We start from the raw sequence: 127,041 nt of genomic DNA on the forward strand, positions 1-127,041 counted from the left end.
CCAAAAAAAGAAATACCAACCCGCTCCTCCTCACAACATGCCAATCCATGTTTATTGCCACGTAAGTGGCCGGGAAGAAAAGAGATATTTTCCTTTATCTGGAAGGTATTTTTCAGCACAAAGCAGGAAAAGGGTGCATACACTTTGCAGATCAGCATTTCTGTGATTCTCTCCTTTCTTTAGAGTGTCTTCTTAATATACACACCGAAAGAAGGAACAGTATATTATTTGTTCCTGGATTCAAATAGAAGCAGCTGGTGTTTTTCTCCCCCCTCAAGCCTAGGAGCAAAGCAAGCTGCTGGAAAAGACACAAACTTTGAGATCAGTGTGTTCCTTTGAAGATGTAAATAGATAACTAGTTAGAGGAAAGACAGCGGGACCCTTAAAATGCTGCTGGGGGCATGCGGCCTGACCTCTTTGAATTTAGGATCAGAAGAAAGCCAACCCATTTTCTTCGTCTGCATTATTATTATTTTTTTTGCAGCTGCTGCTGCTGCTCAGACTTTTAACCCCACAGCTCTTAAACGCTCCCAGGACAGACAAGAAAGTCTGCAACAGACGCATGCTCTGCTTCTAAAGGGCTTTGTGATTTGTACTCACAGCGGGTGGAAAAAATTATTGATGAGATACAGTATCTCTCTATATTAATGCTTTTGGGTAGTAGAACAGGTTTCATGTTTTCAAGAGATGTATGGAATCTGCAAGGGGCAATTAGTTGCTAATTCAGGCTTCCCAACCTTGTAACAATGGGCTTTTTGGGGGGGGGGGACAGGTAGGGTTTGAACTGAAATGGAGGGGCATTCTATGCCTGTTCTTTATCTCCTTCCTGACTGTTCGCCCCAAATCAGGCCTCTGAATGTCTTGTGCTCATGTGTGTTCCCAGAAGCCGTAGCAACAGATTGCGGCTTGTTGTTGAAAAAAATAAACAAACAAACCCTGGTTTGTAGACAAGTTTGGGCATTCAGACAAACCATGGTTTGTTGGATTAAATTATGGCTACTTTGAAATGCAGGCAACATTTCATCAGCTTAATTTCCAGATGGCACTTTTATCGGAGTGCCCCATTTACTGAAGTTTGTGCACATTTTATCTGTCAACATATTACATTTACAAGCCTTCTTGTCTCCTTTCTTACCCAAGATCTGGAAAATTTGCTCAGGAAAGAAGTTGGAAGTGAAGAAATTTTCATAATGCCTCTGAAGAGAGTTAGGATGCCCCATGATACAGCCTGATGTTTTCTGAATATTGGAAGGTAAGCAGGACTGGGTCTGATGAATACTTCAGTGGGAGGCCCCGAGTGCGATTTTTGTGCACATTTATGTTATCCATGGTTGCACTACAGAGTAGGAGCTGCAGTATTAAAGCTGCATAGCCAAAGGAAGATTGGCATCATTCTGTGGTGGTTCCACCACGCTTCTTCCCCAGGAAGAAGGGGAATTGTATTCTCACAATACTGTACAACCCCAAGAATAACCCGGGTACCAAATCTAAGAGTTTTATTCCAGAGGGATCTGAAAACCACCATCTCCTTATTACTTCCTTTTCCTTACCCTGTCATAGCAATACTTCTCCAATGGAGGCATCTCATATTTTATGAGCTTTTAAATAGCTAGTTTCTCTGATGTGATGAAATTACTGCTGAATACAGTCTTCAGCTATGCCAAGTTGGCTCTTATGGGCCTCGACTTTGCTAATGTGGCATTTTTAGCTCAAAGGCGGCCAGGTGAGGCTAGCTGGGTTTAAAGGTTGTGCCGGAAAAGAAACAAGCACATTGGGTGGGATACCGTTTTTAAAAAGACAAGAAATTGCAACAGAAGCTGTTCTGCATTTTCACCCAGATGGTCTAGAAGGAAGGACAGGTTGGAAGGACAGATCCACCAAAGCAATCATGGGAACAGAAAAATGAAGATTAAGACGTATTTCTGAGAAGCTGTTAAATCTTGATGTGTTTCATTTTATTTACACCCAGATTTCCTCTCAACTATAGGCACTCAAAGCTGCTTGCGATATGGTTAAAAGACCGACACACTTTGCAAGGGGATAATACTAAAACTCAGTTCAATGTAGTTCCCTATTAAACTAATCTCTGGATGAAAACAGTGTTAAGTGCCCATCAGGAAAAATGGAACGTACAGGACCTCCATTAAACAGCCTCTTCTCCGGTAGCGCAAAACTGGTGTGAATTTTTAAAAGGCCCTTGCCTGCTAGTGGGAAGAGAATAGGGAATCAGATCTGTTTTTTTTTTTCTTGGAAGGAAGTCACCGGGGGTGGGGGGTGGGGAGTACAACAAGGATGAGGTTGGTCTCATTCTGAGCAAAGAAAAGCTTTTTTTTCCCCCTGTGGACTACAAATCCCAGCACCCCCCTCGCTGTGCTGGTTGGGGGATTCTGGGAACTGCAGTCCCAACAGGTGACCCTTTCATGCTCCTGCCTCGTCCAGTAGCATCCTTCTTAAAAGGTTAAGAACCAGGTAGTCTTGGCTGCAGGTTGGCCAAGGCTCCTGAGTCTGGTCCATCTGGATTAGTCCCTCGTCAACAGAGATTATTTCTGTTCCTACTAATTTGATTTTTTTATATACTGTATATATGTGTGTGCATAGGAGTGTGTGAAGGGTCTAAATCCTCTTTGGCAATGCTCTCTTTCGCTCTCCGGTGAGCGAGAGCAATAGAGTTGTAATAAACCCATCTCGGGGGGTGTCTTGGGACAATGAATGGCAGGCTGGGAGTTGAAAGGGAACTTGAGTGTCTCTTCCCCCCCCTTCCCTCCCTGCTCCTCAAGAGATGAGCATGTCTGGGGGCTGCAGGAAGGGAAAAGACCCCCCCCCTTTCATCCTCCCTGTACATCCTGCTTCCTGCAGCCATTCCAGACTGTCCTCCTCGGAAGGGAGAATGTGATGGTTCAGCATTTTGGCAGCCAATTTCATGCCATGGCAGCGGAGGAGAGGGTCTCATTTTTTCCATCTCTGACTGAAGCCCAGGAACGCGGCCAAATGCCATCCCATCATCCGGATCTCCCACAGAGAGCCGGAATCAATGTCCAAAACCTAAGTGGCGTGGAGAGGGTATTGTTGCGAGGGCTAAAGTATTACTCCTTCTGTCTCCGTTTGGGGTGACTTGGAGGGGGTTCGGGTTTTGGACCGAACTTTTGGGAAACCAAGGTTCTCGTTTTAGCTGGGTGGTGGAACTCACAGTCCCATGCTCTCTTCGTCTGTCCTACTCTGCAGGGCTGTTGGAGGGGAGAGTGATGTCTGCGGCCTGGAACTCACTGGAGGAAAGGTGGAGTGTCAGTATGAACTAAGGAACTTGCAAGAAGTTCAACAATAATCCAAAATCTGTGTTTAAACCATGACAATCTCCAGCATTCAGTTGCAAGATCTTTCTTGTGTGTGAGCCCAGAAGGCAGAAGAAGAATGGGATTCTGTATGCCTGCATGGCAAAGATGGTTAAGAAGGTCCCTGACCTTGAGGTGATCAGAGTGGCAGTGAGGTGTAGTGGTTAGACCGTTGGCCTGAATTTCATGTTGCCACTGGGTTCTCCCTGAGAACCCTGCCTCGCCCCCTCTGGACTCCTTTGAGAAAATGCGGGGCAACGTGGTAAATAACAAGCAGAAGACATCCGTTTTATTATGGGCGATCTCTTGGCTAAAGGGCCCAATCCACGGAGAAAACTTCCAGCAGGCATCACATTGTCAGGATCTGGGTGGTGGCAGGGCTTCCCCCTGCAACACCGGCCTGGGAGCTGCAGGATTGGGGCCAGCTTGGAAGAGCCCAGTGTTTGCAGGATCAAGCCCTGCCAAGGCAGCAGCTGCTGGGGCTCTCATGAGGTCCACCTGGAAGGCCTTCTTAAGGAGTGACTCTCCCTCCCAGACACTGCCTTAGCAACATTGGCATTTGGCTGGGCGGTGGCTTTCCTCCTCCTGTGCTTTTGAGCTCTCCTGCTCTGAATTCTGATATTCCTGACCCCGTATTCCTGCTCTGGATCAGGGCTCCTGTGGCCTGGTTCCAGTCTCAGTGCTCCGATTCCTGCTGCTATCCTGGCTAGTTGGTCCATGGGTGAGCTTGGGTTTGGCCCTCTGTGCTGTTGGCCCCTGGTGCTCTTGCCCCTGCTGTTGAAGGCAGCCGTGCACAACCTGGATCCTGACAAACATTCAGTGAGGTGTGTGCAAAAGCACGGTAAAGGTAAAGGTTCCCCCTTGACATTGAGTCCAGTCGTGTCCGACTCCAGGGTGCGGTGCTCATCCCCATCTCCAACCCATAGAGCCAGCGTTTTGTCTGAAGACAATCTTCCATGGTCACGTGGCCAGCCCGACTAGACACGGAATGCTGTTACCTTCCCACCGAGATGGTATCTATTTATCTACTTGCATTTGCATGCTTTCGAATGGCTCAGTTGGCAGGAGCTGGGACAAGCGACGGGAGCTCCCTCCATTGCATGGATTCGATCTTACGACGGCTGGTATTCCAATCTTGCGGCACAGAGGCTTCCGCGGTTTAACCCACAGCACCACGTCCCAGGGTGCCAAAGTACGGTACATTAGAACAAAGAGATTTGCTGTGACTTTTTAAAGTCTATCTTGGCTACTACCTGATGGGGGGGGGGAACGATTCATTTGTGGTGCTGGAGGAGAGCTTTGTAGTGTCCCTGGACTGCCAAAAAGACTAACAAGGGGGATATCATGAGAAGGCAGGATTCTCCAGAAAAGACGACAATGCTGGAAAAGCAGCAGGACAAGAGGAAGACCCAATACGAGATGGATGGAGTCCCTAACAGAAGCCACAAGGGTGAGTTTACAAGAGCTGAGCAGGAACTGTTGAGGACAGGGCCTTTTGGAGAGGGCTCATTCACGAGGTCGCCAATGAGTCGGAGGTGACTTGACAGAACAACAGCGATGGAGGAGAGCCACGGCAATGACAAGCGATGCCAGGAAGCAAACCTTTTAACACAGTGTGGCACCTCATTTATATGGGGAGGGCTGCCCTTGTCCTTGACAGATAATGGAGGCTGTTTCGGCTGTCCTTCCTTTACAGTCTGGAAACACAATTTGCATGTCATGCCTATAAAAACGAAGCGGCTTTGAGTGAATCAAGCCAGCTTTTTTGACGCCAGCTTCCTCCTCCCTGCTTTGCAGTCTGCCAGCGTCAGCCGTCCAGGCGTCGGTTGTCACGTCAGGAAGGGTTATTTTAGTTGTCTCCTTGCGTGTGGTTGTGTTGCTAATGAGCCCCTTGGGTCACAGATGTCTTCCTTTCTAACAATAACACCCAGTCACTCTGGTGGGGAAGGAGTTTCTTACTGGCCAAAATCAAGCCTGTTTCTGGATTTCTGCGGGCCACGACCCAGGAGCAGCCTTGGACCCGAAATCCAATTACTGATCCCAGTGAGAGGAGACCTATGGAGCAAGTGAGATTTAAACCAGTGTCGGTTTAATCTGTAATCGAGTTGGTAGGTCGGCTCTGCACTGAGACGACCAACAGGACTGTTTAGGTCTTGACTCCTTGACCCAGGTTTTCTGGGGCCAGCCCTGGAAGTTGTTTCCTATGTTGGGACTGGACTCAATACTGCCCAAACTGGAGTAGGACCCCTTCAAAAGGGCCCCCTCCCCAGTTATGTGAGTGAGCAAAAAATGTTTAAAAAATCTGAGCCAAATGTTGCTCTTCCCCCCAACAAGCCTAGAAGGCTGATCCAGTCAAAATCCCCGTAAAAAATCGAGTTGAAATGTCTAGTCAGTTTCAGCTTCCCTCCTTCACAAGCCTGGTCAATTTCAGTCCCAGCTGAACTCTCCTGCCTTTGCAAATTTAGTCAGTTTCAGCCCTGGCTGGGTGTTTCGTACTCCTCTGTAGGTTTGTGTTTGTCTGTCCTTGCTTGTGGGAAAATAGCCAGGGAACTGTTACCAGGCCTGCCTGGCAACAGTTAATGAGAGAATTCTCTGATAAAAAAGACACTGCAGACTTTATCTTGTTAGTATTCAGGTACCGGTAGCGAAGAAGAAGAAGAAGAATATTATGGCTACCTTCTTCACCCCGGACGTTTTTATTAAGCACGCAAAACAAGCAAAATTAGCATAAGATAAGAATTTGGCCATAGAGGCGTCGTGTGGTTATCACTCTGAAGGCATTCCACGCCTGCGCAGAGAGAGAATCATAGAACAATGCATCTTTATACTACAATAGCTTGATTATGCTAAACACCAGTGATGTGTCCCTTAATAGCCACAAGATGGAACTTTAAACTACAAAATCCCCACATTCCCTCCGTTTATATTTCATTTTGGATGAGCAAGTTGCTGCCAGTAAGACTCCTGATGGTGTCTGAGTCCATGGAAGCTCTTCATGGATGGAGGGTAACAGCCATGTCATCTCAACCTGTATATCGTGCATCAGCCTCACCATAAAAATCACCTACTCTAGAAAGGAACACATGATATTAGAATTGATACAATTGCTTAGCAGATAAAGACATTGATTGTACAGATGTTTGATATCACTTAGTGAAAACATTAATTAATGAAGGAATATATCATATAAAATGGTATATAAGATAATACAAATTTTCAGTAAAATAATACCATGCATTAGTAGTATGCAAAGCCATCCCATAGGGAAGTGCCAATATTATTGGTAATAATGGTATCACTCAAATCAACTAATATATGCTCAATTGAAAGCTGCAAATTATGGAAGCAAATAATACTTTGAGTATCTATTACAATAAAACATAGTATAAGTATGTGCAAGCAATTAGCAATGCTTTAACTGAAAGCTACTTTAACTAGTCTATTTCACTCTGCAGAGCTACCATGATTCTTGTAGAAGCATTAACTGTTTTTCTTCCAGGCGACAAGTCAGACCCAAAATGTTATGCCTGTTCTTGTGCCATAATGCCTGGATATGAATGTGAGCGCACCTGTAATAAGATTTGGGTGCCCACTATATGTTCATCCCAATGTGGAATGTTCTAGGCCATTGGGATTAAGGGAGGCATTCTTTTAAAACGTTGTCCAGATCAAGTGAAACCTGGAACCTTGGCATTCCAGTTCCCTGCATGAATACAACAGAAACACAAAGCTCAGATGTGGTGCGGAATTGAACCTTTGAAATATTAGAAGTAGGAGGAATAGCATGGAAAAGAAGTTCAGATTGACCAGGTTCTGAAATACTTTGCAAAGAGGCAAGAATTAAGGTTGGATCATCAATAAGACCAGGCAGTGAGCTCATGATTCATATAAAAGAGAAACATTCTGTCCATGAACATCAAATATATACTGAGCATGTTGCACCCAAGAATTGCCTTGATTGTCCGGAGCAGAAATACGTGGAACCAAGAACAGTTCAAGCAGTCCTAGGAGTCGGATGGCAGAGATACACACCATCTTGCCAGGATCCAAACAGCGCCTTTGTCCAGTGCGACTGCAGCATCCTTGTCCCCAGGAGATCAAGAGAACTGATCCCTTACCACTCAGGTGGTAAACATTCTGTCCTGAAATGAACTTTAACTTGGGTTGTGTACCCTGTTAATGAGGAAAAAGCAGAAAATTTAAAGTATACAGAACTTTTGCAACAACCATAGGAACAATCTGACCCAGAAACCCCTCTGCCTGAGGTTTGCTTCTGCAAAAAAAATATAAGCGTTAAGTGTGCTCTTTCCACAATTGCTTGCCCTGTGGAATCAAAAGGAATCTCATGCTTCAGTGAGAGTCCCCATTGAACATAAAATTCTTGAAAGGCAGATGATATATAGACAGGTCCATTGTCCAGACTTCAGGCCTAGGATGGCCCATTACAGCAATTGTTCCAAATGTAATGTTGAAGAACTTGTCTTGCAGTCTCTCCATGAAGAGGAGATGCCAAATAAACCCAGAAAATGTATCCACAGTCAAATGTAATTTAGGCAAAAACCTGCACTTGTGTGACATTCACGTGCCAACTACAATGTCTCGTGCCTGAGTCATTGGGATAGAAAACATTCTGTGAAACATATTTACAGAGTAATGAAACATGTCATGAGAAGCAAATAGGATCAGAAAAAAGACTAAAGCACATGAATTCTGCTTGAAAGCTGAATCAGCAACAGCATTCCCTTCAGTAAAAAATCCCGGAAGTTGAGGGTGGGAACATGTATGGGCAATGGAACAGAATGCTGTTCTGCTTTACAGTAACAAAGTCAGGAAAACAGTGAAAACAAATCCTTATCTATGGAAGGAGACAGATATTTAAAAAAAAGCAAATGCCTAAAAAGCTTATAAACGTGTGTCTACAACAAAGTTAAACTCATCATTAGAAAAAAGTTCAAACGCTGCCACGTGACAACACCTTGGAAAGGCAAACTGTCTGAAAAAAGCGTCTGTGGAAAAACAAGTGGTGAATTGATAAAAAATACTGGAAAGCAGGCGCTTGTCTTTTGGAGAGTTCAACATCACCCTGCAGAAAAAAATAGAGTTAATATGTCCCTGACAATTGTGGCAACATCTGGAATGATGCCTTGGCAAAACAAATCTGCAACTGCTTTAACACAGGAGTACAAGTTCAAGCGAGTGTGTGGCAAGTGCATTCATTCAACAATTGTGATCCTATCCTTGTCAGGGGTGTAGAGAACTGCAATTGACTTGAAATAGGAATGCTCTCAGTAGGTAGGCGATCCACAGCTTGCAGATGAAGTTGTTGAGAGATCAGCTGTAAGAAGCCTTCATCGATGAAGTTACCAGCATAACATGAACAACCAGGAAGTGCAGAGAACAACCGTGAGAGATCATTAGTAGACAATACCAAAACTGATGCGCCCAATTGATATCTCAATGGTATAGATGCAAAAGTTTATGCCCAGTCTGTTGATTTTTCTGTGGGCTGCACAAAAATCCTTCTGCAAGAAGACTGTAGGTTGCCAAATGATTCTCCATTTAGACTGTCCGAATACAATGGCATTCTCTTGGCAGAACGCCCAGAATCGCTGATAAGAAGAGAGAACTAAGTCTGGGCATTGCGCCAGGTGTGGACCTTGAATTTGCTACTTCACAGAGACACAGAAAACAATACAGAGTTTATGTCCTAGCAGGCTGCACTGAATCCGTGGATGAGATTATAGATCCCATCACGCTGAGATATTCAGGAAACTGCTAAGCAATGCAAGGTGTGATAGAATTTGTAGTTCTAGAAAGAACATGGAACATAGTGTCCAGGATGTTGCAAGTGGCTTGAGAGTAACAATGCTTTCTCCAGATTGGAAGGTGATGGGGGAAGCGCTTTAAGGAGTTGGTTCACCTCCTCCCACCCCATACGCATTTTTCTCTCTTACTGGCCAGGTGGGGGGGCAATCTTTCTCAGCTATGACTGTCCAGCTGAGTAGGATTTTTCACCCAAATCTGAATGTTTGCCATGCGAGTTATCAGTCCTGGCACAACATTCAAGCTGAGACAAACAAAATCAGCGCATGTAAAAACCAGAACAGTGTAGCCTTGAGGAATAGCGGCACATTTAGCTTTAGAAACATAGACCCATTGTGGCAGTTCAAAACAGGCCTCCTGTTGGGCTGCCCCCCTTACATTTTCTTCCTCCTCCCCTTCTGATTTCTCACAAGACACATGGCATGCTTGTAAAGCTTCTTTTGTATACCAGCCCGTGACATCACATGAATCCTGCAGATCCCCTATTATTCTCTCTTGGCCTGGGGGTGGCCCTGGGTCCCATTTCCCTGGGTCCCATTTCCCATGTGACCTTGGCTGACTGAGAACTGCGTCCATGAGACGGACTTGAACAGCAGAAGCGAATATACCTTCTCCCATAATAATTGGCTGACATACAGAACCAACAGCATTAATTTCTGCTTGCTTAGTTGCTAAATCTCGCCATCCTTGAAGGCAAATGAGTCCTTCTGCTGGTGGAAGGAGACCCCTACTCCAGTCACTAGGGGCCAGCCGTTGGGCGGATGAGGATTCCGGGAGAGTCTGTGTCTGTTTGTCCTTGAGACTGAGTTGCAGTTCGCGGACGCCTTGATATGGGAGCAGTTCAGAACTATGAGAAACTGCCGCGGCATCTCCCTGTGCTTGTGCTTGTGTTCCCTGAACGCCAGGATAAGCAGTTTCTAAAGCAGCACCCATTGTATCCATTAAAGGACAGTTAGAAATTTTGTTCTCAGTTGCCTGATGAACGGCAGGACTGGGAGACAATGCTGAGGTGTTCCCAGGCTGAGGCTTGGTTGGCTGGGCAGAATGAGACAGAGAGTCCAGCAGTGGAACCGAGGGGGCTGGTGTGAGAGGAAGGGGAGGCAAAATTTGAGGGAGTTGTTTGAACAGATTATTTTCGAATTCTTGATCGAAAAGAATGTTCCGTGGTGGTGCCAAGCCTTGAAGGCAAGTACGCACTTTGCAGCATGTAGAAAGCACTTTTGCTGTAACTCGTGGATGTCCCTGTAAACAGCTGCCTATTTTAGACCATTCCTGGAGGTCCAGTGTCCCTTCTTCGGGGATCCAGGGGCATACATCCCGAATAGTATGAACTAAATCTTCCACTTCTGTGCGTGTGGTCGTGTGACCATTCCTTTTTAATAAGAAGTGGAGGTCCTGTACTTCCTGAAGATTAGATACAAAGCTCCCCATGTTGCCAGGAGGCTAGGTGTCTAACTTGACAAATTCAACACTCACCCGGGATCCTTGCGGATGTGTGACGTCTGGAACCCTTGCCGGGCGAGGGCAGTGTGAATTGTCGCGCTGTTGCGTTGCTCAGCTTGTCCCGTGCTTCTTGCCTCACGCGGGCCGCACCAAATGTGGGAAAATAGCCAGGGAACTGTTACCAGGCCTGCCTGGCAACAGTTGATGAGAGAATTCTCTGATAAAAAAGACACTGCAGACTTTATCTTGTTAGTATTCAGGTACCGGTAGCGAAGAAGAAGAAGAAGAATATTATGGCTACCTTCTTCACCCCGGACGTTTTTATTAAGCACGCAAAACAAGCAAAATTAGCATAAGATAAGAATTTGGCCATAGAGGCGTCGTGTGGTTATCACTCTGAAGGCATTCCACGCCTGCGCAGAGAGAGAATCATAGAACAATGCATCTTTATACTACAATAGCTTGATTATGCTAAACACCAGTGATGTGTCCCTTAATAGCCACAAGATGGAACTTTAAACTACAAAATCCCCACACTTGCTTAGTGCAGGGAAAGCTCTGGGTTTTCCCCCCCTTCCTGCCATTCCGTTTCAGCGCTATTTCAGCGGGCAAGAAATAAAATAAAATAAAAATAAAAACAACAACAGAACAGCAACGGCTAGTGGCCGAGAGAGGCAGCCAGCATGAGGACGAGCGGGCACAGGACAACACCTGAAATTCATTGATTCTGATAGCCCGTGTAGCTCCTTCATTCAATAATACAACACAGTTTTAAAAAAAGATTAAAAGTTTTCCCAAGACAAGAGAAGCCCAGAAACCATGTAGCTTTAAATCAAATTCAAACCCCTAATAAATTACTTGATTTATTTCTGTAGTGTAACCATCCTCTTTCAAAACATGGAAAAGATACCCCACATGGCGCCTAGTCTAAACTCTCCCGACACACAAACACCAATCAAATCCGAGGGACACGTTCTCTAAATGAAGCACACACAACAAGAACAACTTGGTAAGTAGCAGATGGCTGGACCACAAGAAGACAGGGCAAGGATTCTTATTTATTTATTTATTTAATTTATATCCCGCCTATCTAGTCGGCCAAGACTAGATAGATTCTTCAACTGAGAATGGCTGATCTGTTTCTTTAGCTTGTACCTCCTAATGGTTCATTGGGAGCCCCGAACCTGGACGCATCACGTCTTTTATGTCATGCATTAATTCCAGTTCAACATTAGGCTTCCTTCTAATTATTTTGGATTAGCATTCCGAATCTAGGGTCTCCTACTCCACTGTATTTGTATTGACATATTTGGAAACCGCACAAGCCAATATATGGAGCACGGTGGCTTCATGAATCTGATGAAGCCCAGTGTATCTATCATCTCACGCTCCTCCTTTGGTCCTCCAAGAGTGAAGCTTATGCATTACAGTCTCTTATCATTGGGAACATTTTGCTTGCAGAAGTCTGCTTCTGTGTAGGATGTACGTTCTTGGGTTTTGTGCTCAAGACGCAGCTTCAAAATGGGGACATATTGATTCTCTCCGCATATTTATTTAGATTTGGCGCCATGGTCTGCGCAGTGGCTCACTCCCAAAATACATACTAGAATAAATGCCAGCCTTTTGTCCACTCAGGGTATCTGTGATTTTACTGTGCCTGGGAAGGGGCTGTCAACTGAACCTGTACAGCCAACTTTGACCGGCAGCAGCAGCAGGGCTGGATTCTTTCCTAGCTATTCCTTAGGAAACAGGGAGAAATCAGGAAAAAGGTCACATGGTCGTGGGAACAATACAAATGCAGGCGCAGGGGATACCTTTGGTCACCCATTATGAAAATGTATAGAGATGGAGGCAGCTGTTGCAGCTTGTGGGTTGGTTCCAAGTTCTTCTTGAGCGAGCCATTTGGCCCATCTCTTAAAAGAGAGGCCAGGCTCTGGGGAGGGGCGCGCCTCGCTCTTCCCGGGGCCGAGGGCTGGGCGTGGGTGGGATCTCCCCTCCCGAGACCCCCACGGCCCCGAGGCGGCGTCCAGTGCCGAGATCCGGCGGCGGGTTTCAGCGGGAGGCGGCGGCGGGCCGCTGCGCCTAGAGCGCACGGGGCAGGGGCGCACCGCCGGCCGGGCTCCGGGCAGGGTCGCTCCGCTCGCTCGCTCGCTCGCTCGGAGACGCCCCCGCGGCCTCTTCTCCCTGCGAGCCGGAGAAGGAAGGCGGGCCGGCAGGACAAAGGCTGCTGGCGCGGGAGAGGCCGCGGCCGGGGCGGGGACTGGAGCCGTCAAGGGGCGGTGCGGAGGCGGGCGCTGGAGCCGCAGCGGGCGGGCCGAGCCGAGCCGAGCCGAGCCAGGCGTCGGAGCAGGCGGCAGTAGCAGCGTGGCCGGCGTTGTCTGCGGCTGGCCCGGGCTCCATCGCGGGGGCCGGTTCGGTTCGGTTCGGGCTGGGCTGGGGCGCTCGAAGGGGCCGCGCTCCGGTGCGCTCCGGCCGTGCGCCCTGGCGCGGGGTGGCGCCGGAGAGGGAGCGGGGCCTGGCCGGGCGGCGGCGGCGGCGGCATGGAAGGGCCGGGGAAGGGGCTGAGGGCGCCGGAGGGGCGGAGGCGGTGGCGGCGGCGAGGGCTGGCGTCCGGCGGAGGAGGCAGCAGCAGCAGCACCAGCGCTCGGTGACCCGGCGGAGGGCGCCGGCGGCGGCGATGCGCGCTCCCGGGCCATGGAGGAGCGCTGGCACCGGGTGCTGGTGGCGCTGGTGATGCTGCTGCTCTTCGGCGGGCTGGTGCTGCAGTACGTGTGCCCGGGCAGCGAGTGCCAGCTGCGGCAGCGCCTCGGTGGGGGCGTCGGGGGGGCCCCTTCTGCGGGCGCCTCGGCTCCGCTGCCGGGCGGGCCGGCGGGCGGGGACCCGTACCGGGCCGAGGACGAGAGCCCGGCGCGCTTCGTGGCCCGCCAGAACTTCTCGGCCGCCGACCTGCTCCGCCGCGTGGACTTCCGCATCGCCGGCGACGACCTGATCGTCTTCCTGCACATCCAGAAGACCGGCGGCACCACCTTCGGGCGGCACCTGGTGCGCAACATCCAGCTGGAGCAGCCGTGCGAGTGCAAGGCCGGCCAGAAGAAGTGCACCTGCCTGCGGCCGGGCAAGCGCGAGACGTGGCTCTTCTCCCGCTTCTCCACCGGCTGGAGCTGCGGCTTGCACGCCGACTGGACCGAGCTCACCAACTGCGTGCCGGCCGTGGTGGACAGCAAGAAGGAGGCCAGGCTGCGCCCCACCAGGTGAGCCCCAGCCCGGCGGGGGGTGGGTTGGAGGAGAGGGGGAGCCGGGAGGCATCCCCAGGATCGGGCCCCGCAGAAGCTGCAAACCCCGAGCATCCCACTCCTGGAGAGAGCCGGGCTTCCTCCAGAGGAAGCCGGCCGCGATCCTCCGCGCACGGCCAAGGAACACAGGCAGGCGCTTCTTTCCCTCTCCCTTCCCTTCTCTTGCGTTCTAAAAGCTGCTCCTTCGGGGCCAGGGCGGCTAGAGCGGAAGGCTACTCTCGAGGAGGGGCGGTGGATCTCCCGGACTGTTGGGTAGAAAGACGCTGTGTTTTTTTGTATGTGTGTTTAAAGGACCCGGCTGCTTGCGAACCAGCAGACACACGCCTCAGCGCGCAGCCTTGGTTTATTAGCCCAGGATCGGGGCCCTGTTGTCGGCTTACGGGCCCGATCCCCAGCCCCGCCGATCTGTTGGGGAGAACGGGGGTTTGCTTTCCTCCCAACCGGCTCCGCTCCTCTCGGGGTGAACAGGCTGGGTGTTTAGATTGAAGGTCTTCTTCCTTTGAAAGAGACACGTGTGCAATCTTGCTCTCCCGCTGCGGGCTTAAAACTCGCTCATTAACACCTAGAAGCGCCTTCTGGTTAAATCCTCGAGGGAGGGGGCACCTTTGTTTCCATTTTTTTTGAAAGGGTCTCGGTCTTACTCCAGAGCAGCCTTAACCCCAGGTTTGCTGGTTTTGACTGAGCAATTCAAGAGACCCTTCCTTACATCCTAGATACTTTTGCCCCCTGCCCAAATTTTGATCCCCCCCGGCCTGCAACGCCTGCTCAAGCCCCTTTAAAGGAATTCATTCACGTGGTGCTTATCTCCTTTGCCTTGTGTAACTGGAGAAGGCTTTGATGAGTCTTCTTTGTTTGGAGCCCAGAAACTAATTAACACTGGTCTGGGTGGGGAACAGCGTCTGAGGTTTGTTGCTTTGTGGGGGGGGGGAGGTGACTTTGCTTGTTGGTGCCTCTAGTTTCCTTCTTAAACACAAACCTCCTTGGCTGGTGGAGACCTAAAAACAATAGCTCCTAGTTGAGTAGCAGGATCTGGCCCCTTCTTTGGGGCCTGCTGAATCTGGACAGGCACAATCAAATAAAACAAATTACAACTAGATGCCAGTCCTTTGTCTTTGGGATATTTTTTTTTTTTTGCAAACCTGAACCAATAACATTTTCCTCTGATATTTCCTCCCAGGTCTTTGAGCTGCTGATGATTTCCCCTGCACAGCACCCAAGAGTAACCCACTTGGGATCTTAGGGTGGTGATGCATTTTGTGTCCAGCCACTGTACACCTAGGATGTGTGTGTCTCTTTGTGCGTGGTGTTGTCCAGCTTCAAGGGGTTGCAGGTTGTGTGTTGGGGGCGGTGGAATTCCGGGGGAACCCCGGCTTTAGGATGAAAGGGGTCCTGATAATTTCTGCCGGCGCCTCCTTCCATTTCCTTGCTGTGTTGATGGAAGAAAACAGAGTTGGTTGGGCTTCCATTCTGCCTTTCTCAGCGGTGTATTTCTTTGGGACTTGAGGACGGTCTTTTCCAGGACGGGAAAACGCCATGACCTGGTGTTTGACGGAGGATCAAGGAAAGAAGCAGGAAATCCTTTGGTCTTGTTTATTTTTAATTTGAAAGCTGCCATGTTGTTGTTTTTTCCCCCCCTGAGATGACACCTCTTTCCTCCTGGAGGGTATTTATTTGTCCACCGGCTTTAGTTTCACTTGAATCCCATCATTTCTCCCTTTTGCCTACGCTGTCTAGAAGCGGCCAACTAGGAGCATCCTTGAGGGTTGCTGCTTATCCATCTGGACCTTTCTGGCTTCATGATGGCAGTTGCAGCTCACTCTGTGCATGCACATGTGTGTGTGTGTGTGTTTTCTGCAGAAGCAAAGCAACTGCTTAACATACAGAAGGATTCTTCATCCACCGCCCTTATTGTCAACTGAGTCCTTTCCGGAGATGAATGAGGCAGATTTTCCTGAGGGCTCCCTCCCAATAATTTCCTTTCCAATTAGTTTGCGTTTTCTGTAAGGCCCTTTGTATTGGTGTGTGTGTGTGTGTGCTCTTGGGTCCCTGAGACATGATACGAAAACTCTTCTGCAGGTTGTTTTTTTTCAAGTTGGAAGCCTGTTTTTGGCTGCAGCGAGGTCATGCACCAGGCGGCTTCTTTCCCACCCGTCCCCCCTTTCCCCAGTGTGTATTCGGAATTGATCCGATGCATCCAATGCATTTGTATTGCAAAAACAATGCACAACTGCCAGCTGTCGGCTGTGGGCCTCCAAAATGGAGAAAGGCTGATCTGGGTCGCCTTGTTTGGGTTCAAAGGGCAGCTCTCTTTGCGGTGGGCGTGAGGAGGGAAGGAAGGCTTTTGCCACGTGAAGAGCAGAGCGAGGACTCATCCTGAACGGAACAAAGAGGCTGTGCGCAAGGCCGGTCTGCTCATCTTCAGCGGGGACCTTCAAACAAAGCCTGCCGTTTGCCCAGTCATCCATCATGGGGGGGGTTGCGCCACGTAGAGGCGGGTTGTCCTTTCTGAGTAAATTGCCTGGTGGCTCTTCTTGTATCCTTTCTATCCAGTGCAAACAGGACCTGATCCATTTATAAACCCCCTTTCTTTTCTTGGCTTTGATTTATATCCTGGTGGCGAAACCATTTAATATTTTGTAGCAATGAATTGTTTTCTAGATTTGGCCGTTCGTGATCAGGGGAATGGCTCAACCAGGCAAATTGTTCTCACTCCAGACAGTGACTCTGGTCCCTTGCAAAGGAAGATTGTACCCCCGTCAAGTCCATTTGCATTTCTCTGTGTATGTGAGAGAGACGTGGTATGTAGAGGATGACTCTAACACAGGTTGAAGCTGGTTCTAAGTAGTAAGCGTGTTGGGGCAGCATGGATGAGGCTGTTCTGTGTCTGAAGCCGTCACAGTGTCTCTGCTTAATATTTATTCTCTCCTACGCTATCTAAACCATCAAGTCTGAGCACAGATTTATGGGGAGTAAAGGGAGGGTGCCTTTCTAAAATTCATTTTTTTCTTAGGTTGACACCCGCACTGCCCTCTGTGGGAAGGGACTTAGAATTCATGCTCTTCCTGAAGGAGATCTCAGCCGCTCTGGGCCCAGAATTTCTCTCTCTGCCTTTCCTTGGCATCCGGCTTTCTGCTGCAAATGTTTTGAAAGAGGATAGCCGCGGCTGCTGATTTCAGGGTATCTGTTTGGCTTCTCCATCGTCCCTGGCACAGTTTAAAGGACAAAACTGGAGCACACTACCTTGAGCTCCAGTTTTGGGGTAGTGGTTTCTAACCTCCCTTCTCCAAATTTGGTTTCTTTGCTTTGAGATAAGGGAGAGAGAGAGAGAGAGAGAGAGAGGGGCCAGATGGATGAGGTTCTAATTAAAGTACACCACACTACCCTGCCTCTTTCGTTAGATCTTTGTATTGATGAGAGCCTGCAAGGTAGGGCGTTCACAATTTATATTTTGGGGCTAGAAGGGAACATTGGAGACAATTCTCAGCTGTCTTGTTTCTAAGCTGGGAAGGCACCGTTTCATGCTCATCTATACAAGCATTTCCTAAAAGAGGCTTAAGCTCTTCCCTCCTTCCGGCTTTCCGGAGTTATGGGAGTATAGCCTAGGAATAACTGGAGGATTTCTCATCCTGGTTTATAGCTGTCTTGTCAGTAGGCAGTAGATGTTCATTCTCTCTCTCTCTCTCTCTCTCTCTCACACACACACACACACCTTTGGGAGGTGGCGGCCGGGGGGGTGCTTTCCTGAGGGTCCCATTAGGCTAACTGGAGGCTCCATCGTTCACACTGGCTTGCAGAATAGTGCCAGGACTGGCTCTCTGGGTAGCACGATCAGAAAATGAATGATCCCATCTCTGCCTGAGAGGGTGGAGGGCCCTTGGACCCAGTCTGCGGAGTCCCCTCTTGCTAAGCCGGCCGGTCAAAGAGTTTGACTTCCAAGGCTGCAGCCGCCCCTCTGAGACGGAAAGGTGGGAGGTTCGGGGCCGTGGGGCCAGAAGGACTTCTTTTCAGTTAAACTAGAGTTCCCTGCGGTGAGGAGTCATGTTGGAAGGCTTGAAAAGAGGGGTTGCAAACTTTCGTGGATGACAGGGCCTGCCATGACTAAGTCGGAAGGACTTGATGGTAGTTTTAGAGCCAGAGGACCTCTGGGTACACAATGAGGGAGGATGGGAGGAACAGCTTGTCTCTTTAGTGAACCGTGCCAGGCTGAAGAAGACCTTGCTCTGATCCCAGAGTGACCTTCTTACGTCCTTTTGTTGAATCCCAAACCTCTAGATCAGTGACTTCCCTTTTTTGGGTCCCCAGATGTTTTTGGACCAAACCTCCCGGAAGCCTTCATGGCTGGCTAGCTGCGCTGGCCAGGATTTCTGGGAGTTGTAGCCAACATGGCTGTCAGGATGGGCAGTTGGGCTACAGGAGCACATTGACCATGTTCTGTGGATTTTCTTTAGCATCAATGTCCTGTGGCCTCGGACACTCAAGTCAAGAAGAGGCCAGTTCTGCTGGGCAGAACTTTGGCAGGGAGTTTCTGCCTCTTAAATCTCTCTTCCAAAAAGGAAAAGACAGGCTTGGTTGTCTACACACCCTTCTTTTTGTGTAATGAAACAATTGCTCAGCCTGCCTAATAGCTATGGTGACACTTTCCCCTTGTAAACACTGTCTTCTTGACGAGCAATTATGGGGATTGTCATTTGTGTGCAGGCTAAGAAAGGAAACATAGGTGTGTGAAGCACCCTTTTTTATTTTCTCCTCCTCTTCACACCTGTTAGATGAACTTCTGTTCCTTTTATGTATGCTGCCAGTTTAACCGTCACCAGCTGGCGAGGGATTAGCCCGAGAACTTGGCACTGAGCTCAGGCAAAAAAGGAATGCTTTTTTTTATGGGTATGGAGAGATTCTCTGCAGGATGACAGGCCTACTCAGTTGAGCGCATCAATACAATACCTGGATTCTAGCAGTAATTGCCATCCTTGCTGAGAATAGTCTTTAAGCTCACCTAATAAACCCCTTTGGACACAGTGGTGGACTTGCTCCGTGGTTTAGCCATCCGGTTGGGAGTTCGATTCCCCATCAGGCCTCCTTGACTCAGTGATCTATAGGGTCCTCTCCAGTTCTAAGATGATGATGATGATTGTTCTCTTCCATCACTTTTGTCAGATCATGACAGTTGAGGAAACAAGCCAGGGACAAACTCTGATTGCAGGTCTGGATGTCACAACAATCCATGGTTTAAATGAGTCACAATTTGTATACCAATAAACCTTGGATCAGAATTGTGGCTGGCAGCTGGTTAGTAAATCATGGCTTGGTGGAAGAAGGTGGGTTTACAGAGCCAGCTTCCAGTAAAGTTCTGCTTTGCATGCAGAACATCCCAGAGTCATTCTTTTGTGAATCCAGGAAACGAAGAAAGATTTCTGGCTCAAATCCTAGAAAGCGTCAGCTGCCAGCCAGAGTTGGCAGTGCTAGGCTTGAGGGACCCACTGTCTGGTTGCAGATGAAGCACCTTCCTCTGTTTCATGTGATGATTAGCAATCAGTGAACACAGTCACCAGCTCTTATGGTTGGTAGTAATTGGAGACAACATAAAAACACTGGAGAAGTGGTTTTCAACATCGTTTCGGAGTTTGGGCAGCTGAGGATGGGGGGGGGAATCAATGAAACAGTACATATAAGGAATTTTGATGATGTCTAAGTATCTTCAATGTTGTGGGATATCACTGGCAGCCCAATATTATTTTATTTATTTGCCAATACATATAGGTTGCTTAGATCTGGGGATTTTAAAGCAGTGTGTCTGATACCTGAAAACGTATCTGTTTCTCTTCAAACTGTCTTTTGCTTTCTCCCACGATGTTCTGCTTTTTCTCTTTCACATTGGTAAATATGGGTGCTTTTCACTGTTCAGATGTTTACTCCTCCCCCCCCCCTTCTCCCATTGTGTGTGTACATTTTAAGGATGTGATTCTGACCGAGGGGGAACCGCCCCTTCCTCTAACAGCCTTCAGGGCAAGGCATATTTGCAGTTTATTTACCTCCGAGACACATGTTTTGCTTGTTGTGATGAAACGGAGGCTCGTTTTTTTGCAGACAATACAGTCCAGGGGTTCCATGACGTCAGCCAGTGGCATCCTCTTCAGCGTTTCCTGGCTTGTTTTCCCTCGCAGCTGTTGCTGTCCTCGTCGTCCTGTTCCGAAAGAGACCGTTTCACCATGAAATTGCTGGAAATGGGCCATCGGGAGTGGATTAGCTCATTTGGCAGGTCCTTGCCTGACCTAGTGTCCTGCACATGTTTTGAACTTCAGTTCCCATGATTGTTCACAATTGGCTGTTTTATGGCTGATGAGAATTATGGTCCTTAGCATCAAGAAGGTAGCGGGCTAGGAAAGGCTGCGTCTATGCATAGTCTGGGAGTTGCTTTTCTTTTTTCCCCCTCCCTCCCTCAGTGAGGGAATCAAACTCCCAACTGGTGACTCCACAGCCAGAGACCTGAACCACTCACTGAGCATTCTTGTTATGTTAAATCTTGCCCTGTACTTTGTGACCTGTTACTATGGAGCAGTGAACTCTTATGATTGCTAGGAACTTTGTAGAACAGCACCAGGATTTCCAAATTATGGTTCACTTTGTGGGAAAGTGGGAGGAAGGAATTTACCATATTTTTCTGTGTATAAGACTATACTTTTGTCTAAAATCTTTAGACTAAATATTGAAAGCCGTCTTATACACGGACGTAAGCTGAGGAGAGAACAAAAACAAGTGGAGAGGGAAAGCAGGGATCAAAGCGATCCTGCAGCTCTTTGATCCCTTTCCCCCTACACTTGCTAAGCCCCACTTAGGTTTCTTAATTTTGGATTAGAAAAGTGGTGGGCGTCTTAGACATGGGGGTGTCTTATACACAGAAAAATACGGTACTTAAAGCTCAGCTGTAAAATACGGGGCTTGGCACACCACATTTGATGGGAATGTTTGCCCTGGATATGAGGATTCAGGTTCAGATTTGTACTCAGGTGAGCTGGCAGAAGGCCTTAGGAAACAGTTCTCCCCTTCTTGGACAAAACCAGCTCACATCATTTCCACGCGTCCTGTTCCCTGGGGCAGGGAACCAAGTGCCATCTTTTCCTGTTTTAAAAGCTGGCTGGCTTTACCACGGACTCCTCCTTCAATACCAGCTACGGGTTGGAGAATGGAGAGTGGTCGATAGGGGGCATCGCTCTCTCCTTCCAATGCCTTGCTACCACCTCCTGGCATCTACTTCCTGTGGTGGCTGGCCCATTCTTACCAAAGGTTAGGGCCGGCCCTAGTTTGTTATTAAACGTCTGTTAAAGCACCCGTCCAACTTCTTTTGAAGAGAGGATCCAATGGGTGTGGATATTTGATTTTTTTGTTTCCTTTGAAAGAGGCTTGGAGAAATCTTCCTATACCATGCATTTAAACTGATTTGAGATTGGGTTGCCATGGTGGACGTGTCCCAATGACCCACCTGGGTTGCACTTTGGTGTAGAGGTTAGTTAAAGGAAACGGACCTTGCCTTACACAACATTTCAAGGGTCACTCAATTAACCAGGCTGGAAACTGTGTTAAGCTGGTCACGTCGGTGTCTCTGGTGGAGCGCCTGGTCTGGTTTCCTACCCCAGGTGAAACCTCCCTTCCGAGAAACCAAACATATTCTTAACGTGTTTATTTCTTTAATGCCTTTTTCCCCCCACTCTTACTCAGCCAAGCACTGCACAGGGTGCTTCAAAGCCCAAAAAAAGAAAGAAAGAAAGAAAGAAAAAAAAAATCGATGCCATGAAACAGAACAAAATCAATTGCCATTAACAACAACCGTTAAAAGCAGTCAAAACTTTGAACTTAAAAAGCCAGGGAGAACATAAAGGTTTATTCAGTTCCGTCAACAGGCTTTCTGGCCTGCCACCGGCCTCATCGCCAACGCGGCGTAGCCACGAACATAAGAGACTTCACGGGGTAGCATCCACACGGCATAGTTACGGCAGTTGGAGGGAAGCCCAAGTTGCTTCTGAGTGGAGGGATGAGATTCTGCAAATACCTTCACCCTTTGGCAGGTGGCTGTTTCTTCCAGGGGAACAGCAGCATGTGGTTCTCCTCAGGTTCCTGTTTTCTCCTCCTTCCAAGCTATGATGCCGCCATTTTGGATTCCTCCAACTGGGTAGCTTCGCCACGGCATCGTTTTCAGCTTACCAACCTTGAGAATATCTGCCTTTCTTTGGAACAGAGACGTCTATCTGAATGTCTTAGATGCTAATGAGCACCAATGGGAATGGATTAGGCATAAAAATGTCCTTTTCTTGGGTGATTTGATGGTAGAAGCTCCAGAGCCTCTGGCAAGGAGAGCAGGAAACCTTTGTGGGAGGAGAGGGAGAGAAACTGGTCAAGAGGATGTGAGTGAATTGACAGCCTTTTGAGCCTTCGTGATTATAGAAAGCATTTCCCTAACTTGTCTCCAGCCGTACCCCCCCCCCCCCCAGGAGTCCTGTTGCAGGAGAAAAACAAACCATCAAGGGGAGCACTTGAGACAGGAGTGGAATACAGGAGTGTTGTTAGCCGCCTAGAGTGGTCCTCACACGACCAGATAGGCGGGATATAAATAAAATTAAAAAAAAATATCACAAGCTCGGATGAAGGGTTTCCAGAAGCAATGGACTCTTGTGAGAAAATGACATCGACTTTCCAGCAGTGGAGGCTGGCGGCTCTCGTGAGTGGGAGGGTTGGCACATCTGCGCTCGGTTTTACTCCGAACTTTACAGGAGGTACTGAAGGTTTTCAGCCCGATTACTCTTTTTTTTAAAAAAAAACAGGTAGAGTGCCTTTGCATGAAGGAGCAGAGAATTCTGTGAAGAGGCTGTTTCCCAGCCTCCATGTTGGATTCCTTGCCAATTATTGACATGGGTGTATGTTGGTTTATCTCCTCCAGTGAGGTCAAGGGAGGTCTACACGGCTTTCTTCTCAGCCTGTCCTCCTTCAACAACCCTGTGAGGAGAACAGACTGAGAAAAGACCAGCGTTGGCTAAAGGTCACCCAGTGACTCCAGAGCTCTGTGGAGAATTTGAAACCAGGTCTCCCAGCTCCTGGTTTCACCCTGCAGCCTTGACATCGTGTTGGGTTTGTGCTGTGTGGACCTAGGAACATATGTTATGGTGGTTTGCTGCTGTTCCAACAAACCAGAGATGGAGACCATGGCTTATCTGAGGTTTGCTGAGGTCTGTGTAATTACTCCTCGAACCCAACAGGCCTGTTGGATCACACTTTTCTCTCTCTGATCTGACTGGACTCAAGCGGGAGGAAAAGGTTGTCTTACAGAGGAGGAGCAGGATCTGTTCTCCATCATCCAGGAGTGCAGGGCACGTAAGAATGGGCTCAAGTTACAGGAAGGCAGATTTTGGGTGAATGTCAGGAAAAACTTCTTAGCTGTTAGAGCAGTACAACAATGGAACCAATTATCTCAGACGGTGGTGAGTGCTCCAGCACTGCAGGCATTCAAGAGAAATTTTAGACCACCACCTGGCAGAAATCCCTTGATTTGGGTTCCTGCCTTGAGTAGGGGGTTGGACTCGAAGACCTTGGAGGTCCCTTCCCACTCCATGAGGCTACAATTCTATGAAAAACCCTTTAATCCAGATCTTCCTTGATGTCCTTGGGGCCGGTGGGAGCTGATGTCTGTCGTGGTTGGTGGGGCCAAAGGCCTTGCAAGTACGGATAGATGGAGCTTCTCCTGGAGAGAGCTTTCCTTTTCTCCCCGTTTTTCTCCCAAACGCTGCAGGTGGTTGACGAGGGGAACCAAGATGGCGCCCTCGTCCTTTCTTTGTAGTAAGAAGGCAGGCATAAGGAGCCAGGCTGGGCTATGCCAGAGATGGGGCAGCCCCCCGTTTCTCCTAGGGAGCAGCCACCCCTGCCTTCCACGCCATTGTGGGGGGAAGGTTGTATTTCTGGGCCATGCAAGATCGCTTCTCAGTGTCATCCCGTCTCCTGAGCTGACAGGAACGAAGGGGGTGTGCAAGTGTCCGTAGCGTCTACAAACTCCTTCGGTTGTCAGGGGCATTTTCTCATCCTGGCAGGAGATGTCATTTTAATAGACCTCCCTCATTGATAAGGCAGACAGGTCCCGTGTGTGTGCGTGTGCGTGTGCGCAAGAACAAGAGCAATTGTAGGGTGTGGGAGAGGAAAGACAGAGGAACTGACACCGCAGTAGACCCAGAGAAGTGAGTGTGGGCGGGGAAAAGGCCCCCTTGGAGGTACCTAACACAAGGTTTCGATTCCGAATAGTCTGCCAGCTCTCCCTGAAGCCACGCCACCCCTGCCTGCGCAAGCGGAGCGTGCCTTTATTTGGGATTATGTGTATATGTGCATCGCTGAACAGGGGACTGATGAAGCCCCGGGCTTTTGACAGCCTGCCTCTCATTGGGAGGAATCCACTGTGAGGCTTGAGGAAAGATAACATGGGGGGGGAACCGATAACAGCAGCACACAGGAGAGGGGTGGGGAGTAGAGATGGGGGGTATTTGTATACGAATATCCCCCCACACAGGTGGCGTTAACGAGGGTCCATCCCCACGGAGCCAGACGGTCCACTCACTGATCTGCCGTGGAACCGGACGGCGTGATTCTATCAATGGCTCCGCAGCACACGATCCGCTTGCCTCTCTTTCACCTTGGAGTGAGGCTTGCCCTCCCACCTCCCACCAGGAGCAGCGAGCGGATCGGGTGCTGCAGAGCCATGGGTAGAATCGCGCCGTCCGCGTCCGTGGCAGATTGGGGAGTGGACCGTCCAGGGCTGGGCCCTCGTGAATGCCACCTTTGTGGGGAATATTCGTATACGAATACCCCCATCTCTAGCGGGGAGCCATAAGCCCTAGAGCCCAGTCTGGCCATCTTGGTTTCCTCGGACAGCCGTGGCTCCCTTCCGGTGAAAACGACTCTTTGGCCGGTTGCCCAGGTTTTGCATGACCTGTTTTCCTCCCACGGTAGACGTCTGGAAATCCTCTCCAAAGGCTTTGAAAGCCATACGTTTTTAAAACTAAAATAGGCTACTGTTTCCGTCCTCTTCCTATTGCTTTTGGCCCTGTCCATGATTGGAATGGGGCCAACTGATCTGGAACTGTGGACGCGGTTACACTATCGAAATAAGTGGGCTGATGGATATGGTAGCCACATGCAACCTCTTGGCAAAACTTTTCATCTGCTTTTACGCTGCGTTGCGCATCTGTCAAGGGGGTGACATGGACTTTTAGAGTCATTGCATTTGAGGCTTTCGCCTGTGTCTACCTGCCCTTGTGCTGGCTGCTTCAGTGGTGTTTTTAGTATTTTTTTTAATTTCTTGCAATCTGACATAGCGCTAGCACAGAATGGCAGACAGGAAAATAAATTAAAACAGAGGTTTCTCTGCAGCCTGACACAGCGACAGGGAAACAGACAGACAGACAGATAATTGCACATGCGCATGCGCGTACGTGAGCACACACAAAGAGGGGGTGGAGAAGGAGGGGGGCATGGAAGGCACACCAGTGAGTGGGAAGCCCCATAGACACGATTTACACAGACTGAGGTGTTTGCATATGCAAAAATGATTTGAAATAAATTAATTTCACAAATGATTTAAAATCAGTGACCCTCTTGCACCCAAAATGCCTCACTTTCCAACAAAAAACATGCTTCCCAGGGGGGAAAATCCACTTTTCCATGCGCGTAGTGTAGTCACCTTTTAAAAAATTGGTTTCACACTTGCTGGGTCAAATAGTTTCCCCCATTTCAGCTATTTTGACAGAGGACCCTTCGCTTGATTGTCATAGAGCATTTGCGTTCCCTCTCTGGAAATCTCTGTAGCGGCACAACATTCATTCCCGTGGTGTTGGAGAGACGTAAGCACTGTACGCCCCTGCTAGATTGGGGCCATTTTTGTTTCTGGATCCTGACCTGGAGGATTAATTATTCCATGAGAGCCTTGGGCCGAATCCTGTTGCGGAGTGGAAGAAATTGCAATAGCGTAGGCCCACTGAGTCCATGGAGATGTGGTGAGTCAACACCTCTGTAGGTTCCATTGGTTCAAATGGGTCTACCCTTGCCATAGCATCGTCACTCACAGCAGGGTAGGCCGATTTGAATCAACAGAACTTTCGGAGGTGTTGACTCACCAAATCTTCATTAAGTCGGTGGGCCTACTCTTCTGCATTTGGGTATGTAAGCAGTAGGGTTTGGGCCACTGCAACGGGGCTGCTTGAGAGCAGTGGGGACCCTCTAGAAGGGTTGGCATCGGTAAAACAGGTAAAAGAGTTGCTTCACAAGATACAAGATACATCACTGGAATGAGTTGGCTCATTGGAGTGAACACGAATCATTCATTATGTTTCATTTCATCCGATCTGTCGCCGGTGCCAGTCCTTATTTAGGAGAGAATGTGTTCCACGCATAAGCAAATCTTTCCGCCTCTTGGTTGCTGTCGTTCTTTCTCCTACGTCGAGTGAGATTCTCTCCTGCTTTCCTGGGATATTATAAATTTTAACAAGGATGCCATAAATGATTGCTTCAAACGGTGCTGAAATACATCGAAGCCGTACAAGAGATTCATATTTATGGGTTGCGATCCGTTCTGATCATGGCGGCGTGTTCTATTAAATTATCAAATGCTGCTTTAAACTTGGGTAGAATAATGGGGCGGGCATTTAAATAAATAAAAGAGAGAAGGTTGTGAAGTTTTGCCAGGCGAGGTTTTGATTCTGCTAAGGCTGAATTGCCCCTCATTCATTTGAATCAGAATGGTTAAGGATCATTTTCTCTGCTGATGTAAATGGTTGCGAGAGGGTAGGTACCAGTAGACTTGATTGCTTTTTAAATTTGACTACCAGAGATCTTCCAGCATGCCAAAGAGAATGACGCTGAACGGTGCTGTGCCTTAATGAATCACTTCAATGTACTTTCCTGAAAGAAAGCTGAGCAATTTAAATGTGCCGTGCATTGATTTACAACAAATGGATGAGGCCTCGGTGTGCCATCTTTTGCATTAATTCCGGCTCCTCTGCCAACTGTAATGAGAAAAGCAGACGTTCGGCCCGGCGTCCGCTCAGATGATCTCGTGGCAACTGCAGCCGCTTTGCATGGAAATGGCAGAGTTAACGTGGTGTGCATTCTGTGTTTGTAGCTTCATTGGTTTCCTTTTTTTTTTTAAGTGGGAGATTGTTAACAAGTTAGCAGAAATGGGTGCAAGGGGGAAGGTTTCTTAGGAACAAGCTGGGTTTGTCCGTGGTGTTGGAACAAGAAAAGAGAGACCAGAATCGTATTGCAGAATTCTGCCAGCGCGATTGAAACTCCACAAGCAGTTTTGTTTTCTGGACATCTGTCTTGCGCCTGGGTGCACAACTGCCTGCACAACTGGCTTGCGGGTATGGGGAGAGAGAGCAAGAGGGAGGAAGGCTGGAGACTGTGCCGCTGAGAAGTAATTGTGGGTAAAATTTCTCTTTTACGTAAATTAGTGAATCGCCATCTTTTATAATGAAAGACGCGACTCCTTGCCTTCCCTCCCAAAATTGTTAAAGTGTGACTGAATTAATGGCTGCAGCTGCTCAGTTCCCCCCTCCTTCTGGAAATGCTGGTAGGGGTCCCCTTTGCAGTGACAGGCAATGTGGAGACCGATGGCACAGTGGTTATACTGCAGCGCTGCAGTCAAAACTCTGTCTGTGACCTGGGTTCAATCCCAGGTAGCTGACTTAAGGTTCACTCAGCTCTCCATCCTTCTGAGGTTGGTAAACTGAGTAGTCAGCTTGCTGGGGCTGGGGGGGAAATGTGTAGCCTGCCTAATTAAATTGTAAACTGCCCAGAGAGTGCCTTGAATACTATGGGCTAATATATAAGCAGCACTCTTTGCTTTTTCTTTCTTCTTCTTTGCTACAGTGGTGCCTCGCTTGACGACATTAATTCGTTCCAGCGAAATCGCTGTAGAGCGAAAACATCGTCAAATGAAATTTTAAAAACCCATTGAAACATATTGAAAACTGTTCAATGCGTTCCAGTGGGCTGAATACCTGCTCATCCAGCGAAGATCCTCCATACGGCGGCCATTTTCGGTGCCTGTAAAGTGAGAAATCCATCTTAGAAAACAGCGGGGGGCCATTTTTTTCAGCTGGCAGCCATTTTGAAACCCGGCGATCAGCTGTTTACTGAAAAGCGAAAATCGGTTCCCAAAGCAGCGAAAAAAACCCATTTAAAACATCGTTTTGCAATCGCAAAAGTGATCGCAAAAGCGTCAACATAAAGTGGATTTGTCGTAGAGCGGGGTAATCGTCCAGCAGGGCACGACTGTATTTTAAAACCCACCCAAATACCCCCAACACGAACCAGCAAGAGGCCAATTCTGTGCCTGTTCTTCAAAGAAAGGAAATGAACAATAACACAGGCCCCCAGGAATTTGAAATGTTGTGTTGAGGATATAAGCCATCTCTCCTTAAAAAAGGAAAAGCAAGCCAGCTTGGAAAGGAGACAGCTTTCTTGGGGAACCGTGATCTGTCTGGATGATGGATGGCGGTAGAGCCAACATATGGCCCCATCTCTTGGTACCTCCGGAAGGAATGCAACGGGATCTGGAGGAGACTTCTGTGGGCCTTCTGGATTGGCAGGGAGGGCAGCTGGCACACCAAAGGCAGGAAGGCTTTGATGGAGGTTTCAGGAAGAGCCTCGGACGCGTTTGGCAGGAGCGTTTCAGGGTGTCTGTGTGCACCTTCCGTGTGTCTTCCCATTTCTGATGAGCTAGAAAACCAGGAATGTCCCATAAGGGCTGCCGGGAAAGGCAATTGCATCTGACGTAAGAAGTGGCGTTAAATCCTCCACTACAACCGAGGCATAACAGGCTGTATTTCTTTTCCTTGTTATTGTTGTTATAATGATTGCTATTTTTTAAAATCGTTCTCCTGTTTGCCGCCACGGAGTAGCAGTAGCTGGGTGTGATAAAATTTTAAATAAACAGGCTAATTTAGGGGTGAAAAGCAGGCGGTTTCTCCCTCTGCCTAATGGTTGAGCCGGCTTTCTGGGCATCCTGCTCCCGTTTGCAGTGCAGCTGATGACAACCTAGGGAAGTCAATGTCTGTGGGTCTGGGAGAAACTTATTCTCTGGGAGCTTAGAGGCACCCCAGAAAATGATATTGTTTGGCCCCCAGAATGATGCATTCTCCCCCCCCCATTGAAAGGTCCTTTCTATTTGCATGCTGTTGCTGATGACCTCAGAGTCCCTTTGGAAAAACCTGGGTACAGTACTCAGCGCATGGCGTACAAAGTTAGGTTTTGTTTTCTTATAAAATCCTATCTATCGTGTTGCAGTCTTATGAGTGAGAACTGCCCCCCCCAATTCCCATGATGTCTCTTAAAAGGGAATCAGAAGGAGGCTGAAAGGAAGCCTGATTCAAAAGGGAAGTACAGTAGAACGTCCTTCTGTGCTTCAAGATCTTTGACAAAAAAAAAATCTAATTATTCATGAAGTCCGCAAAGAAGTTCTAATTTTCTTTAGAAGAAACGGAGCCCCTTTGCTCTGACATTGTGCATGAAAGCCCCCCTGGCTGTAAATTTAGCTTCTGATGCCCAGCCTAATGAGTCTGTTGGTTTCTGAAATATTGAGAACTGGGGAGAGGGGGAAATCCGTTGACCTTGCAAGGGAATGCCTCCTGAGAGAAGATCTTCCCTCCAAATTACCGTATTTTTCGCTCCATAAGACGCACCTTTCCATAAGACACACCAATTCTTTAGGAGAAGAAAACAGGAAAATATAATCTATTTTCTTCGCTCCATAAGACGCACAGACTTTCCACCCCCCTGTTTTGTGGGGGGAAAGTGTGTCTTATGGTGCGAAAAATACGGTATATACTCACACTTCTTTCCCTTCCCTCCCCCATCTTTCTCTGTAGATGTGGGGCGAAAAGTTGCATGACCTAGCCGTTGTGTTTCCTAAATTCTTCTCCTGCACTTTGCCATGGCTTTCTTCCGACTGGTTCAATCCATGCGGTGGGTCCTTCCTTCAGTCAATAGTGACAGATCTGGAGAGCGAGCGAATGAGTTGATCACGGGTTTGAACGGATGGTTGCAGGGTTTGGGAGTGATGGTGACGGAACAGAAGAAATCTGGTGTGTGTGTGTTGGGGTGTGTGTGTTCCAGAACCATTTTGGCAACATGAAGCTAAGAAAAGCAAGATCCGGTGTGTTTATGAGCCAAAACACTGGACGAGGGGGGAGTTCTTTTACAGAATCCCTGTGTCAAGTGTAGGGCATGGTCCTGTGCTCGGAGAAGATATATGGAGCCCAGATGTTGCAGACCAGATGTCATTAGAAGCTGGAAGTGCATTAATATTCCAAAGAGGCAATTATGGCAAAAATTTCATGTCTGAAAAATCTGACCCATGTTGGTGTCTTGAAGACCAGTCGCAAAACAGTGCTGGCCAAAATCTGAGCGCCACATTTCCAGGTGGCAGTGTCTTTGTGAAAAAAGTTTGGCTGCCATATTTTTACATCTGTCTTGATGCAAAGGCTGGATCCATTCGCTTGGGTCCAAGCGATCTCAAGGACCCCCCTCTTCCTTTATGTCTGGGTGTTGAGATCATCAGGAGAGGCCTTTCTTTCAGTCCCACCACCTTCACCAGTGCCTCTGGTGGGGACACAAGAGAGGGCCTTCTCTGTGGTTGCTCCTTCAGACTCTGGAACTCCTTGCCACTGGAGGCTAGCTTGCCTTCACCTTTGCTGTCCTTTCAGAAGCAGGCAAAGACCTTTCTCTTCAGGCAAGTTTTCCCTGAGTGGCTGGCTGCCTGAACGGGATTTTTAAATGGAGTTTTATGCCTTGTTGCTTTGAATCTGGGGAGTTTTGTGTTCATTTTGTTTACCGATTTTAGTGTCATGTTTGATTCTTTTCAATATTTGTATACTTAGCATTTTTAGCATTTAGATATTGTCTTTTAATGATGTACGTCCCTTGCATCCTTTTAAAGGAGAAAGACAGGGCAAAAATATTATGGATGGATGGATGGATGGACGGACGGACGGACGGACGGATGGATAGTTTGTAGGGTCAACTCAGCTTCTGCTGCTCCCATCTGACATTATCCAGACCTGCTTTATTATTATTTGAAGGGCGCTGGTTTATGTTTCTGGATAGCAACACTCAAATTTCTGTATACAGCTACCCATCAACCACCATTAAAAAAAAGAGGGGTAGATGGTTTATTTCAACATGTGACTATCTTGCTAATGGACTTCCGTTCACTCTCAGTCCAACAGCAACTGCATTTTTCAATTCTGTGTCTCTTAATATCTGCTCTGTGTTTTGCTTAATTAACTTGTAGTTTTGACTCCCATCCATCTGGCTTGTTACTAACTTCGTTTCCATTTTAACTCTTGTCGAGGTTCTGTGTTTGCTTCTTTCTCTCTCTTTAAAAATGGGGGGGGGTATTCTTTTTCTCATGTCTTCGCTTTGTCTTTATTTAGCAGCCCTTCTTTGACGAGCGAACAGCGTTGTGGTTTCTTAAAACCAACCAAGACTTCAGCCGGGAGGAAAAATAAGAGGAGAGGAATATTGTACGTCACTTTTCATTCCTTCTGCGTTGATTTCCTGTCCTCAGCCTTCTCTCCATGCCTCCCATGTCAGATTGTCTGTCCATGTGTTCAGAGTTTTAGTATGATCAGTACAGTATTAAGGAAAAGACATTTTAAATGCTGGTCTTCGAAGGCCATGGTTGAGATGAAGCCCCTGTTTTGTCTGGCAAGGTAAAATATGGAGGTCTGTGATTTTTTTTAAAAAAATATATATTATTATTCATTTAGCTAGTTCAGTTGGCAAGAATCAAACTTGTCCGATATATTTTGGTGTCCTTTTTTCCTCCCAAGTAGCCAAAGAAACAAATGCAGGAAAGGAAAGAGAGGGGGATAAAAACAAAAGAAGGTCTTATGGGGAGAAAAGCAGAACACGGGGGGTGGGTGGGAGGTGGAGGGTCATCTGTGAGATGAAATTTCTTGAATTTTGCAATCTCTATTCCATTCTGGCGATAGATGGTTTTATTTTAGGATCTCACGGAGCCATGTCCAGTTGTGAGCGATGGGAGGTGTCGTCTAAGATGTTTGGGGAGCTCAAGGGTGTGTGGGAGCATCCTTGGGTTTGACGAACACCTCCTGCCCGAGGTGCAAGAGGAAAACAGTTCCCTGTTGGAACAAATTGAGGTGTATTCCTTTTTGGAAAGGCTCAGGTGGGAGGCAGTGCTTTGAATAACTGTGTGTATTTTTGAAACCCTTTTAAATAGTCTGTTGGAAATATTAGAAATCTAACCTTTTCAATGACAGTTCCGAGAACCAGCAAGCTAGGAGAGCTGTATGTCTTGCTGGGTTGAAATCCTGAGAGCAGTAGCCCCCCCCCCATTTTTTAAAATAAAAAGCCACACATTTCAGTTGTGGTCCTAGTGCATGAAGTTTTGGGGCCCTTGTGGATCCATGTTTCCAAATTCCATCCCAGATGTTTGGGCAGAGTCCGCAGTGCAAAGGTGGAGGGATCACCTATGGGACTTGAAGCAGAAATCGAGGAGACAGCAGCTTTCCAATTAGAAGGTGACAGAATGTTATCGCTCCTGGGAAATATTTGTGACATCTGCCCTATTTGAGCAATTAACATATAAATAAAGAATGTTGTTTACTTCCTGATGACCGGTCACTAAACCTATGCAGGCTAACTACAACCTGTGGCGTTTTAAAACAACATTGAAGGATGATCAAATGTGCTCTACGTCTGGAGGCAGCTTTGCTTCCAATGATGAAGCTCCTGTCTGCTTTCTGTTTGCCCTTGCTGGAAGCCAGCATAATACGTTCTGCAGTGGAATTTGTGTACGTTTCAATCTGGGCTCCCACTCTGAAACTGGACCACCACGGACCTAGGAGACCAGATGCCCACTGTCTCCACCTCCTGATTCAATTTTCCTGGGTGCTACCAATTAAACTGCATTGAAGTTGAAGGATTCTTCCAGCCCTTCCCCCCTTTTTTCTTTTGCATCAAGGGAAGGAAATGCACAACTTGCATTTCAGCCGCATAGCCTTTGACAGCAACGCTTGGTTAAACAGCGTTAAGGTGTAGGTTTGACCCCTGCTGCCTCAATTGGCAAGCTGCTGGTCGATTCCCCTCATTAACAAGATCAAAAGGCGATACTGGAATTCTAAATTGGTTGCCCATACTTCAAAGTGGCCCTGCCTTGATTGATATTACTCCCCCCCCAACGAAGAGTTAGTGTCATGGTTATTTTTGCCCCTCCTCCTTAGTTGACTAGAGGGACGTGGTGGCACTGCGGGCTAAACCGCAGAAGCCTCTGGGCTGCAAGGTCAGAAGACCAGCAGTTGCAAGATTGAATCCACGCGACGGAGGGAGCGCCCGTCACTTCTCCCAGCTCCTGCCAACCTAGCGGTTCGAAAGCATGCAAATGCAAGTAGATCAATAGGGACCACCTCGGTGGGAAGGTAACAGCATTCCGTGTCTTAGTCGCACTGGCCATGTGACCACGGAAGATTGTCTTCGGACAAAACGCTGGCTCTATGGCTTGGAAACGGGGATGAGCACAGCACCCTAGAGTCGAACACGACTGGACAAAAATTGTCAAGGGGAACCTTTACCTTTACCTTTTACCTTAGTTGACTACCTAACCACAGAAACTTTTACGGCAACTAATCCTCCTTTACCAGCAGGCACTGTCAGCCATGTTGGTTGGGGATCATGGGCGTTGTGATCCTACACGGCCAGACGGTGCTGAGATGAGAAAAACGCTCTTGCTCATTAAACCCACGGCTTGGTCTTCCAAAGGTCTCTCGATTGCGGTCTTTGCTTCAGTTTTCCTAAGATCGGCACCATTTTTTTTTTACTCAAAATGTTCATCAGAAAGCTTTCCTTTGTTGCTTTCCTTTGGGGTGGGGGGCTCCGACTGTCCTGCCTTTGAAATGCGAGGGGGCCCTTTGAAACCATCCACAGTAGCCGAGATTCGAAAGATCTCCCTGATTGAGGTCCTACATGGCCAAACTCTTGTTTAGCGGTTCCCAGCCCCGCCTCCTCTGCTGGGCAGCCACTCAGAGGCAGCGTCCTGGCTTCCTTGCCCCGCCCCATCCAGGCGCTGCCTCTGAATGGGTGCCCAACGGAGGAGGTGGGGCTTTGAAGTACCGAATACGAATCTGGCCGATAAACGAACCAGCGATTCGTGCCCATGTCTTCTAACACCCCTCTGATACAGAAAGCTCAGTTGTGCCCGAGCAAATAATTCCTATTGCTGTTCATCTTCCCAGTAGGATCCCGTAGCTTTAATTTTGGGGCTCTTTCTTAGGTTTGTCCCCCAAATCTAAGAAAGGTTTGAGGGTAGGCATAAGAAAAAAAAATCCTCAAAAAACAGTGTCTTGAAAGAGAGAGAGAATGATAAAGGACGTGTTGTTCCTTAGACAGCTGTCAGCCTGACACGGCACAATGGTGATGGGTGCTTGTTTTAAAAACAACCAATTAATCATGACACTTATAATAGTAATAAATCTTTTCCTTCTTTTCAAAATGGGTTTTGTGGAGCCAGCGAACTGTCGGCAAAGAGGGGGTACAGCTGGTGGGCTCGTGGTGACGCCCTGAGTGAGGTTTATTAATGGAATGCGTTTTTAGAACAGTCTTCATTTCCAAAATGGGCTTTTCCAGCGTTTGCTTTTAGTGTTATTGTCGGCGGTGTGTCGGCTTTGTTCCAGCAGTAGAATCTCGAAAAGGGCGCTTGATGTGACATTGTGGGGAAGCAGCAGTGTCTGAAATAGACTGGAGAATTTCCTCGCCAGGCGCTGAGCTTCCTCTTTCTATTAAAAAGGGACATTTCTGCAATGGAGGGCCTTGATGGGTTGACTCTTATACCCACCCTGGGGTTTTGAAACATCTGAATTTTAAGCTTTGATCACTACGATGCCATTTTAAGAGGTGGTTTTGTTAGTGGGCTGTTTCCACTCGTGGTTGGTGCTGATGGCTTTAAATGCCCAGTCGTTTCCTGTGAAGTATAATTGTAACCGCTGTTATTTCACATCCCTGCTCTCGGTTCGCTGTCTTCTTATAGGATTTGTTGCTGAGACCTACGTGCAGGGAAGGATGAGGGTTGAATGAATCAGCTCCGGGTTTTAATCCAAACCCTGTAGGAGTTATGCAAGGTGTTGAACTGTAGTCCTAGTAATAGGTTACAACGTGACTTGGCCAGCACCTCTTAAATTTGAACTAAAACCCAGGGTGGATCCCTTGCTGCTTCCCTATCTGAGCCACAAGCCTCCACCATGATATATATTTGTATCTAATCTCCTCTTGGTTTCCAGGAACGGTCGGTGGGTCATTTGTCCGGCACAAATGGGTGGGTCATGCCAAGCAAACAGCCTGGGGTTGCTTTTCTACAAAGCCAGATCTGCCCATGAAAGAAGAGAGGCGTTGTAGAAGAGAACCGATGACTTTCAAGCTTGGGAGAGGTGATAGTTGTGCAGCCCGGAAGGCCTTTTGTTCAGTGTTTTTTTTTTAATTTTTAAAAAAAAACTACTGTAAAAAGTAGAAAGGCCATTTGGTTTCTTGGAAGATGTTTCCACTTGATGGTTTGTTTGTGTGGTTTAAAAATATGTGTTGGATAATTCGATGCAGCTTCCGTGTCTTGAACGGGACAGACCAGAGCTGAGAATTTCCTTGCTTCTTTCCAAATGGAATTGAACAGAGAAAGAAGGAAGTTTGCCAGAATCCTGGCACAGCTATATGGTTGTCTGAAAGAGTAACTGTTCCAAGCTCTAGTAGTGAGCCCTAAAACTGTGGGGTGTGTGTGTCGGAGTACCTGGTGGAGCCATTAAGTACGCCTGGGCTGATGGACAAGGCCCCTGATCCTTCCTGGACAGGAAGAACTATAAGAAGGGTTTCCTTCTTAGGCAGCCCAGAGTTTTCAGGAGAACCTTGAGGGGGTCTTCTGCCCTCGACGTTGGTCCCTTTGGACTCGCCTCCCATTCTTCAGGAACGGCCACTGCCTTGCCATCTGACCATCATGATGCAGCTCTTTCCTTGTCTCCTTGGATTCTGACCCATCGTTTGTGGCTCCTCTTGGACATCTCCATCTGAGAGTGGTCCAGTTTGGGTGAGAAACCCGCCTGAAGACTGGATCCACTCCCCGGACCTTCTTGAGTCCCGTCTTAGCATATTTAACCTCTAAGTCTCCAGCAAAATATGCCCGGGGTGTACGTTCACCTTTTCGAGCTCCTTCCTCCAAGTCCTCAATTCAGTAAATGATCTGGATGAATCGGAAGCCCTTGCCACCTGCTCGGAAGCGTTGCAAGGAGGAAGCTCAGCAGCTCCTGGGTTTTTGTTTGGTATTTGCTGCGGTGACATTGAGGCTGATGCTCTTTCCAGATTGCCTGGAGGTCTGGACTGCACGTGAGATGTGTATCCGTTTCCCAGGTTGTTTTGGATAGAATCCTGTGTACGCAACAGAAACGGCCTTATTTTTCTTTGTCTTCAACATTTTGTTTACCCCCTCTCCCCCCCCCCCCGTGAGTTCACCTTGCTTCTTCTCCTGTCGCTCTGGATCATGTGGCCTTTCCCCGCGGTGAATATTGTGGTTGACACACAAAGCAGGAAACAACGGCTGACAGCTAGTGGGAAGAGGTTTCGGTGGGTCTTTATGGGTCTTTTGAAATGTCCCCCTCCCCAGATTATGAGTTCCCCTTCACTGTATTGCAAAAGAACATCCTCAAACATGGTGTTTTCACACCATTCCATGGTGGCCAACGGGTTTCTGGAGCTTTCGAGAGGATGCATGAAGTCCAGAAGGAGGAAAGGAGTGAATCGGGGATGATTTGATTTTAATCCAGTTGATTTAAATCACATTTTAAATTTAAAACCAGATTCTTTGACGATTTAAATTCAGAAAATGATTTTAAAAAATTAAATAGTTATTTAAATAGATTTTTTTAAAAAAAACATTGATTTTTATCCACCCTGGAATGAATAGCCAGCTGAATTGGGATAAAGGACCCGATCCTTTTTGAGCTTGTGATGGATTCATCTGTTTTTCAGTGTTGAGTTTGTCCAAACTGTCCTTTTACGTTGCTAATGTGAGTCCCTGGAATGAAGTCACTCTGCTTTCCCCAAGGGATGACAAAGTTTTTTCCCCCCCAAAACTGCAAAAAACTGAGCGGGCCGCAATAATTAATTCAGGTGTAGCAATGTGAGCAAACATTTGGCCAAAAAGAGAGATTGCATGGGAGACTAATTGAGCAGGTGACTAATTGCAGAAGTGGCGAGCGGGGAGGGATAATTATTCTCTGTCAAGCCCAATACCAATCTAAAAATGCAGATTTTTGACACTATCTGGAAGTAGCTTTGGGAGGAAAAAAAGTATGTGTAAGGTTGATGATAATGAAGGAGCATCCAGTATTTTTCTCATTAACATCAACAGGCTAATATTGTGGTTTTGATGGGGCCGAGAGTAATTAAATGGATGTTTCGAGTATATTAAAAAAATGATAATGAGCAGAACATGAGGGATAATAGGATGTGAGGGGCTAAGGAGGTGCCTCACTGTGAAAATTTGTAAAGCCAGCAGAGTCCTTGAGTTTCAAAGAGCTACGGAGCGCAACATCAACAGCACAAAACAGTCTTTTCCGGCCTGAGAAAACAAATCCCATCATCCTTGTCAGAAGCTTCTTCCACAGAGGCCTGGGCATGCAAGTCCCAGCATCCCCTTCCATCAGAGTCATCGAAATGATGATGAGATCTGGAGGTCAGCATGAGAAGACCACCCACTAGTTGTCATGAGGAGCCATGTAACTTGGCAGCTGGTGGGCCCATCATCCTTTCCAATCGGCGTGGCTGGCCAGGGGTGGATGAGGTTGCCTTTTTAGAGGCGTACACATTCTGCAGCCTTTGGCAGAGCATCCGCCGTGGAAAATTTTTGAGCGGATTTTGAATGGGGTTATTTGGCTGTGGAGTTCGCACTATAGGGGGTTGGGGTTGAGCTAGATGACCCTTGGGAGCCCTTCTAGTGCTACAAAGTGATGGTTGCCTGAAGAGGCAATTTATACGATGGCTTAGACAGCGCCGGTCTCCCCCTCCCCACGTGCCCGTGCCTATATTTGGCACAGGCTCATCTTTGCAGCTGTCACTGCTAACTTGTCCACGCGCAGAAGGATGATGCCTCTTCACTGTGAAAAGATGAAGTCATTCTCCTCTCTCTCTCCCCCCCTCCTGTTTTATGAAAATGGTGTTGCTTCACCTCGCCTTCTTGCTCAGCCCCTCGGCCGATGTCTCTTGATATTGTGTGCCCTGGAGCTAAATCTGCCACCACCACCCCCAGGCTGAACCTCTCAAGGAGGGATTCACCTGGCAGGGGAAAGAAGGAGGTTCTGTAAGTGGCTTGGCTGAAAAAATGGTGTGGGGATGGGACAGCTGGGCCGGCAGCTTTGATGTGCCTTCAAATTAACCACCATGAAATGCATGCATAAGGGCGTTTGGAAGGGTTTCGAGGCGAGCTTCTTGGAGCAAGCTGGCGCTCATGGGCAACATGCAGTTTGCTGAAAAGATTAGCAACTAGAGAAGCATTTCCTGCTAAACCCCCTTGCAAAATTCTGAATGGGTCGCATTTCATCTCTTTACCTATCTCCGGTTCCAAAACCCATCTCTTGAATTTTTCCCATCAGACCTTCAGGACAACAGCAGGTTCAGTGGCGTTCCCCCTCCACCCTCACTTGTTTTCCCCCGAAGAGGGGCACAATCATTCTGCAACCATGATGAACTCATTGACGAGATCCTGTTATAATGTCTTGGACTGCCTTGTTAGGTGGTTGGCAATAATATATGAAAGAAATCTCCTCCTTGGTTTGAAGGACAGTACGGGTTGACTCGTGTGCTAAAAAGCTCTCAACCTATCCCCCGAATCACAGCACAGAACTCTAAGCATTTCCCCAAATGGCAAAGCAGGATCCCGCAGGATGGAGCCACGTCAGTTAAAGTGGTATCACATGGGTATAATTGTGTAGTGTAAATATATTCATAATGATGAAGATGCTCAACCTGGCCTTAATGTCCAGAGGACGAAAGGAAGAGGGCAGAGGGCATGCGTGGTTGGTGAAGACGCATAGCTGGTGTTCGTGGGCTGCTGGTAACTAAGAGAAGTGTCCATCGAGTAGGGCTCAACTCAACAGGTACAAATTCCAAGAATAGGGAGTTTGACAAAACCTTAGGAGAAGATAAATGATGGAGTAGCAGGGGACTTGGTGGCGCTGCAGGTTAAACTGAAGAAGCCTCTGGGCTGCAAGGTCGGAAGACCAGCCGTCGGAAGATCGAATCCACGCAACGGAGGGAGCTCCCGTCGCTTGTCCCAGCTCCTGCCAACCTAGCCGTTCGAAAGCATGCAAATGCAAGTAGAGAAATAGGTACCACCACGGTGGGAAGGTCACAGTATTCTGTGTGTAGTCGCGCTGGCCACGTGACCACAGAAACTGTCTATGGACAAACATTGGCTCTACAGTTTAGAAACAGGGATGAGCACCACATCCTAGAGTTGGACACAACTGGACTAAATGTCAAGGGGAAACTTTACTTTTAACTAGGAGTTGTTTCCTTTTGACCATGTTTTTTTTTCCCAACGCTGCGGGCTAAGTTTAGTCATGTTAGAATCTCCAGTCTCTGGTGTCTTGCAAGTAGACTGGACATGTATCTTAGAGTATGGTTCTAGGGATGCCCTCATCACCAGTCGGTTCATCTCACTGTCACCGACACGGCTGGCGTGAAGTCTGTCCGTTCCTGGACTTGACGACTTTGGAGGTCTCTTCATCTGATCTCTGTGACAAACGAAGCAAGTGGGGTGAGTCAGAACTGCAGAAAATAACTTCCCAAGGTTTGAAGAGCATACATACTGTCTCCTGATTAATGCAATTAACAACCTTTCAGAAAATTATAAGGAGAGTGATATCTCCTTTCGCGTAACTGTACATCTGCATCCTTCTCTCCCTGCTCTTACGGAGGGAGTTAATCCTCAATAGGGTGATATGATTGCATGTTTACCTAGTGATTTTATATCAAGTGCTGTCTGCATTATACTCCCATCTCTGTGGACTTTCCGCTCCTCTTCCGAAGGTCATGCTGGACTGATGGCTTTCTTTCTTAACATCCTCCCTCTGGCTCCTGTCCAGCTTCCCGGCAGCTTTTGATTATTTTAAATAAACGAACTTTCAAACCTGCGTTCTTGTGCTCAAGGGCGGTTTATGTAATCTGTGATAAAAATTGTGCCCTGTCACATTGAAACCCAAAGTGAGTGATAAAGACTAAAAAAAAAAAAAAATCAACGGCAACGAATAAGGTTCAGCAGCGTGTCTGCTGCTAAGATAAGCAAGTGACCCCTCTCTCTTCCCTGTAGGCTAGCTTTGAATTTATGTCAGAGCATCAGAAGCCACCTGGAATAGGTGCCCTTTGGAAAGGGCATAAGGGAAAAGATGGTCCTGACTTTCATTGCAAGATCACTCCCAAGCCTTAGGTAGATAGGAATAAATAGACATCGTAGCTCACTGTTCCATCTCATGAAACTTATTCGTTACTAAAATAAACCCTGTAGTTCTTTCATGGGTTTCAAAGCGGAATGCACCATCTGTTCTCCTTCCACCTTCCGATTTTCTTCTTCCAACCCTCCTGCAAGATAGGTTAAAGAGAGTGAACGTGATGATCAAGAAGAGATATGGATCATCCTGGACATGGCATTGGAACCGAAGAAAAGTGGGGCCCTATCACATCACAGAGACTTCCTGCGATGAGTATCTCTTAATCCGCTTCTTCTTTTCACTGTGGGGCGATGGGCAGAAGAGAAGAAGGGTTAAGAGGAAAGGCATCTTCCTAATCTCACTGCATGACACAGTAAGCAAGATCCAAGCATACCCCTTATCTACAGAAGAAAGTCTAAATACTTACATAGAATCACAGAGATGGGCGTGATGAGCTGGAGAATAGGTGAGTCAGGGAGGCATATCTGTTGGATGACTCCACATGTGTTTGACGTTATCTTGGCTTTTTTTGGAGACTCTCACAGTCCCATGGGGTTTTCAGCCTACCTCAAGACTGTCTGGGTCCTTCCCTGGCATTTCTATCTCCAATCCAATCTATACAGAATCGTACAGTTGAATTGCAGAACCCATCAAAATCTGTGATCTGACCACGAAATCTGTGATCTGACCACGAAATCTATGATCTGACCACAAATGGGCAGATTAGGACAATCTTCTCTCAACCCTCTGCCCTTAAGATGTGTTTGATTCCAGTTCCCATCAGCCACAACCGCATGGACATTGGTTGGGGATGATAGGAGCTGAGAGTCCCAACAGATCTGGAGAGTATCAGCTTGAAAACGGTTGGCTTCGGTTAAAAAATAAGGAGAGGTTCCTTTGCTAGTTACTCAATAATCTTATAAAAATAATAATCTTAGAACTCCAGAGCTGGAAGGGACCCTATGGATCATCAAGTCGAACTCTTGTTAAGGAGGCAAAAATCGAACGCCCAACCTCTGGCTTGGCAGCCAGAGATCTAAACCACTGAGCCATCCAGATGAAATCCGCTTAGTAGTTTAAGCGAAGTTGTAACTTTCGGTCCGATAAACAAAAGGTCCCTGCTGAGATACTCAGGGTAGCTACCTCTGGCGCATGCACACCCCCTTCCCTCTGAGCATTGCAGAGGAATGCTTTGTTTGAAGGAACAGCCTGACATTTTTACAACTTGGCTTATGCTAAAAGGAGGATTTCAGCCAATTTGTGGTTGCACAATATGTGGTAATCAGAAAATGGGCTGATAATAGGTTTCTTGGCCTACTTGAGGTTCAGGAGCCAGAATTTGCCCCTTATAGGAGAGAGATCCTTTTTATCCGTATTTTTCTCCAAATTAAATACAGTTGTGATTTCCTAAGGCACCGTTTGTGTTAATTATGGTTTTGAACAATGATTTCCTGTGGTTAACATTGTTGTCTTTTGATTAATGCTGGGTTTTGCTTTCTACGCTTTTAGAGAAGTCAAACACTAAAGAAACCGAGGCGGCTTTAGGAAATGTGTTGTCTTATCCAGAAAAGGATGGTGGAGGGGGGGAGAAAAACCCATAACTTAACTGGTTTTCTATAGGGGTGCCTGCATGCACAGAGCTGCATCAAAAATAAGAGGTTGCCCAAATGATAGGGCCGGCCCTTCCACTAGGCAGACTGAGGTGTGTGGCAGGGGTATCAACAGATTAGCTGTCTTCCCATTCCATTGTGTGGAAGGACATGGCTCTGGATCCTGCCCATATCTGTGATTCTATGTACCGTATTTTTCCATGTATAAGACGCCCCCCCCCCTTTTCTAACCCAAAAGTAAGAAATCTAAGTGGGACTTGGCAAGTGTAGGGGGAAAGGGATCAAAGCCCTGCAGGATGGCTTTGATCCCTGCTTTCCCTTCCATTTTTTCTCTCCTCATCTTACTTCCATGTATAAGACGACCCTCAATTTTTATTCTAAAGTTTTTAGACAAAAGTATAGTCTTATGCATGGAAAAATACGGTAAGTATTTAGACTTTCTTCTGTAGATAAGGGGTATGCTTGGATGTCACTCACTCTCCCATGCAGTGAGATTAGGAAGACGTTTGTTCCATCTTGATACTTACCTTGAAGTGCCGTTGACTTTCCAGGGTCCTTCAACTCAGTTTGGAGAGATTACTTTGCACCCCTTTGTTGAGGGATCAGTGGGTAGCAAAAAATGCCTTTCTTGTGACATCTTTCTATCGGGAAGAAAGGAAAGTTTCAATAGTGAGGGGACCAAAGTGCAGAGGGCCAACGCATGCCACACTGAGCATTTATTTAATTGCTGTATGCATTCTCCTGTTCGCTGAAGGAAAAACAGATTCTTTCATGCAGGAAAAAAAAGTATCTCCCTTCCAATACACCTTTAATTGCTCAGAGTGAAGTTATTAATGAAGCAGTAAATCGTTTAAGCAATGAACCCCATGAATACACATCATATGGTAGCAAAGGATCTGTGAAGCTGCTGCAAGATAGATCGGTCAGTGGAGAAGATAATGGAAGGTATGAGGGAAGGGTATGGGATGCCAGGAAAGGTTCCCATGACATCATTTTGGGTAGGGCCCTGGACAGGAAGAAGCAGCCTTCCCGTGTGCCTGTACGTTGGAAGCGAAGAGCTTGGAAAGTTACTTTTTAAAAGTCATTGAATCCTATCGCTTCTTATCAGAAAGTAGGAGCATAGGAAGCTGCATGCTCTTGAATCAGGCCACTGATTTGCCGAGACCAACATTGTTGGCTCTTAATGGCAACAATGGCCCTCCAAGGTTTTAGGGAAGAGTCCTCCCCTCGCCGTGCCTGGAGGTGTCCTCATAATCTCCCACCCAAGGATGAACCAGGGCTGACCCAGTTTAGTTTCTGCTGCCAGACATGGTGGGGTGCATTGAAGGCAATGGAGTGGCCAGTCAGAAGGGACTTAAATGGGACTGGAGGACTTCCATGTATACTCAACATCCGTCTCAAAGAATATGCTTTAATTAAGAATATAGGAATTTGCCCCGTATCAAAGGAGGCCTTTGGTCACTCTATCCCAGTGTTGCTTGACTCTACGTGGCAGCAACCGCTCACCATGGTTTAATGTAGGGTTGTTTCCTAATTCTACCTGGGGACCCTTGATTTTTCTGATGGTTTCCTACTCAGGAACAGACCAGACCTGACCATGCTCATCTAACCATGTATTGAAAAGTGAGTAAGTAGAGTCTTCTTGTAAGTCTGCCCATACACGTTTATGATGTTCCTATCTCCAGAAAGAGAGAGAGAGTATATAACTTTGTTTACAACTTGTTTCTTCCAACCTACGTGATGCACAAGAAAGTCGTTGAGGCTATTTGACAGCTATAACGTAGCAATTCCTTGAAATGACTTGAGCTGGCCCTCGAACAACACGTGAAAGATCGCAAGGATTGAATGAACCAGGTTGGTTTTGCAGATCGTCCTATCATTCTGTTTCCCCGCTAGGTCTGAACCCTAGTATGCCAATACTCACGAGCGACTTTGACCCACCCTGGGTGATATGGATGCAGAAGGCACCAATCTGAAATTATCTACTGAAGAATAATGGATCCAGAGCAGGAGGCTGTGGCTGTTTGTTCACGTGCAGGGTGAGACAACCCGGCATTATTTGTGCATTATGAATGCCAGGCATCAAAGAGCCCACTTTGGATTCAGGATTCTGCCTTTGCAGTACAAGGGAGGGACGTGTTCCTGGGAAACCATTCAGGAGAAGCCTTGATGGTCTTGCTGCTCCAATGAGCATGAAGACCACACCGGGAGCAAAGTTTCCAAATGCAAAATAAGATATTTATTTGTAAAAACCACCTGAAATGAAGGGCTACTAATAGCAGTGTGTGTGTGTGCATGAACGCACATATACTATATACTGGTATAAGTATATGGCACATTAGATTAGCCCAGATACGATGTGTACCTGTCAGTGGAGTTTAGTTCCAGACAACTTGAAAGAAATCAATACCTCGAGCTGGGAAGGACATGAAACAGAGAATAGCCAGAACGTTTCTTCTCTCTATTAAATTGTGAAGAGATGGACTCAGCTTTAAGTGCGGATTATTTGTCTCCTGTCTTTGTCATTGCTTTCCCATCATTGAGGGTGTTTGAAACACATAGAGGAAACTACTGTATTTTTCGCTCCATAAGACACACCTTTCCATAAGACGCACCAATTTTTTAGGAGAAGAAAATAGGAAAATATAATCTGTTTTCTTCACTCCATAAGACGCACAGACTTTCCACCCCCCTGTTTTGTGGGGGAAAAGTGCGTCTTATGGTGCGAAAAATACGGTAGGTGTCTATTGGGGAGGGTGGATGAGTAAATGATTGGATTTCATTTGCTGTGAGGGCTTCCTTTCGTCCGTCTGTCCATCTGTCCGTCTGTCCATCCCTCTGTCCCTCCCTTTCTTTTGAATGGGAGTCAGTGTTTAATATGTGAAGCTAAACATTTTCACATACTGTACCTTAGCAATTACATTTAATGCGGTTGGTTTTCTTCTGTAGGGTGAACTATAAGCCGACGAGTTCTTGCATTAGCCAGCTAGTTCTTACATGGATTTCTCTCTTTTTTTTGGAGAATATAAGAGTTGGGTTCTTTGGGGCGTTGTTCTCAGCAGGCTTTGTAGGATGCGCTAGGCCTAGAAATTATGCCAGACAGTTAAAAAAAAACAAGGAAAATATCAAAACTATAAGTACCCAGGCATCTGTTTCTAGTTTTGACTCTTTTTTTAAATGGGAGGTTGTTAATGAGGTCTGCATCCCATTCATGCAAAACCCACAGATTCTGGAGGTCTCCGGGGCAGGGCGGAAAACATTTCCTGACACACTGTTCTTTAGTTTGGTTTTCGAGTGGTTTGTTTTAAAACAAAAGATTTGTTTTTCAAGCATACGATCAAAGACTCTGCCTGGTGCCTGGTGGTTTATGGGCAGGGTAGTCTTGCTACCTGTTATACTCTACAGAGCTGTGGTTCCCAACCATGGGTCCCTAGGTGTTCTCGGACTACAACTCCCAGAAGCCCTTGCCACTAGCTGTTCTGGCCAGGACTTCTAAGCCTTGTGGTCCAAGAACAATTTGGGGGCCAAAACTGGGGAACCACTGCTATAGAGGAGCTTCTTGTCAAGCAGTAAGGGACTGGGTGACATTGCCTTCTACTTCCCAACCTGATAGGCATGGAGAAAAGCACAGTACAGTGGTGCCCCACTTGGCGATTACCCCACTCCACGACAAAATCGCTTCACGATTCAAAGGGGAAAATCTTTTTTACGATGATTGGTTCCCTGCTTCGGGAACTAATTCTTTGCATTACGATTATCAAAAACAGCTGATTTTCGGGTTTCAAAATGGCCATCCACTGATTTGCGGAACTATTTCCGGAAGACAGTGGCTGAAAATGGCTTCTCCTATGGAGAATCTTCGCTGGACGATGAGGTATTTCGCCCATTGGAATGCATTGAACCGGTTTTCAATGCATTTCAATGTTTTTTCTTTCGCTTGACAACGATATCGCTTAACAGCGATTTTAACGGAATGGATTATCATCGTCAAGCGGGGCACCACTGTATATATAAATAGAAATACACCTCTTTTTCTTCTGGTTTCTCCTCTCCCAGCCAAAATCCTCCAGCCATTTTGCAGTGGTATCAGACTGGTATAATTGTGTAGTGCAGATGTTCTTGCGCGTTTCCCATCTGGGATGAATCAAGAACTTCCTTTCCAGACCATGCGTTTTAACTGGGAAAATCTGATGAAGGTGTCGGGTACGGCCGTTCGGTCATGGAGAGCTCAGTGGTTTGGAGATCTGGCTGCAGATCCAGAGGTTGGGAGTTCAGTTCCCCGTTGGGTCTACTTGACAGAGATGGGACTCATTGATCTGTTCCAGCCCTGCAGTTCTAAGAGGATGATGATTCAGAAATACTAGACACAGTCAATCAAAATTATAAAAAAAAATTGACTAGTATTATGCAACAGATGCAAGTTGTAACCAAAAACCTAAGTGAACTATCGACACAGTATCTATGCTGCTCCTAATATTGCTGGGTTTGTTTTGTAGCTCTGATGGTGTTGCTTCTGAGATCTGGAGCTGCTTATAATACTGTGCGAAATGCCTCTTGAGATTGTTCCCAAGGACTATGGGGTGCACTGAAGTGTGTTTCATTCACAAGTGAGATGTTTCGATGGCCAGATCTCTGTCGTTTGTTAGTTTTTTTTTCAACTCTGGCATCCTCTGGAATCCTCCTCCTCCTCATCATCTTACCATGGCAAATGAGGAAGCGATTTCCAGTGATGGTACACCAAAGGCTACCCAAGTGGGTCTCCGTTGTGTTTGGCTACGATTTGAAGTTGGATGGAGCCAAACTCCATCGCTTCGAAAGGCAATGCTGAGAGGCAGCCATTTTGGGCTCCCTTCCATGGCGCCTTCGTTTATGCTTCTCTTTCTGACGCGCGCTTCAGCTGTTGAACAAAGCCCCCTTGCTTTTGTTCATCCGGATGGTTTCACCGATTCGTAATTCTGGGCAACGTGGCCTCTCGCTCCGCCCAGCCTCTGTGGAAAGTGGAAAGAATGTTCCCAATTACACTTTTATGAGTATAGATTCCCCCCCCCCCGCTTTGCATGCTTCAGAGCGCGGAAATGTGATTAATGTGAAAAAATTGTCAAACGGCATTAATCATAGTTGATTTCTTATTGATTTTTCTCCCTCGCCCTAAGATTTTTCTAAGCTGCGTCGGCTCTCTCGGCGAACGTCTACAGAGCAGCGGCACATATCAAAACAGTTGAGAAGGTGGGTAGGAAATAAATGCCATGGATGCATAGCATTGCCAGGCAAATTAATTGGAAAGAGGTCTTTATGAATGTGTATGAAGACAGACATCTTTGGGTGTTCCTTTGGTGATAATATCACGACCACCACCCTGGGAAGAAAAAAAAATGAGGGCATTTGTCTTCCTTGGATCAGGAAGATCAATCAAGGGTGATGATCTTAAGAATTATTACCCCAGGAAATGTTTTGGTGCACTCTTATCTACAAAGAAGGGTGTGTGTGTGTGTGTGTGTGTGTGTGTGTGTGTGTGTGTGTGTGTGTGTGTGTGTGTGTGTGTGTGTGTGTTGCACACAATAAGCAAAATCTCAGGAAACAACATGGTAGTGGAGATAACAAATGGGGGTAATACAAGTTGCCCCAAATAAGGATGGTTGCCTTTTTGTGACATAAAGTTCTGAGAACTAGAAGCCTAATTCAGAGTATTTTTTTTCCTCTTTGTAAAAACAGGAGTTGGGGGAGAGACGCTTTGCTTGTCAATGGGGAAGGACGCTAGCTTTGCGCCAGTGGATTGTACAAATTCTGGACACTTTGGTGAGAAAGGAGGGGGGGAAGTAATCTTCCGTGTCTCACTCTTGCTGAGATAGGTTGAATTCATGAGAATGGAGAACTTTATGAGTTGTTTATCCCTGGTTTTAATACAAGAATATTAAGAAGGTTTCCTCTGTGGTTTAGGGTTGTCTTTCCCTTTCTGGGCATCCAGATGATCCAGCGAAGCGTCCACCAGCTAAAACTAGCGGTCAGGAAGCTGTTATCAATGTTGTTTCCTGAAGCTGGCACCTAGAACCATAACCTCTTCTGAACTTGGAGATCACATAGTGATCATTGGCACCCTTAAGGTGTCTAATCTCCTTCTAAAACCATCTTAAACTGGGGACCAGCAACTTATTTTCCAGTAGCAAATTCCCTAGACTGACTCAGCATCCTACTTTCTCTGGTGTTGGCCAGAACATGGAGGTGCTGATAGTCTCCTAGTCTGAAGCTGCCAAGAACTTCAAAGTACAGGCACTTGGGTGTGGTCTTGATAACAGTGGGCGGGGCCATGACCAAAAGTAGGTGGAGCCTCTTTGTCTTTCCCAGTTTCTGGGTCCACCATCCTCATTTCTGTCCCTCTCTAGTTGCAGAAGAAAAAAACAAAGGGGAAACTAACATAGCAATGGGCCGCGGACCAGGGGTTGACAACCTCTGCATAGGAGGATGTTGGGACTGAGAGAAGGACCTCCTTTGAAGATCTGGGAGGTTTCAGTTGGTCTTGGTTTCTGGCTGTGAAATTACTTTTGTCTAAAATCTTTAGACTAAAAATTGAGGGTCGTCCTATACACAAGAACAAAAACAAGTGGAGGGGGGAAGCTGGGATCAAAGTGATCCTGCAGCGCTTTGATCCCTTTCCCCTTAAACTTGCTAAGCCCCACTTAATTTTGGATTAGAAAAGTGGGGGGCGTCTTATACATGGGACATCTTATACATGGAAAAATACGGTGCTTTTAATCCGCTTGAATCATATTTTTTCGCTCCCTTGATTGCTTTTCTCCTTCGTTTTTAGTGGAAAAGTGAGATAGACATATAATGAGCTGTCATCATCACCACCTTAAACTCTGGCAGGCTGATGGTGGTGGAGGGGAGATGGCCTTTTCAGAAAGCTTGAACCTAATCTGGAATTTTAACTAGGAATAAAGAAAATGATGTTGATTTACTGGGGATTATACAATAAATGAAAGAGATCAGTCCATATTCAGCAATTAAATCTGCTCGCCCTGGTGGAAGAAATTGTTATGTGCTGTCAAGGTGTTTCTGATTTATGGTGTGCCTATGAATGAATAGCCTTCCAAAGGCTTCTGTCAGGAACAGCCCAAACACAAGGCTGTGGTTTTGTTATAGAGTCCGTCCATCTCATGCTAGGTGTTCCTCTTTTCCTGTTGCCGTCAACGTTCCTTAGTGTCTCCATATTTTCCCATGAATCCTTCTTTCTCACCACCTGGACAAATGGTGAACGTCTCCGTTGAGTCATCATCTGCAGCTTCTAGGGAGACTCCAGGCACGATTTGATCTAGAACCCACTGGCTTGTATTCCTGGTGCCCCAGAATATAAAGGAATTGTCATTACTCTGCAATCATGGCCCCTCAAATTGCTAACTGATAGCAATGAGGCTTTGTATTCGACACACACATCTTAGCAGGGTGACGTTTGTCAAGAGATAAATGACACAAGGTGAACAAACTGCTTATGAAGGTAAGACAATGAGGGCTCCATTTTTCAAAGGTTAAGATGTGTGAGCGCATACCTGTACATCCTCAGAGTCATTAGCAACACGCAGCATGTGGTATTTAGAAAGGCCAGAGTAACCTTTTCAAATGCGGCACATGCTAAAAAGAATATATTTCCTCACAGTTTTGGTGGTGAAGGGGCAAAAAGGAAAAAAAAAAGAAACAATTGCTTTCTCCCGTGGAAAATTGCTAAACAGAAGAAAATAACAAGAGCTAAATTCGGAGCAGCAAATATCAGATATTATAAACATTATGTAATATGTGATATATTAAGTCACTAAGGTGTTCCCTTAGTGATAGGCTTTGTCTGAGAGGCATTTTTAAAAAGGGAGCGTTCTGCTTTGTCGCTTTGGATGTGTTTTTACAGTTGATTTTGTTTAGTGTGGTATTCGTTTGACTTTTAAAAAAATATTTGTATATCTCCCGCTTTTCGCTTTTAAATATTTAAGTCTTAATTGAGGCATGAGCAAGGTGGCGTGAAAATATTTTAAAGAAGCAAATGGAAATATTAAAGAGGCACCCTAAAATAATAAGTGCCTTTTTAAAAAAAGTTCTTCTTCCTGTTCCTCTCATGTGGGAGGTTCGGTTGGATGATGAGGCTGCCTGGACTTCGAAGGCCAAATGCCGAGATAAATATAAACATGGTGAAACTGATGTGTTTGTGTGTGGAAAATATTGAAAACTCATTTATCCTGGGAAATATTGAGTGAATGCCATGCATCTTGAAGGTGGAGGGGTGTGCGGGGATGTGACAAATTATTAGCATTTTTACAGAGTTTTCATTTTTTTAAAAAAATAGATAATGCAACCCTACTGCAAAGGCAGTCTTCACCATGCATTTTTGCACACAAGCATTGGGGTTATAGTGATACCGTGATACCAACTGCCATTTTCACTACTGGTGCTATCAGGTATAGGCAAATCTGTTTTATTCTCTCCCCCCCCCCCCCATGTTTGATGTTTTGCAAATCTGGGCGAATTCTGGTTTTGGAAACACATGCAGGGGTTTGCTCCTCCTGAGTCCAATCCATGATCCATCTTGTCCAGTATAGCCAACTCTGACTGGCAGCGATGGCTTTGCAGGGTTCCAGGCACGATTCTTTCCTGGAGGTGCCAGGATTTGAACCCTGGACCCTCTGCATGCAAAGCACAAGTGCTGCCCTTCAGCTGTGCCCCTGACCATCGCTGTGGTGAATTTTGGTCTTGGTTATTGCGCCCGGCGTGGGTAACTGAGTTGAACCTCTTCCCAGCCCCTGAGATGCTGCTTACCCGGTCTCTTTTGAGCCGTTGATGGGCCCGCCTCGAGCCTCCATTGACTGGGAAGATCATCGCTGTTTCAGCCATTCCACTCTTGGCACTTCGTCCTCTCTGTGCGAGCCCAACTTTGGGAAAGTGACCGTCAACAAAGGAACCTAAAGCTGGCGTAGAGGACAGAGAGGGCTTCTCCCGGCTACCTTCTCCTGGCGGCTCGCTTTCCCCCACGAAGGCTTGCAGGCATCGGATTGCGGGGCTGTGTGAAGGAACACCGGTTAAGCCCCTGATAGCGATCGGATGAGGAGAGGAACCGAACGCCCGCCATCCGACAGGATGTCAAAACATGTCACTTCTCCACCACCGAATCGCTCTCCTCTTCCGTTCCTCCCTCCTCCTCTCTGTCACCCTGTCTTGTCAAGGTGAGCGGCTGGCTGTCAAGGAGGCAGCTGGGGAGGCCAGTGGCAGAGGATTAAGGATAAGAAGGCTGCAGAAAATTTGGGAAGGTGGGGGCTAGACCGGGAGGCGATCGGGACGGCTTTGGTTGTCTTCTGCGCTGTGGAAAACTCAGCCCTTATCCATGGCGTACGACCTTGCGAGGTTGCAGAAGGGAATGGAGTCTGATCAAGGGTTAGACTTTGAATTCTTATCAGTCCCATGATTTAGCTTCCCTTCTATATGCTTCCTCTTTTTCGCCCCATCATGTGTTGGAAATGTGGGGGGCCTGGCCTATATTGGTTTCCCATGCAGGAAAGAGGGAGATTTAAGAATAGATGGTTGCAGAATTTTTGGCTAAATTCCTCTAGCTGTGTAGTAGAAGCGGGAGGACTTGCAGAGCTGAATAGCATCAAGTTTCCCAGAACAGTCCACCCCTTTTTTTTCATGAACTGGCACAGTCTCGATAACTCACTGTGACTTTAGTGCGAGAAAGAATAAAAGGTTGCATTACTTACAGCTGAGCAGATCAAACAGCAAACTGGCAAACATGGCTGCTTTCAATAACGGACCTCAACGGAGGGGAAAAGCACCACGGAGAGAGGTAGGGCTCTCTCTGAATTCAGAGACAGGGAGGAACGATGGGTTGGTGCTGGACAGATGGACAGTCACCCCAGCCCTGAAAAGTCACTCCCACCCACACCTAGTAGAGGCAGCACGCACGGCTGCGAGAAAACTCCCAACGTATATGCAAACCTGCACTTTGCCCCAGCAGCTCCATCGTCTGTTGCCTTTCGCCCCAGCAGTTCTGATGGCCCCCACCGTCCGGCCTTGCTTCTTCTGCACCCGTATAACATTTGTTCACTGCTTTATTGAGTGTCCTCTATGGATCCCTGCCAAATGTCAGCAGTAAACAGGGAATTTTTTTAAAGACAATTTTTATAGGAGAGGATGGGGGAGGTCACAGGAAGGACTCGCGGTCTACAGATTACTCTTTGCCCGCCCACTGTAGCCGTGAGTGGCTAACTATTTGTGCATACAAGCTTTTTCTTCGGCCCCCGCTACAAGGAGCCCATGGATGTGGTTGTCCCCCCCCCTTAGCGCACCGTCTGCCAGTTAGTGACACAGTTGGGAAGCGACAATGTTCTCTGTCGTCCTTTTTGGTAGGGGCGTGCATAGATCTCTGCGCTTGAACGACAGTTCTGGTCAATCTGTGGATTTCCACTTTTCTGTTTTGCATCCCCTGTGGAACGAGCAAACCAATCTTTTGTAATTTAAAAAAATAAGGGAGGGGAGCCATTTATGAGAGGAGGTTTCTAGCCCAAACGATTTGCTTCCGAAATAGCTGGCTATATTCTGAGAACGCTTCAACATAGGGAAAGAACTTTAAGATGCAGTGCGCTCTCTGAAGCCTAAAGCAGAACATGCTGCCTTACTGCGGAACGAGACCACTTTGTTTCCACCTTTTTCAGTGGCCTGCGTCTTGTGGTGCCCAGTGTGGTGTAGTGGATAGTGTGACCGTCTGGAACTGTGAAGAACTGGGTTCGAATCACCACTCAGCCACGGAGAGTCTTGTGGTTTTCAGCTCCTGCACAAAGTCCATGCTTTTCAAAATCCACCTGATTCTTTTCTGCGATGTACCCTGTGTACCCATGACCGAGTAAGTGTCGCCCCCGAGCCGTGCCAGCGGTTGCAACCTTGCTGCAGCCTGCGTCTTGAACCCTTTTGCTTGTAAAGCTCCGCCACTTAAAAGAGCTTTCTCCTTGTTTGCCTGATGGAAAACGCCCGCTCTGTGTGATTGACAGACCCCGAAACGGCTCCTTCCCCCTTTCCTTGGTTTTCCAGGCGGGGTGCCTTCAAAGTCACCGTGTCGCTCTGAGCGCCCGTTGGCAGGTGCGGAGCTGAGCTCTCCACAGGGAAGCATAATTTCGGTGACTTCGGCAGCAGGGGTAGCTTTTGATGGTCGCGGTCCCCCCCCTTGCATTGGGGGAGGGGAACAAGTGACAGTTTTCACTAGAAAAGTGCCCCCCCCGGCACGGTCTGGTCAAACACGAGAGAAGGTTGCCTCCCCCCCCCAGTGCCGTCCCACCCCTCAGATTTCAGTCGCATTGGGGAAGCAGATGGGTGGAGGTGGGGGAGCTGAGAACCGCAGGAGAAGGATGGGGCCCTGCATTCACTCTGCTGGAGAGGAAGGGATGGGAAGATGGAGGGTGAACATTTCACAGGGATGCTTTCCAAGCCAAAAGGAACAAGGTAGTCATGGTAAGACCTTGTAAGAGTGATGCCAGGGGAGAACAATTCCCCTCTGTGCATTAATAAAGAATAATGGTCCTTTGAACAAAGTGGCTGCAACAGACGCATGCCAGGGAAGCGATGGTGGTCGAAGAGCTGCAGAGATGTTATTTGATAGAGGTTCCCAGGAAGAGTTCGGAGAATGAGCATCTTAGAAATGTAGCAGAGCTGGAAGGGGCCCTCTCGATCGCTGAGTCCAACTCCTGTCAAGGAGGCGCAGTGGGGGAATCAAACTCCCAACCTTTGGCCCCACAGCCAGACACCTGAACCCCTGAGCTATCCAGGCAGCTCATTATCTTAGAACTCCAGAGCTGGAAGGGACCCTCTGGATCAGACCCTGTCAATGAAGCCGGGTGGAAAATCGAACTCCAAACCTCTGGTTCTGCTGCCAGATGTTTAAACCACTGGGCTATCCAGCAGCTCAGTTCAGTCCCACAGCAGAGAGAACTGAGGCTGGCATTGATTTCGGGAGCCTCGAAGTTCAGGATCCTATTCTGGCATGAATTACACGCTCTGAGATTTCCAAAGAAGACCAGATTTTGCCAGAAGACCCAATAACCTTCAGGCTGAGAAGCAGAAAATAAAGCTCACCATCTCAAAGAGGACTTGGGCTGGTCTTTAAGCGCGTTGGCTGGTTTGCTTATGTTTATATCCCATCTTTTCTCGGGTAAATTCAAGGCTGTCATCCTCACCACTCTCTCCTTGCAACCACCCTGTAAGGAAGATCTCGGGGAGAGAAAAAAGACAGATGGACTTTTTTTTCTCCTCCAGCTGGGTGAATAATAATAATAATTAAGGCTTCAAGCTTGGTGCCGTGGACCAGGCGTAGAGCCTTTTTGTCGGAGACAATGATTTGTCTTTAAAAGTTCCAGGATGATGGATCGGCTGTCATGTTTTATTTTTTCCTCTTGGGAGTGCAGGCTCCTCTTTCGGAGATAATGCGAGAAGCGTCCCTTAAAGAGGAGGCAAGAAACGCTTCTCTCGGCACCTCGCGAGGAGGAAGCCAATGGATGCTGAGTCAATCAGGGTGAGGATGGCAGCCTGCCCGGCATGGGTCCGGCTGCCAGTTCTTGTGGACAAGAACAAATGCACGGTGTTCGGCTGCCAGCCCAGATGGCACTGCCAGCTGGAGACTCGCCCTGTGTTTTCTGCCCCTTTCCCAGGCCAAAAAACCTCCCCGCCAATCCAGCCTTCTTCTTTAGAAACCCAGCAAACGGCCCCGTTTGTCCATCCAGAGCTCAGCATGGTCTGTGGGGGCTGGTGAGATCTCTCCAAAGCCGCAGGCAGAGGGTGAGTGATCCCGTTTTCATCCCTGGATCCATCTCTTTGATGCCAGAGGGTGAAACTGGGACCTCCTCTGATATTCAGGAGGCAGTATTGGAGTATTAAAAAGCTTGTTTTTAATAGGGACTTGGGCATGGGGCTTGGTACCAAGACTCGAACCCGGGAGTTGGGTCCCATCTCCCGGCTCCATCCATCTGCTAGCTGGAATTTCAGGCTGGCATGGCATCCCCCTGGAAGGAAATTTAGCTCTTTTTATAGGCTACCTTTTTTTTCCCGGTGGCGGGTGGTTGAATATGTTTATCACCTTTAAAAAATCGACTGGGACTTCAGAGGGTCTGTTGTGTGGGCTGCCCCTTCCACCTGACGGGCCCGTAAAACTGTCATCGCTGCCCTTGGATGTGACAAACGCTTCCATAACAATTATTGATATTGCACACTGTTTATTCTATCATAAACTTGAGCAGCAATTACAGAAAAGAGCCTTCAGGAGTTCCGTCTCTGGCTGTTAATTAACGGTAAAAAGAAGCTACTTAATCATAAAAAAGTGTAATACTTTAGGGGGAAGATCCTCCAGCAGCCAGGGTCATGAAAAGTAATTGTGTGTGTGTGTGTGTGTGTGTGTGTGTGTGTGTGTGTGTGTGTGTGTGTGTGTGTGTGTGTGTGTGTGTGTGTGTGTGTGTGTGTGTGTGTGTGTGTGTGTGAGAGAGAGAGAGAGAGAGAGAGAGAGAGAGAGAGAGAGAGAGAGAGAGGTGAACATGCTCCTTTAAATGATGGTCATTCATTCTCACTTCATGTTCCTACACTGAGGTTGACCCAGGTAGGTCCATATGGCTCATTCAGAAGTTTACGAGGATAATGAATTTTGATGCGTCTTGCCTCATTCGCTCTCCAGACCTGGGAATTTCATGGACATAAACGTGTAATGTAGGGCATGCTTTTCTTGCTTTGTTCATATCAGAAGCACCCTGCGGTCAGGGTGGATTTAGTTTAAATCACAATTTAAATTTCAAAAAACTGGACTTTTGACAATTAAAAAATGATTTTTAAAATTTAAATTGTGATTTAAATCATAATTTAAATAAATTAGTTTTTTTAAAAAAATGGTTGAGATTTTTATTCACCCTGACTACAGAACTGTTAGTAAAATACAGTATGTCCTAGATATTCCTCACCCAGAAAGAGGTAAAATCAAGGGCATTTGGGAAGCTACCAGGAAGCCTTCCACCATACATGTTGAGGGGTGCAGAGTACCCTGGCGTGTGAAGTTGCTTTCTCTTCTCCGCTATCACAAAGGACGGTGTTGGTGTGAATACCCCAATTTCTTGGGTATTCAATTTGGTTCTTCCAGCTCCACTCCGTGGCCTGTTACGTGACTTCCCAGGTCTCTGTCCGATCAGGATCCCATCTAGAGATGGGCATGAACGATTCGGTGGTTTGTGCCAGTTCGTTCTTTGACTGAACACATGTTTGGCATTTCCCAGTCCTGCCTCCTCTAGCAGGCACCCACTCAGGGGCAGCGCCCAGAGGAGGCAGGGCAGGAAAGCCAGGCAGGAAAGCCTCTGAGTGGGCACCCACTGGAAACACCTCTTTGGACTCTAAACGAACCAGCGCGAACCTGCAGTTCGTGCCCATCTCGAGTGCCATCTATTTAAGAGGTGGGTAGTTCTTCCCGCATTAAGCAGCGTCATCAATGCAAGCTGCGCCTGCTTAAAAATAGAGAAAATGTACGCTTCCTTGAAATGTGGCTGCTTGGATTCTGATGGTTCGATAATGGGAGTGTTTGTAGAGCTTATTTTGTATACTGATGGGGGTCTGGGAGTTCACACGGTCTCTAAGGTGAGGGATAGTCCTTTCTTGTTCCATCCTCCAGATGAAGATGCAGAATTGGCATGGACCTCTTCCCCACCTGGCCAAAATTTCCTTCTGCTCTTGAATGGATCTCAGAACTGCAAGGTGAATCTCTTGCACACACAAACACCCACCCACCCACCCAAGCAGTGTGTGCAGAGCAATGCCGAAATGTCCAGAGAACCTCTCCTGTCTTTTAAGGAAAAGGCAAGTTGAGGGTTACCTGTCCACCATGGATGGCCAGTTCATTGACTTGGGGGATGAGACATAGTCTAACAAACCAGCTTCCCCTGTTCTCCTCTAAAAGAATAAAGTCAGGGCTGCAAGGAGAGGAGAAAAAAGGAACTTCGGACACCTCAACATCCTACCTCTGATGGGAACGCCCTCTCCACGAGGGAGATGATAACGCCCCCCTCCTCCTTCCTTACAGGAGAGAAACAGGGGCAGACAAGAGACGGGTTTGTATAAATAATTTACCAAGCTGTAATACGCTGTAAATAACAAGGCTCCTGAATAATGAATTAACCCAACTGCTGATTCATAGGTAAATATCTCTTGTAAGGCAGAACTTTTCTTTTGAGGGACTTCAACACTTCTGAACACCAAGGCCATGTTTTATTAAGTGGGTGCTTTTGGTGAAGCGCGTGGAGGGGGGGAGTTTGCATAGATCTTTGAAATGGAAGGGGGCTGGGCTGTCTCGGTGTGATCCTGGTATCAGCAGGCAAGTCTGTCTGTGCGATGTTTTGAAATTCAGAGAGGTGGCTTGACATGAGTAAGCTGTTCATTCTCTCTCTCTCTCCCCTCATTCAGAGGAGGAGACGTTGGGCTGTTACCCAGCTGGAGAAGTTGCCCTGGATGCTTGGAATACACTTCAATTTGCACAAATTTGCTTTGGGTTTAGGTTGTACATAGACGTAACTGTGCATTTTGTTTTCGGAGGGTGGGTGGGTGCACTGCCTGGTGTCCCGTGGTCCAGCTGTTCCCGTAATGCTGCAAGAGCTTGCGCCTAGCTTGGCTTTCAAGGGGATTCACAATTCCTGAAACACAGGGTATTCCTGTGTTGACTGGAAGGCAGGAGCACCCAGGACCCTATAAACCAGCTACTTATGCTTCCATGAGATAGAACTGCAGGGTTCAACAGAGGAGTGGAACGGCCAGATCCCTCAGAATCCTGGACCTTTGGGGGCCCAGAAGACTGAGCTAATGGAGAAGATGGCTCACGCTGTACAGCTCAGTGGTTTAGAGATCTGGCTTCAGAGCCAGAGGTTGGGTGTTCGATTCCCCACCGAGCCTCCTTGACAGGGGCCGGACTTGATGGCCCATAGGGTCCCTTTCAGCTCTGGAGTTCTCAGATGATGATGATTTCTGAGCCAGAGGGGAAGACTTGGACCCCCTTCCGCTCCATGAGGACGCCGTAGAATAAAGGCACTAGCTCAGCTCAAATCTCCCCAAGTCTTTTCTTGCGTGCTGAGTCACCATGACAAACTCGGGTGTCATTAACACACAGCTTTCAAAAGCAAGGTGGTGTAAAGTATTTGAGCTTCTTTAGATGAATTTCCCCATGTCGTTGGTGTGTTTATCCATAGAAATGGAGTTAATGTTCTTACTGATGTTAGGTAAATGCAACATGCCGTTCTGCCAGATAAGGAGAGGAAATCCCATTTCTTGCCCCGTCTCTCTTTCTTTCCTTGCTGAAAACTCTTTAATGTGCCTGATTAAGACTTATCCTCTTTTTTTTTTTTTTTTGGCTAGGGAAGATTCTGATGGAAAAAGGGGAACATGCACCCCCTTCTGCTGCTTCAGAAGAGATAAGGTTCCTTGTTGAATGCAACCTTCAGAACAAAAATTCTGAAAAAGCAGCATTTCCCCACTCCGTTTTCAAAGCTTTACTGGGCTACTTGCTTGGTTATTTTGTTGTTGTTGTTTTTAATATTAGAAAATATTGTTATCTCTGGCATTGCAGTGGAGGGGAGACAGGCTTGCTGTCATTTTCGCTGCTAACGTTGCTTCCCATCCCTTAGATGTTTCCTTTGTGATCCCAGCGGAAGGAGTACAGTATCTGCTTTTGAGGGACGCAGGTAGTTTAGGGAGGACTCTGGAGGCGAAGGTGGACCTTATTCACTCTAGAGGCGTAATTGCCAAAGACGTTCTCTTGCACGCCCACCCGCCCTGGTGATGAACAATAGCTGCAGTATCGTTTCCCTCTTCCCCCTGCCGGATTTCACCCCCCTCAAGAACGTTATGCAAAATTGAAAGCTCTGTACAGGCAGGAAACAAGAAAAAATTCGCAAAGTTCAATGGAACTTCTGCTGTGAATTTATTGGGCATGCTTCTTAGGGCACTGAAAATAACAGATTATGTACGGTGTGGCGATTTAGACTGAGAGGATATTAAATTTGCTTAAGGCAGATTAGTTATCCCTTGACACTCTCCAACTGCTTATTTTGTGAACGCATGCTGTCGGTCTGTTTAGAAGGCTGATTTCCTCCCTCTTCCGTGAGATGTGTGTCATGGTGTCCGTCTTTTTGAATCCACCTCAGATCCTCTGTCTTCAGTCTTCTCTCCCTCCTTGTAAATAAAAAATTTGCAAGGACGATGGCGATCTTTTGCATGTCGTGCTGCGTGCTTCCTGCAGTTGTGGCCCGGTAGTCTGGAGCTGCTTAGCGGAGCATCTCTTCTGCATGCAGAAGATCAGAAGATCAGTACCCATCGTCTGCAGGAAGAGTTAGGGGGGAAAGCCATGCCAGAAGCCCTAGGCACCTTCTGTAGGTGGTCAGCCTAGTGAGCAATACCATATTAGATTGATGCGTATTGTTTAAAGCAAGGACCATCAAGTTCTATTCACAAGCGCTTAAGCCAAGTCCTGTAGCCCACTTGCATCAGAAGAAAGGGGCTGCCATCCACAGAGGTAAAGGTAAAGGTTCCCCTTGACAATTTTGTCCAGTCGTGTCCGACTATAGGCGGTGCTCCTCATCTCCGTTTCCAAGCCATAGAGCCAGCGTTTGTCCACAGACAATCCTTCGTGGTCATGTGGCCAGCGTGACTAGACACGGAACACCGTTTACCTTTCCACCGTGGTGGTACCTATTTATCTACTCACATTTTTGCGTTATGCATGCTTTCGAACTGCTAGGTTGGCGGGAGCTGGGACAAGCGACAGGGGCTCACTCCGTTGCGTGGATTCGATCTTATGACTGCAAGTCTTCTGACCTTGCAACACAGAGGCTTCTGCGGTTTAACCCGCAGCGCCACCACGTCCTTCCATAGAAGCTTAAGCCAAATATGGTACGGTTACTTCTATCTGCAATTGCCTCTGATAAAAGAAATGCTGTCTACTGCAGTGGTTCCCCACCTTGGGTCACTCAGGTGTTCTTGGACTGCAACTCCCAGAAACCCCTAACAGCACAGCTGGGGGTGAAGGCTTCTGGGAGCTGTAGTCCAAGAACATTTGGGTTAATCAAGACTGGAGACATTTCTACTGAAATGTGATGGGCATTGTTCAGTGGGAAACGCCATTCTTTGGTTATGGGTTTCTCTCTTGGTTCTCTAGATTTGAAAACAACCTACCCCCCAAACCAGCAGGGCTGGTAGCCAGGGATGATGGGTGTTGTAGTCCTGCAGCCTTTAGGTGCCCAAGTTGTGGTCTGCCTGAAAGGTGTAAGCTAGATATTGCTGAAAAGTTTGCTTCGAAACTAATGGTGTTCTAATGGAAAACGTTTGTGGAATAGGCTTCCCTCTTGTTATGATCAATTATCCTTCATTTTTAGGATTGTTTCTGATTATAGAACATCGGGTAGCACTTCTTTGGCACCGTCAGTGGTAGCCTACAGATTTGCATCTCTTTCCGCGTCCAACGGACAAGTGCTCAATTAGTGGGTTGTTTTGTTTTGCAAAGAAAAAATAAATCCAATCTGTCCCTTTTTTTCCAAAGTGGAGAGTGTAGTAGTGGACATGGTCCGATGTGTTGTGTGTGTGTTTTTTTTTAAAAAAAAGAAAATGCAGTAATAATCATCGTAATAAAAAGAGTCCCCAGTTAAACATTGAGCTGAGATATAAATTTACCTCCTGCGCGTGGAATAGGAAGATAAAAATCAACCTGTCAGAAACTCTTACCAGCCACAAGAAATAATCCTTTGGATTTAAGAGATAGGGGCCTGTTCTTTTCAACCTTCAAATACCCCTCTTTATCTGGGCCTCTCCGCCTAGGCTTAGATTTATCTCTCTCTTATATCAGCCAAAAGCTTCCTCCAAGTTAGTAGCTTTACATCTTTTATAGGCACGCCAAGCAACATCACCCCCAGTAACAAGCTGTGAAGGCTGAGTTTCCTTTGGTGCTGTGTTTTTTGATTTCCCCTTTTATCTCCACAAAATGCCAGTGACAGCTGTGTTGGGCATGCTCTTATTTTTGCATGCTACCTGCAGCACGGACATCTCTTTCCAGTCCAGGTGTGCAAGTAGCTTATTTCTTTGGAAATTCTCGGCCGCGTCTGTCTCGGTCTCAGGTCTACCATCCTCTTTGCAGAAATGCTTTCCCAGTTCTCCGTTCCTGGTCCTTCTGCTGACGCAACCACACTTGCCGTCTGTGTTAGTGGCTTTGGAGGCCAAGCACCCATGAGCTCATGGGGACATCTGTTCCGTCTTTCACAGTTGTCTCAAGGTGGACGCCCAGAATGATTCCACAGAACAAAGTCTATGGACAAAAGTCTGCATAGTCAAAGCTGTGGTTTTTCCAGCAGTGATGTATGGAAGTGAGAGCTGGACCATAAAGAGGACTGACCACCGAAGAATTGATGCTTTTGAACTCTGGTGCTGGAGGAGACTCTTGAGAGTCCCCTGGACTGCAAGGAGAATAAACCTATCCATTCTGAAGGAAATCAACCCAGAGCGTTCACTGGAAGGACAGATCCTGAAGCTGAGGCTCCAATCCTTTGGTCATCTCATGAGAAGAGAAGAATCCCTGGAAAAGACCCTGATGTCGGGAAAGTGTGAAGGCAAGAGGAGAAAGGGACGACAGAGGACAAGATGTCTGAATTGTGTCATGGAAGTGACCAACAATGACTTTGACCCAACTCCAGGAGGCAGTGGAAGACAGGAGGGCCTGGCGTGCTCTGGTCCATGGAGTCACGAAGAGTTGGACATGACTTAACAACTAAACAACAACAAGTCTATCAGTTACTCTTAGCTAAAAGTCAGGTGGCTCTGTTCGAAGCTGGTCCAGTTCTGGTGGAGGAGAGGAAGAAGGCAGGATGATGTTGTTGTGGTCTTCCTGGGAATATCAAGCTCACTGGAGACAAAGGGTGCATTTGACCATCACAGCAAGCTAGAACTCAAAACAAGGAGCAATTGACACAATGCAGAACAATCCTCAGTTGTGAAAGAGGCAGTAGTTATTCACCACAGTGCCTGGAGTTGCCAGTTGGGAAATAACCTTGTTTAACTGGCTCATTTGTGTTTGGAAATGAGAGACATCCCACGTTTTTAGCTCCTTCCATCACAAACAGGAGCCGCTGGCCTCAATGCGCTAGCAGACTGCTCATCTCTCGTAAACCAGGATTCTGGCACACCTTGGTTTATCGTGACCCGCAGATCCTGCCAGAGAGAGATTTCAGGTCTCCTTCCTCAAATCCGTTCTCATTCAAAAGCCGCGTGTCGATTTTGGAAAAGGGTTGGCTTCGCACAAACCAAAGATCAGCTTTCGTTTCTGTTAAGAGTTTGCTTTATTAAGGAGGCACACCTTGTATTTTGGAGATGTGGCCAAAGATTGCAAGCCCCACATGCATCTTCCTTTTAAAAAAAACATTTCTATTGGAAGATCTGGAGGTTTTGGTCCCTTGCACACATGTGCATGCATTTAATATTGCTTACAATTTTTCCCTGCTAATTCAACACACTGGGATTCTGCTTGGTTTCCACTTTTAGCCTCTAATCACTTGAAATTACAGCCAGCCAGCCAGCCATGCACACTGCTTTCCTGTGTCTTGTTTATATTCATTTGTACTAAGGGACACAATTTGCTGTCTTGGATCAATGTAATTTTTTTCTCCTCCGTTGCAGCATGAATTTCTAATACTCTGGAGTTTCATTACTGTGTGCAGGATGCTAAATCCAGGGTTATCTGTTTTCTGAACTTTGGTCTTCTTCAGATACACTTCTTATCTATTATTCATTTTCCCTGGGAGGGGCAGGATCTATTTTAAGGGCTGCTTTTGGTTGTTATTTTGCATTGTTCTATTTGGTTTATTAAGAAGAAAAACAGCTAGCCATAATATCACATTGGTAATCTTAACAAATGTGAGCAGTATTGGATTCAATGTTTTATGCAAGTTATTTCTTTCACGCAGTAACTAGCTGCCTTTCCGTCTTGTGTCAAAGAATGCACAAGGTGGGTTAACGTTATCCATTTTGTTTTGTTTTTTAAAAAGCAATTTCAGATATAGTCATGCCCCGCTTAATGATTGCCTCGCTTAACGAGGAAATCGCTTTATGATGAGTTTTTCGGTGGTGTGGATTTTTCCATCTTGCCAGCTCGGCTGCTCACTGTGGACGTCGGTTCCATCCTCAGCCAAACCACTGCCATTTTAGGCTAGGAAGCTCTGTGTGCAACACCATAGAAGGCCCTTTTAGAACCTCCCTCTTTGCAAAAGGGCAGTTGAATCCTCAAAACCAAGCGATGCTCCCTTTGATTGTTCCGAGGACTTGGGAGGAGCTGCCAGGGAGGTGGGCAAGTCTTCCAAGCCTGACTCTCGAGTCCTAAGTCCTTATTAAAAACAAGCTTTTTCCTCCGGAAGTGTGGGTGGGTTTTGAGTTGTAAATCGAATCTGAGTCAATGAAAAAAGAAAAGAGTCAAGTCCAAGTCAGGTCACCAGTGCGAATTACGTCCAACTTGACAGCGAGTTCCACAACTCAAGCTCCCATTCCTTGGAGCTGCTTTTTGCAGGGGGCGGCAGTGCTTTGTTTAACATTTGGTTTCTGCTGGTCTTGCTCCTTCTTTCCCTCTTCTTGCGGCTGTACATGAGTTTGCATCACTCACCACTTCAAATGTGTTTGCTGAGTTTGCCCTACAGTCACCATTGTGGGTGAGAAATTCTGCTATCTTACTATGTTTTGGGGTTGACTCAGGTTGTTTTTTTTTATGCATAGAAAAATGGCTGCTTTACTAAGATTTTCCCAGAGACAGGAAGTTTTGATTTTTTTTTTAAACTGCTACTAATAATCAAGTGGCTTCAAGTCAATTCTGACTGACGGCGACCCTTTTCAGGGTTTTCAAGGGAGAGAATACTCAGAAGTGGTTTCCATTTCTCTTCCTCCGGGGGTGCCCTGGGACTGTGCAGTTTGCCCAAGGCCACCCAGGCTGGTTGTACTCAGAGGAGGCACACTGAGAGACCAAACTCCCAAGCAGCCACAGACCTAGACCACTGAGCTACCCAGATATATAATCTTAGAGCTTCAGAGTTGGAAGGGACCCCATGGCTCATTGAGTCCAGCCCCTATCAAGAAGGCCCACTGGGGGATTCAAACTCCGAACCGCTAGCTGCGCAGCCGGAGACCTAAACCACAGAGTTATCCAGCCGGCTCCAAAAATCCCACATCTGGCAGGGCTGCTGGGATTTCCTCCTATTCTTTCAATTCAATCCATTATATATATTTAGAAAAAACCTTGCTATGAAGGGCAAAAGTCAAGAGGTGGAGAAAGGTCATCGTCACTGTGAACCAAATCTACCTGGTGCTCTTACAGCACTGAAACGAGGCAAACATTTGGTGTCGTTTAGTGTCTGTTCGCCTCCACGGATAGGATGCTGCAGACCGTAGTGGTGGATCAGGTCCCTGGTAGTTGCTGTCCTCTCTTGCTCCTCCTTCAGCCGTCTCATACACCAACGCGAGCTATCAACATAAGCCCTCAAAAGCAGAAAATGCCTTTTGTGGCTGATTCAACTCATCTGCTGGAAACCTTACTCTGGCACTGCGTATCCCAAGAGCCCGGCCCATTCATGTCAAGGAGAATTGGGGGTTGACGATGAAGCCCTTTATGGACTAACTCAACCATGAAATGCCTTTATGGCAGCTTGTTGTTTTTTCAAGTGGCTCGGAACAAGTGCCTTGAACAATCATCCTCGGAGTAACACGCCGTTTGGGGAAAGCGTCGCGCATAATGTCGGGTGTATTGCGTGCCGAGAAACGTCGTCGTGATGAAGCCCCCCCCTTCTCCGAAATAAATGTCTTGTATTTCATTTCAAGGGCTTCCAACACCCCGCCTCCCTGCATCCCTTTATTGTAGGAACGGAGCCGTAACTAAGCTGCAATTACCAGGATCCAACCTTGCAGTGGCTTTACCCGGAGAAGGCCGCTTCCATCGCTGGTGAAAAAAAAGTTAAAACGTTTGTAATTGCTTGTCGGATGAAAAGTAGCAAAATTTTGTGCCTTTTGGTAATTATGCCCGAACGCACAGAGAATCCATTCATTCCGTCAGACCAAATTGCAACGGTTTGGCTGTTTTTTTAAAAAGGGGGTTTTAGCTTTCCGGGGATTGTGCTTGGGAAAACGAGACATAAATATAAATTGTTGTCGAATGCACGGGTTCTAAATAGCATGGTGGAACAAAAGCATTTCCACCCTCTCCCACCCCCACCCCCCAACTCCTTGTCTTTCCGTGAAGCAGCCAGGAATGAATGGGTGTGGATTGGGAGTCCATGATGCGTTTCACAGATGCCTGCACAAATGCCCATAATTCATGTGGTTTTATTTTATTTTATTCTGGAGACAGGCCTTTGAGAATGGAGCAGCATTCCCATTCACGACAGTGCACCCCCACAGTGCCTTTTCACATCTGCACAGCTGCACCCCACCCCCCTTGTCTGCAAAACTTTAACGATTAGTTTTGGCCCCTGGCCACCCTCTCATTCCACCTTGAGAACTGTGTGCTCTTCCCGTCTCCCCCAGCCAAGAAAAAGGAGTTGGAGCACGTGGTAACTCCCCCCCAAAAGAAACTTTCAAAAATAGGAGAGAACAGGACTACGGCTGGGATGTCTTGCTATTAATTTCTCTAGCTTCCCCACCAGGTCCACAAATACCTTTGATAGGACCACTCGAAAATGAAATAAGTTGCAAACTTTTGTGGTTGAGATCTACTTCCTAGGACTCTAAGCAGACCCCCTTCGTGGGTGTTGCTGAAAAAGTTGAGATCAAAGTCCAAAAATTGATGATACCTCTCTCTCTCTCTCTCTCTCTCTCTCTCGTTCTTTGATATTTGCCATTTTGACCGCAGCACTAATTTCCCCCATCTTTCTTGCCCATCAAAAGGAATAGCCTGTCCAGCTCCATCAGATGCTCAAGTAACAGGATACCATGGCAGTAGATGTCAGCAAATGGATGGGAAGCAAAGCATTAAAACCGTGAGGTTGATCAGATTTCAAGGAAGTTTTATAGACCCTGCTGTCAGTATTTCTAGATGTGATTTGATCTGGAAGGAAATTGGGGGGGGGGGGACCACATAACATCTCATCCGCTCTGGTCTTTAGTTCATCATTTTTAAATCAATTTCATGCTTCGCCAGTCCTTCACCTGTCTGTCACCTAGAGGTTAAGGGCCCATCTTGGTCAACTAGTGAGTGTCAGACACGGACCGATCTTACTGAGAGCCTTTCTGATGCCCCCATGTAGAAGTGAAAAGTCAGCGTGTTTCACCCAACCCCACTTGGAACAGTATTGATGAAATGAGGTCGTTGGAAACCTTGAAATGTTTCCAATGAATGTGTAGGGGAACGGGCGAGTAAAAGTGTTGTGTCTCCCACTGCAGAATTCAAGTCGCAGTTGGGTTGTAAATAAACTGCGAATCTTCTGTAGATTTTGCATGAGCGTTGACTTCTAAGGAGGGGTTCCAGACTGGCTGCTTGTCTGAGATGGGGAAACCATCCATCGTTTAATAATGAACAAGGTCTACGCGTTTTGGGTTGGTTTGTCAAGCATGTTCTCCTCTTTATCTTTGACCAGAACTTAGAAGAAGCGGCTTTCTGTATTACTGTTCCCAGGGTCTTGTAGTCGGCGTGGATTCTGGGAGCTGGAGTCCAAAACCAAGTAATTTTTGCAATCTCCATTTGTCCATAAGCTTTTTGAAGATTGCAGCCTCTTCAATCAAACGCAGCGGACTGCCGGAAAGACAAACAAATGGGTCCTAGATCAAATCAAGCCTGAGCTGTGGTTGGAAGGGAAAATGTTGAGCGTGTAACAAAAAAGGGCAGATCACTTGCATATGAAGAAGGCAGTCTATAGCCCACGCAAGGTGATGCAAAATAAACCTTGTTAAGTCTTTAAAGTGCCGTGAGAGTTGTTCTTGGTTTTGTTACAACAGACTGACGTGGCTTCCCTTCTGGAGATCTCTAGACCACATGTTAACTCGCTACTTCCATATCTTCTCCTGGATGTCTTCTGCAGCCTTATTAACATCTTGGGAATGCAGAAAGCTTAAAACCAACCAACAAACATACATTGTGGAGCCTTGGAGACTTTATTAAGCAGCTGCACGAAATTCTTGCTTTTATTGTTATCTGTAATTGAAGGCTGCACTAGACGCTTCCCTGTGTCCCCTTTTACTGCACCTGCAAAAATAGGTTTGCCCAACCTATAAAATGGAGGGTCTGCCCCTGTTTTTATAGCACCCTCCTTTTTTAAAGTATCGTAATGAATACTGAAAGTTTGGCCCCCTCTTTGCTTATGGAAAGGGGTTGAGATACAACATTGAACAGCATGGCAACTTGGTGTGTTTCCAAGGCAGGCTGTTAATAGCACAGGGTGCTAATGAACCAGAAGCGGTGGGCATTTTGTGACGAATACTCCCGACAGCCTTGACGAGAAGGTGCGTCACTGGGGCTGTCTTGTGTCTCCAAGCGTTCATGCTTAGAGTGGCTTAAATTGGATGGCCAGTGCATAGATGTGCTTTGCACCAGAGGTGCAATTAATTTGTTTTTGTTCTCATGGGGGGCCAAGGAAGCCTCTCCTTCCTGCCCCAACCCCCCAAAATCCCAGTGGGGCTCGTTAGCACGCAAGGAAATTTCAAACGAGATGCCACCTGGAAGAGGTGAGGAATACATGGCGCTAGGTGAGGGCAAGCCATAAGAGATTTCCCCCCTCCCCCTTGTTCGGGTGTCCGTAATTTGCACAAACTTTTCTCTGAGCAAAACTTAGCGCGTACAGCCAGCAAAGAAGAACTGACTATATATAACTCCTCCGTTGAGTGACAGCCTTAAAAATCCATGCAATAAAAACAGTTGCCTTCCTTTTCTTGCAACTTCTGTTCTTTTTATTAAAGTGTGATTTGCATAATTTTGCTTTGTGCAAAAACCTGTCCTCATTCTCTTACCTAAGGCACCGTGAAATCTCTTAGCCCTTACTTAGCCATGGAGCTATCGATGCACCTCCTAAAGATAGGAAGCTGCATTTTTCCTAAGATGGATCATTGGTTATCTAGCTTACGTTTTTCTACTATGTGGCTTCGCTTCCCATCAGTCCCTGCCAACAGACCCAGTGGTACGCTGTGATGGGTGTTGTGGTTCTTCACCAGCTGAAGAGCTATGTGTTTGTTGTTCCTGATTTATCCATCACAGGAGACCAGATTGTTTTAAACTGGAGAAGTCAGGACTTAGAACCTCTTGTGTTTAAAACCATGTGTAGTAACTCTAAAGCATAGGTTTTCCGTTGAATTACCTGCTCTCCGAAATGTTTTCCAACTATATGTGACCCATCTGGAATCAACTTATTTTGCTTCATCAAGAGTTCCCAACCTGGGGTCCCCAGATGTTCTTGGACTACAACTCCCAGAAATCCTGGCCAGCACAGCTAGTGGTGAAGGCTTCTGGGAATCTTAGTCTAAGAACATCTAAGGACTCAAGGTTGGAAAACATGGAGTTAGACAACACAGGTTCTTAATAAACAGGAGAAAGTAGTTCAGGACCCTGGACAGATCACTGTGGCAGGTGCTAACCAAGACTCACTCAAGAAGAGGAGATTCTCATTTTTGATGCTCCAGACCTTGCGACTTCAGCTCCGTCTTTTATCATTCAGATTTATTTTAGAAAAGCCAAGCAGCAATCTGTCTGGATAACTCAGAAGGATGACTGAGGTTGGGAATCCAGCCCCCTAAGGCAGTGGTTCCCAACCTTGGGTCACCCAGGTGTTCTTGGATTCCAGCTCCCAGAAATCCTCGCCAGCACAGCAGGTGGCGAAGACTTCTGGGAGTTGTAGTCCAAGAATACCTGGGTTACCCCAGGTTGGTAACCACTGCCCTAAGGTGCCTTCTAGGAGAAGAGCCAGCCTGCAGAGGTCCAGGGTGTCCCCAGAAGAAGGAATGGAAAACCACGTCTGAGTACTGTATGCTAGAAGACTCTGGAAAGGGTCTTTGGAAAGTTGGAGTCTACCCTATGGCATTCGGTTCCATTATTAGGCAGCCCTTCATGCTGATGAATAGTGTCAGTAAGCTCTGAGAAGTGAGAGGGAAGATCAGTATTGTAAAGTTGGAAGGAACCCCTGGAGATCATCTAGTGGTTCTCCTCTTTTGGTTGTCTAAACATTTCAGCTTTGTCTCTCAGAAGACTGGCTAGTATCCTCCATCTGCCTGCAATCCTAGCGGGACGAGATCCAAAGCCTGTGTGAGGCACATCCTTGCCGTTGCTGAATTGTTGCATTCACAAGAAGCTTCTACTCAGCCGGCTAATCTCTCCTCAGCTTCTTTGTCCTTCTTTATTTTTCTCAGTGGATTGCACTTCAATTATTTTTTTTTCTTTAAACCTCTTGGTGCATTGTGAGTGAATCAAAAGCAGCCTTCTTTAAAAGACTGCTCACGTTCTTTAGCCACTTACTCTGGAGTAGCCACTGCAAAGTGGAATAATTCCAAGAGAGAGAGAGTGTTTGGAATTTGCAGTTTAATAGGATTTTTTTTTTAAAAAAACCCTACTCTGGTAAAAGAGCATTAAATGTGAGATTCAGCATGGTTGCATTTTTTGAAGAGGGACATGCTGGATGGAATTTTTGACTGGCAATGAAAAAGAGTGGGCTTGGATGCTCTTAAACAGAACAGGGTCTGCACCGGATTTCTTCCTGAACTTTGTAAAGTGAGGGGTGTCCTAGCAGCACTATGTCTTTTGAATGCCTCCAGCGCTGGAGCGCTCGCCACCTCTCGAGGACATGTGTTCCATTGTCGTACTGCTCTAACAGTTAACAAGTTTTTCCTGATATGCAGCTGAAATCTGGCTTCCTGCCACTTGAGACCCTTGTTGTGTGTCCTGCACTCTGGGAGGATGGAGAACAGATCCTGCCCCTCTTCTGTACGATGACCTTTCAAGTCTTTGCAAATTGTTCTCCCATCTCCTCTCAGTCTTCTTTCCTCAAGGCTAAACAGACCCAGTTCTTTCCGTCTTTCCTTCCAGGGCTTGGTTTCCATTCCCCTCCTCATCCTTGTTGCCCTCCTCTGAACTTGTTCCAGTTTCTCAGCCTCCTTCTTAAAGTGCGGTTTCCTCAAAATGGAAAAAAAGAGAAGAAAAACGAAATTGGCTGCTCATGAACATTATTGGTTCCTGAGTGGCTCATTTCTTTTTTTTTCCTTTTCCCCCTTTTTGAGATGGGAGCAGTTAAGGGAAACAGTGTTGTTTAATAAACTGGAAGGACTGAGAGGGGTCCCATGAGCTGGGTCTTAGGCAAGGAAGAGGAACCAGCCAGCAGCCCCCTTCATACTGTAAAACTCCAAATCCCATCATCTGTATCCAGCATGACCGGGGTCCAGGACCACAGTGGATGGGCTTTATAGTCCAGTCAAGTTGTAGAGGCTGCAGGCTTCTTGCCGTGGTTCCAGAGTGTGAGAAGCCACCGTCAGCCGGATTCCTTCCCCTGCAAGAGGTAACTCCTTGAGTCTCTCGTCCTTGTTTCCAAATTTTCAGGTTGACCCCAGGCATCTGGCCGAGGAGCCGGCCTCTCCCGGGGACCACTGGGCAGCTTTCCAAAATGGACCGGGAGCAGTGCCTTTGGTACGGCTTTCATGCCGACTGAACCTTAGTGGCCAACCCTCTTTCCTTTGTTCTTTCTTCCCTTGCCCTTCCCCCAACCAGCCAACAACACCCCCCCCCCCCGGTCTTTGTGCGATCGGATGAATTGGTTTTTCATTTTCTGCAAAGAAAACTGTTTACCTTTTTCCCAGAGTCGCAAAAAAAAAAAATGCGAAGTCTGTGATTGCGTGAGCCCATTTAACAAGGAGCGGCTGTTACTGTGGAAGGAGGGCAATTTTCATTCCGTCGGCGCTCCCCGCGCAGAGTTACGAGCAGGCGGCGGGCGTGATCAGACTTCCCGATCAGGGCGCCTGGCTGGTGTTTACTTTAAAAACTTTTCTTTTTTCCCTTCTCTTCTTCCTTGGTCCTGCAAAATAAGATAAAGAAAATTAGCAGTTTGCCATCAGCCCAGCACAAAGGGCCAGCAGGGAGAATCTCATTTTCATCCTGTTAAATTCAGAGCCTCTAGCGAGGGCGTTGGGACACCCTGAGGTCGAGCATGGGCTAAGGGTAAGCACTGGATGCTTTGACATCACGACGAAAAGTACGGGCAGCCGGTTTTCCTTTTGGTCCTTAAAATGCCACCAGAGAGGAAGGCATACGCTCAGCTCAAACAGATCGCTTGCCATTTCTCACGTCAGTGGGGAGAAACCGGACATTGGCTTTTTCGTATGCCAGGTTTGCCAGTAGAAGTAGGTAGACAGAATTCCACATCCTCAAGGTCTTTTTGTTCCTGTTGCGAAGCCCAGCTAGTTTCTGGCCATCAGAGATGCACGTTTACAATCCACACACGAGGCGGTATGAAATCCTACAAAGCTGTAAAGTGGCTCAGCAGCCCTGTGGTTCCCCCATAATGATTCGCGAGGAGGAAGAAGCTGAATAAAGGAGTAAAAATAAATTCAGCAGAACAGATTTTGCAAATGACATTCTAGGTAATTGTGCAAAGGAAACTTGCATTTCCTACAATACAAGGTTGCAGATTTAAATCCCCTTTTTGTAATGCTGCAGATCCTGAATGCGAAATGTTTAGATTTCATAGGGGGGAAGAAGAAGAAAAAACCCAACCACAGAATAAATCCTGCTGTGGCTGTTTGTTGTGAGTCAGCTTTGGAAGCATGGGGCTGAGGACCAGGAAGGATTGGAGTGAAGCTACTGTTTGTGTGTAGTGTAAGGCCTGGGCAGATAGCAGAAGCCTCTGATAAGAATGAATTTATCCTTGGATAAATGCAGTGGAACCTCTTCTTTTTCACGCTGCTTGCATTCTATCATTCCTGGTGAGTTTAGTGTATTTGCTCATCCACTGGAGATTTCCTGCAGTAAGCTTAGTATTCATTTCCAAAGCGGATGCTGTTGTTGTTCTGCGATAACAATCCCTTCTTTATACAAATAAATCCCAGAACATTCTCCGCAAGGTTGGCTTATATCTTCCACTCTTCAGCTCTTTACGGTAGGATGCAACGGAAGCTTGTAGGTTGGTGACTCATGGTCTAGAGCAGCCCTTCTCAACGGGGGCTATATGGTCCCCTGGGCTCCCCCCCGGCACATTTGAAAGGGGCCACAGACTGGAAACAAGTCTTCATACACCATCTCATCAGGTGCGTTATGTGATTTATACAATCCTAATCCAGCCAATGTCTCTTCTATGCTGTGTTTATGGCCACAGGTGTAAACTAGCCAGGATGAGATGCTGGAGTTCCCCAAATGAGTTTTTAGGCTGGGAGAGGTGAATTTGAGGACTCTAGAAGATCCCATGTTTGACTGAGAGAGAGAGAGAGAGAGAGAGAGAGAGAGAGCTCTATTTCCTGACCTTCACATCCTGATATCTACCTTTATCCATGATGCATGAGCTCAGCTCTTTGAAGCCAACCTCCTTGAAAATTGGTTTGTTCATTGAACATGCAAATAAATTACTTTCTGTGGGCTGAAATTCGAATTGGCATTTGGCTTGGGATAAAGTCTCCTTTTAATTATGTAGAAGGGCCAGAAAACTATTAGTAACCTTGAAACAGAGTGATTAAAAGTGAAGGCCTGTTTGCGGCAGGAATTAATTTTAATCAGGTTGCAGCTCCTTGGATTCCTTTGGAGCAGGCCAGCGTGGAGAGGAAGGAGCCGCTCAGAAAAGTCCTCGGCAACCTTCCTGGGGTTAATTTTTTTGGGGGGCACAAGAACAAGGGGTGCAAAAGGCAGTATTTATTGCAGTAAGAGTTGGTCCTCTTACCCACCATCACGACAGGTGGGGAGTGGGTCTCCCATATTCTTGTCTCAGCTACACCTGGCAAAAAAAAAAATCAGATTAAAAATCACTGTTGTCTCCAAGTTATACGATTTTACAATCACACCCCCACAAAAAAAAGGTGACAAGAAAACCGGTTGTGTAAAACCAGAAGCAGCAGAAATAAAACCGAAATTAAAATTAAGAAAATTAAGAAATTAAGAAAATTAAAATTAAGAAAAGCGGTGCTGAAGACCCCAAATCATTAGAAAATGAAATGAAATGAAAACTTAGAAAAGGCATCTGTTCAATTTCTCCTGTTCCGCCCCGCCCCGATCTTACCTACTTTGGATCACGAGAAGGCAGGATTCTCTGGGATAGACAATAATGCTGGGAGAGGTTGAAGTCCGTAGGGAAAGAGGAGGACCAAATATGAGTTGGACTGATTCCATCAAGGGAGACACAGGCTTGAGTTTGCAAGCGCTGAGCAGGGCGGTGGAGGACAGGACAGGTTGGCGATCGCTCATTGGTAGCATCACCAGGAGTTGGAGGCCACGTGATGGCACGGAACAGCAACAAATCCTTCAAGCATCGTGGGCGGTGCTATTACCTCTCCTACTTCTGCTCCATCTTCGTGCTGGATTCACTATTAGTTGCTTTGGATCTCGTCTGCAATTTTGTGAGCTGCCTTGAGTCCCAATTTGGGAGAAAGACTGCATATAAATACTATACGGAAACAGAGAAACATACTTGTCTAAAGAAAGCAGGAGAAGAAAACTATATAATTCATGCCACCTTGCATTACATAGGGTGTGATTGCATGGGGAAATAGATTGCAATGTGGACCATGGGCTGGTGTGGTGTGTTTCCTAGCAATCTCATAATGCACAGGGAAATGCATGCCATCCTGGCCCTGATTGAGCCCCCCCCCTTTTTTTTTTGATCCAGCTGCAGGGCTTCTCCTTTTGGGAGGCTGGGCTGGAGTGATCCCTCAAGAAGATGGAGAGATGGCTTTAAAGAAGGGCCCTCCCATTAAAGCCACCCTTTCCGGTGGGATCAGGTCTCTGCCCTTGCAGCTGTCTGATCGCAACCTCATCTATGATAGATTCTACTTGGCACCGAATCTGGGTCAGTGCTGAGTCCCAAATTCATCTCTGTTCGTCTCAAAAGAGAGGAAACTGCTTGCATCGGTACCCTGAGGTTAAGCAGCCACTTCTTCCCCAGCACAAGTGTTGGTGACTCTTTTCCCTTTGGATCCGCCTTTGGAATATCCAGGAAGAAGATTTGGGATGATTTGGGGATCAGGAGATGCTGGGGTGGGTTTTTCCCCTCCTCTCCTCCATCTTTGAGCCATGCGTTCTACTGCTCTCTCGAGCAACACACACAGGCTGTAATTAAGCTGACAGTCTTTCCAGCCTGTCTCTTCCCATCCCTGTCTGTGCAGAGCAGAAGGGGGGGGTGGAGGACACAAAGGCTTGCTTGCAAAATGATAGATGGGGGGCCCACGTGCCATGCGCTCCCCATTTCTGCATGTTGGCTGGAAAAGAAGAGCCGTGTGCGAGAGCAGAGCAGGCAGAAAGATGGAAGGGGTGCTTTTTTTCTTTAAACGCTTCTTAACAATAAGAGCAGTTACTGCGGTGATGGTCCTTAGTTGTGCGTTTGGCTGAGTCCTTGCAAGAAGGGCAATGAGGGGCGGGGAGGGGCTGAGCGAAGGAAGAGGGATCGTTGCATTCCATGATGGATGCTGGCACGTGGCTGCAAGGAGGAATGAGGAGCCCAGCGCTGGTCTGCAGAAAGGGGTGGCGGGCTTTGTTATTTGGGCATAGCGCGCCAGACAGAGTAGGACTAGACCGAAGAAAAGGTCTGGAGGATCATCGACATGGCAACTCCAGGGGATGCCAGGATTGAAAATAATGAATATGGGAAAAAACCCTCACAAAATGCAGAGACCTGGCAACCGAAACATCTTGCTTGTGGATGAAACACACTTCCGGGGTCCCCCTAGTCATCAGGGCTTTGGGAACAAGATCAAGACATTTCTCGCAGTACTATAAACCATGCCAGATCCCAGAAACAACACCATCAGAACTACAAAAAACCCAGCAATATTAGAAGCAGCATACATCCTGCAACGATATTTAACAGATATTTAGGGTTTGGGCTAAAACGTGTATCTGTTGTATAATGCCAGTCAATGTTTTTATAGTTTTGATTGACTCTGGTATTTTTTTTAATAAAACCAACAACAACAACAATAATGTGCTGCCAAGACACTTCTGACTTATGGTGACCCTTTTCAAGGTTTTCCAGGTAGAGAAGACTCATTCCCATCTTCTGGCCGTGTCTTTGGACTCTGCAGTAGAGATGGGCGCGAAACGCTGGTTCGTGTAGGGGTCAGAGAGGTGTTTGAAACAGCCCGCCTTGTGGGCACCTCCTCAGAGGCTTTCCCCACCCTGCCTTCTCCAGACATGGCATCTGAGTGGGTGCCTTCTGGTGGGGGAAAGGCTGAGAAGCACCGAAGACCTGCCTGGCCACTATACGAACCACCCCAAACTGCCAAACTGGCCGTTCATGCCCATCTCTACTCTGCGGCTTGTCTAGGAAACCCACTGGGGAATCAAACTTCCAACCTCTGGCTCTGCAGATGTTTGCTGGTTTTGGACAACAACTTGCAGGATCTCTCAGGGCCGAACTGGATGGCAGATCTGGGAACTTTAATCCAGAAAACTACATTTTTTTAGGTTCAAATGTGTTGATCTATTAGACAGGAGAAGCGGGGAGCATGGTGGCCACGGAGGACACAGCTGATGTGTTGGTCTTGGAATCCAACTAAAGACCGTTTCTGTTTCTAGGAAAAAGATCTATTCATTAATTTGCTTCTGAACAGGCTTATTATGGGGAATATATCCCCTATTAGTCCTTCGGTCAGATTCCCAACCAAGTTCGAAAGCCTTGAGGGCCACTTTTGAGGCTTGACACTTTCTGCGAAGAAGGGTTAAGTGCTCACTTAACTATTTCCCCCTGGCGTCTCTGATTTACTCACCATTTTCACCTCAGATGCCCAGTGAGCAGCATTGCGGGGGCTGGCTTAACCTGAACTTTCTGGGCTCCGTAAACCATCTTCTGACTGGGATCCTTTGGAGAGTTGCTGAGCTAATTATGGCTGGCTACGGGTCATCTTGTTTTGAGAGCCTGAGGCGGCTAGCTGCTCATATAAAGAATGCAGTAAAAACCACATATTGCAAAAAAAATTTTTTACAATCCCAAATCTAAATGGGTTGTAGTATCTTTCTGCTTTGAATGTGTTTTGGTGTGGCTTATGTTTTTAGTATGGTACTGTATTTGTCCGATCCTTTTTTAGCATTTGTATTCTTGCTGTTGTGGCTTTAATATTGTCTTTGGGAGAGATTCGGAGAGGTAATAAGCCATTTTGGGTCCTTTTAAGAGGAAAGGCGGGATACCAATACTTTAAATGAACGGACGAATTAATGAATAAGGTCACAAATGGCAAATATGTGGAGCCACCGATAGAACATCACAAATTACACAACCCTAAAATTGCAAATATCTTAAACATGGGCTACAGGTATCTACTAAAAACGGTCAATAAACACACACCTGTGCCAATGAAGTACCAATGATCCTAAACCATCTAAGACAGTGGTCCTCAACCTTGGGCCTCCAGATGTTCTTGGACTAAGACTCCCAGAAGCCTTCACCACTAGCTGTGCTGGCCAGGATTTTTGGGAGTTGTAGTCCAAGAGGACTCTAGGGAGCCACAGTTGGGCATGACTTATCTAAGATGTCCAAAGACCTTCTGGCATTCTACTATCCTGATGGAATACAGGTTGGAGTAGCTTTTCCCGTCTTTCATCCATTTTCCAAATAAACCCCAAAATATTTACGTGGGGAAATTGTTTAGGAAACCTTCCCCCAGCCAGCGATCTTTTACTTTTAACTTTCTCCTGTCATGAATACTCAGCCGTGGCCTGGTTATACTGTTTTTATGTTCTGTTTTTAAAAAAATACGACAATTGCTGACAATTTGGTGGGCCTTTTTGAGGAGCAGGTGTAAAATTGCTTTCCCGTCTGGGATCTCCGACTGGCCATCTCTGATTTAGGGTAAGCCTGGATTAGCAGCGTCAGAAGAATCCGTGGCAAATTCTGATTATGTTGTAAACAGAAAAAAAAAGGGGGGGGGAAGGAAGTTGGAGATGGGTATTTAAATAAACATTGGTAAGCAGTGTTTATTTTAATCTTTTATAATGCTACAGGCAAGAGATAAATAAATGAGTGTTTTTATTTTATTTTGTGAAAAGCTGGCTTATAAAACTAGGTGGGAGTTCTTAGGGGGGAAAAAACCAGAATTCTTGAGGGCACTGTTTTAATTCAGAAACACCCCTTTTCAGGATTGTAGTAATTTGTGATCAAGGCTGCAGAAGCCGTAGCTATAAATATTTGAAGGAAGTACTTCGGGGCATTGTATATCCACCAGCGCAGCACCGGCTGATATTCGGAGAGGTAATGAATGCCACTTGTCCAGGATAGCCAAGTGGTTTTCAACCCTGAAACCACTTAGCATAAAAAGGGAAAGGAAAAACAAAAGGAAGAACTTAGGGTCTGGCGCCTTGCATTGAAGACGGTTGAGGTTCTAAATCTCTCGTCGTGAAATAGATTGGACGTTCGTTGGAATGGCTGATGTTCATCTCCAAAATCAAGCCTCCGAAGTTGTTTCTGAGGGGAGAAAATTAGGGTGATGGGCTCCCTCTATCTAAATAATGGGTGGAAATTTCCAACCACATATTTATTTTAGTGTATATAGTGTGCATTCTTGTCTAAACAATTTTAAACTGATTTGGCTACTCTCGATTGTTCTTTTGTAGTATTTTAAATAGTTTAGGGGTGTTCTGTTGTTTGTATCTCAGCCTGAGACTTCTGGATTTACATATTATAACTAGAGATGGGCACCAATTTAAAAACACAAATCGCAGAATTCATCAAAAATCGTTAATTTGTCAGTTTGTCAGCTGCTACATTTCTAATGAATAAGAACCAATTAATTTTTTAGCTATTTTGGGGGCGTTGATTTGTCAGGCTACAAAATGGAGGGCCCCAGGCACCTAGAGACACCAAAATTACAGAGAAGCATTTCCTGACTCTCCTCTGTGATCCATATAGGTTTGATGAAGATTGAGTTTTCCCAACCCAGCAGCTAAAGGAAACTTTCCTGGTGGGGGGGACCCACTTTGTGGATGTATAACATGGATTTCCCAAATGCACTCTTCACCAAATTTGGAAGGATTGTAAAGGAGAGTCGGGAGGTGCCTCTCTGTGATTTTGGTGTCTCTAGGTGAATGGGTCCCCCCACTTTCCTTGGGTAACCCCCTTTGTGGGTGTATAATGTGTATGTCCAAAACCCAAACTTGCAGGTCTTGTAGATGAATGTCAGGGGAAGCTTCCCAGCAATTTTAGTGTCTCCAGGTGCCCAGGATGGTTGTTTTATAAGGTTATAAAGTCAAGACGAATCAATGAATCTATTTGTTGATTCATAGGGAAAAATCATGAATTCATGATTCGTAGTTCATTGACCTTGACGAATTAAAATTGTGATGAATCGCTTTTTTGTTTTCAAATCATGCCCATCTCTAATTATAACCAAATAATAAATAAATAATATATTTTAAAAAAATCTCAAGGGCTGAAACACAAGAGCTACTGGAACAGATCATACTGGGCTAAATGGGGTAATGGACCGATTTGAAGTAAGATTGGACAGTTTTACAAACTTAGGATAAAGTCTGTGCCAGAGAGGTTCTTGGTGGTGCAAATGGTTCATTTGGGATCCTCGTTGTACAATCGCTGTTTGAGACAATAAAACCCTTTTGCCTTTCATCCAGCCAGATGAAAAAAGAGGTCATAGACCATCGTTTGTGCAAATTCTCAGCCTACGCTGTGCCTTTTCCTCCGAACATCTTCTTGGATCTATTCTTGGTGTTGGGTGCTTTTAGGTCCTTGATTTCTGTCCTGGTGGTTGTGATCTCCCTGTCTTCCTTTGCAATTGATGCCTTTGATCCTTTAAAAAAAAAGTCTCTCTCTCTCTTTGTGAATAATTTATGAAAGCAACCTTCCCAGTAGGTGAGGCTCCTGGGTCAGAAGGCTGGACCGAAGTGGATAGCGGATTTGCACCGGGGCGTTGCGGGTCTTTGCTTCTGCAGCCCTCCTGTGATCTGAAATAGTTTCTTGCTAGCTCCTTGCTTTGATCCAAAAGTGTTGGGCCTCGGCTTTCTTTTCTTGCACTTGGCGAAACAAACGTACTTTGAATGTGGGATTGATTTCCCCGTATGCACCTCTTGGCCGGCAGCTGCTGGAAGCTGCTTTCTGAAGATAGCAAAGCCAGGAGGTTCACCAAAGAGCTGTCAGTTTTGAGAAATGCCAGAGTTTAACTTGAGCAACAGCGAAAGAAGGGAGCTCAGAAGAAGAAGAAGAAATAGATATAAATAACTGGCTACTCATAATGAATTTTTCCTCCAATAACAAGGGTGGAAGCATCCCTGTTGTAATTCAGCAAAGAATAACTGTACTCCTTCTATGGATCTAACTATTATATTTTAATGTGAGCTTTCCTGGACAAGTCCACTTCATCAGACATGCAGGGGGGAAATGAAATACTGTACTGGATAAAATACCAAATTCACAAGTGGAACATTCAAAACGTTCATTGGCTCTAAGAGTCTTGGGTGTCTGGTTATATCTCCCATGCAGTAATTTATGGCCTATGTTTGGTGTTAAGTTCTACTGTAAACATTCCTGCAGGAGACAGAAAACAGAGAACCAGCAAGGAAAAAAGGGAGAGAGAGGAGAAGGGGTAGGTGAGTGGAGACTGTTAAAAACTCAAGAGGAAGGAAAAGTGGAGGAGAGTAAGTATATATAAAAGTAAAAAGAAGACAGCGAAGGAACCACATGTATTAAAACAGGGGATATGAAGAATTTTTAGCTTTGGGCCTTGTGATGAAAAATGGGCTTTAAGTCGCCCTGCCTTCCTTTCCCAGCCTTATGGTCTTTTCCGGAGTCTCAGTTTCAACATACAGTATTTTTGGGTGGAGAAAATTCATGCTTGAACAGCAGAGGGGCTAAAGCGGTGTGTGTTTGTCTGTGCACACGTACATCTGTGCATGCGTGTTTGTGTGTTTTGCACACCCGCACACACAATCCCCGGCCCTTTAAAAATGATCAACTGTTCTCACCCAGGCATGAAACAGCTTTTTTGCCTTGCATGCTCTGCGACGTATTTCGGAGGAGCTAAGAAAATTACCTTTCCTCAGAGCATTTTGTAGCCGGCGTGCATTTCGCTTTTGCCTGAATATTTATGCTTTTTAAACATTTGGTTTCCTTCTGGTCCATTTAACCTTTTAAAGAGAAGTGGTGTTTTTTTTTTTTTTTGGTTAAATGCATACAAGACCATTGGATCGGGCACACAGTTTTCTAAAAAAAAAAGGTGAAAGGATGACTCTTTAAAAAAACCATTATGTGCAATGGCTTACAAAAACACATCGGTCCCAAGGGAGGCGGGAGGCGCATGGCTTATCCCTTTGCACCGTGCATTTGCTTTTCAGGTAACAGTGTGATACTGTTCACACCTTCCCATCCTAGCCTTTTGAAATATTTTTGCACAGCGCCTGCAGCTGGGGTGGACAGACTTGTCGCCTGTCTTAAGTGTGTGTTTGAGAGTTGCAAGAAAGCCAGTGTTTTACAGAGTTTTCTCTAACTACACTGGCACAAAGCCGGAGAGTGTGAAGTTTATACAGTGGTGCCTCGCTTAACGATTACCTCATTAAACGACGGATCTGCTTGATGATGAGGTTTTAGCAATCGCAAAACGATGTTTTAATGGGTAAAATTTACTTAACGATGATCGGTTCCCTGCTTCGGGAACCGATTTTTCACTCAACGATGGTCTGAAAACAGCTGATCGGCAGCTCTCAAAATGGCCGCCCGCTATGCAAAATGGCTCCCCGTTGTTTTTAGGACGGAATTTTTGCAAGAGAGGCAATGGAAAATGGCCGCCCTATGGAGGATCTTCACTGGACGATTAGGTATTTAGCCCATTGGAGTGCATTGAGTGGTTTTCAATGCATTTCAATGGGTCCCCCCCCGCTTGACAATGATTTCGCTCTACAGCGATTTCACTGGAACAGATTAACGTCGTCAAGTGAGATACCACTGTATATGCGATGCAGCGAATCAGAGCGGGGCTGAAATGAAATTCTTATGGCATGGGAGAAGGATGGATTTGAAACATATCCTGGAGAAATTAAGAAAAGATGGAAAGGCAGGCAGATCTTGGTATTTAAGAGGAATCTTGCAGGTTAGATAGTCTAAACCAGTGGTTCCAACCTTGGGTAACCCAGGAGTCCTTGGACTGCAACTCCCAGAAGCCTTCACTGCCAGCTATGCTGGCCAGGATTTCTGGGAGTTAAAGTCCAAGATCATCTGGGGATGTAAGGTTGGGAATCACTGTAATAGTAAGTGAGATATTTGAGTGGTTTTGCCCATTCCACTGCCCACCTATAGGTCTCCCTGGCTGAGTAGGGATTCAAATCCAGGTCTCCTAGTTTATCACTCTGTCCAACACATCAGGCTGTTCTAGAGATGACCCTTAATTCTGTCTCCCACAATCATCTTGAAGGGGTAGCCAGTTGATGTTCATCAGCTGATGGACTGGGAATGGACCAAGTCCCAGATTCTGGAAATATTCTGAGTTCAGTGTCCACATCAGTTCCAAGCTGCACTGCTGGGTTATTAAAAATGGAATGTATTGATTTTCTTCTCTCTTTTTTTTTCCAAAGGAAGGGAATTAAATGAAATCAGCTAACCATTGCTTTGCTTCGTCCTGTTGCATTCATGACTGTCTTAAAACGCACCAAATTATGATTATCTCTGCCTTCGTAATTAGCAATTTGCATAATGGCTCACGGCGAACGAGAAGCCCCCTCTGTGTCCACGAAGGATTTATTTAGCTGCCTGGGATATTGTCTCTGTTACACCGGGCGAGAGGCAGACAATGGCGTGTGGAAGCTGTCCCAGAAGCTCTGTGTTATTTCCAGCGTGGGCACATAATTAACAGCCGCACTAATTGTTCGGCTCCAGAAACTCATTTGCTTTTCTATAGAATGGGGAAAACATTAATTCTGCAAGCGATTGTCCAGGGGTGCTTTGTCCCGTCACCCGTAGCCAGCTAAAGCGAGGGGAGGCAACAGATTAGTGAGACTGGTTTGCGCCGTGGTAGCTACGGAAGTTTCCAGAACCTGCCAGAGTTTAAAGCAAAGGCCCATGGGACTTTGTCTTAAACATCGGAATGACATCATTGGATTTAAAGAACAATTTGGTCCAGCTTCGTGGAAGGATTTTGAGTTTCTTTGGCTGAAAGACCAATGAATGCTGAAGTTATCCTGTGCTCATGTGAACACCCGGGCGCCACAGCGACAAGGTGCTACCATGTCGTCCCCCCCCCGCCTTCCCTAGCTTTCTTACACATGTCAGCTTCTGGATTTGCAAACACCGCAGGGAGATTGCTCTACAAATTTATCTTTTGTTCCCCCTGTGTGGATTTTCGTAGGTGTCGTGTCTGGAGGTGGGCATGGGCAGCTGGTTTGGTGTTTGGGCTCGGTTCGTTTACCAGCCCAATGGGTCTGCTGTGGTTTTTGTGCCCCGCCCCCTCTAGGAGGCACCCACTCGGAGGCAGTGTCCCGGATTCACTGCCCTGCCTCCTCTGAGCGCTGCCTTTGAGTGGGCATCTGCCAGGGGAGGCGGGGCGCTGAACCACAGAACACTTATGGGGCTGGTAAACAAACCGCACCGAACCAGCAGTGCGTGCCCATCTCTAGCTCCAAACTTCTAAAGCCACAATGTCCAGCTTAAAAAAAGAAAGAAAGAGAAGGGAACAGAAATGAAACCTTGAAATAATGCCACACTGCTTCGTTTAAGAGGCTGCTTGATTTAATATCGGGTGAACACAGCCTCTCATTTAAATGCTTGAGCCGGTGTGCAGATAATTTACTTATATATATATTTTTTACGAGCATTCTTCAGCGTGGCTTTCACCCTCCTAATAAAATATGAACTATTAAGGGGTTTTTAATCCAATCCACATTTATTACAAGTGGAGTGTGAGGCCGTAAATAGCGCTTTACTAGGTACATGGAGAGAAGTGGATTCTAAATGAGGCAGTTGTCTGTTCTGGGTCCTCTCCAGCCTCTGACGTGTATTTTTTTTCATTGGTAGGGAACGGAAGACAGGAAAGCTATTTGGTTTGTTGGTGAAGAGTGAACACACACACCCCTGCATGTTAGTATATGTTTTCCTGGTTCTGCATATGCAAACATATTTAAAGTGTTTGCCATATTGCCTTGTAAGTCACACACTTAGCCCTGCAAGGGTCACAGACACTAGAAGGTGAAGAGCTTCCTCAGACTCTCAAGCCTTTGCTGTAACACTTGGAAACATACCCTATTTTTTTGCGCAAAATCTTGCAGTTCGCACAAATTGTACACATTCCACCAATTGATTAATTGGTTAGTTGGTTGGTTGATTTGAAATGCTTTCAGCCCACTTTTCTCCTTAAGAAAGACCCAAGGTGGCTTACCTCATTAAAAGACAATATTTAAATGCTGAAAACAGTAGGTTTACAAATACTAAAAAAGATCAAACAAATGCCACACTAAAAACCGGTAACGAAAAGCAACACCAAAACCGCATTTAGAGCAGTACGGGACAACCATTCATTAAAAAAGAATCCCACTCAGGCAGCTAGTCATTTATAAGAAAGCCTGCCTGAAGAGAAAGGTCTTTGCCTGCTTGGAGAAGGACAGCAATGAATGGGGCCAGGCTGGCCTCCAGTGGGAGGGAGTTCCAAAGTCTGGGAGCAGCCACAGAGAAGGCCCCTCTCCCGTGTCCCCACCAAATGCACCTGTGAAGCAAGGTGAAAAGCCTCTCCTGATGATCTAAACACCGAGGGCAGTCATTGGCTCTTCCCCAGAGGAAGAGCACTGGAATTTCCTATTGATTTATTTTTAAAAATCAATTAAAAACACTGATGTTTCGGCAGGCCTTCCCCTCAGCCAACTCCTAATCTTCCCTCTTTTTCCCCTTTCTTAATGTTTGTCCCATCTTGTCTAAAGTTTTTCCCCTATTTAAAATTGTTTTAATATATTGTATTGTGCTTGCTGTAAGCCGCCTAGAGTGGACTCAATGAGACTAGATAGGCGGGATATAAATAAATAAAATAAATAAATAAATAAAAAAATTTTGGTGAAGATTTGCTTATAGAACGGAATGCGTTTAAGCCGGTTGCTCAGCCTGGTTCTTGAGGCTAATCTCTTGTTTCTAATCTTGGATAGGATGCAAGACCATGATTGCTCAATGCATTTGGCTTACGTCTTCTGCCCATCCCTTCCTTTATAATATCTCTCCTTTGGCAGTTTCCTCTTTGACTAAATTTAAGTCAACACAACGAAGAAAAAGCCAGTGTGTGTGAAGGCTTGGGAAATCATAAATCTAGATAAGATTTGCTTAGGAATAATTAAAACATCCGTGCATTTAAAACTTTTAATCCATAAAAGCGTCATTCCATAGCTTCCAATTTATTTCACTAATCATGTATGTGCGGGCCTTTTCCCCTCCCCTCTCTCTGCCTCTTAAAGAAAGCTCTCGCGTTTATGTAAATAATCAAGACAATCTATAGGAGTGTAATTTAACACTCGAGTTAGACAGAATCAATCTGCATCGAGAACAGAAGGGAATTTGCATGATTAAAAAATTGTGCAGCCCAATAAAAAACTCACAAGCACCCTTAGCTGGCGAAAGAAATTGGCATTCTTCACCGGTTCCCCTCCAGACAGATTGTTGGGGAGCTGTTCTGTCCGTTGAACACCCCCTTATCCTCAAGCGGCTGGCGTTTCGGCTTCTTTTTTGATGCCCCCTCGAAGGGGCTGTGGCATCACCCCCCATAAATTGTGCTTCAGGGTGATGTGGAGTATAGGGTCCTTCCTAGAGATGGGCGTCCATGCTCCCTTCTTTCCGTTGGCCTCAAGGCGTGGGGTGGAATGAGACCAAGACCGTCATCCTTTGCTCCAAAATGCTGGCATTTTTGTCAGTGTCTGCGGGCAAAGACACAAGGGGGGGGGGGAAGCATCGCTCAGAATCGGATTTCTCAGGCTCGTGGGGGAAATTCTGTTCCTGAGCTTTTATAGCAGCAGATTGAAAGCTTCATCCGCATGCGATTGTCCCACTGGACCCAGGCACTTTCGGAAGTTAATTGGGTCTCCCAGAACCCTTCCAGAGGAAACACCGTGCATTTAGACCAGAGAAAGGTACTGAATAAAACAGAGGAAGTAGGAGGCTTTATGGGGTAATGTATTCTGCTCACCAGCTGCTGGTCTACTACTGGTTGGGTGAAGTCCCCCCCCCCCCCCGGAATGAAAATGCATCAGAAGGGACCATTTAGAGAAGAAGTTGCAGGAGATGGTAGGCTGTTAATACTTTATAGCAGTTCTTCCACAGGGGGCCGGGAAGTGCTTCTTTCTTATTTGCTTTGACTTTATTATTTGTCACATTTAAATGTTTAGCCTTGAGAAAAGAAGACTGCGGGGAGATACGACACTCCTTTGCAGATATTTGAAAGGTCGTCCTACAGAAGAGGGGGCAGGATCTGTTCTCGATCATCTCAGAATGCAGGACGCGTCGTAATGGGCTCAAGCTACAGGGAACCAGATTTCGGCTGAGGATCAGGGAAAACTTTTTTAACTGTTAGAGCGGCATGATGATGGAATCAATAACCTGGGGAGGTGGTGAGCGCTCCAATGCGGTTCAAGAGAAAACGGGACAAACACCTGTCAGATTTGCTTTAATTTGGAGTCCTGTGTTGAGCAGGAGGGTTGGACTTGATGGCCTTAGAGAACCCTTCCAACTTCATGATTCTATCATTCTGTAACTACTACAGTGGTGCCTCGCTTAACGACATTAATTCGTTCCAGCGAAATCGCTGTAAAGCGAAATTAAAAAGCCCATTGAAATGCACTGAAAACCCCTCAATGTGTTCCAGTGGGCTGAAAACTCACCATGCAGCGAAGATCCTCCATAGGGGCAGCCATTTTCACTGCCTGTAAAGTGAGGAATCCATCCAAAAACACAGCGGGGAGCCATTTTAAGCAGCCGGCGGCCATGTTGAAACCCGACGATCAGCTGTTTTTGATCAATGTAAAGTGAAAATCGGTTCCTGAAGCAGGGAACCGATCATCGTTAAACGAAAAAGCCCATCGTTTTGCGATCGCAAAAACCTAATCGTCAAGTGATTTCATTGTAGACCGGGGCAATTGTTAAGCGAGGCACCACTGTATTTTTCCTCCAGTGAGCTCAGGGTGGTAAATATCTTATAATCATCCTCCACAGATTTTCTACACAACTACCCTGTGAGATAGGGTAGAGAGTGTGCGACAACTGGCTCAAGGTCACCCAAGTGAGTTTCTAGTCAAATGCTCTAACCCTTACACTTCACTGTCTCTTAAAGCAGTCCTGTGTTATCGCCCATGATGTAGTTGTTGATGTTTGAGGAGATGATGTTGAGACACCTTTAATGCCGTGCATTCGCCATTAGCTCACTCTTCTACTCTTTTATGGCGCCGGGAATTGTACTCCTAAGGATGAAGACTGTGCTTTTGTGTAAGCAGCTAAGGATTTATGCATCTAAGAACGCTTTTAAAAAAATCCAAAGTAGTTAGTAGAGAATAAGAACAGATGCAATAAAAGCTATAGCTAAAGGTAATCAAAATAATTAAAGCAGTAAAATTCAATAAAACCAGGTGTAAACTGACACAGTTAGAAATTGGGAAAATGATTTGGAAAAAAAAGTGTGTGTGTGTGTGTGTGTGTGTGTGTGTGTGTGTGTGTGTGTGTGTGTGTGTGTGTGTGTGTGTGTGTGTGAGAGAGAGAGAGAGAGAGAGAGAGAGAGAGAGAGAGAGAGAGAGAGAGACGATAGGGGCCTCCTCCATTGGGCCACAAAATCGTTAAGCCGTGGTGTGGCAAGCAGAGTAGAAATATCAAGGGAAAAGTATGGGAAAAGGTGAGAATCCACTAGTGGTTATTTAAGATCTCTTAATGCATGTTGTCTTTGTTTTGACATCTCAGTATCTTGAGCCTGAGTCCAGCTGCACCTTAAGGGTTAAGAGCGTGCCCCGCAATGCCTCCTGGGAGAAAGAGCCAGCCTGGGTGGCCTTGGGCCAGCTGCACACAGTCCCAGGTCGCCCCCTAAAGGAAGGGAAGGGTAAAGCACTTCTGAATATTTTCTGTCTAGAAAACCTTGAAAAGGGACTGACTTGACGACACACAACTGTTATTAACTAATAACCACGTCAGCTGCAGTATAGAAACAAAGGGAAGACTTGAGATAGCTAGAGCAATTTTTATGAAGTTGAAGAAAATGTTGTGTGAGAAACAGCTTAAATATACTGTATATTTGAGACGGAAGTTTTATGTAGGGCCAGCCCTCCTGGATGGAGGCGGGTTTTGGCCCGTTAAGGAGGAGAGGCTCGAGAACAAATGCTTCTGAAAGGTGGAAACACAGGGGGATCCGTTGCGTCCCATGGACCGATGGGATAAAGAGGTGCTTCACTGGACTGGAAAACAGAAAGGAATGGAGTTGATGATTAAGCAAGGCAAGTTCTCCTATGCAATTCATTGTGTGCAGCAGTGGGTTCTTGAAGGGAAGATCAAGGGTAAATAGGAAAGAGACAGAACATAGAATTTTTTTGATGTTGTAACATTGGAGACTTGCTGGGCCTCAGGGTGCAAAAAAATCAATTTTTTAAAAAATCAAATTGATTTAAATCATGATTTAAATGACCATATATATTTTAAAATATTATTTTGTTAAAAATATATATTAAAAATCAGTTTTTTTAAAAAAAAATCAAATCCACCTTGTCGGACCTTAATATAGAACAACTAATCCATGTGGTGAGAAATAGATGAAAATATACTACTTGGGGAGATAGGGATAAAGACTCAAGTCACGGGACTTGTTGTCAAGTTGAATTTAAGTTGCACACTTGTGACTTGACTTGAGCTTCTTCTTTTTTCCAATCACTTGGACTCGATTTGTGGCTTGGAACCCACCCACCTCTCTCTTTTTTGGAGACTCAGACTTGGGACTTGGGGCCCAAGACTTGTTAACATCCCTGTGGGTAGCCAACCTCAGCAACAATGTTGACACTCAGAGGAAGAGAGCGGTTAAGTTTGTTGAGAATTTTGATTACCAGGTGTATTCTCATAACATCAGCAGAGTAAGGAGATATTGGATAGCAGAGATACAGTGGTGCCTCGCTAGATGACGACCCGGCTAAACAACAAATCTGCATAATGATGACTTTTTGCAATCGCTATGGCGATTCACAAAACAGTCATTCCAGCGGGTGATTTTCGCTTGACGATTATTTGGTCCGTGCTTCGCGGACTGTTTATTCGCAAGACGATTTCTACAGCTGATCGGTGGCTTTGCAAAATGGCTGCCCTATGTTTTCGGGACCTACGCTTCGCAGGACAGCCATTTTAACAGCTGATCGGTGCTCACAAAATGGATGCCCTATGGGCGATCTTCACAAAATGACGATGTATTTTCCCCATTGGAATGCATTAAACGGTTTCAGTGCATTCCAATGGGGAAATGGTTTTCATATGACGATGATTTTGCTAAACAGCAATTTCAATGGGACGGATTTGTTACAAACAGCTATGATGTCACCTGTCCTTCAAGGTTTAGGCTGGAGTGTTAATATCCAATGGTGGTTGGAAGGCGGGACATCAGGGGGGTGGAGCTGTGATATATGGGGGTGTGTATGTGTGTGAGGGAGAGATCAGGAGGAGTTGGTGTTGAGATGAGATAGTGATCAGATTGTGTGGAGATATGAGTCTGTGTGAGCTAGAGCCTTTCCTTATGTGATTGCCTGATTTATTTGTTTTACCAATCTTAATGTACCAATCAATAAACTTTAGTTATTTTGTTTAAAATCCATTCCGGCCTGAAGATACTTATTGCAGGGAATGGTTGGTGGCAGACTACCAGAAGAGTAACAGTGGAGTGACGTAGCGACCTTCCCTTGTCAGGCAGAAGGAGGTCGTTACAGGATTATCATCGTCATGCGGGGCACCACTGTACTTATGACACTATGACACTGAAAGAGTAAAATCGACAACTTAGTCTATTGACATATATACATAGAGAATAGACATTCCTCTGCAGCATAACATGACATGAAGCAACAGACAGTGTAGGAAAAACTGATCAGACTTCACAGCAGATAGAGACGTTCATTTTACACATGACTTATGTACAGTTCTGTGACCAATCATAAAATACATTACTTCATTTTCTGTTTCACAAGGTTTCATCATGTACTATGGCTGTACAACATTAAGTCTTAATCCTTGATACCACACCCAAATACAGGCTATACATGACTCAGGTAAAATCAGCCATTTTACATTGAACTGCCCAACATTAATATTTAATACATTTTCATATCAAAATCTCGACAAGGTTGACCTCACCGGAAACACCTTGCCATACTGCAAGGATGAGATAAGAGGATCACCCTCCCTGTCGCCCGCTACCGGATCTTTTCACTATGTGGTGCCAAGGGATTGACTGTATGGTTTTTCCGCCAGCAGACTGTGTTCTATATGGGTCCCTCTCCTACCCTCAGTTTGGAACATTCTGGTCGTATAAAAGAGATGGTGCTCTTTTCGGTTGTAAAGTTTCCTGATCCCCAGCTGATGATGCCCCGTGGAAATATTTTCTTGGCCTTTTATCGGTTTTCTCTCTCGGTTTCCACAGTGCGTTAAAAAACCCAAACTTGCTCGGTCGTCTTGGGATGGTTTTGGCTGCCAGAACTGAACTGTTTCCGAGTCTCTAGAAAACAGGAAGTTGATAATTGGGTGGCTGGGAAAGCACTCTCCGAACGCCCACTGCATGCCCATAAACCATGCTGAGAAAGGGGGACTAGAGGAATGTTCCATTTACAAGGCAGAATGGCTCTCTCTGGTTCGATTACAGGCAGGAAAAAGCACTTTCTCTCAGCATATGGCTAACCCGCCTTTTGCTTCTGTTGAGTCTCAACGCGGCATTGTAAACGGAGATGGCCGTTAACCTCGCTTCCGTTGCTGTATCCGCTTGGCCCAGAAGAAATAGCCACACTGCTTCAAGGTAATGCTTCGTTGGTCTTTGTTGTGATAAAGAGAAAAGCCTAGGAGGTCAACATGCTCAGGGCTTATTCGTGTGTGTTTCTCTGAAGCAAGAGGCTTCCCAAATCAGCCCTTCTTGTTGAGAAATTTAGGAGGCTAATATTTTGGGGTGAAACTTTTATAAGGGAACCGCAGTGTTAAGTCAGTGCGGTTGTATTCAGGTTGTTAAGGAAGGGTCTGAAAGGATCTCTACATCTTGCAGTGCCACCTCCAAGATGTAGACCATTGTTCTACAAAAGTTCTTAGAAACATTTGCTGGATATTTTGGAAACAACAGGAATTCCATATTGAAGCATTCCTAACAGATGGTCACCTAAACACATCAATTTACTCCGTTCTGGCAGTGTCTCCAGTGAGTTCCGAAAATCCACAAGTTTAGGCACTTAGAACATACATCAGCCTTGCAAGGAAGCTGCCACCGCACCCACACAAACCCTAACACTTTTGGTAGCTTGGTCAAGGGAGGACCTGTTTTTAGTACCACAAACCCTCTCAGCCAAAAATCCAGATAGTTGTTTCGAAGGATTTCTGTATTTTAATTAAAAGAGAAAAACAAAATTAAAAGAACAAGTTCTGAAATATTGCAATGAAACTACAAAAGAAACCTATAGCAAAATACAGAGACAGTTTCAGGCAATTCAGGAGAAACACACCAGATAGCAACAAAGGGCAGGCTAGGCTACCCAATTCTCATACTTAAGCAGAGCAGTATCTGGGGCATGCACAGAGTGCATTCCTTTCCCTTCTTTGAAATGTACCCCAACAGGAGATCAATTGAAGGTGTGAATTGTCCTTTTGTTCTGGGCGCATACTGAGTTCTGCCTTCTGGGCCAACTTTGCAGGCACTCACAACGAAGCACTGAAGTTTTCAGTAAAGAAATTCTGTGCTCCATGTTCCCCGGTGCGTCAGTTTCTTCACACGGTCTTTGTGCAAAACATGTAGGTGTGGCTTGCTCTTGGATGAGCAGTTAAGACCTAGTAGCATTGCAAAATATCTTATTCTGGAGGAATTAGAAATGCTGCAGTGGTTTTTGGGTAAGGGTCAAAACATCTGTCTCCTTAAGGGGTTTTAACTTTGGGGGTCTGTCATAATGAAGTCCTGCACTTCAAAAACGTATTCTTCCTCCACTGCCTGCATTTGATACGATGCTTATAAACCTAGAGGTTGCATAAAACTGTCGCAGCTGGCACCCCCTAATAGATATTTGATTTTCTACAGATGCTTAATCCTCTTTTAAAGCTTTTTAGTAACGGTGCATTCTGCAAATTAAATGAACAGTTGATAAATAAAGGTGCCCCGTAAATAAATAAATTTCCCTACAACTTCAGGCCGCAAGCTAAGAATCGCTAATGGTGTGTGTGTCTACTTTATAATCCTCTCCATCTCTTTAGAAAATGAGGCGTACTAATCATTTATTATGTTGAGGGCAGAGGGAAGGGATCAGGGACAGAGAGATGTCTGAAAAATTCCATCGGCCTGGAAAGGCTTTTAGTGTCTGTTATTCTGGCTTGGGTTTTTTTTCCATAGGCAATTAATGAATTAACTGATTAATCATGCTCATTAAAGAGTGCTTTCAGTCCTAATCCAGGCGTCTATTTTTCATTTTTGTTTATTTAATTTTAAAGCCTTGGCTGAGACGCCACAAATCCATTTTGGAGGTGTGGGTGTGTAAATGGATGGTTCCTTTTCTGCTCTGCTGTTGAATTAGCAGTCCGGGTGCATCCGAGATCATGGCTGATGGCCAAGATGGGGACGGACCCCCTCCCCTTTCCAGCGGTGACACTAATATTATTTGGCCATTTTTGGCTCCCAGTTTTAAAAACTTGAACTTGCTTTGATCCCTGCAATCAAACACCATCTCCTGCTGTTCTCCTCGGGCATGTGGAGCCGAGCGCTTCACGCCAGGTGCAACGAGGGTCTGAAGACGAAAGTGAAGACTGACTTTTTATGGGATTCACTGCCAAATGATGTATGTTAGCAATGGTTACTAGGAGAGCTATCCATGGCTCCCCCAGTTCCAATCTGGAGGCCCATTCAGACCTTTTTGAAAATGTGCTGGTTCGGTCCAGGGCAAACCCTTCTCTGATTCTATGTACGTCACAGATCTGAACAGATTTGTAAGTCTTTGCTTGGCCTGCGTTGGAAAAGCAACGCAACCTGTGTTGCGTTGATGTACAGTAAGTCTGAAGACAAGATCCATAGAAAAGGGCATTGATCTCCTCCAATTTCTGATGGTTACCGCCAGGGATTTGTGTCCTGGTTTTCTCCTGAACATGGACTCAATTCTCTTTCCTGAGCAAACACAGCAGATACAACCATTCAGATACTGGTCGTGTCCAAACCTACTTCAACTCTTGTGCTGGGCTTGGCCTCAGGTGTATTAAGAGCAATCTAGTTTGATGTTCCAACACTCACCTTCCCGAACCTGATTCTGGATGCTGTTTGATTAGGACATCACAGAGACCAAGGCTCATGGAATAATTGACTTGGAAGAGTCCTGTACGACCATTGAATCCAACACCCTGCTCGGTGCAGGAATCCAGATCAAGACACCTCTGTACGTGTTGCTTTCAGGGGGAAAAGCTCATCTAGGTAGCATCTAAGAATGCTGTCCAAAAAATGAGACTAAATGATGATGAGAAAGTGGGGAGAGCGCCGGAAGTCATCTCTGCTGCTCAGCCGGCCTCCAGAATTCCATATGATGGAGTAATTGGGCCTCTTCTTTCCACGCTCCACCTGTCAAGGAAGGGCGATCTCATGGCAACTGAGTCTTAGATTACTGCCTTCAGTCCTCAGTCATGGACACTGTGATTAAAACACTCGGAAATAGCTAAATTGGGAGATGTTATAAATGTTCTGAGGCTGGCAGGTTTGTGCCAGTTTGCGTGTCGGTTTGCCGAGCCAGTTGTGCCTTCTCACCCCAATTAACACGCTTTCAGAATGCCTTGCCCTCTTCTCCTCCTCCTCCCCTTCTCCCTGGTAGTTCAAATCTCTCTCAGATCATCCTGGCTTGGGCTGACTCGTGTCCTTCCAGTAGGAGGACCAACTCTGGACATCGGGACGGAATGTGCAGTGACTGATGTTTTGGGAGTGGGCTTGGCTCTCAATCTTGGGGGTTCAGCACCTTGCATAGCTCCTGTAAAGTTTGGACCAAAACCCAGAGCAGATTCGCTGGCCCTGTGAGATCAGTATCTCAAGCTCCCATGGAAATACAAGCAAACCGGACTTCCCTTGGGCGAAACCAGCTTTGGCTACCCTGCCGGCTCCTTGAGCGAGGCCAGAGAGGAGCAAGATATTGTTGGACTAGAACTCCCATAAGCCCCAGGCAGTGTAGTTCATGGTGAGCAGCACTGTGTCCATCAGCATCTGAAAGGCCACCCTTTTCCCATCCTGAATGAACCTCTTGTGATGTTTAGTAGCACAGAACAACAGCCACAATAAATACATTTTATCTCAATTGATCTCAGTCCATCAAAGTTAAAACTGAATTTAGCCCCTGCTTCAAACTGGGCTAAAGCAAAATGAATCCACAAGAGATATCTTAACCTGTGCTATGAAAATGACAGGTTTCGGGAGTGTTGGCTATCGGAACCAGCCCCTAGATCACTACATCCCAACCTTGGGTCCCCGGATGTTCTTGGACTACAATTCCCAGAAATCTTGACCAGCACACCATTACTGGCGAAGGTTTAGTCCAAGGACATCCGGGGACCTAAGGTTGCGAACCACCGACCTAGATGGCCCAGTGTATAATAATATTTGGACTGATTTCCGAGCAGTAGGAAATGGAACGCTATGGTGCATTAAGATTGTATGGGTGAAGTCGCTGACAGTTTTGTCCTCGGTTCACAGTGGAGTAGAGCAGCAAATAAATTTGTAAAAATTGTGTCTGTTTAGAACAGGACATGTTAGAGATCACTCATTTATGAGATCGCCATAAGCCAGAGGTGACTTAATGGCACACATAAGAACGATTCCATTGGGCCATTGGAGATGAGAGTCTACAAAAAAAACCCAAGCCTTTAATTATTATTTTTAAGGACCTTTGGAGGTTATGTCTTGTCCCCAAGGTCTGGCTTGTTTTTCTCCACCGATAACAGCACAAAGTGTTTGGGCTGTAAAGCCTAAAGAGATTTTAGAGCTGTTTTGTTTCCCGGAGTACTTCAGGGAGCCCATAATGTATAGGTTTTCACCACAACGACCCTCAAGTTGTGAATTTTTAATTTGGCCAGATCATTTTCAGTAAATGGGACTACCGGCTCAATTAGAGCTGTCAGCTCTGATTTTTCACTTACCTGCTCTTCGGCTCTGCTCTTGGGGTGCTTGCAGTAATAGCCAAACCCACAGGAAAAATGAGGCCGGTGGAAGATGGATGTCTCCTCCATTCCCAACCCTGGCTTCTGCCCAACTGATGTCGGAGTTTCAGAGATGGGGGAGAAGAGAACTCCAGAAAATTCAGTGCAAATGACCCAAAGAAGGGAGCCTGTAAGTGTGCGGGGGGCAGATACGTTTTCTATGATGGTATCGGTGGTTTTGTGAAAACAGAATAGAGAAGACAAGAGGTATATTTCATGCACACACAAAGGACAGAGGACATACCGTATTTTTCTATGTATAAGACTATACTCTTGTCTAAAATCTTTACACTAAAAATTGAGGGTTGTCTTATACATGGAAGTAAGCTGAGGAGAGAGAAAAACAAGTGGAGGGGAAAGCAGGGATCAAAGCGATCCTTCAGGGCTTTGATCCCTTTCTCCCTACACTTGCTAAGCCCCACTTAGATTTCTTAATTCTTGAAAAGTGGGGAGGCGTCTTATACATGGGGGCATCTTATACACGGAAAAAGGTGTGTTTGCTTAGGATTCCAGTATGGAACATCAAAAATAATTGAGATGCTTAGGAGACTGATTTGATTAGGATTTTACACCCAAACTGAGATTCTGAAACTTTGGGTTTGTACCTCCTTTTGGGCTGCCACTGAAATCTGAAAATTGATTACATATTTTTTTCCTCTCCTCGGTATTGGCAGGGATGATGGCCCTTCGAAAAGCCTGTCAAATGACAAAGAAATTGTTCCAGAGTCGTTTGTGCTACATCCGTTTAGAGTCTGTTTTTTTAAAAAAGGTGAAAAATCCTGACTACGTTTCCCTCATGTTTCTTCCATATCTTGGCAAAATTGGAAGAAATGTTCCCGTTTCGTTGCGCCCAAGGGCCCGACCCAAGGATGACTGCGGCGTTGTTTAAGAGTTTCAAGCGCCAGGTGGATTGCTTGCATCTTACCTGTCAATCAACATGTTCTGTGTTTGCAGGGTGGGTGGGTGGATGTGCTTTGCGTCTCACAGGGAAAGCACATGAGAGAGGCATTGTGTGCTTGCTTCAGAGACAGCGGAGAGATCTCTCTGCGGAAGCAAGGTGTTGAGACATCTTCTGGGGCTTTAAAATCCCTCCTCGTTGAGGTGTCTTGCGGTGTTGAAAAAGCAGTCCTTGGGGAGAATAAAGAATTTAGCCAGGATCCTTTTCATTCACCCCCTCTACACGTCCGTAAGGAATGGAGGATGCCTTGGCGAGGTGTGGGTGATTACGGGCTTAATCACCTCTCTGCTTGCTCCTAATTGTTTCATAACAGTCTAATGGTTACAAGAGGAAATGAGGGCTGATAACTTGTCCCTGATAAGCCTCAAATATTTATCCAGCCCCCCCCCCGGTGGATAAAAGATTCTGATTAACTAGAGTGCGTATGAAGGTGTGTTTCAGGAAGTAAGGTTTCAAAGAATAATCTGTCAAAAGGGAGGCTGAAAGAAAGAGACATTGTCGGCCTACAGCAGGGCTGGGAAAAGTTGCTTTTATTATTATTATTATTATTATTATTATTATTATTATTATTATTATTATTATTATTATTATTATTATTATTATTATTATTATTATTATTATTATTATTATTATTATTATTATTATTATTATTACAACTTCCAAGATTCCAAAACCAGTGTGGAAGGTTAGGCCATTTGCATTATTCCGGGGCAAAACCTGAACAGGGTTTCGGCTGACAAAAATCAGCAAACGTTTTGCCCTCGGTCTCACCATTTCAGACAGAAACACGCGAGGTAAGCCTCTCGGTGAGAGGCTGTTGGTTTTGACCATGATAACTGGGTGAGGTTTGTTGGATTCCGATGCCGAAGAGGTTGCTTGTTTCCATGCAAGAATGTTTTCTGGGAACAAATACAAGAAAGCACAATGTTTTCTTTTTCTCCCCTTCTCACTTGCAAGAGGGTGAAGTGTTCTCTGTCAGTTTTCGAGGAGAGTTTTTTGTATTTTCAAGCATTATCTTTGCAGAAATGACTCCAGTTGCTGGAATGCTCTACAGCTGATGTTTTGTTTCCTGGATTTCCGAGAATTAGAAGAATTTGAATGGTTTGGTGCTTTGGGGGGAGGGAAGGAGGAAACCCGCTCATTTTGTTCTTCTGTGCTTGCTCTGCATGCGCCTATGCGCCCATCCACACACATGCACCCCCAAGCTTTGCTTTGCTGCGGAGAAAGACAGCACTCTGTACAGCAACATTTCGTGCAAAGGGCGAACACCATGATGGGAGGGAGAAGACCGGGATGGCTGCCTTGAGCAGGGGGTTGGACTTGATGGCCTTTGAGGCCCCGTCCAACTTCACGATTCTTTGATTCTATGATTCTAAGATCCTCCCCTCACTCTGCAAGTAAGGAATCTTTGGGGTCTTCCAACTTCTCCACGTCCGTGTCTTGCCCTTTTGAGACAACCCAAATCGATGAAAACAAGAGCACTAGCGTTCTTCACATTTAAGACTTACTTATTGCCCAGACTGCAAATAGAATAATCTTAGAACTCATGAGAAGAGAAGAGAAGACTCCTTGGAAAAGACGCTGATGTTGGGAAAGTGTGAAGGCAAGAGGAGAAGGGGACGACCGAGGACGAGATGGTTGGACAGTGTCATCGAAGAGACCAACATGACTTTGACCCAACTCCGGGAGGCAATGGAAGACAGGAGGGCCTTGCGTGCTCTGGTCCATGGAGTCATGAAGAGTCGGACATGACTTCACGACTAAGCAACAACAAAAAGAACTGCAGAGCTGGAAGGGACCCTATGGATCATCAAGTCCAACCCCTGTCAAGAAGGCCCAGTGGGGGATCGAACTGCAGAACTAAACCACTGAGCAATCCAACAGTTCTGTCCTGGTATCGTTTGCAGAATGCCCTCTTTGCTCACTCGTCAAGCTTCAGGGACACCAAGACAGTTGGGTGGGCAGCAGAACGGCTTGGTTTGTACCGGCCTACTCAAGTGTTGCAACCAGAGCATTTGCTCTGAGTTCTGCAGCAGCGTCTTCTCCCTGGCACTTTCCATTTACAGTAAAACCTCTTTAATGGAGCCCGGACAGATCAATTGAAGAGTGTGGTCGCCAGACCACTCACCGCAGTTCCACGTCAAGGCCCTTTTAGCTCCTTGGGAAGCTAAAAGCCGCATCAAGCAGCCACGAGAGATAGCCCTGGGCCCTGGAGCTGATAAGGAGTTGAAAGGGTAGGGCTATGGTGAAGAGTGGTGCTTCACAAAGTACAGGCATCTTGTTCCCATAAGGTCAATTTGCCCTGAAAACGCACCCTCACCTCTCCCCATTGTCCGGAACAGAGGGCCTTAAGCGGGCCATCCCAGGGCTTGTTTGTGCCTCCAACCCATTTATCTTGTTCCCAACCCAGCCTCCCCAATCCTAATTTTCCCCTTTTTTTTTTCTTCCACACATTCTGCCCGACGAAGTCCAGGTTACTCATCCGATAACCTGGGGTGAGCAATGCCAGAGAGGCCACGGCTGAAACTGCTGCCCTTTTGGAGTTGTTGATTCTCCAACTGGAGTTTTTGACTGGACGTTCACCTTCAGGGGTGTTGCTCTTTTAAATCCACTTTTGAATGCTTTTGTTGAGGCACGGTCTTGTCAAGGTTTTTGAGGAGAACCTCCGTTCCCAGAGGCTTCCGTTAAGTGTGTCTATTACTGTTCTAACACACACAGGCCTGACATGGATTAGAAATCCCAGCTAGATTGAATCAGTAGGATTTATGTAAGCGTTCACTTAACAAAGCTGGCAGGTTAGATTCCCTGTAGCACCTCCTGCAAGCAGAACCAGCCCGGGTGGCCTTGGGCCAGATGCCCGGTCTGAGGATGCCACCGGAAGAAGGGAACGGTCAACCACTTCTGAGTACTCTCTGTCTGGAAAACCCTGAAAAGGGTCTCCATAAGTGAGAACTGACTTGACAGCACATGGCTATTATTATTCACGCACCAAAGTTCTGTTGATTCAGTGGGCTTAGACCTAGTGGGAATTAACCACTGGGTTCTGGCCCAAGCGTTCTGGGAGTAATGACTGGGTCCCCACAAGAGTTCAGGATGAGCCCCTCTCAAGGAGGCAAAGTAAGGAAGTGAACTCCCAACCTGTAAGGAGCTGTCAAAACAGGCTGCAGGTATAATGTCATCCTCTTTGTACCATCGTATGCCTCTAATGGGCACATTTCCAAATGTACTTGGACTATCTCTTTGTTTCCGCTCTTAAATCAGTCGGGAGGTGCTCCTAAAGAACAGGAGCGACTCTTCCTCCTCATTCCTGCCGTACTCTGTATGTGTCACAGTTTGTTTGCAGTGCATGGCCATTCCGTTTTCTCTCTGCCCGCCAGCCTTGGTTTTCTTAGTGTTCAGGATCTTAGACCGGAGGTGGAGAAGTTCAAACCTGCCTGGGCAGCCCAGAGCTTGACGGTGGGTTGGTAATCGCTTTTCGGCCATGTTGTTTTGTTAACTACTGGGAAATGAGATGCAGAGGTCAAGGGTAGAGTGTGGGGGTTGGTATACAGCAGGTCCACCTTGCTTGGAGTTGAGATGGGTCTTCGATGGCAGGGCTGTGGAACGCCCCTACGTGCATGTCCAGGGACCCAGTCGGAGACAGTGGCCCTGCACAGGGCAGGCCCATTGGCGATTCTGTCTGAGACCCATCCTGAGGTCTCTTGCCACTGTTTCGGAAGAAAAGGGCAGGCTGCAGAACTTGAAGGCGTCTTTGAGGGGTTGGTGTCCTGTCTTTCCCTGCATTGCTGGCACCGTACCTTGCTTGCGCCTTGTAGCAGTTGTAGACATGGTAACCTGTGAAGTTGCAGTGAGTTCAACCATTGGATCCATGGCTTCACCTGTTCCAGGGATGGGGATTGGCCAGAGGGACAGCCTCAGTGTTGCAGAGGGTCTTGAAGGCCTTCTTGCAGAGGTCGGTGGGGGCAGACATGAGAACCTGCTTTAGACAAAAGCTCTTGCTGCCCGTAGGGGGGGTGGCTTCAGAGAGGCGTGGGAAGAGGGCAGATCCACACCAAAGAATGAGCAAGGGGCATGGCCATCCAGCAAAGCCCACAGACTCTCAGTTTCAGAGGAGCTGCACTTTAGGAGAACTCTCCAAGGTGCTGAATCCATTACGGTGCTAGCGTTCCGCATCTCATAGCTTCTCTAAACTGCAGAGGAAAACCTGGAGTGGATTGCCAGCACAACTGAAATGGGAGTCAGCAGTTGCCACTGGAGGCTGAGGATGGTTTATCACAACGGTGTTACCTTTGCTGCTTTGGCCAGTCAATGCGTGCAAAGAAACAGCTATGCAGAGAATTCTCTTGCTTGAACACCCAGCCTCATCTGGGCACCTCCTGAGGCTAATTTGCACCGTGATGGTGGTGGAGGTGTTTGGAGGGCCGAATGTTCCTCCTAGGCCCAAACCCTCCCTCTGATCCTCGCACATAGAAAGATAGAGTGTCAAGGCAAAGGGTCCACACTGGGTTTCATGTCCTGACGTGCCAGTTTCCTTGGGAAGTGGATTTGGCATGTGCAGGAGACTAGTTGTAGCCTAGTGACGGTTTATCACCTGAATTGTGGGAAGTTCCATTTTGGGGGACCTGGATCCCCCCACCCCAAGCTCTTTGCTATCCTTGAGGGGACCTTGAACCCAGGATCAGGCCCTTGAGCAGAACTTTAAAAAAATAATAATAATAATTGAGCATTCGAAAAGAAATACACTTAAAGTGGCAAGACTGACACCTGGGAAGGCAGTGCCGAGGAACACTCTGGTATTAATTAACTCATCCTGCCAAGAGCAGATATTGATTTATTTTTAAGGATCTTTGATGAGCCCTGATTAGGATTCTATAGAGGTAAGCTGTTATCCCTGCCCTCCAAAAGACGAGAGCAAACTAATTATAAACAGTGCTCCCTTGCTTTAAAAGAGAGAGAGAGGGAAGAGTATACCTTTTTTGTTATTTGATGAATTTCTTGTTTGTACATCTCTGACAGCATGGCTTCTCGGAAAGTTTATTAGTCACACCTTTTCCATTTGGATCCCCCCCTCTCTCCTTTTCAAGAATGATGGGTGATTGGTTTTGTAGGTGTTTTCAAAATGGCTCAACCCACCCACCTCCTCAGTCTCTTTTCCCTCTCAAACAAAAATAAAAACTGAAGGAGGACAGCCGATCTTTTAATAGACCTGGGATGTTTCCAAGGAGCAAAGACAGAGAGTACAATAGTTGTGGAATTTAACATTCAACACGGTACCTGAGTGCCTCGGCGGGCTGCTTAAGAGGGCAATTGTAGGCTTGATGGCCATCTAGAACCTCCACATGCAGCTGCAGTCTACCACTGAATGCCAAATACTGGGCAGCGACAGCAGAAATGGGCGGTTGCCTTCACATCCCACTTTGTGATGTTCCCAGCCTCAGATAGCATTCCTTGGGTCTAGTGAAGAACAGGTAGAGCTCGGGAAAATCGCTGGTTGGAGGACTGCAGTATCTGCAGGGGGGATTGTTTCCAAATCCCTACCTGTGAATGGTGCAAAATGTGCAATGCTACACATTGCATGATCTCCCCCTAGTGGCCAGTTTTGATAAATACACCCTGGAAAATCTATAGATATGCATTTCTGGGTTGTTGTTTTTTTAAAAAATTGGTATTTTCAGGCAGTGGCTAAGTGAATCAGTGGGTCCTGATGCCACTGTTAGGGAGGTCCTTGCTGTACAGCTCCCGGGAATTGCACGCCCAAAGTGACTGACAGCACAGGCATGAATATGTGCGGGGAGTATTTTTTTTTCACCCCTGTAAAAATCTCAGTTTTTTTCCAGAAGGAAGTGAAGATGGAGTGACTTCCGAAAGGAAGCCACAGGCTTGGGTTTGCAGGACCTGAGCAGGGCAGTTGAGGACAGGAGATTTTGGAGGTCACGCATTCCTAAGGTCGCCATAAATTGGATGGTGACGTGAAGGCATGCAACAATAACAGCAACCTCTTCCTAATAATTACAGTATATTAGTGGAATATTAGGAATGTGCTCTCTCTCTCTGTCGCTCTCTCTCTCACCCTTTCTGTATTTCTTTCTTCCTCTCCCTGGCTTACTGCAGATCAAAGCACGGAATATTCCTTCCCATTTTGATTGAATAGCACATGACAAGGGAATCCAATTTGTTCAGATTTATAGGACATGCCTCCAATTAGGTAATTCCATTAGGAGCCGCCGGGCAGACGCTGCCTGGCCACGCAGCCTCGGCAGGCAGAACCGTAAAGGGCTGCGTTCCGATCCCTGCCCATCCGGCACAGCTGTGGATAAAGAACGTGACCCTTCTTCCCCTGAGTTATGTTTTGGGCAACGACGGAGGAGGTGAAGAATAGCAGAGCCCCGTCGGGGTTCTAATCCAGCGATCAGGAACGCTACGGCAAGCCTAAATCACAAGTGTAAACCGCCTGTATGTTTTAGGAATTCATGATTTAGGATGTTGAGCTCTGGTGTTGAAATGCACTCTTCCCTTTTCTCAAAATCGGAGGCATGCGAATCAATGAATACAGGACGTAACAATGCCACACACAAAATAGCAAGGGCAGCTTCTCAGCTAATAGGATTGATGCCCTCTTTTGCCAACCGTGCCCTTCTGCACGCTACACATGAGAAGCAAGACAGACCCTACGAAAAAGGGAGGCAGCGGTCACCAACTCTTCTTTACGGCCTTCCTAGATTTCCAAAATGTGATCGCAGCACCTCTGGGCTTCAGTGGTGTTTCAGAGAAACAGGAATTATCACATGGGGATCTAGGACAACCGTCCGGCCTTCTAAAAGGGTTGGACTTCAACTCCCAGAAGCCCTTGCAACCTCTTTAAAAGTAAAGGATGATAATGGTGTCTCTCCTCCAGCGGAGGCTGCAATCTCCTCGTTGAAGAAGGCTGATTTTTCAGGAGCAAAGTTAAGGGCGAAAGATGCCCCTATCAGCTTTCCGAGAGAGAAAAACTAGCACGCATTTTGGACTGGGATGAGTTCCCAGACAAAGTTTGTGCTGAATGCTGCTGGATAATGTGTCGCCATGGTGACGGGAGCCAAACGAGGGTTTTCCTTTTGTGGGTCTTTACACTTGCATTGGTGATGATGAAAGGGGGCCTTTCACCAAAGGCCCCCATGTATGTGGAGATTAACTTTTCTTCCTTGCAACTTCCTTTAAATGCCAATCCTTTCCATTTGGGTCCGCGGAGCGATCACGTATAATGAAAGGGAAATGGCGCCATTAAAAATGAAACACACAGAGAGGGCGTTCCGCCATTTTGGGCTCCCGGTGTAGATTTTTTGGGGTTCTCGAGTCAAAATCGATCAAGCTCACAGATTTCACTGTGAAGCTTAACGTGAGCTTTGCTGGACTAAAATATTGATTCGTTTGAAGCCACAGGCTGGGAGTTTGATCCCCCCCCCCGGGCGCCTCCAGGGAAAAGAGGCAGCCTGGGGGGCCTTGGGCCAGCTGCGTAGTCCTCCGGGATCCCCCCCCCCAGAAACAGAGAATGGGAAACTGCTTCTGAGTATTCTCTGCTATGTCAGAATTGACTTGACAGCACATCAGCAGCAGCATCAACTTGCATTTATATTCTACCTTTTCTCCAATAAGTAAAAAAGCAACAAGTCTAGCTTTCTTTCTAACTTTATCCTCATAACAGTCCATGAAATAGGTTAGGGTGAGAAAAAAAATACATGGGACAATCTCAACCATAGCTTTTCATGATTCGGTCGGGATTTGAATCTAACTCAGTGCTCTTAATTACTACCCACGCTGCTTCTCCAGATACCTATACTGGCAGTAGTAGCCGCTGGTGTTGTTTGATCTCGCCTTTCTTTCTGAGACACTATTCTGGTCGCTGATCCTTCTAGGCTACACTGCTTTTGTGGTCTTTGCCTAATCACTGTTCTACCTCTGGAATGAAGCACACCCAAGAATAATGTCAATTGATAGCTCCATGAATGTTTGATCAGTAACAGTATGAGTGGCGTGTCCAATCGCTGCAGGCTATAGAGCCCATAGTGCAGTGTCGCCATCAGCCAGAGACACTTGCAAAAGATATATATATATATATATATATATATATATATATATATATATATATATATATATATATACACACACACACACACACACACACACACACACACACACACACACACACAGAGAGAGAGAGAGAGAGAGAGAGAGAGAGAGAGAGAGAGAGAGAGAGAGAGACGGGCTGAAATCTGCCTTAGCAATGAAAGGAAAGTCCTTCAAACCAGCATTTTTGATCACAGAATCCTTTTTTTTTCATATTCTATTTCCACTTTCAGATAACATTTGCTGGCAGATTCTTGGGAGTTTTCCACATCCAGAATGTTCCCAGTGTATTCTCTTAAGGAACCTATAATTATGTTGTCTCTTTACGCCTTGGCTCCTAAATTATCTCGCTGCCTAGGAGGAGAGCGGCAGATACTAATAAAATAAGGCTAAACCAGCCGCCGACTCCAGCTGGAGCTATATTTGGCAAAAAATATCTCCACCTCCAGAGAATGAAAAACGGCAACCTTGATGCTCCTGCAGACGGCCCCCCGCAGACAGTCGGAGCCCCTGTACTTGGTAGACCTCCAAGAGAGCCCGCTTAGATCTTTTCGTCAGGAACAGAAGGATGTTGGGGCCTCCAGGGGAAGAGTGCGAAAGCAGAGGTGTGACACGGGGATGCTAAACTCTCCTCTGAGTCACGAGGCAGGTAAACAGAAGGATCCCCCGAAGGGCCGCTAGGTAGTAAACAAGCTTGTTAATTGAGCTTCTCTCGCCGAGATGTAAACGTCAAGGTCATGCAGAAGTACTTATGGGCCAGTTGATACGTGCTTGAGATTATCTGTGGCAGGAGAGGTGGGTGGCCAGGGATTAAGGGAAGTGGAATGCAACAGCAGCCAGGTTGACTCTTAAAACAAAGTCGGCTTCAAGGGCAGCCCCAGATTGAACATATCGCAGTAGTCTAGCCTATGGCTAACTGGAACACGTGTCCCTGAACAATCCAGTGACGCCTGTGTTCTGGCTCATGTTCTGCCTCAGGCTCCATGTGGCATAGCACATGTCTTGGGTTTTACCCAAGTTGTGCGTCCGAGCGCGATACTACAGGGGTGGGCAGAGATTGGGCTTAGAGGGTCTTCTTTGCTGGATGTCTGCTATCTGAGCTATAGCAAATATGCAGAGGGGAAAGGAGTGGCCCTCCCTCGTTCCCACCTTGGTCCTGCCACCTGCATGGCCACCAAAAGACGAGAATGGGCACTGCAGGTGTACTAGCATGTGTGTGCATAGATTACGGTGTCCGCACCATGTATGTACGCAAGTCAAGGTTCAAGAGGACCATCTCCCTAACATGTGCTCAGTTTACATTTGGAGAGAAGGTAAGAAGATGGCAGTGGAGTCTTCTGATATCTAGATCTACCATGCCGGCCATTGTATGTTTTGGAACGGGGTACTCTGTCTTCCGATTGCCAGCCGGTCCCAGCTGAGCCTCCTTCTAAGTCAGTCCCAACCTCGGGTCCCCGGGCGTTCTTGGTCTACAGCGTCCCAGAAATCCTGACCAGCACAGCTGCCGGGGAAGGCCTCTGGAAGTTTTGTTCCAAGAACATCTGGGGACCCCCAGGTGGGGAAGCATGGCGCTAGTCAGTAGATCCGGCTCTCCTGCTTCATAACAAGGCTTGGAAAAGTAGCTTTTCGGCTCCACGAATGCCAGTCGCAGTGTTGTGGGGAGCAGTTGTCCTGTGAAACAGTGATTTTTCACAGGTCTCTTCATAAATTAAGGAAAAAGACGAGTAAAATCATAGGAAGGGGAGGGGGAGGGAGGGAGGAAAGAAGGAAGGAAGGAGAGGAGGGGAGGAAGGGAGGGAGATGGCTGTCAGGACCTCGTGCTTGATGATCAGTAGGCAGTAAAATTTGTCAGGGGAACGCCAGCCCCGTCGTTGTAGCGAATTCAGAGCACCATCTGTTTCCTTGCTTGCTTGCAGTAACATTTGTACTTGATAATTAAAATGTCAGATGGGCATCTCTCTCCCCACCCCGTTTTCTCAAATAACCCAATGCAGGGGAGTGCATTACGTCTTTAAACTGTTTGTTTGGCGAGGGGGGTAACCAGACTGGAGGATTGTTGGCGAGCATAAAGCTTAAGGGTGTGGGAAGCTGTCTTGTAGCAATTCAAAACCCCAGACCTTTGCTTTGGGGACTACAACTCCCAAATTGCACAGCCAAAGTCCAAACAAACAACCATTTTGGGGCATTTTGTTAATACGATCTGTACTTACCTAGCAATCTTTCCTTCTCAGGCAATGCTCCGGAAAGTGTTTCCCAACTCTCTGTTGCGATTTGAACCCAGTACTCTCAGTTCCCAGGCTTCCATTGGACAGAAAACGGAGCAAACACGTCCCTCTTTAAGTTGCAATTTGTCATGTAATTTCGTTATAGTGCAATGTAGGTGCAAAAAAGACAAAATGCGATTTTAGGATGCATTAACAGAAGTATAGCCTCCAAATTGCATGAGGTGCTAGTTCTGGATGCTGCACTCCAAGAAGGATGCCAAAAAATTAGAACACATTCAAAGAGGGAGGCATTCAAGAGAACACTGGACAACTATCTGTAAGGTCTACTTCGATCTGAGCAGGGAGTTGGTCGTCTTGATGGCCTTATGGACCCTTTCCAACTCCATTAGGCTATGACTCTGTGAGACCATCATTACAGGGAAGGAATTAATTACAGACAGCTTGTCATTTGTTCTTATCAAAGCACTTTAACCCAAAATCATCAGCGCATGCCACCTGATCCTCGTAGGCCCTTGCTCTTATGGATTGCCACACCAAGAGAAGCCGAGAAGACATCAACAAGAGATTGAGCCTTCTTGGCTGTAGCACCATTCTTATGGAATGGTTGAGCTGGGCCAGGCCCTGTCTCTATCAGCCTTCAAGACTAGGCTTCTTCATAGATGCCTTTAAGGGCATTCACTTGTGAGCCTAGACATATTTTTGCCACTTTGTATTGCCATCGTATGTATGGAAGTGAGAGCTGGACCATAAAGAAGGCTGACCGCCGAAGAATTGATGCTTGGATGTTGGGAAAGTGTGAAGGCAAGAGGAGAAGGGGGACGACAGAGGACGAGATGGTTGGACAGGGTCACCGAAGCTACCAAAATGAATTTGGCCGAATTCTGGGAGGCAGTGGAAGACAGGAGGGCCTGGCGTGCTGTGGTCCATGGAGTCACGAAGAGTTGGACACGACTTAATGACTAAACAACAACAATTACCTTCTTTGGTTAAATTTTAGATTGATTAGATCCGCTTTTGACTATTTTTGGTTATTTCTTAATCTCTTATTGATGATTTTTTATTGTGATACCATATTATATTATCTGTTTTACTTTTGATTGTAAACCACCCAGAGCAGTGCCTAGCGCTATGCAAGGGTATGAATTGGGCAGTATACAAGCACATAGATGCGTACATTTTTAAAATAATGAGCCTTCGGACAAAACCCATTGCATCTGAGGAGAAGGCCTGCTGTCCCCAAAAAGCTTGGGTGGATTAGAGGTTGTCTTTAAGAAGACATAAGATTCTTTGTTCTCTATAATGAGTTCCTTGTGCCTTAGGCTGCCTTGTAGCCGATTTTAGTAGCTTTCCAGACCACAAGGCTCGGTAAGGCTCGGCACTGTGAAATCTCACTTAGCCCTGATATTCCGGCATCATTATTTCTTTCTTCAGTTCTTTCGAGCCGGCAGTGGCTCAGATGCAGCTCACGCTGCTGAAGGTGTGTCGAAAAGAAACTCTCTAGTCCGGATCCCCGTCGTCGTATGTTGAAGCACGGATCTTGCAGGAAAGCCCAAATCAGCTCCCAAAGAAGGTCCTTGAGCCTTCAAGCCATAATGAGGCCAGTCTGGGTTTCCAACCTTTAATTTTTGTTTCTTTTTTTGCTGGAGGCTTTGAGGACTGGCAGGTGGGCTAACAGGGTGGGGGGTTGTTTCCCTTCCAAAGTCCTGAACCCAAGCTGGCATTATTTAGAAGGAGACGGACCAGGGTCCCTGCTTAAGCAGTGGAAATCACAGGCGAGACCCACCCGGCTGATGCTTTGAAGTAATGGATCTTTGAAATGAGTCGGGAGGTAGCCTTCGAACCCCACTGAAGGGATGCCCCAAAGATGACGATTTCACAGCTGCGGACGTGAGAGAGGAAGAGAGAGACTTTCCTTTCTAAGCAGTGGGGCTCCCCAGCAGTCTGTGGAAAAGATACTCGTCACTCTGCAGGGCCTTGCTCCTACGCAGACTCTTTGAAATCTTGGTTCGGCTTCCTTCGTTGTAATGGTAGTTAGTAGCCCCAGGACAGTGCCTTAAAAATGGAGAGGATGAAAGAGACGAGGAACACACGAGGTGTAAGCAGGTAATTATTTTGCAGGTCCCCGGCCATTACAGACTCAGAAAGCATCTCTCTCTCTCTCTGTCTTTCTACGAACTCTTGATTGTCTCGATGGATCGAGCCCACACATGGCCACCCAGAGGCTGCCCACAAGATGGCCGGGGTGTCTTCCTAGGAGGAGCGAGAAGCTCGGGGCTCAGCTGTGGAAGGAAGCTTTAGTCTTGTGAGAAACCCAGGTTTTAAATATTCTAATTGTCTGCAATAAAATCCCAACTTCCTCCTGGAGGAGACCGAGTGACTTTAGATCATTAACACCGCGAGGCTTAGCAATGATTGCCAGGCTGTTTGCGCGGGCGACTTAATCAGGATGGGGTGTCTGACTGGCCCATTTTAATTTTATTGCGCTGATTAAGTTTCCTTAGCTAATATGTGTTGCCTTTCCAATTCAATTAAACGAGAATCCCCTTCCATTACTTGGGTAATACCGGAGGGCCTGTGTGGGTAAAGGCTGCGCTCGGTCTTTTCCAATTGATGCCAGCTCTCCCGTCGAACTCTCTCCGGCTGTGCTAAATGAAATCGTTGGGAGCTGAAATGAAAATTACAGGAAGCTGGGGTCTGCGAAAATACCTCGCCTATCATTCCCTTCAACTTGCATCGTCAGGCTGCAAATATATTAGCGTTTGATGCATTAATTATGCTTCCCAGGTGCGCCGTGACAATGGTCCACCGCTCTGTGAGTCTGTCACTCTCTCGCCTCCCTGTTGTCTCTCCGGAACGACATTTCTGTCATGGCACCGCTCATGTTATGAGTTGATTGCAGGGTTTGGAGTTGATTGGTTTTGGCCTCGTGTGCCATCGGCGGGGGCGATCAGAGGATGGGAAGGATGCAGATCAGGTGGCACCGGAAGGGTCGGCGTTGCAGGGAGCCATCTCTCCTGGAAAGCGGCTCTTCCGTCTGCTGGGGAATCTATCCAATCCCCCCCCCAAAAAAAAACAGAAATCCTACAGCTGGATCGAAGCTCGGGCATGGATTGAGGTCAGGCTGAAGCGCGTTTCTCTGTGCGTTGTGTCACCGCTAGGAAATGAGTCCCGCCAGACTGTTCCACAAGCAAGCTAAATGGTGATCTTTTTCCCTGTGTGATCACGCCCTGAGTAGGGAGATTGCCCCGTTTCTCAGCACTTCTGCTCCTAGTCAGCAATGGGAGACAGGATGTGTTAACAGAAGCCAGTGGGTTGTATTTCTCGACGGTGAGGAAGAAGACCACCGATTTTACAGCCCTTAGGGCAGTGGTTCCCATCCTTGGCCCTCCAGATGTTCTTGGACTACAAGCCCCAGAAATCCTGGCCAGCACAACTCATGATGAAGGCTTCTGGGAGTTGTAGTCCAAGAACATCTGGGGAATCATGGTTGGGAATCACTGCTTTAGGGGGAATCCTGATAATTTTGTCACACTCAAGCTGGCTCTTCAAGTTTGTGCTGTAATTTGGAGTCCTGTGTCTTCAACATCTGGATTTTTCCATTTCATTCTCCTCTCAGGCCTTGGGGTGCCAAGCCTGAGAAAAAGTCTAGAGGACTTGAAAGTTACCCTTTTGAGGATCATTTTAAAAGTTATGACCCAAATCTCATTTTGGATTTTTCTAGTATGGGCGAGGGAATATTGCTGAAATTAGGGGTTTGTTGTTGTTACATGCCACCAAACCATGTCCGATATATGGCTTCCTTTAGGGCATCAGTCCATCTCGTATTTGCTCTTCCTCTTTTCCTGCTGCCTTCAGATTACCATAGCAGAGGAAAATAATACAACACCAACTTAGTATATGGAAGACGGTGTTTATCTTAGGAATGCAGCTTCCTCTTGCCTTATTTATTCATTCAAAGCATTTATTGACTGCTTTCTGGACTCTCAAAGCAGTGTACAGTCAAACAAAGAAGAGCATCCTTTAAAAACAGATGTTAATTGCTATTTTTAAAGCCAGCACTAGAGACCAAAGGCCTGTAGGGAGGATACAGTTTTGGCTGCCTGCCGGAAGCTCAGCATGGATGGAACCAGCCTGATTTTACCCAGCCCTTCTTCCTCCCGGTATATTTTGGACTAATTTACTACTGACCGTGGGGGTCAGTGGGCTGATGGAAGTGCCCACGCTGGCATTGCAGAACATCCGCAAGGCTTTTGTGTCAAAGAATGCCTCTTCCACCCAAGAGATCCTAGTTTTGGAAGCCTGCGACATAGACTCTCCTACCTCGATGTTGGGGCTGCGCTGCAAGAATGCAAATGTTAGCCGTAGCGCATCAATCGTGTTTTACAGATGACTGTAATTCCCCTGAATGTCAAAGCTCCAAATTTTTCTCCGAGAGCAAACTTTTCACTTGGCAAAATAGATTTGCCTCCGCCATCTATCACTCCGGGCGGGGGGTTTCCTCCGCCCCTGCATCCCCCCCCCTTACAAATGCCAGATGAAATCTTTATGTACCGCATTATTAATCAATGAGGCAGTAAGATTTGTAGGAGGTGGAGAGTTGGAAATGAGGCACGTTTCTTGTTTGTTAAGGCCCTGCGTACTGGAAAGGGCGGCTCTTCTGGGGCTCCCTCCGGTCACCCGTTGCTGAACTATCTGATTGCAACCCAAAAAGCAATTCTTTGTAGCTGCTTTGAGAGACCAGCGGTGTGCATTTGCAGACTTAAGTTTTCTGCTTTGGTGGCAAGGCTGGGCTGCGTTCTGAAGTTCCCCCAGCCACCAGCAGGGGCGCTCTCTCAACGCTCACCCTTCGGTGCCTTATGAGAGGTCTCCATCTGTGTAGGTGAGCTGCAGATGTGGGTCCACCCCTTGAGACCATTAGCTCAAGTGGTTCCCAGTGATCATGGCTGCTTACGCTAATCTCTTTACTGGTCATAACTCATTCACATTGTTGTTGTCAATCACAGAATCCTAGAATAATGAAGTTGGAAGGGGCCCGTAAGGCCATGGAGTCCAATAATGCCTCTTTTTTCTCGCCCTCTCCTTAATGGCTCATAGCTTCAAACCAGAGCTTTTATGAGTGTCTTAAGCCCCTTGCAGTAGAGACAGCATTCTAGCTGCATCGTGTGGGTTGGAATGGAAGCAAAGGCTGTTTCTTTCTCCTTGTGAGTCTCTGTATTTATATTGCATAACGAAATAGGATCGGACCAGAAATTCAAAACTCTGCAACAGAGATGAGTATAACTTGTTTGTTGTTGTTTAGTCGTTTAGTCGTGTCCGACTCTTCGTGACCCCATGGACCAGAGCATGCCAGGCCCGACTTCCACTGCCTCCCAGAGTTGGGTCAAATTCGTGTTCGTCGCTTCGATGACACTGTCCATCCATCTCGCCTTCTGTTGTCCCCTTCTCTTCTTGCCTTCACACTTTCCCAACATTAGGGTCTTTTTTTCCAGGGAGTCTTCTCTTCTCATGAGATGGCCAAAGTATTGGAGCCTCAGCTTCAGGATCTGTCCTTCCAGGGAGCACTCCGGGTTGATTTCCTTCAGAATGGATAGGTTTGTTCTCCTTGCAGTCCGGGGGACTCTCAAGAGCCTCCTCCAGCACCACAATTCAAAAGCATCAATTCTTCGGCGGTCAGCTTTCCTTAAGGTCCAGCTCTCATCAGTAAATTTGCTTTCTTGTGCCTATAGATAGACATGTACATGGATTTTGGGGTGGTGGTGGAGGAGAACTGTACACCATAAAAGAGTTATTTATTCTTATTTGTTACATTTGTTAACATTTCCTTCCACTGCTAATTGGCATCCTCTTTGCACAGCAGACGCTCCACATGTACAGCTCTGCCTACACCCATCACAACTGCTCAAGGGTCTGTATTGTTCCGCCTGTTCCTTGGAGACATTCTCTCAATCCTCAAATTAACATTTCTCTTGGGTGTTCCTTTGTGTTTTTTTTTTAAAAATCTCATCTGAAACGTCTCATCATAGCGTAGGCAACCGTTAGCTAGAAAAATCTCCCCGCACTCTCAGCCATTTCTAGAGGGATTTGAGAAAGACATGTCCGTTGCTAAGGCCGTCCTTGGCGCTGAGAGATTCTTATTGGAGAGCCACAGCTATCTTTGCAAAAAGAATGGGTACACTTTGTTCGTTTTCTGGATCTACCAGTAGGTCTCTCCCGCTAGACACCCCGGTCCTTCTCTTCGTCCAGCGCCACAGTCGTCAGCGTTAGAAAGCCATTCATCTGAAGAATTGGGCTTGGACGCATGAAATCATATGGAAAAAATAAAATAAAAGCCAGTGAGCTTTAAAAATGCTACAGGACTGTTAGTTTATCTGGTGCCAGAGCAGACTCATGCGGCCATTGCCGAATCACTTTTGATGTTATAACATGCGACCTGAGATTATAGAAGTGGAAAGGTTAAGAGAATTGGGAAGCTATGATGAGACGCACGTTGCCAGCATCGATTCTGGCTCGGGGGGTTGTTTCCTTCTCTACCCTCCCTTCTCATTGATTAGCGCAGTGACCTTTGGCGGTCCCTTCTGCAGATCCCTTGGCTGCAAAGAGATGCCCAAAATAAAGTAAAAACAAGGTTCTGCAGGTCCGGCCGCATACTTCAGGCTTGTAGAAATGCTGATTTCATGCCAGAGATTCTGCGGTTCCTTTCAAAATGTTCTACCCCACCCTCCACACCACAGCCGCTGTCGGTTTCTGAGACTGAGCAGGGTCGGGCTTGGTTAGCACCTGGATGGGAGATTAGGCATCTCCAAGGAGCTCTGGGAGAGAATCCTGCTTGCAACCTTTGGAAAACATTACTGCCAACCAAAGGTGGGAGTAATGACTTAGAGGAACCAGTGTAGAAGGTCTCCTCCGATGTTTCTGCATAAAACATGTTGCTTATAAATGTTCCTTCATTTGTTTGTCTTGTGACCATCATAGCTCAGGTACACATTGCAAAGAGCATACAGTAGCCGCAACCTGTATTTCCCTGATAAAGATTTGCAAAAGTGCATGAAAAAAGGGAGTGTTCATGTGCTGGGTATTTTGCTGCTGTTCTGTGCTGTCACGTCTCTTCTGAATTACAGTCCCCCAATAAGTTTTTTTTTAAGGGACGTGGTGACACTGCAGATTAAACCGCAGAAGCCTCTGTGCTGCAAGGTCAGAAGACCAGCAGTCGTAAGATCGAATCCACGCGACGGAGTGAGCTCCCATCGCTTGTCCCAGCTCCTGTCAACCTAACCATTCGAAAGCATGCATCCTTGGAGAAGAGGCAAGGGTATAAGTGTGGCCAACAATAAAATAACCTGTATTGATAATTGAAATAGCTTCATAACCTGCATTTTGGTTTATCTGGACCTTCTTATCCTGGCTCAGTGGCTTAGATAGATCGCTCATTTCTTTCCCTTTGTTCATGCACATTTTTCACGGCATACTTTAAAATATGAGAAGGGTAGACATCTCACAAATGCTCTTGCGGGTTTGTGGGGGGTATCCTAGTGGCTTCTGATGGGACCCGTGTATAGAAATCCGTCTAGCTGCCATTTTCTGTGAAACAGTGACATCTAGCGGCGTGTTTGAGTGTAGGGAGGGACCAGTAGAGAAAAGATGGAGACATTTAAACGCCACTGCAATTGATGGTCGTTTTCCTTGTATGGGATTCTGTCTGGATCCAGAGACAGCCATGGCATTTTCACTTTAACGCTGGAAAAATGCATTAAATGCAATACTCCCAATCCAGCACCTCTCAAAAGCCTTGGTGAACCCCCTTCAGTCTTAGGTGGAGGAATTGAGGAACGGCACGTGGCCTCCGTTCACGCCAAAGAACTGATCTGGAAGGACTTATGTGCTTCTGTGGCAAAGCCACAGCACGAGACCAGCCAGAGGGTCTCAACCAAAATGGCGGCCCGTTCTCTACCTTGTGTGGAGAAGTCAGCCACCTCGCTTCCCCCAGAGGGAGCCAGGCCCCAATGCCAGCCTCTCTGGAGGTCCTTCCTCAGAAAAAGTCATTTGGGCAGCCATGATGGGGACGGGTTGAAACAGGGGCTGAGTCTGAGGGAACCTGGAGACAGAGACCGCATGTGGATGTCCCTGCCTCAGACGGCAAGAGAGCTGGGGTCAGCCCTGTCCTTTGTCAGCCCTTTTCTGTCTTGGTGCCTTCGTAAATCAAGTCTGATTTTCTTCATCCAGTCTGGGTGATGTTTCCTCTCTTGACTCCTTCAAAACCAAGACAGGGAACCTCTTCCGGCCGAAGGGATCAAATTTAATTTCGGACAATTTCTTGGGGGTGGTGTGCATTTTGGTAGCTGGTGGTGAGGGGGGTGGCAGCAGCGGAAAAGACCTCCGTTAGCTTGGAAACTGTACACATTCCCTCTGCTAGCAATGCAAATAAATATTTGGGACCAGAAATGCTCAGAATTTGCCTAACAGATCAGCCCTGGGAGAGATGTTTAGGTGAGAAGAGAAAAGCAGGAAGGAGCTGGAAAGCTATCCAGTGGTTTCATTGTGGGAAAAGGGGATGTGAGCTCCGGACATTTCAGAAGGCCACTTTCAGCTCTGAAGAGGGTTGGATTCAGATCCAGCCCCCCTGAAGTTCCCAAACTAACATGGTGACCCCAGAAGAAGGGAATACTAAACATCTGTACTTGAAAAAACCCTGCAAAGGGTCTCCATAAGTCAGAATTCGCTTGACGGTACGTTGTTGTTGTTATAATATAACAGAACAAAACTACATTGCAACCCCACGTGGGGCTCAGGAGAGTCTAGAATGGAAAGAAGGTTGCGCCTTTGGTGTCTTCCTCAGTGGTTGCAGGATCCAACCCGCCCCCATGTGCTGACGACGCGCAAAGGGCAACCGGGTGCCGACCACAACCGTCGGCATGTTTTCCAGCAGTGCGCTTTGCTTCTCTGTCTCTGTTCTGAGTCACAGCTGTTCATCCCCAACAGGAATCGGTGACATTTGAGTGCATATGTTTACAGCCGGCACCGCTAGTCCCCAGAGCCGCTATCAAGTACCATTTTTGTGTGGTTTCTACGGGGCTAAGGATTTATCCTTTCCACTCCCTGCTCCCACTGGTGTTTTTTTGGTCTGGTCCGGTTTGGTGCGGTTCAGCACAGAATGCTTTGGATAACATGTTTTGATCCCGATCTGTAATGCAGGACTGCTCGCAAAACAATTCTTTCTCATGTTTTTCTACTCGATCCCACTCCTCTTCCTCCAGGGCTTTTTGAAAAGATGGATGATTTGATTTATTTCTTCCCGGAAACTTAGCTCTGTTGGTTGCCTGCATTGGTTTGGGAAAAGTTTAGAGAAATGAAGGGTTTTGGACTAGATTCTGACAACTGTAATCCCCAAGGGATTGTCCTTTCCACCTGGGGAAGCCTTTGGGAGCCTCAGGACTGGGGAGGGTGCGATAGATAGGCTTTAATACCTGAACATTGCCCTCCACTGGGGTCCTGATCCCAGAAATGAGAGCACCAGCACCAGTTTTCAGATATTAAAGGCTCTCCCTTGGTGTGTCGAGACTCTTAAGGATTTCCCCAGGTCAAAAGGGAGCCCCGGAACCTCGAGAAAAGGGTGGGGAGGTAGAAAAGCCTAAATTAAAGACTGAAGTCTGCAGTTGATGATGTCATCAGCTTTTACACACATGTGCAATAGGATCCCAGCCATTGTAGTGTTCTCACTGTTGTGTTACTATGATTTAATTTTGAATATATCCTAGACTAGATCTTGGAAATAGCACGTTGCATGCAATGATGTTACCTATGCTGTCTGACTCCCCAGCTGCCGTACACATTCAGTATTAAATTCCAGTACTGCAGCAACAATAGGAAGAGTAGTCCAATACCTTTAAAACATTAATTGCAGTGAATAATGAAGGCATAATAGTGTATTTGCAGAACAAAATAACGGTCACTAATACTGTGCCTTTTCTTTTAAAAAATGTTTTAAATGTAGAAAGGTAGGGGTACCCTGTAATCATTATATGGGCAAAATTACATGGAAGAGAGGGGATATCATTAAAAACTATTGGATTTATGTGAGTAGGGGATCAAAATCTACATCTTCAGGTAGATTTACACAAAGTGTAAATACATGTCCTCTAAATTTATACATATATTCAGTCATGGTCTATTTTCTCCCACCCGTTAATTTTGCCAACATGGCTAATAGGCAAAGTGTTCCTTGCACAATTACATTGTAAACCAGTGGTTCTTAACCTTTTTGAAAGAAACGCCCCCTTGAGCCATTGAGGAAGTTATCATCGCCCCCCTCATCTTTTATTTATTTATTTATTTATTTATTTAAGACGCTTAAATCCAATGACCCCTGAAAACAAAATTAAATTCCAAGAAAATGAAATGCCCCCCAAAAAGTAACATTTAATGATTTAGTTGCAAGTGAATTTTAAGACGCAAGATGAAATATAAAAAGGGCATAAAAACAAATGCAGGAACTAAAAATTTCAAGACAAAAAGTCTGAAACTAAATTGAAATCGGAGGAAAATATATATTCATGCACACTGTAAAAAGGCTGCAGCTATCTTCACAGGTTTGGCTTGCTCCAGCGCCCCCCTACCACCCCCCTTCTGCTCCAGCGCCCCCACACCGCCCCTTTTCGTTCTACCGCCCCCCTGAAAAATGAAATCGCCCCCTGGGGGGCATTATCACCCACGTTAAGAACCACTGTTGTAAACCACCCAGAGAGTGGCTCTAGTCAAAACAACAACAACATAGTGGGACAGATAATGCAGCTATAGTAGAACTGCCTCATCCACAGGATCTGTATCCACTGATTCACTTATCCACAGTCTGAAAATATTAAAATTATTAAAAGAAAAATCCTTGAAATGTATATTACTAAAGATGAAGTTACCAGGGCAGGCCACTGGAGGGAGTGAAGACCATGCTATGTGTAGCATTCGTTAATAAAATAGCTTTTTTTTTCAGAATCTAGAGAGGGGGCAGTTGGAATTGAACCGCTGTAGCTATGGGGACCCAATTATATGTCTTTGTAAGCTGCAGTGGTCATTATAGCAATAAAACTAGAACACATCAATTTCTGAACTCCATCTAGCTAATCTTCCCTAAATGTATTGCTAAATGATAATGACGTTGTCTGTCTCTCTCTCTGTGTGTGTGTGTGTGTGTGTGTGTGTGTGTGTGTGTGTGTGTGTGTGTGTGTGTGTGTGTGTACACACCCTTATTAATCAACTCTGTGCCTTTTCCTCTACTCTCTCTCCAGGAATTTCTACTACATCACCATCCTTCGGGACCCAGTTTCTCGCTACTTGAGCGAATGGCGGCATGTCCAAAGAGGAGCCACGTGGAAAGCCTCCTTGCACGTCTGTGACGGGAGATCGCCGACGTCGGAAGAGTTGCCCAGCTGTTACTCAGGGGACGACTGGTCCGGCTGCTCTCTCCAAGAATTCATGGACTGCCCGTACAACCTGGCCAACAACCGCCAGGTGCGCATGCTGGCTGACCTCAGCTTGGTGGGATGTTACAACTTGTCCGTCATGGCAGAGGACCAACGGAACAAAGTCCTCCTCGACAGCGCCAAGGAGAACCTGAAGCGCATGGCCTTCTTCGGCCTGACCGAGTTCCAGCGCAAGACTCAGTATCTCTTCGAGAAGACCTTCAACATGAACTTCATCTCGCCGTTCACGCAGTACAACAGCACAAGGGCCTCTAGCGTAGACATTGACGGGGAGACCCAGAAGCGCATCGAGGCCCTCAATTTTTTAGATATGGAACTCTACGATTATGCAAAAGATTTGTTCCTGCAGAGGTACCAGTTCATGAGGCAGAAGGAGCACCAGGAAGCCAGGAGGAAGCGCCAGGAGCAGAGGAAGCTGTGGCGGGCGAAGCAGGTTCACAACAAGGAGCAGGGGAACCCAAACTCCACAACGGACTACATAGGGCACGTGGAGCAGTGGCGATAATGGGAGCCGGAGGCCTTCAAGCGCAGCGCGGACTCGAAAGCCCGAACTGAACTGTGGAGTCAGGCAGGATGGGAGAGTCGGGAGAACCGCCCGTCACCGAGGGCGGTTCAGAAACACAAGGGGCTCTTTCAGCCATCTTTGCCGCCATTTTTTTTTTTTTTTTGCATTAAATGTCGTGTCGTCCATGGGTTAACTTTTTAATCTCTGTGTGTCTCGGGTCTGTCCCTTCAAAAAAAGGGGGGGAAAAGAGGTTGGCTTGTCAGGCAAAGCAGCAAAACTACCGAGGGGAGGTCTTAGACATGGTCGCACGAGAAGTGAGTAACACCCTGGGGTGCCGTTGGGAGGGTGACCATTTGCGAGGTGGAGGGGAGGTGTTCAGGATGGGAAGATGATGGTGTGGGTGGAGGAGACCCCTGGGGCCATATTCTGTATGGAAAATTACAGACTCTTGTTCCACTAGGAACATGGGGAGATGCCTTCTATCTAGCCCTATGTGGTCAACTCTGACTGGCAGCTAAGACTCTTTGATGGCAAGCAGGATTCTTCCCTAGCTGTTCCTGGAGGTCCCAGGTACTCCTTAGCCATCTCCCACCCAAGGGCCAACCTGGCCTGACCTGCCATCTTCCCACGTCAGGTGAGATCCAATATTCAAGGTGATGGGCTAGGAATCCGTTGTTGCTTATATTCCATCTCAACCTGGGCAGTAAGATAAAGAAGAGGGATGGCCAACAGCCAGAACTTTATAGTCTTAGACAGAAAACTGTGCCGCGCGCCACGGGTATGGGCACGAACATTTTCCTCTGTCCTAATATTCTCTTGGGTCAACGGCTGGCGTGGTTAGTGCGAGTTTGATTCGGTTTGATACCAGACGTAACGAGTAAGGGACAAAATGGGCAGATTGCCTTTAGGGTCCTCCTCCAGATGTGTCGAACTACACCACCCATCGTCCCCATGCACAGGCCTGCTGGTGGGGCTGATGAATGCTCATGTACAACCCATTCTCTTCCCCCCCCCCTCCCTGTTTAAATCACAGCAGGCCCTCTTCAGCTACTTTGTTTTAAACTAAACCAGAGTATTCTCCTTTTAAAATCCAAGCCACACCTTGTTTTAAAGGCTGAGATGCTTTAACTGGAAGCAGGGGTGTGAGAAGCAAACACCTTGATTCCAAAGTTCAATTTTAAATAAAAAGGGAAGCCTTCCTCCCCCCTCACTCCCCAGTTACTCTCTCTCCAGAGCCATGGCAGATTCGGGGATGGCGTACAGATGCTCTGAAGAATTACTGTACCTGTAAGGCGCCTGTCTCAGTCAAAAGGCTGTGGATCCTGTTTCCGATCTCTGTAGATGTTTGTGGAGCATTTCCAAAATAATGGAATATTCCACATGCATTCTTGCTTGGTTTTAACAACTCTCTCCTTCCCCATTCCCGCAACTGGATTTGATCACTCTGAACCCAGCAGAGCTCACCATTTTGTCTCTTGTTATATTGGACTTTTCCCCCATTAAAGAGAGTATTTGCAGCAGAACGTTTGAGGAAATGCAGGCGATTTGCCTGAACTTGTGGCTGGTTGTCTGCCCACTCTGTTTTGGGTTTTTTTGGCCTGATCTGGCATTTGAGCAGTCCTTTGTTTACCATCTTCAGAGACCTGCAGATTTTAGGGACTCGCAGAAAACGGACCTGACAGAATGCATCATCCTTACACTGCGATCCTTTTCAGCATCATACAATAGTTGCACAAACCTCACGTGCGTGTGTAAGGAACGGGACACCAGCCATGCGTCGGAAACAGTTGCATCAGGATCTCGCTTCAAATTCAGTTTTTGCACATTTGGGATTTATTTTGGCCATTTCCAAGCCTAGTCTGGCCTCCGGAGGATGCTAGGGGGTGAACATTTGGCCCTTTGGCCTGCCCAAGTCTCTCACCTTTGAATTAAAGGAATAAAACATTGCCTCTGAAAAAAATCTGGAGAAAAACAGTAGCCATCTCTTTAACCCCATTTTAAGAGAAGGTTAGACAAAAGATGATAACCGAAGATCAAGGGGAAAGAAGCTACATTTAATACTGAGGGTGAGAGTCAACCATAGGTGCATAAAACATCTGTCCTTCTCTTTAACGATAGCACTGATACAATAAAACTTTAATTACTGTCTTCGATAACGGGCCAATTATTTCAGGAGCTCCCTCAGAATTGGAGACGCCTCACCTCGCCATCCATTTTTCTGCTCTTAAATTGCAAACCAGAAAATCAGAAGAGAGAAGAATGTAGGAAAAGGGTTCCAGCTTATCTTGAATCAGATCATTAGTTTATCACAAGCTAGTACAATCTGCCATGGTGGCTCTCCTGAAAGAGTCCTTCTCAAACCCATTCCTTGAGGGAGGTGGTGGTTGTACAGAGATGCCTTTTTCGGCTGCAACTGCAAAAAAAAAAAAAAAAAAAAAAAAAAAAAAAATCTCTCCCAACACAGCCAAATTCTGGAAGATGTTATCTCCCGTTGGAAGTAACTTTGGCAAGCACCATTACAGGACCGGAGAGCTTATGCCAGCTGTCTGCAACCTGGTCCTCTCCTGAGACATCGGACTACCTCCCAGACAGTGAATGATGGAAGTTGTGATCCAATGAATCTAGAAATGTGTCCGCTGCCTTGCACACTCCTCTGACCTGGCGCGCAGAGAGTACATCTGGACTCCTTGAGTTGCTTTGTGTGTGGCCAAGGATTAGCTGTGTCCAACTCACGTTCCTTTACCTCCAAAGTAGTGGAACTTCATAAGTGATGGCCTTGTCTCTTGCCCACGAGGGACCTCGAATCTTGTCGCTGAGAAGAAGCAATGCTTGGCTTCAAAAACAGGAAAAAAAGCTGCCTGGGGCACAGTCTTCTTCCAGCTAAAATGCATCTAAAATAAGAGTGTGAGAGGCATCTGGGGAAAAAAATAGTCCTGAATATTTTGAACGGTCCTCTAATGTATTGCAAGAACACTGAGTCCCATCAAGAGCAGGTACAGGTAATTCTATCTTAATTTTCTTCTTCTCAAAGGAGAGTACCTGGAAAGGCCAAAAGCCACCCGCATTAAGATGCTTGGACTGTGTGAATCTCTATGCAAAAACACGTGATGATTACAGCGAGACCTGAACAAACCGCAGGGTTTTTTTTACCTGGCATCCTAAGGAGAACAGCTGTGAATTTCAATTTGGTGGTTGTATCTTCTCAGCTATAACAGGTCCCATTTTCTCCCCACGCCTCTTAAGGAGGCTCCTTTTGCACCGACGGTCTTGATCATCTGCGATGCTCAGAGGATCAGGTGGGAAGCGGCCAAGGGAAACCAAAGGACACCCAAGTCTGCCTCCTTTTCAGACCAAGCCTGTCCGTGTCTGCTCAGAATTAAACCCCATTGACTTCTTACCCTACTCCTAGGTAAGCAGCAATAGGATTGCAGCCTGGATTCAGTAGGCGCTTTTTGCATGAGATTTGCAAAACTTCGGACATTTTAAAGGGGAGAAAAAATACCCCAGACAGCAACCTGCGAAGGAAATCCAGTTACATTCAGTGACTTTTTCAATAAATAAATGCCAGTTTCAACAAATTATTTGGGTTTTTTTTTTTTAACCAGGAGAAATGATTAACTCTTGAAACTCAAGGCTGCTGCAAATGGGGGCCTAAGAAGACCCCAGCCTGGCACCTCCCCCCCCCTGCCCGAAGAGATGCAATTTTTGGTTTTTATGCTGTGGTGTGCATGGTTTACCAAAACGAAAAAAATATATATGTTTCTTTTTTCTTTCTGTATACTGTTTGTTGTATATAGGGGATGTATGCATATAAAGATTCAATTTTGTCATAATCATAAAATTTTGACTAATTCCTGCTGTAGACCTCTACCTTACTATGTAGATTTACAACTGTGCAAAAAGGGGTATGGGAATTTGACTGACTTTGATTGTGTAATTTAACGATAGCGTTGATACAATAAAACTTTAATTACCGTCTTCGACAGTGGGCTGATCCTTTCAGGAGCTCCCTCGGAATTGGAAACGCCTCGCCTAGCAATTCGTGAACCTTCTAGCAAGGGGGAAGCGAAGGGAAGCCGGTTCGCGTTTTGGTCCATGCTGAGAGCCATCAAAAGGCTTTGGTGTTTGGAACAAAGAAAGCAAAACCCACAAAGGAAACCCGGTTTGGATGGAGAGGTGGAAGGGAATTTTCCGTCTTAGTTTAGGGAGAGGAGGCTCAAATCTTGGGGATGAATTTAGCCCCTCTGTGTATTCTGCTCTCTACGGCTGTAGGCAAGAATCACTCCATCCTTAGGTAAAGGTAAAGGTTCCCCTTGACAATTTTTGTTCAGTTGTGTTCGACTCTAGGGGGCGGTGCTCATCCCCATTTCCAAGCCATAGAGCCAGCGTTTTGTCCGAAGACAATCTTCCGTGGGTCACATGGCCAGTGCGACTTAGACACGGAACGCTGTTACCTTCCCACCAAGGTGGTCCCTATTTATCTACTTGCATTTGCATGCTTTCGAACCGCTAGGTTGGCGGGAGCTGGGACAAGCAACGGGCGCTCACTCCGTCGTGTGGATTCGATCTTCCGACTGCCGGTCTTCCGACCCTGCAGCACAGGCTTCTGCGGTTTAGCCCGCAGCGCCACCACGTCCCATCCTTACCTGGAGGTATAAGCAGAACCGGTTTGAAATCATGCTCCAACCCGCAAGCCATTGGGCTGCGTCCAGTTAGCACCAGGTAGAGTAGATCTACTGAATCAACTGGGCTTCGTAAGTGTTGACTTAAGCACTGAGTAGTTGACACTGTATGTCTGCTCTGTTTGGGACTAGCAGTTAGATGAGACTGTGGAGATGGTCCAGGAGGGTAATAAGGTCATGGAAGACAAAGCCACTCAGACATCTAGAAGAAAAGTCATGCTCTCCTGCCCACCCTCTCCCGGACAAGATCATCCGTCAGGGTGACCAAGCTTTTTTTTTTTTTAAGTGCTGCCCCATAGCCCTTAAAACAATTTAATTATGCAGGATTAACTTTGCTGCCAACCAGGATTAACCCCACCCCTCCCACCCCTGCCCCCAGTACTCAATTTACAAACCTCAGAAGGATAAAAGGCTGAGTGAACCTTGAGCCAGACAACTGGGATTGAACGTGGGTCGTGAGCAGAATTTTGGCTGCAGGACTGCCGTCGAACCCCTGCGCCCACGAGGTTCCTTAATCAAGGCTGTGCCAAAACCGGTCCTGAACCCCGACTAGGACAAAGGTATGTAATCTGCTTTGATCCACAGCTGTGGCCCAGATGACCTTTGAGATCAAGTACTTTGCTCCAAAGAGAGGTAAAGTTTTTCTGACTATACATCACTGCTTAGAAGAAGTTTCCCCCCCCCCTTCAGATGTGGCTACACAACCACTTCTTTCAGTTCAGAGGGTATGATACCGTTCACCCCACCACATATTCACTTCTCCTCTAATCCAGAAGTTCCCCTTCCTCATCAAGAGGGCACAACTGTTTTTTTTCCTTATTACTATTTCCAATTCCCCCCCCCCCCGAACCTTGGATTTCATCTCTATCTAATTCACCAGAGCTAATTCGTTCTATTTTTATGAGTGGTGGATCTAATTCTTTGACCGCTGCTGTTGCAGGTTTTCTCTCTGCAACTCTCAAACTGTCCCCTTTTTCTTGCTTCTAATTTGTGCAATTTTATTTTCTTCCCTTTTGCTTGTGCTGTTGTAATTTGTGGATGCCATTAAAGGTTTCAGAATCAGAAGCCTTGGGGTCTGGCCATCTGGTAACAGATCTGTTGAAGAGGCTGTCTCCATGTCAGGACTTCCCAGTGGTGACTTCTTTTTTCACTGCCAGTGGAAGCTCCGGTCAAATTCGGACTAAAACCCAGAACAGATTCATGGCCCCAAGGATATCAGAGCCATCAGCCAATAACTTTTCCATCTCTAAAGCCTCTACATTCGGCCATTCACTTAGAACTGCATTTTCAACAGCCAGGTGAGTTCACCTAAAAAAAAAAAAAAAGGTTGATAACGGTCATAACGGTCAACAGTTGTCTGTTTGACAGCTTCTAGTTATAGAGGAACATTGTCGAAAGGAGATTTTGGACACGGCACAAGGCCTTGACATTTCCTTGTTCCATGAAATAGCCAGTAGGTGGCAGTCGTGCCAAACTTAATATAAAAATACCACCTTTTGCATTCTCAAAGGCTTTTCACGGCTGGAATCTGATGGTTGTTGTGGGTTTTTCAGGTTCTTTGGCTGTGTTCTGAAGGTTGTTCTTCCACAGAGACGGGCGAAACATCAAGAAGAACAACCTTCACAATACAGCCAACGAACCCGAAAAACCCACAGCAACCATACCACCTTTTCCTGGGCAAAATGCGTTCTTTTTTCCTCCTCTTAGGGGCACATTGCTTAGTCCGCCTGCCTTAAACATCCAGCCACAAGAAAACTGTGGGTTTTGTACGCCCAAAACTTAAAATCTGCCTTTGCATGCTCCAGGCAGGCTCAAGGTAACTTTGACCAGTTGCCTTCACGGGTCTGCCCAGTATGAAATGGGAGAACTGGGACAGAGATCTCAATGCCAGAGGTGGGGCATCTTTCTTTGTGGGAAGGTCTAGGTCCTTTCCTCCATATTAGTGGTTTAAAAAGCATCAAGGGTCAGCTCATAGGAAGGATCCTGCACTGTGTCTACACTACCATTGGCAAGGTTCGATCCCACATTGATACTCACGGCTCCGTTCTTGCCTCACGTACCCTCACGGAGGTACTGCTTAAGAGTCTACTGGTTTTGATGCAGGGTATCGATACAGCAGCACGAGAGCTCCCTGGCAGCACCTCCCACCAATTGAGAATGACCCTGTTGCATCAGCGTCCATCAAGGGCTGGAATCAGAGATTTGGAACAATACTGTTCTAGACTTGGGTTGCCTCAAACCTCGTTGTTTGTTTGTTTAAACAGTTCCTAGTGGGGAGTCTGTGGTTCGTAGTCCACCAAATGTATGCTTCTGGCCAAAATGGCATATGCGTCTACATCCCTGGATTCCACAGGGTGTGGTGCCCCCCCCCACCCAGTGTTCTCGCCTTCGTTGAGACTGTAATTTGAAAAAGGCTTCCTCGCGTCCACCCCCCCTCCAGGTATCTCACACCCGTACGTCTGCTCTTCCAACCCGCCAGACTTGTTAGAGAAGCAGCAAGCGAATTAGTGCTATTCCTCACCCAGTGTTACCTTTTCTGACTCAACAAGGCACGAAGGCACATCCCAAGCAGTCAGGTGTGATCTGTTTTTTCAGCGATCGCAGGTAAACGCGCTCCAGCCCGACCCCCAATCCGTGCCCGGGTGGGAAATTTTCGAGACAGCTGGTAGGGCTTCTGTTTTGTGGGGCCAAGTTGAATCAACTCCCCAGCAGATAGATGAGTCACTTCAAGGGAGATGAATCTTGTTAAAGCGACCATTTCTGGGGAACCATAAAAAGTTTTATTCAGCAGTTTGCAACGTTGTGTTCCCCACATTGCAGGGTGTATCAAGATCTAAAGCAGTTGTGGATAGGCTGGAAAAAAAAACATACTGAGTATGACAATTCTAAATATGTTCCTTTTTTTAAAAAAAAACTTGGAAATGGTTACATCACGTCCTTAGCACAAAAACAGTAATCGCTGTAGCGATGGGTTCTGTTATTCCTGAATTTATGCCGGCCGACTCTCATGGCCCCACCGTAGACGTCTTTGAGTAAAAAGTAGCCAGGGGCCCCTTGAATGGGTATGTGGGGAGACCCATCATAAATCAGAAACTAAAAGAAAAAGCTCCAATTAGCGCTATAGCTTTTAATCTATGAATTCGTTATAGCTAAAGAGAGATTTTTTTACAGAGCCAGTGCGGGGTGGAGTGGTTCCTGTGTTCTGGATTTGGAAATCAGAGATCTCGGTTCACGTCCACTGCCTCCAAGAAATTAACTGGGGCGACCTTGGGCCAGTCACGGACTCTGAGCCTGGCCTACTTCACAGGGCCGATGTGAAGGAAGAAGGCAGCTGCCCTAAGCCTATTGCCACACAGGCCGGATGTAAACGAACAAATATAATAGGTGAGGGGCATTGTCTTGTTCTATAACCCAGCCTCAAGGCATGTGAGGGTTTTTAAAGTTTAAGACCGGCACTTTCAATGAAATGTTATCAGACATAAAGTAAGTATAATGCATCAGCAGCACAATAAGAAGGAAAACAGAGGGAAGGAAGCGCCATTTTTGAAATGACGGAAGAGTCTGTTTGCCGAATTGCAAGAACAAAAAGAAAGAAAAAAAAGAAAAACCCAGTTAGTTCAAGGTGACCAGGTTTTAAAAGGAGCTAGCGAGGGTTAACTCTCTGAATAAGGAAATACGCTTGCCCACTGCAAATGCCATTATTGCATTTGCACGCGTGGTGATGGGGGGGAAGACTGTTTCGGCACCTCCCTCCCCCCCCTCTCTCTGGGTCTGTGCAAAAGGGGGTAATTAAGGAACCCTGCTCATTGGGTCTGTGCCTGGCCCTCCTTCACCCCAGAAATGATTTCTCTGGGAACTAATGAAGGGTTTGGATGTTTTAATTTGTTTTCTTAGATTAGATTCTGAAAATAACCTAAATTATGCTAATAGACAGTTAAGTCCCTGCGGAGGGCAGGGATAATAACATACAGCAATGGTAAAGAAGGGAGAGAAAAGAGGACGCAGGAATGCTCCTGCAGGCTTGCCTTTTGGGGTCAATCCATTGCATGATCCTAGAAGATAAAGTGGTGTGTGTGTGTGTGTGTGTGTGTGTGTTTGTGTGTGTGTGTGTGTGTGTGTGTGTGTGTGTGTGTGTGTGTGTGTGTTTTTGCTTATTTTTACAGATGTAAAGGCAGAATACTACATTTTGCATGCCCAAACTCCCAAATTATAACATCTGCATGGCCAGTATGGGATTCTGTTATAAAAGACAGACCGAAGTCTCTGGAGAGAGAGTGTGTGTCTGTGTTTTATTACAATTTTTTTAAATGCCCATATTTTCTGTTACACAGCTTCATGAGACTACTTATCGGATAAGACCAAACAAAGAGGAAACAATTCAATATACACCACAAATTAATCTCTCTGAAGAAGGCCATAATCTATTTGGGCTGAAATCTTAAGACTTTGGTCTCACTTTTATAACTGGGTCCTCCCTGCCTCTGTCACTTATGGGATTCTGGCTGGGTGGCTTTGAGAGGTATAGACCCTAAAAGATAACTCCTCAATGGTCTAAGAAAACTAAGA

The 127,041-nt window shown here is 46.5% G+C and overlaps 1 protein-coding gene across 1 annotated transcript; it reads left to right on the plus strand.

The window, feature by feature from the left end:
* The first annotated feature begins 13,187 nt into the window (after window positions 1-13,187).
* HS6ST2 (heparan sulfate 6-O-sulfotransferase 2) lies at window positions 13,188-121,015 on the plus strand. Its single transcript, XM_020795843.3, has 2 exons — window positions 13,188-13,846; window positions 117,094-121,015. Exons 1-2 carry the CDS (start codon window positions 13,290-13,292, stop codon window positions 117,791-117,793), a joined length of 1,257 nt encoding a protein of 418 aa, XP_020651502.3. The 5' UTR covers window positions 13,188-13,289; the 3' UTR covers window positions 117,794-121,015.
* Window positions 121,016-127,041: the final 6,026 nt, after the last annotated feature.

This window comes from Pogona vitticeps, chromosome 11 (genome assembly GCF_051106095.1).
Source record: "Pogona vitticeps strain Pit_001003342236 chromosome 11, PviZW2.1, whole genome shotgun sequence".
NCBI classification, from domain to species: Eukaryota; Metazoa; Chordata; class Lepidosauria; order Squamata; family Agamidae; genus Pogona; species Pogona vitticeps.

Excerpts from the sequence above, each read along its gene's own strand:
- HS6ST2 (XM_020795843.3), top strand. The coding sequence starts at position 13,290 with ATGGAGGAGCGCTGGCACCGGGTGCTGGTGGCGCTGGTGATGCTGCTG. Across the intron at positions 13,847-117,093 it reads GCCAGGCTGCGCCCCACCAG|GAATTTCTACTACATCACCA; the intron begins GTGAGCCCCAGC and ends CTCTCTCTCCAG.